The following is a 144,179-nucleotide window of genomic DNA, read 5'->3' as shown; positions in this document are numbered from 1 at the left end:
TGGATGGATGGGTCATTGATATGAATGTGGGGTGGCAGAGTGTCCAGAATGACACTCAGGGACAGACAGGATATTAGCACAAACAAGTGAATTTGGGAACGCTGAGAGAGAAGCGAATTATTTGGGAAAGTGTTTTTTTCAATTTGGAACCTGGACACTGTGAGTCGAGTCATCGCTGATGGGCTGAGTGGGCAGGTTGATATTTGGGTCTGGGGGGCAGAGTCAGATCTGTGCTGATTCTTTGAACATTTTTAGCTCATTAGTGGTATTTGAAGCCAGTGAAATGGATATGATTGCCTAGTAGGAGGGTGCAGGTGGACAGCAGATGTCAGAGCAGGGCTGACTTCTGGGAAGCATCAGGCATTGTGGGTTGGTTATAAAGAGAAGCCAACAAGTGACTCAGGAAGTTTGGAGCAGGAGAAGGACAGTGTAGCACTGGTGGATCCCAAGGACAAATGAGCTTTCTAAAGGAACTTGAAGGCCGCAAAGTCACATGCTACTGCAGGACATGTCAGACAAATAATGAAAAGGCCACATTGGAATAGTAAGAGCCGTGACCTGTGAGCTAAGCAAGAGAAGCATCCACAGAAGGGGGACATGGGATCGGTTGCCAGTGTGGAAACAGAGGCATTGGGATGTAAGTGAACTTTTCACAAGGAGTCCCTGGCAGGAGGAGGAGAGGGAGGACATCGAGGGTGAGGGGCATTAGGAACAATGGATGAGGGATTGGTTTGTAGATGGTAGAGATTTGTGCATATTTGAAACATGAGGCATGATCCCAGTAGGGAGGTGATTGAAAGTACTGCGAATATTGAAAGCATGAGGTCATTGAAATGGAAAGATGAGATGAAAATCAGAATGGTTTTAGCTAAGAAAGAAATATATCTGTATAAAACAACAGAAATGGTGTGATAAATGAATTGCTTATGCGGAAAATTTCTAGATCTGATGACTAGAGTGTGAAATAGTTCTTGTGTGGTGGTTAACAATTTGTCTGTGAGATATGAAGTAGGTCAAGAGAAAATAGTTTTATGGAACTCAAGAAATGGAAAGAAATTAACAGAGCATTCAGGAAGCGTTAGAGAATGCATGGAGGCCCATTGGGTGCTGCTGATTCTCTGTTGGGACCCCCAGGCTCCTCGTGTGCTCTCTCTTCAGCGGTGATCCTCAGTGCAGGTGTCAACATGGCATGGCAGGAATTTGGAATCATCCAAAGTCAGAGGCTTGCAGGGCAGATATGAGGAGAGTAAAGAATTAGGGAGCGTTGTCAGTGGGTTATTGAAATGATGGACCACAGAATCCAAGATTAATAGGGAGGAGTAGGAAGAGAGAAGGAAGAGAGCCTTGTTAAGATACTCTAACTGGAGTAATCTATTTTCTTAAAGAATGGTTGTATACGGTAGAGTTCTTTGTGTAAAAACTAGAAATGTGGAAATTTGTGGTGAGAATGTGGTGTTTCTGAGTTACTGATTTACAAGCAGGAGAATTTTGGGTGAAAACAGGCTCTGGGTGTGGAAGTGAGTATCTAAGGGTGGAAGAGTGCGTGATTTCATTAGAGATGGGACACTCAAAGGAGTTATGGAGTCCTTGGATCTCTGTGTCCCAATAACGTAGGTTACAGGGTACCAGCATGTGTATAGTTGTCAATGATAGAGAAGGGAAGAGAATAACATCCTTAAGCAAGACGGAGGAGGCAAGTTGGTCTGGATTTGCACTGATAGTGACACATCAGCTTGATAGTGTCCCAGAATCCCGTTCTCAACGTCTGATGCCTATATCAGCAGCATCAACATCAGCTGGGAACGTCTTAGAAATGAAAATTCTCCGTTGCCTCCCCAGACCTACTTGGGTTGAGTTCCAGCAATCTGAGTTATAAAAACTCTGCAATGATTGTAATGGACAGTATGATTTGAGACACATTTCTCCAGGGAGAGAAAGAGGGTGCAATATCCAAATGAGCTGCGAACATTCTCCATGGATGGTAGTCTTCATCCTCCTCTTTGTTCCAATTTTGCATTTTATTCTGTTTTTAAAGAGAAAGCTCAAAAAATATGTCCTAACTTCATAGTAGAAACAATGAGACCATGAAACTAAAACCAAGTAGAAAACTGAAGTTCTATGCAGTCTGAAGGCTGAGCAGCTGTATATTCCAGAGGTCAGTTACTAGAATCGCTTCCCATCCTGGCAGTGAGGTCATGTGCAGTCAATGGGAGGAGACCTTGGAGAATCCCCAGCAAGTCTGTGGATACAGGAGACTGCAGGGACTCCAGGCCTGCAGCAGTGAAGGAGAACTCTTAAGTCCTTTGGATTCACAAATACCTTAAAAACAGTTGCACTGGGGGGTCCAGGTGAATCCCTGGGCCGTGGCTGAAGCTGAGGGGTCTGCACACCAGCCCTGAGCCCACCCCTGGCCAGTGTCCATATTGGGCAGAGATGAGTCCTGGTTTGGGTCTGGGTCTCTCATAGCCCCTCTGCAGGCAACGAGCATCTTTTGGAGATATCAGGAGACAGACACAGAAAGCGAAGAAAAGCATGGGAGGGAGTGACTGTGGCCTCGAGGACAGACGAGATTGCCCGGGAGGCAGAGAGAGCAAGGAGCCAAGAAAGGCATCCTGAAAACACAGTGAGAAAAGCAACATGGGTGCTGAAGAAAAAGAGAGGGATGTGGTTGAGAAATTCCCCATGAGACAGGCTTGACTCTCACAGCATCTCTTTGTAACGTCCGTCGTGATCTTTACCTTTCATGATAACATCAATTTTTATTTACCATGATTTTTCTTCCTTTTTATATTAAAATTGATAGGATAATCGATGCTGAGGAATTAGTGTTTTGAACTTATATCTGTTTTTTCATTGAGTGTTAACTCAATGAAGAGATGATACCTACTTGAATGAGATTTATCTTTTAATATATATTAAATCTGATTCCATAAATTATTCTGATTTTGCATGTAATTTTTTTTTTTTTTTAGCTGAGGGAGATTCACCCTGAGCTAACATTTGTTGCCAATCTTCCTCTACTTAGTATGTGGGTCACCGCCACAGCATAGCTGCTGAGTGTTGTAGGTCCACACCTGTGAACAGAACGTGGGCTGCCAAAGCAGAGCTTGCCAAACTTAACCACTAGGCCAGGGGCCAGAACTATGATTTTGCATCTAATTTTAACATAAAATCCATCAATCTTTCTCTTCTTTGTCACATGTTAATTCAGACATAGGTCATTTCTGTATCATGAATTAAGTATCTCTTGTTTGTTACCTGGCAAACCTGTGTAGCTTTGATTTTGGAATCTTAAAAATGAGCATACCCCCTGGGGGCATTATTTTCCCCGTAGAGAACCTTGGCAGCAGACTCATTGCCTTCCTTCCCACACTAGATCCAGAGTCGTGGAAATGTGTTCGCCTTGCACACAGCACAGAGCACATAGGAATTACTCCACAAACATGTGGTAAGTGAACAGTTGGTGGCATCATCAGGTCATTCACAGAACGAGACTGAGAGAGAGCTTCCTTAGGTCAGGAAGGAGAAGCATTCCTTTATATTTTCAATCAATGTTTTAATTTGTAACATTGTAATGTGAACACCGAGTATACTATTTGTATCAAAATTGTGTTCTGAAAGTTTTCAAAAATCTCTAAATCTCAGAGTAGAGGAAAATCAACCTCTGTGAACCTGTCACTTGCTTCAAAAATTATCAACTCGTATACCATCTGGCTTCGTTTATCCTCACACCCACCCCGCTAGAGTTAACCAGCTGAGATGACTGAGAGCACATCATTTCAGCTATAAATATTTTCAGTTTCTCTTACAGATAAGGGATTTTTTGAACACAAACACACTAATGTTATCACACACAAAAATAAAAGTGTCATTCCTATAATCAACTATCTGGTCAGTATCCAAAGTCCCCCAGTTTTCTCAAGATGATTTCCTGGTTTTGCATTTTATTGGAGTCAGGATCTTTAAAAAACCCTTTTTTTGCAATTGCTTGATGTGTTTCTGAAGTGGCTTTTACTCTCTTACTAGTTCATGCATCTTGATGTTTGGGTGGGATATGCCTGTGTGTGTTTACATGTCTACACCGAGGTGTGAATTCTTTCTTTCCTGGATGGCAGTGCCCTGGCAGGAAGGGCCTGTGCTGTGGGAACCAGGATTTCTACTCTGCATCTGGCTGAACTGAAAAGGCGTCCCTGGGTGACACTTGCAGCCTTCAGAAAGGAGGGGGAAGAAGTACCAAGGAATTCAAGACAATGGCCCTTGTCTTACAGGGTGTTTCCAGGGCATGATGTTCAAAATGCCGGGTGGTAACCCTTTAGCTCCTAGTCGTAGGGTGGATTCTGGGTGTGAGCTCAGAGTAGTGTCTGTTTACCACCCATGTGGGAAGCGTTTCAGTATTTTAATTGGTAAGTTTGTGTCTGTTGTGTCTGTGTTGTCTAAGATGGGTTGCATTCCCCTGCTGGACCCACTCCTATACCTGCCCCTCTCGTGCCTCATCTTTCAAAACTCCCAACAGGCAAGTTTCACATCCCTGTAACACACATCCACATAACCACAGCACAGACTGGGGAAAAGAACACAGTCATCCCAGGGGCTACGTGCTCTATGCGCTCAGGCCCAGCTGCCCCTTTGGGACAAGTCAGTAACAACACGACTGAGTGTGTAAACTAGTGACTGTCTGAGACCATGGACCTCAGAACACCAAGGTCCCAGATGTCACCCTAGGCAGCAATGGACAGTGTGGGTCATTCAGTGGCCAGGATTAAGGTCTATTATCTTGGCAAACCAGAGGTCACCCCGATCCATCAGGCCCAGCCAGGGAGGAATGGCCACGATGTACCTGACAGAGAGGCTGGGGGCCTTCTACGGAATTTCTGCCCAAAAAGAATCATATAAGGAAATGCGGGGATGCTGGAAATCCTAGTTCACAGGGAGTGGCGAGGTTTATGGAAGAAAGTCCTGTTGTAGGTTTAAAAGCTGCCTCATGAATCTTTTCCTCTGGATATGAAACAAGTGGGAAAAGGACTTCCATGGCATGGGCCAGGATCCCAGGAGGATTCCAATCTAGGCGAAGGGTGAACAGGGAGCCCTAGAGGCGGCCTGATGGGGATGTCCTGTCGGCCCTTAGTTCATCAGCACATGGTCTTCCTCTGGCCTTGTCTTTTCCACATGCAAACTTTTATCTTTTTACATTTTTTCCTCATTTAGTGTTGATGCAAATCTAGAGACTGATTAGAAAACGGTAACTTCCAATAGTTGGTCAAAAGAAACCTCAATGGGAGAAGCAGAAAACATCCTTCTTCCTGGAAAGCTGTAGAAAGACAGCCGCTGCCCTGGGGAAGGACATGGTCCTGGCAAGTGGTATTTGAAAGACATCTACATTTCAGTGGTTGTTGCTCTGCCTGGGAAAGTCCCTCCAACCTCTACATCCAGGGAGATCTGAGGGGCTGTCTCTGCTCCTGGCCCAGGTGAACCACACTGAAATGCACCTGTCCTCTGAGGAAGGGGGACTTGAGGGTGTCATTCAGTAGCCAGGGAGGGGACTGGCCGTCCTCCCTTCTCCCACATACCATAAGCTCTGACCATACATGAGTTCTTAATTCAAGGCGGAATGTGAGATTCTGTGTCTCATTTACATGAGCATAAGCAGTGAAAGAACCACACCACAACACCCAGGCTGTGACAGAAACAGAACTTACTGCAACATTCAAATCTGATATTTACTCTTAAACATATACTAATGCTCCTCCTCAATGGATAAACAGTCCCTGGGGTGCAGATGTCAGGGATTTGGAGGGGGGTCGTGCCCTCCGCCTGGGGCTTTAGGGGAAACCAGGGAAAGTCTTCAGATGTCCTCCTTCACTTGGGGTGGGGGGGGAAGAGCTGACCCGGTGCACCCCGAGGGTCCCAGTGGCCCTGCTGCTCAGGAGGAGCTGCACTTGTGGTCTCCAGAGGGTTATGGCTCCTTGCCAAGGGCACGGTGGCTGAAGAGAAGAAACAGACTATTTTGGGGAACCTTCCTGAGATTCACGGCACACCTCCCTGCCCCACAACACTCTTATCCAAACCCTGTGCCGAGTGCTCAGTCCATCAACAGCACCTCGTTTGTCCCTGATGGGGGAGGCATCATTTAGCATCACTCATTTAAGAGGAGGCAACCGAGTCCCAGAGAGGAGAGGGGAGCGGCCTGTCCCAGGCCTGGCCAGCACTGGAGCTGGGATCCAGGCCCATGCTTAGCCCGAAGCTGTACTGAGCCCCTGGATTCAGTCGCTGCTGCTCCTGACACTCACTCGGCCCTGAACTGGAGGATGTCCGGTTCCTCTTTCTCCTGAAGAGCCGCATTTTGCTCGTCTTCTGGTGTGTGGGCTCCAGCCGGCAGGAGAGGCAGTAGCTACAGGACAGAGTGGCCTGTGAGCTACCAGGAGCCGCACCTCAGGTGTCCCTCCCAGAGCCTGCCAGCAGCTGAGTCCCGGTGCCCCATGGGTCACCACGCAATGAGATCTGGGGCTGATCAGGGAGCCAGGCCCCACGCTCTGCAGCCGGCCGGCCGAGAGAGTCTGGCCTGCCCTCACCCAACTCCTGTGCCCCTCACCTCTCATCAACACTGAGGGGCTCCATCGCCTGGAACCAGGCCCCAAATCGCTCCTCGGGATTCAGGTCATATTCACTTGCAGCCTGCTGGAGCAGCTGGATCTTCCTAATGACTTTGTATTTCTGGGAGGAAGGACAGGATGCAGACAGGTCCCGGGTGGGGAACCCTGCCAGGGACTTGTGCGGAGTGAGGATCTGGTCTGGGGTCTGTGCTCACTCGGGAACCCTCCTTCCTTCCCACTCCATTCAGGACTTGCCTGTCCTCACAGTTGGCTTGAATTAGTTCCTCATCCAGGAAGGTGTCCTTGATGCCAGCCCCTCCCGCACCCGCCAACGTGATGGGATTCCCAGCTTTGTAGCATCTAACTGTCCCAACAAATATAAGACCCGAGGGATGAGGACACGTGACATCTTGCCACGGGAGGTCTGTGATTTCCACTTCCCCACCCTCCCCACAGCTGCTGACCTCACGCCATTTCTGGAAGTTGACCAGATTTCCCTGGAAGGGAGACAGCCAATGTCCATCAGTAACGGCCCCCTAAGCCCATAACCAGCCCCCATCCCACCCCTTCTCAGGCTGCAGGAATGTCAGGGCCCAGCAGAGGGCAGACCTTCCACAAAGAGAACTTGACACTGGGCCAGGCTCTGGGCTCCAGAGCAGGAGGGACAGGGGAGCTGAAGCCAGAGACCTTGCAGCCCACCCATTTCTGATGACAGACGGGAAGACTGAGGCCTCAGGCAAAAAGGGACAGCTGGACCACAGATGTGCTTCCTCACTTGCAGGGGCTGATGGCACTCCCCCAGGAGCAGGGCCCAAGGGGGAGGCTGAATCCAGCTCAGACACAGCCTCCTGCAGCTTTGCAGGCAGGCAGCTATGAGCTTCACTAGTCCTGAGAGCCTGGTAGGGGGCTTACGCGGAGCCTACATTCACGCATCACTAAGACGGGCCTGACTCTGACTCCCTAGCTCCCAGGGGTGGCCATGATGCTCTCATGAGAGGAGGTTTGCCAGGTACAGAGAGCTCAGGGCCCAGTGCAAGGCTCTCGCCTCCCAAACCACAGGATCCTGCTCCCTGGCCCCACCTCCAGGCTCACTCACTTGTAGATCATCCTCCATCCCAATGTCCAGCAGTTTCAGGTGATTGAGGAACGTGCCCAGGAAGGGGACGACACCCTGTGAAATCAGGGTGGGAGTGGGGATGAGTCCCAGCTCTCAGGTGCCCCCATGGACCCTCCCCCAAATCCCTTCACCCCAGCCTCCTGCCCACCGCAGACTCCCACAGAGAGCAGCCTAGGACCCTCAGCAGCCTCCCCCCTGTTGCACCCTCCAGGACCACCCAACGTCCCCCGTCAGCTACCAGGGGCGGCTTTTGGCAAATCCCAGGGTGTGCGGTCCCTGCCACTCCCCCCGCAAATCCATCTTGCGCCCAGCCATTCCAGGCCTCCTCCTGGTCACTTCCAGGGCAGGCATTTCAGGCTCTGGGGCTCCAGGAGCTGGGCTGGAGGAGGAGGGACCCCTCTCTTGGGGAGGCCTCCAGCCGTGAGGGGTGAGACCCCCTCCTCTGACACCTGGACCCTCCCCCTCAGGCCCCCTCACCTGCTGCTGCTGCCTCTCCTGGGCTCCCTGGGGGTCCATCTCTTGGGTGGCCCTCACAGATGACACCTCCTGCAGGGTCAAGGACAGGCTCAGGGAGGCCATGCTACCTTCCCCGTGTCTCCCCGGCCCCTGATCCTGGACCCTGGACATCTGATGTCTATGGCGGCTCCCATTCCAGAGTGATCTGATTCTAGATCACTCCCAGCTCCAACACTCCCTCCTCTGTGCCCTCAGGCCTGCCTAGGCCCCTAAGCCTCTCTCCTCCTCAAGAAAGTGTGAGGAGGACTCCCATGCCTCCCAGGGTCCCCTGAGGACTGTGTCATCTGACTGTCGCCAGTGCTCTCCCCTCCCCCCTCGAGGAGGAGGAGCACAAAGCCGCTGCACATTCCTCTCCCCCTTGTACCTCATCACCCCTGTGAGGCCTGCACCACAGATCATCTCCCTCCATTTCCCAGATGAGGAGACCGAGGCCCACAGAGGGGTGGTGACTTGCTCAGGGGCCACAGAGGAGAGACCACTCCCCCTCCCAGCCAGAGGCCCTGGCCCCCGGCCTTCACTCCTCCTCCAGACACACCTCTGACCAAGGCCCTGTCCTCTGGACTCTCGGGGTGTGTTGAGGCCCTCAGTCAGCCTGAGCCATGGATCGGGAGGCACAAGGTGTCTCAGGGGGCATATCCAACTGGCTTCTGCCTGTCCCAACCCCTGGGGTTTTCTGACTCCAGCTGGACCTGAGGCCATGCCAAAGGCCTCAGCTCCCTAGGATCCCCTCAGGATGGTCCCTGCACAGAACTCCTCCTTCATTCACTCAGGAAGGGGACCCCCTTGTGCCACATCTGAGTGACAGTGTAGGGGGTGACCAGGGCGTTGGGTGATGGTGACATTTGCATCCTTTTTTACTTGGAACCTTCTAATGTCCTGCCAGGAAGGTCCATTAAGAATCTGTAGGTTCCCCGATAATTCTCATTGCCATCTGGGGTGTATCCTTATCAACAAGTCACCTGGGGAGACTCTCACTGAGTTTTCAGCAGTAACCACTATCGGGATAGAGTGCAGAGTCCTAGAGAGCACACAGTTCTGTGCCAGATCCACCATTCGTTCCAAGGCTGGGCAGCCCCTGTGTCCACCTGGCCTGTGTGACCACACAGTGCCCGTCCCTGGGGCAGGCAGAGTGCCCTTCCCTGAGAGGTGCAGTGCAGATAGAAGGAGCAGCAGGGACCTGGCTTCCTGAGGACAGACCGGGCTGCTTTAGGAGGAAAGGAACCCCCACCCACTCCATCCACCCGCCAGCCTGGAGGAAGATGAGGGCCAGCTGATGGGCCCGCATGGAAGCTAGAGACCTGCTCATTCTGCCAGCTCCTCACCTCCTGGAACAGTCCAAAAAACACCACTCTATCCCGTGACCAAGGCCTCCTGCCCCAAACAGTCCCCACCTGCCCTTGCAGCTCACACCACCTGCTTCCTGTCAATCTGGACAAAACAGACCGTTATGTCTCAGAGAAACTTTCAGTGAAAAACTAGCCAAAGCACACTCTGCCTGGTCCCTCCTCCCCCCTCCCCTCCCCTCCTTCCAGATCTCCAGCCTCCACGCACCTCCATGAGCAGCTTCCTGCTCTCCCGCTGGTCCGTTTTGCACAAGGTTTTAAATTTTTGGCAGTTCCTCCTGAGGAGGGAAAAAAGGAAAGAAACACTGTGGGGTGGTTTAAGGGTAAATCCCTTTTGTTTGAAAACCCAGAATTATCCAGACAGCCTGGATGAGCGTTTTCAATGTGTGCTCTGAGCCCTGAGGTCTCTGGGACTGGGGAGGGAGCTCTCCTGTTGTCACCTGGGGCCTTCGTTCTCTTATCTACTGAACAAATCTGTTTTAAACAGTCTTGATTTCAGGTGGACAGAGAGTTCTGTTGCTGCAAAGCAAACCCTTGAAAATGTTCAATTTAGTTCGAGCCAGGGTCTGGCACTTAGGGAAACTGATTCCTAAAGCAGAACCACTGGCCTAAGTTTCCAGAAAGACTCCAAGCCTCCCAACCAGGTCAGACCCTGTCCCCAGGGTTCACTGTCTCCCAGGATGTCCCAGCTTACTGAAGGGCAGTGGCAGCCCTGTGGGGGGTGTCTGGTTCACCCAGGTGGTGACGCATGGAGAGAGGCCTACGCACCTGGACACCCGTCCCCACGTCTTTTTTAAACGCTGAATGGAGGGGCTCTGCAGGGCCCAGAGGATGGCATGGAGTGATGAAAGGTTCCTCAGGCCTTTGCACTCCTGGGGAAGGGAAGGGAATGAGCTGTGAGGGGAGCTGGAGCCCTGCTTCCTCTGGCTTTGGTCACCTCATGGACGTCCCCTGTCCTGGATGAGACAGAGGCTCTGGAAACCTGAGAAGAGCACAGCTAGACCCTGATGAGGAACACTCCCAGGGAGGAGGATTTTAGCTCAAGCCAAGGAAGGAGCCCAGGAAGGGGTGAGCATCCCACCACTGGGACCAGGAGTCAGGTCATTGAGACACTGGCAGGAGGGGCCTAAGGACTGTGCAAAGGCTCAGACCACAAACTTCAATCCTGACAGCTGGAAAAGGAGAAGGGGCAGTTCCCACGACTCCAGAGAGGGGCTCAGAGGGCCTCCCACATCTTACCTTGGCCACCTGGATCCAGAGCTCCACCAACCTGGCCCTGTCCTGGGCTGTCATGGTCGGGTCCCCGAGGCAGGTGGTGATGACACATTTGACCACTCTGATAAAGTGGGTCATGGTGGCACGAATGGTGGGTGCCAGGAACTCATTGGCCCTGTTGTCCCACTGGGACCAGATGGAGTCCAGGAAGTGGCGGGGCATCAATTTCATGAACAGCTCCTGGGGAGGACAGGGAGTGTTACCCAACCCTGCCACATCCCAGCTCAGTGTCCACAGCCCCCAGTCCCAGGCCGGGTCAGTGGTGAGAGCTGGAGCTCAGGAAGCTGAGAATGTGGCCTGAGACTTGTGGGAGTCCCTGGGTGTTGCCTGTGTCCCCTGAGAGCACCCAGCACAGGATGACCCAGGACCCGATACTGTGGTGCAGGATAGTGACATTTGCTCCCAGCCCAGTCTCACTTCCTCCAAGCACCAGAACTCGGCTCCTGCTTGACCATCTCAAGGGGAATCTTCCAACCATTCTGATTATCCTGGGGTCTGACTCCTCTTTCAGATGCACATTCCCCCAAGGCAGCAACAACCACGGGCTTTGATTGTCTGCCATGTAGTCATGGACATATGAGGTGCCTAATAAGTGCTGAGGCTCTTGAGGCCTCTCGGGCAAATGAGTATTCTACCCGAGGACCTGATAGCACTTCAGTGAGCTCCCCACCCCCAGCAAAGAGCAGACTCTGCCCAACTTCCTCTCTGCTCCACCTCATCCATCTGCACAGCCACTCTGCATGGCAGATGCTCTCAGTGTCCATCTCTCCTGTCCACATGAGGACAGCAAAGGCTCGAGAGTTAAGAAGGCTGCTCAGGTCACATGAGGGTAAGTGGGAAAGCAAGAGGTTGGACCGAGATCATGGGATTCTAGATCAGGAAATGGCAGGTCTGGGGCAGCTGATGGCACAGGGGAAGGCCGGCCCCACCTGCCCTGAGAGCCCCGCTGCTCACCACATCCATCAGTGTCAACTGCTCTGCCACCAGCCGGGGAGGGAACTCCAAGAAGTCAGGCTTCTCCTCTCTCAGCAGCTTCTTGGTGCTCAGGTCCGAGGGGCAGGTGGGCTCCAGGGCTGGATCTGGCTCTGCTGTTATCTCTCCAGGTGGAGGGAGGATTCTCCCTGGAGCCAATGGTCCAGCTGGCTCCAGCTCAGGAGCTGGCACTGGGGCTGGAGCTGACGTCGGTGGTGTCTCTGGCCCTGGAGGGACTGATGGAGGTGACACTGGCTCCAGCTCTAGCACAGGTGGTGGAACTAGAGCTGGAGCTGGATCTAGCCGTGGAGCTGGCCCTTGCTCTGGCTCTGGAGCTGGAGGCAACTCTGGAGATGGTACTGCAGCAGGAGAAAGAAACAGTTTCACTCAAGTAGCTGACTTCCCCTGTGCCTGTCAAAGCCAGGAAAGACCCCACTGCCTTGAAGTGAACCAAGCCTCTGAACACTCTGCAAATTGTCATCCCAGACTGCAGTCACCTCACCTTCCAGCTCTGCCTCAATGGGCCGTGGATGCTCCAGCTGGACCTGGAGAAGGTAGGCGTGGCCCTGCAGCCCCGAGCCAGGCAAGCTGAGATGCAGAGAGGCCAGCTTCATGCTGAAGCAGGGATAGTGCAGGGGCTCCCAGAAATCCTGCCCTGGGTCCAGGCAGGTTCCCACCAGAGAAGAGATGGCACTGGGGGAGGCAATTGGGCAACAGAGTCAGAGGCCTGGCCTTTCCCTCCACACTTCTCACCCAAGGCACCCTGGCTTGGGGCTGGGCCCTATGCCTGCCCCTCTCCATCCAGGTGAGAGCCACAGGGCAGCCCTGACCCCTGTGAGGCTGTCCTGGCAGTGGCAGGCCTGCTTATCCAGCAGGTTGACACAGAGTCTGTTGTGACTCTCTTCCCACTGACACTCTTCTCCTGAAGGTCTGGGACACAGCCCACCCCAGCACTCCATGCACTTGTGCAACTGGATTGAGCACTGAGACAGATTTGTGACCAGGTTGCTCACACGCCTCCTGTTCTGGGCCTGGAGGCGGTGGTCAGAAGAGGTAGATGTGGAGAAGGGGAGGCAGATTCAAATGGGTCTGTGGTGGGAATGGGTTTCTAGGGGAGAACTCAGCCCAGCCACCCCTCTGGTTCCCAGGGGTCCTGGCACCCATCCATAGCTCTTTGACTCCTGTCCTCCTGGAGTGGAAGCCACCGGGCCTCTGCCTTCCCATGGGAATCAAAAGATGCGTGAGATGCGGCTTCTGACAGGCTCCCCTCAGCCACAGCCTCCATCTCTCCCCCCACAGCTTGTTCTTTAGAGACAGGAGGCCGTCCTTCTGCACCCAAAGACCACTCACTTTTTTAGGTGGTCCTGCGCTCTGCCCTCCTGGCTGGAATAAGGGGAGATGCCTCCAGATGTAAAGGAGGCTATGAGGGCATCCCTTGGGATGGAAGGTGGATGACAAGACCTGCGAATGATGTCTAATGTCAATGTCTGACTCTCAGACGGAAATTGAGGCCACGCATTGTGTCTCCTTCATTCACTGGGTTTACTGTCTCCAAATGTCCTGCATGCAGTAGATGCTTAATCTACATGGTTTATTGAATGTAGTCCACCCAGAACCATCCCAGACACCTGAGTGGGCCTAGGGCCTCTCTGCTGCCCCAGAGATCCTTGACTGGCTACCCCAAGGAAAAGGACCAGGACCAGCTGGATGGAATCTCCAACTCCTTGACAGGGTGGTTTCCATGTGCTTTTCCAAACTCAGAAAGGCCGCATCTCAGAGATGGCTGAGGCAGACTACTTTTCACGGGGAAGAGAGAAATAAACACCATGAACAACCACAGCACGTCCACAGCCCTCTCTGCAGAGCCAGGCACCAGGTAAGCACCCGCCATGGCTGATCCCATTAGTTCCTACAATATCCCCATGAAATTTATCCTCTCCCACCCTACTTTTCAGAGGAGCAAACTGAGGCTCAGAGAGATTTGCTGACACTCCCAGGACACGCAGCTGGCAGGGGGCAGAGTCACCACTGTGCTGAGGAGGGAGTGGCCACTCACCTAGTAAACAGCTGGTCCAGGACCTGGTGGGATGTGTCTAAGGCCAAGTAGTTGACCATGAAGGTGGTGAAGCTAGAGATGTTCCTCCTCAGGAAAGCTGGTGTGATGGACTCTGTCAGCTTCTTCATCATGCCTGTCTGGAGGGCCCGCATCCTGCAGGCCTCATTTAAATTCACGGTGTACTCATCCTCACACTGAGGGAGAGGAGGAGGTACATACACTCAATGCCATCATGGTGAACCAGCGGGAGAATTGAGGTGACTTTCTACCCTCCTGTGTAGCTGGTGGGAAGGAGTGGAGGTCCAGATTCCTTTGGGAGTGGGACTGTGGAGCACTCTAATGAGAAAACCCTGGGGGGGTTCCAGGGGAGACTCAGATTTGAGTCTGCATTCTAGTAGTGCCTTGGTCATCTCAGAGTCCTGGGTATGAAGACCCCTCTGCACCCACACTCACCTCAGACCGGCCCTCTTCATTGATGGGCTGGTGCGCCTGTGTCCTCTCCAGGGAGATGGTGAACTGGAAACCATCTACCAGCTCCTCAACCATCACTTGGGTGCAGCTCTGCAGCGACAGTGCCCAGAAGTCAGGCCAGGAGGCATCAGGGGCCTGCCTAGACTTCGCCACAGAGGGAAACCCCACCACAGTTCAGACACAGAGGGGCATCTGCATAGTCTCCATCAAGGAAGGAATGTGATGAAACCTCGACGGCCTGGGATTCACATGTTGGTAGAAGAGCTTGGTCCCCAGCACTCACCTTCCTCTCCTGAAGCCAAGATCTTCAGTATGAACATGACACACCACCAGATCTCCACCATTTAGCTACCTGCTCCTGCTCAGGGTGGTTCCTCCTCATACTACCTTCTCTAACTCCACCTCCCACATACACACACACACACACAATGAGGGTCAAAGGGTGTGGGGCTGTCCATTTGGGATCACAGTTGTGTCCTGACCTAGAGTGGGCTGCCCTGGGCTACGCTGTTACCTGATGGTTCCTCCTGCTAAAAGGCCACAGGCATTCGAGGTGAGGGCTGAGCCAATGTCTAAAGCGACTTAACATGCTCTCATTCTTGGCTTTCCGGGGGCCAGAACCTCGGAAAGTCACGGGACAACACGAGAACATCCTGCTGTGTCGAGTGTCTCCACTCAAATGAACTGGACAGGAGGCTGTGGTTACAGTGTGGGTGCCTGGTAACCAGAGTTCTAAGTTCTGTTGGGGACTGTCACCAAGGAAGTGAGGTCACTTCTTCAAGGTTCTATTACTTGGCCCCTTCCTTCAATCAGACCCACTCAAAGCCCCCGGTAGACTGTTGGCTGCTCTCCCTCCTTGCCCATGTCATCTCCATCACTGTACACAGATATCCATGACCACCCTCCCCACAGCTCCTTGGGAGGGGAACCAGTGGCCAGCTTTGAGGAGACAGAGCTGAAGTCACACCTCTTTTATCCTACCAGTTCTGTGTCCTGGAAAAGCCACTGTGCCTCTCAAGATCTCCCCAGTCTCCCAACCTGCACAATGGGGGTGGTGCTAAAAACAGCTTTCTAGGAACATCGTCAGGTGTATATGAGATAATACCTACAACACCTGTGGATTGGTGTCACATGTGTCTAATGCTGGCCCTTCCATCTATGTCAGTTCCATCTGTGCAGCCTCCACAAACCCCCACTCCATACTTCTTGTCACACATCATTGGCCTGAATTTGGTCTGGTCACTCTTATATGCAAGAGGGCTTAGGAATTTTATCTTTTAGTTTGTTGAATTGCCACCCAAAATAAAACTGATTCTCTGTTCTGAATATTAAGGGAGAAGGTGAACATTGGAAACAACCCGTGCTCTCTCCCTACACTAACCTTCAAGTTGAAGGGGAGGAGATGAGCTTTTCAGATGAATCAAGCATGTATTTACCTACCACAGGCTCTCTTTTCTTGTTGTTTATTCATCCACAGAGAACAAGAAGCCTTCTTCCAAACCAGAATGTATGAGACTACCACTGCCCTCTGTTCCCAGCAGAATGACCAGAACCAATTTGTTGGCTTTTATTTGCCTGGCCCTTGTAAGTAGATCTGAGAACATTCTTTCTATGTCCTTCATAGAGTGGGCCTGGGAGGGTCTGACGTTGTAGAGAATTGTAGGCAAATAACAGGCTCCTGAAAAACTGAGTCAAATTGGAATCTCTGTAATTCAAAGAAGGAGAGTGATATCAGCATCATGGTGGAAGAAGACACCTCCTGTTTTTCTACTCCTGCACTAACAATGCTTTGGCATCCATCCATAGACAAAAGTGCCTTTGTGGGAGAAGTGGGATCCAGCACCATATGGCAGGCGACACAGAGGGAGTCTCACCCAGCCATGCATCTGGTAATAGGCAGACAGACCTCGGTCCCAGCTCCGGACCCTACAGTGGCCTGTGAACCAGCTCAAGCTCCTTTCAGCTGCTGCATGGAAACCCCTGAAAACACTGTCTTAGATCATGACACACAGGAGAGGGCCTTTGTGGAAGTCCAGGTTTCAAGAAGAGAAGTCCCAGCCCTCTGTTGGAGCACAAAAATATGAGTGTGGATGGGCTGAAGAGTTTGGGGGCATTGGCAGATAGGTACTCTTAGAGGGCTTTAAAGGATGTGGATCCTGTAACTGCACTGAGCACTCCATCAAGAAGTCTCCCACGACTTGTGGGCTATGCCTCACGCATGGATCTCCCCAGCAGGCCCTTAGGCACCCCCAGTGCTCTGCGTGCCTCACATACACACGCCTCCACCCTAGGGCTTCTTCCCTGTGTATGCTCCCAACAGTGGTGGTTAGAGTGAATTTTGGAGGACAGCTAGTGAGCACGTGCAGAAACTTGGTCCAAATCTGCAGGCCAGAGAGAGACCACAAACTTGAGGTTTGTGGAATACAAAAGGGAGGCTGTCAGCGCCCAGCCTATTACATCACAGCATCAAGAGAATGCATACAAGCTGGAGAATTCTGCCATTAGTGAACAAATTAAAAATGCTGGGATTATACTGGTATAACACATTAAAATACAAATGTATTATTGAAACATATATTAAGTTTAAAAAAATGACATTTCAAATGTTGGAAAAATTAAGTTTGAGAAACCTTGTAGGTGGTCAGTAAACATCTGTCCCTCCCTCCCTCTCCAGAGCAGCCGTATGTATATGTATAGATACACACACACACATATATATACCCCTATAAGTTCTATATATAGAGAGAAACATGTGCGTGTGTCTCCACAAACGCTCATACATATATATAATGCATGTACCTATGTATATCATATACGTGTATGTATACATGATAGAATACTCACATGCATATGTGTATATCTCTACAATTTCACCTTCAATAAGGTAAATTTACGGTTTGTATTGACGCTAAATAACTCTGCATTTTAACTTGTTAGGTCTGTTTCGGTTTGTTTTCCCCAAACTTTCTGGTTAGTCCTCTGGGCACTTCTCAATTGGATAACTGTTGTGTTTTTCATTCGTTGTTGTGCTTTCATTTTCTCTTTTTAATAAACATATTTGTTGAAATATGACATACAATCAGAATAGAGCACAAACCCAAGTGTAAAGATTGATAAGTTATCAAAAAGTGTACACATGTGTTAACACCACCCAGGCCAACAAACAGAACATGACCAGTTCTGTTTATAGTAGATTATACATGATATATATAATAGATATTAACCGCAGTTACCCAGATTATGATTTCTCCTTTTTCAGGAAGTAGCACACTGAATGGCAATGCTTAAAGCAAATTTGGTCATGTTGTGGCCTGCTTCAAATATGTAGCTGGATTTGGAAGGTTAATTTTTTTTACGAATACATGAGTTTAGTTCCAGAAAAAAAGAGGCTTGTAAATTTCCTTTCCTGTAATGACCTTGTAAGATTTTTGTAGCAAAGTTAAGCTATTCTCATAAAATGAATCAAAAAGGTTTTCCCATTTTTCCTGTTCTGTGGAAAAGCTAGAGTCAATGTGTATTATTTCTCTCCTGAATGTTTGGTGGAATTTGCCAGCAGCGGTGTTGGCCACGATGAAATGTGGGAATGTTTTAAACTATAGATTCAGTTTCTTCTTTAGATATGGGACTATTCAGATTTCTCATTTCTTCTTGAGACAGTTTTGGTAACTTTCATTTTCCTGGCAATTTGTGAATTTCATCTAAATGTTCAAATGTATTGACATGTTATTTATAATGACAGGTGTGTTGTCAGGGAAGGTCTGGTGTGAGTCTCCTGGGGGCAGAAGTCAAGCTCAACTCATGTGTCCCCGCAGCTTCAGGCACCTGGATGCTGGAGGGAGAGCTTGTTCCACATTGCAGGATGAGAGGCTCAATGCTTTTCTTTTCGCCCTCTGCTCTCCATTCACACCAGCTCAGGAGACCTTGTTCCTGGCCAAGTTGGTGTGCAGGCAATGCCCCATGTAAATTCTTCCAGGCCTGGTGGATATTTGGAATTTTTTTCTCAAATGTTCTCTTGAAACCACATGGCCACATTTGTATAATATTCTCTCTTTATTTTCTATTTGAGTCAGTTTTGGTAATCACATTTTCAATTTTTAAACTGTACAAGGCTGTGTCTCTTAGACTCCTAAGTGTTTTCAGTTTTAACTCCTTCAAACTTCTCCCAGATGTTCCTGCCTTACGGTGATTCCTTCTTCATGGGAGCTCTGAAGCTCTTCCTAGCTGCCTGGTTGTTGACAGTGGCAGATACACGAGTTTCATGGGGCAGAAGGTTAGGCAGTTTGATTGCCAGCCTTCTGCTGCACCATTCTCAACCCACAGATGCCGTGCTTCTCTGCTTGTCCCAGAGCCTTCAGTTATTACTCTTCCTCCCCAGGGCTACCTCCAATCTCATGTTGATATTATTGCTGTTCTCTGAAGCATTTGATGATGTGTTCAAATGAACAAGCATTTTGGATCCTGAACCAAAGAACCATTTACAAAACGCACTCTGAATGTGATCTGCTTTTCCATTCATTAAACTTTTCTCATAAACTTAATCACTTTTCTCCACGTGTGTGGAATTCACTAAGGATGTTTCAGAGCCCAGGTGATGTTACTTGATTTAGCTATAAATTCTAAGGCTTCAGGAGAGCTGTTACCACAGATGGAATGAGTTGGCTTGGCATTCTTCCTTAATTAAGTGATTACATTGGATTTGAAGATAATTGTGGTTTGAGTCTTTTCCCTAAGGAGCCCCATCCGTCTCAGCAGGTTTCAGTACAAGAACTATAAGTATGTTGTGGCCTTGGTTTTTGCCATTGAGGAAATCAACAGAAACCACCATTTTTTACCCAACATATCTTTGGGAGTTGATCTCTATAATGTCCTGCACTATGAACAGAGGACACTGGAGAGTTCACTCACTTGGCTCTCAGGGCTGGGCAACGACATCCCAAATTATACCTGTAGGAGAGAGAGCAAGTCTCTAGCAGCCCTTACTGGAAAAACATGTGCAATTTCTGCCCAGATTGGAACACTGCTGGAACTGTACAAATTTCCACAGGTAAGGCTGTGTGGGATGGGGAGACATGAAACCATGTCTACTTTGATGCCATTCTCAGGTGCCTGAAAAGGAAGAAAGGAGGAGACTGTGTTTATGCATCTCTCACAGGATGTAATCTCCAAGGACGAGTGTATAGAGTCTTAGTGAGGTATGCACATTTCCTTTATTTGGTATCCCTAAACTCTATGATTTCATCCATGTCCATTGATAACAAGGTTCCAGGGACCATCTGCTCTTGGCTAGATTGGGTCCCAAGCCTGAGTCAACAAGCCATTTGCATGAACAACCTCTGCAGTGATGCAAATGAACTGCATCAGAGGAGGCGATGTCAGGTGTAAGGTGAAGGTGACAGACAGGGCCCATGCCACTCAGGGCTCAGACAAGAACAATCCAGCATCAATGCCTCCAAAGTGCAAGATAGGGAGGGACAGACTCACACACCCAGGGCCCAGGGCAGCCACAGAACATTCTGTGTGTGACCCATGCATGGCTGCACACCAATCATGAGTGCAGAAACACCACAAACCCATGAGTCCCTGCCTGGGGAATCAATAGTCATGCTGAATTTATAAGATTCCAAATCAGTAACTCAATATCAATGCAGAAATAAAGTTGCATTTTGATTTTCTAAAAATTGACCTCCTTTCCTTTTCCTCAGTTCTTTTAACCATGTTAATTCCGGGATCAATATGTTGTGATGATCCACTTCTGCACCCTCAACATTGGTTTCCTCCATTATTAATGCTGTTGTGAGAAATTCCTCCCTTGCCTCACCCTAAAGCAGAGGATACTAGCTGGAAGGAGCCCCTGTATTCCCCATCACCCCAAACATCTATGACTAAGACAAAGGTCACACTTACACACCTCTATGGCCCTGGAGCAAAGGGGATTTTAGGGCAGTGAAACCATAGTTCTATATGATTCTGTAATGGCGGATACATATTACTATGCATTTGTCAAAACCCGTAGAATGTACAACACAAAGAGTGACCCTAATTCCAACTATGGACTTTCATTAATTATAAGGTATCTGGACTGGTTCAGGAATTATAACAAATGTACCACACTAAAGTTAATACTTTGTAGTTAATAATGTTACAGTAATAATGTTATATAAATTATATAGATTACTAATGAGATGTTAATAATAGGGAAACTATGTTGGGGGGGATTAGGGTATATATAGGAACTCTCTACAATTTCCACTTAATTTTTCTGTAAACCTAAAACGATAAACCTATAACTGTAAAACGTTATAAGAAATAAAATCTATTTTTTTAAACCATATTTTCCTATCTGGTAGACTCTAGCTGCATGTCACCATTGAGCATTTAAAATGGGGCTAGTCCAAATTGAGATGTGCTGTAAGTGTAAAATACACAATGGGTTTCAAAGCTTTTATATAAAAATATGAATGTATAATACCTCAATGATAATTATATATTAACTACATGTTGAGATGATAATTCTTGGGAGATGTTGGGTTAAATAAAATATATTAAGATAAAAAAATGAAAGGCTTACATGGCTACTGACTTGGGAATTGCAAGATGCACAACTACACACACACACGAGACTCTGGCTGAGGCAGAGTCTTCTAGGTTTTGCAACCACCTCATAAACTTATGGTCTCCCACACTCAAACCCACCTCTCCTGACTTGGAGCAAGGCTATTGCTATGGGTTGAATTGTGTCTCCCAAAAGATATGTTGATGTTCTAATCCCTGGAAGCTATGAATGTGACCTTATTTGGAAAGAGGGTCTTTGCAGATGTGATCAAGTTAAGATGAGGTAATTAGTGTGGACTCTAATCCAATATGACTGGTTGGAGAGGAAACAGCATTTCATGACAGAGGCAGAGATTGGACTGTTGCAGCTGCAGCCAATGAACACCAATGATTAGCGGCCACCACCGCAAGCTGGGGGAGTCAAGGAAGGGCCTGCTGCTACTTTGATATCAGATTTCTAGGCCTCAGAACTGGGAGAGATTGAATTTCTTTTGTTTTAAGTCACCCGCTTTGTGCTATTTTGTTACAGCAGCCCTGGAAAGTCATACAAGTATAAATGGCAGAGGTCGTGTCACACAGGAAACATAAAACAGAGGCAGAAAAAGAGGGATTTATTCTCTTCCTTCCAGGTTGGAGTGGTTTCCAGAAAAACTGGTTGCTGTAGCAGAGGTCCCTGGTGTCACTGTGGTTTTTCTGGGGCCACAGGAGCTGGTGAAGATGTTGGGCTGTTTGAGGAGACAGAGATAGTGGTATGCGGAGCTCTAACTATTATGCTGGAAATTTTGGAGATATTTGTGATTCAAGAGTCCTTAACCGGGGAAAAGGCCGTCACAAGGTTATTGGAATCAGGTCCGACTTGCCCTTCCCCACTGATGTCTGAGAAAAATGGGACCTTGTCCAATGCATGATGAACCAAAGAAGACCTTCCATGTAAGCTGATTTATAATATTGAAAATTTTCCAAACTCTTAAGTGTCTGTTGATAGGATGCTGGTTAAAGCTATTATAATAAATTCAAATTAAGTACTCTAGACATTAAAAATCAAATCGGAGTCTATTTTTTGAGCAAAAACTAAGTTTAGCTATTATAGGATACCAACGTTGTGAAATGAAATTTTTATGTTTATCTACATAAGAGGAAAATTGGCTGGAAGACAAAGCACCAAAATATTAATAGGGAATATCTTTGAAAGATGAACTTACAGTTGACTCAGTTTTCATTTTTTTTCTCTTTGCTTACCTGATTTTCTGCTAAAATGATCATGCAATTTTGGTAATAAGGAAAATTGTGTATTGTTTTACATGACTAGACCATCATCGCTGAAGATTCTATGAAACAGGTGGGAGAAATAAGGGATCAGGTGTGTCTCTGACTTTTGTCAGGAAACAGCGCTCAAACCTCTGGCTACAAGAGGAGTGCTGCTTTTCTGGGGTAAGGGCTTAAGCAGCTTATTCCCACTCCAAACAGAAAATGATCTAACGTGCAGTTCAAGCCTGCAGATAAACTGCTGAACCTAAAAGACAGTTGTCTTCAGATCACTGTTATCATCTCGTCTTCTTTTAGTCTGCTAAGCTGCAGCATCGCCTTATCCATCCTGTGTCATCCATGCGCCCCTGTTGTTGATGGTGGTGGTGGTTGTGTGTGTGTGTATGTGTTTGTGTCGAGGTAAAGGTGAGGGGAGGGAAAAGGTCAAGGAAATAATAATGGCAAAGATGGCATCATAAAATTGAGACTTCACAAGTACTAGCCACCAGACTTAATCTGACATGCACCTTAAAATCCTGTGTCATTAAAATGTGACATTGGTGACAATCCCAACTAAATAAGAATACACCTCTAATTGTTGACTCTGTTTCACTCTTGAGTTTCTGTCCAACTTTCGTGTTTTGCCTTTTTTTTGGCAATACTTTATTTTCTAAAGAATGAAACTCCTAGGAAACAGTCCCTTAATAAACATCGAATCTGATTCCCAAGGGCCAATTATCCACTCTTATAATGGTCTCTCCACGATCAAAAATGTGAAAGACCGTTGGCTAGAGTGGAAATGTTGGAGTTATGCCAGTGGCACACTGTATTTCCCTAATTGAACTTCTGCACCTGGTTTGGCGGAAACTAAGAAACAGTACTGAACTCTGCAATGTGCAGGATGGCAAAAAAGGTCAGCCCCAGGCCGACTCGAAGACCCAGAAGGCATTTGTGGATGCCAGCTATTAACCTAAATTATCTTTGTTCTCTCTCAGGACTCTACTGCTTTCTTGCTTTCGTTGAGATTCAAAAGTGTTCAACCCAAGGTTTGTTGATGGTGAAGGAAGTGGTTAGTACCTCTTGCAGTTCTACAGCATTGGGTTTTCAACACAGTCCCTGTGTGTGATTTTATATTATCCTACAACCATTTGGAGGTAAGAAAGACAAACCTTGTTCTCAACCTGTTTCCGATGGAGAAAGTGTGGCATAGAGATGGTAAGTGAGCTTCTTAAGTAATGAAGAGAATATCACACAGAGAATGGAGGCCAACGCTATTTGATCTACAGGTAGACAATCGTGAGTTTGAACCTCTGCTCCCATAGATACCAAGAGATGACCTGGGGAGAATATAGAACCTCTCTAGGTTGCTTCTTCCTCAACTTGATATGGGAATGATAATATTTACATGCTATGGCTATTTTGAGGAAATGCAATAAAATAAATAGAACACCTGAATGTCATTTTGTGGGATGCCTTATGTGTGATAAACGCTTAGTAGTGATAGGCGTTATTTTAATCAAAGCTTCATTTAACTAGATTCTTAATGGCAAAATGAGAGAAGGCACATTGCTTCACTCCTTTATTAATAAGTAACTTTATTACAAAATAATGCAAAATGGCATTTTGTCCATTGTTTCCATTATGTAAAAATCATGACCCTTCAAATGCTTCTGATACTCACTCTTTATAACCAGAAGAGAGGAATCTCACTGTTTCCTCACTTCCTGCGGCCATAGAGGGGCAGCTACAATAGGTAACATTTTTGCAATATTTTGCAGACTATATATGGCTCTTTTGTCTACTTGAATATACTTCTTTTTTTCCCTAAAAATAACACCTTAATCAAATGAGCATGTATAGGTTTTCATTGGAAAGTAAATCTACGGTATTTGCATTTGAGTATTCCATTACTCGCTAAAATGGAAGCTGATTTAGATTCAGAAAGGATATGGATTTATAGCTGTTGAGGAAGATAAGAGGGTGCAAAATATTTGTACATAATTTGAAAATTACATGGAATCTAAAGACCAGAATTATCCATCAGTAGTTTCTCCTGGGAAAACCTAAAATGAGACCCCATTACAACTGCTGTTGTGTGTCCACAATCATGCGCGTGCACATTGAAACATGGTGCTGTAATAGCCTCCATGAAGGTTTTTCCCTAGTATGCCAGACTCTATCCGTCCTGCAATCTACCAGCTGGGAGACCAGGGGCAAGTGACTTCACTTCTTTGAACCTCATTTTCCTGGTCACTAAAATGGCTTTAAGAGTTACTGTATGAAGAGGCCTGCTTCAATGATTAAGTAAGATAACTCCAGTAAACTGCCTGTTTCAGTACTCGCCAGAATAAGTGCACAATAAGTGTTGTTTCTATTTCCTCCGACTCAAACACTGATCATAATGTTGGAAATAAGATGACTTCTCTATTGCACACCAGCAATGAAGAACACTTCTTCAGAGGCCTGCAGAAGCAATGCATTAGTGAGTTCAGGACTCAGGGCTTACATAGGGGCTCAATGGATTCAGATCATTTCATCCTTTCCCCAGGTGGTTGGTCAAAGTGAAATGTCAGAAATCATACAAAATGGTATTAAAAGTGTTGTTTCTTCTTCAGTTGAAGATGGTATGTCTTTTATTTCTTTTCAAAAATACTATTTGGAAGAAAAAGTGAAAATGAGGTGAATTTTCTTGTCTTTCTCAGTAATAAAGTCCAAGGACAAATTGTATAGGTGTGAAGAGGGAGGAAAAAAGGAAGAAGACCAGAAAAATAAAGAGTAAAATAAAAGGAAAAGAATTAAAAGATATTATATGGAGTGATTTTATTTAAATGAGTGCATAATCTCCCAGGTGAACAATTTAGATGCATGTTTTGGCACACATTTTTAAAAATTTTTATTTACTTTATCATATGTTAGAGGATGAATCTCTTTCTTTATAATTTTATCTCATTTGGATTAAATACAAAAGTTTCAATATCACAACTAATGAAATTAAAAGTAATTTAAAAATTAAATCTTATACAAATAAATCTGCCCCCTGAATCATAGCCATCTGCTTCCAGACATCATGGAGAAAGGGTGTGAGATAGGACAATGGATAAGAAGATATAAAAGGGACTTGGATCTTGGGAAAAGGAGAGGAGATGGAGGGGATTAGAGAGAAAGCTTCATGAGGAGAGAGAAAATGAGTCATAGGTTTGGTGAAGTGATAAAGAAGGAAGAACTAGAAACAGAACTGGTGTTGAAAACAATCTGAGGTTTAAGAAGTCCAATATGAACCTGGGAATTTTGGCTGATGGAAAACTATAGCTTTAAATAGTGACAGGGTGACTCATGACACCTCACTGAGTTGATGTAAAAGAATGAAATAAAGGTCAAGATATTCTAAATCAAGTCTTATTAAAAATTCTTAGGGTTTTCATGAGAGAACTCTTTTATTCTAGAAGCAGCTGAGATGCAGAGGTTCTCAAGCCTGAGCATCATCGTCATCCCCTGGGGAGCTTGTTCAAACAGATTCCTAGCCCAGGACCCAGACTTAGATTCAGTAGGGCTTGGGTGGAGCCAGGAAATTTGCATTTGTAACAAGCTCCCGGGTGATGCTGATGCTGCTGGTCCAGAGACCACACCTTGAGTAGGACAGTTCAAGAGGATTGCTCCAATGTTTTCCAAAAGAGTTTGAGTCCCTGCTGAAAGAAAATTTTTTTTTTCTAATAACATAAGCTGGCAACACCAATCATGTTCATTGATCATCCATTGAACAAATGTTTACAAAGTGAGTACCACTTGCCGAGTGTCACACTCAGCACATAAAAGGATTCAAGTAACCAAGACTCAAGTTGACTTGAGGCAGCCCAGGGTCTAAACAGAGTTCCTATCCTCTCCTCCACTCTAACGGTTGTTGTGCCTGTGAAAATGTCTCCACTACTTGTCCCCCAAATGCAACGTGCAATAACATCACAAAGGGTTATGGATCTACCACTGCACAGGATTTATATCATGTCCTGGAAGGGAAAATTTTACAAATGGCACAGAAGATTGCAATGGTAAGTCCAAATAGAGTAACAGCCTTCGAAAATCAGAACAGAGGTAGTTGCAGCAAAATTGAACCAGTTCCTTAGAATATGACGTGAAATTCTAGAGAAAACCTACCGAAGTGAGCAAAGATGCCAGGAAGAAAACAGGTCATAGAACCGAAACGTGACACCAGGCCTACAATTGATTTTTCTCTTTTATTGGTTGCTTTAAAAAAATAACAGTGAATGTTGAAAGTAGTCCACACCTTAGAGTCTTAACTCATTCTGCAATAACAGCCTAATAGACCAGGGTTTTCAATCAAAGCCCAAGGCCATCCATAGTTGGAAACGTTACTAAGCAGATAGAGAAGCCTGTGCACATTATCAAATTAAAACCCAGGAAACAAATGGGAATTGTAACAGCATAACAGTTGACTTTTCCCATTTATCCAGTCCCTGTCCTAGATGTGGACATTGTATGAACAGGTTAGTCTTCTATTCCCATTTTGATTCTCTCTATGATACTGGAGAATTATTGCCTCTGTGCACAGCAGGCTGTTACTGCTAAGAATTCTCCCAAAGAACATACACTCTGATAATTTTTAAGCTCTTAATATCTTAGGAAAATCTCTTATCTCTTCAGTCCAGCTGTCCTTATCAGTGGCTCCCAAACCTGCATGCTGAATGAAATCACCCAGCGTTTTTCTGAAAACATCAGATTCTGAGTCCCAACTTCTCTGAAATTCATTTTACTGGGTCTGAGATTTACTTTGGGATTTATATTTTCAACAATTATCTCTAAATATTTCTGATGCTGTGAGTCCACAGAAACGTCTTGGGCACCACTACCAATGGATAGGTGGAGCGTATACATTCAGCTGGTTTGATTATGAACTGTTTGCTCCATTCCACAGATGAGGATGAATGCCACTGACTGACCACCCCAAAATTATTGGACCTATCCAATTGGAAGCTACCTTCGTACCCCTCAACCTGGTTTGGCTCCAAGTAAGGGAAAGTCAAACTTCACACGTGAAGAGGAAGAATGCACGGGTAAGTATTAATAAATCCCAGTGCCTGCGGACCACCAGGAATGCATATGATGTCCAAAGTGTTAGGTTTATTAATGTGCTGCAGCAAAGTGAACCTCCCATTGGGAAGCTTCAGTGTCTCAGTAAGAAGATGCTAGAAGGGGCTTATTGAATTGTCTGGCCTTATGCCACGTGGCTTTGAGGAAAGCTAAGGAAGCAAGGGTTTCTTCTGTAAACGGTCCTGTCAGGAAATGAGTGCAAGTTGATAACTGGATATTTTCACTTTCAGGTAGGAGAAGAGACTAATGAAGTTGGGTAAGAGTTGCCTTTGCTTCAGAAGCAGAAGCATCCCTGTCAGCCAGGAGAGTGGAATGTTTGGGAATTTGTCAGGAATGCAAATTTTCAGGCCCCACCCCAGACCTACTGAATTGAAATCTGTGGGGATGGGACCCAGCAGCGTGTTTGAACAAGCCCTCCAGGCAGTGCTGATGCACACCAGAGTTTGAGAAGCACTGCCTTAGCCCAACCTACAACAGTAGTCAAAAAAGGTGGCAGGGGACACGCCATAAAAATCATGTCAAGAATTCTTGCCCACCAATGCTGGTGATAGGTTACACTGTTTTATATAATAAAACAGGGACCGTGGCTAGTATAGGGAATAGTCTATAGAGATGGTATAAGGAGTTTGAGAGAAATATTCAGGAACATTTGAAGGTAAACATTCTTCATTAATGTTACTCTGTTTCCCTGGGTCTCCAAAACATTTTTTTTTTTTTTTTAGAAAACTTGATCCTGTCTCACGTTTAGATACTTGATGCGACAGGAATGTGAGAAGAAAAATGGGGAGACGTTTTTTCATCTTGTAAGGTCAAATAGTTCCTGACCTTGAGGAAGTAACTCTCTCCAGCTTCTCTTCTATTTTTCATTCTTAGAAATCAACCCTAATTCTTCTCAACTTGGCAAAAATAAATTTTCCAGAGACTGTGAAGTCCAAGTGAGTTTCATACCGTCATCATCTTGTGAACTGGGCATGAGAAGGGGCAGACATAGAATATACTTAAGACTCTCGCAACATTTTTCAATATGTTGTGTGGTAGATATTTTTCCAAATACGAACCTAAATGTACCAGCTCTATTTATTCGTTAGATACCCGCTAATGTAAAATGCTACTTTTCAAAATGCAATGTGATAACTAAAACATGGTGCGGTGTGTATAGAAATTCTGTGTACTATTTTGCAATTTTTTTGTGAATTGGGTGGGGAACTGACCATTAGCCCTATTGCAGCCCTGGAGCTGGGCATCCCACACACATGACTTTAGTTCTTACACTCTCTGCTCTCTTCGTTTCACCTATTTTCATATTTCCCTAACAGGAACAACATTTTTAATTAATGCAGCTTTATATCTTTTAATAACTCATAGGTCATGGCATTAAAAATTTTCCTTTTTTTCTGAATCTCAGTTGAGCATGCCTTTCTTTAATACTAAATGTGTTGAATGCCAGAAAATATCCCTCAAGTGGTCAATTCAGATACTAAATCTCTTATAACTGATTTTGATTTTTACATATTGACTTGTTCTGAGAAAACTACTGGCAAATTGTACTAACCATCTATAAATGCATAATTAGCTTTAAGTCAACATCATGGTCACATGAACTATCAGCCACTCAAAGTCTTGGCTGCCCAAGTTAAATACACATATTTCTATGAAGCCCAGATCTCTGTGGTATAAAGAAAATGTCCAAATCGCCATTCTAGTGTGTGTTTTACTAGCTGAATTTCACAAATTATCGGAATAACAGTAAATGGATTTGCTCTGACTTAGTGAGGCTCTCAAACAGGTGTGGAAATGGGAATGCAACACTCTCTTTAAAGGTTTGAAATCCTTTCTAATATTTTAATATCTTTTCATGCTTGGTGATTCTCAAACTTGACCATACATTAGAAACACTTGGAAGGCTGTACAAAATGTACTTATACCTGGGTCTCTGATGAATCAGAATCTCTGAGGTTAGAGCCCTATTGTCTATATAGTTTAACTTGTCAAATGATTCTAATATACAAGGGTGGTTGAGAACCATCACAAATGGCTCCCAGGGTTTCCTCTCAATCATCTGGCTAGCAGGCCAGATCACTGGAATCCTAGTTCATTTTCGAAGGAAAAGGGAGCACATACAGAATAAGTATCCAAATCACTAGGAGAACGGGAGGTTCGGAGAGATTTTAATAGTTAAAACTATTTCCAAAAGAGGGCCTGTGAGTCTGCACTGAGGATACTATGCTTCTCTCTCCTTCCACCCACCCCCTAAAAGTTCCTCAATCTAGAAGCCCACAGATGTATAAGTATTTGGCTTAATTCAGTAGGTAAACAGGTGAAAACAGATGTTCTTTTCTGGCCCAATACATGAAGTCTCTGATATTTCACCAGATTCTTTTACCATATTGATTAACTCTATTCATTTTACTAGTTTTTAATATAGTTGTTGTTTTACTCAATTGGTTAACAATGAATATTTTTGGTAAGAGAATAGCAGACAGCAGAACAGGGAGACCGTGAACACGAAAAGCAACACATACATGAAAAATAATGACAGAAAGGACAGAATGTGGGACAGGAAGGCAGAGCTGTATTCATCCATAGTTTTTCGAGAAGCGACCCGATAACAGGAGAACAGTTACTTCCTACTAGGTTTGAACAATTGCGTTGATTTCCCAAGCATTCTGTTGCAATGCACCCATCATCTCGATATGTAGGAAGACAAGCATCCCCAAGGAAGGTGTTTCTTTAGTTCCAAATCTCTAGAGAAAGGTCTTGGGCACAGAATATTCAGTTTCAGGCATCTCTTTCCATTTTCCTTAGTGACATTTTCTATATTTTATGGCAGGGGATAGCTAATTCTTTTGATCTCCTCGCAAACGTTACTGCCTATGGAACTGCTGGAGACAAAGAAGAAACGGCTGTGGTGCTAACTCTGCGTCTTCAGGGTGTTCAATCAGCAGCATACGGTGCAGCTCAGAAACAAACCACAGAGCAGAAACGGAGGGTAGAGACACAGTTTATGGGTAAGCCCACACCGGTCACTCTTCCTCACAAGGCATCTGCTTGGATGAATGTGTTTCAAAATGGGTTGTCTCTGCAAAAAAAATTCATGGACCACAATGAAAATAAGACCCTTTCAGAACCTACACAGGCCAGGAGTCATGAAGTTTCCACAGAGTGTTATTGAATAAAGTAACTTGTGTCCTAGAATAATGAAATCATGGGTGGAAAGATTGCGACTGGTCACTCTCAGTCTAACCACATATTTAACATTCTTTTTGGGTATTTTCCAGGTTTGTATTTCAATGGGCACTTGTCCTTCAGCTGCTAAGCTGGAGGACTTATAACTTATCTAGTGCATGGTTTCTTGACTTTGGCAATACTGATATTTGGGGCTGGTTCATTCATTGTTGTGGGGACTGCCTTGTCTATTATAAAATGATTAGCAGCAAACCTGGTATCCAGATGCCAGAACCTCACTCTGACATCATGACAAACCAAAATATCACCAGATATTACCAAATGACCCCTGGCGGGTACAAATCACCCCTGGTTCAGAACCACTTATGTGGAGAAATAAGATGTAAGTGCATGAAATAGTAACCATACATGGCAGACATAATCAGTGTAAAATGACTATATTTCCCAGAGATTGGAAATCTTACTTTCAGGCAGGGTTGCCAAAGAAACGCTTCAAAGAGGTAAGAATCAAGGATGTGGTCAAGAAGGGAGAAGAGAAGGAAATACCATAAAAAATAAACTGACCCATCATGCAGTGATTGATGGAAGGATATCTGCATAAATAAGTGATGAAAGCAATATAGCAAAATGTTAGCAATTGTAGAATGTGGGTGGTGGGTATTTGGGTGTTTAGTGTGCAATCTGCTTGACCATTTGTGATAAATTGTTGGGAAGATATTTTTTTAAATAAGGCAAAATACCAGTGAAAGAAAGCCAATTGTAAAAGTTACTGCCCTCAAGGCATGATGACATGTGACTGTAAGATAAGTGCACAAATAACAACTCCTTGACTGCAAGTCTAAAGCATTCTGGAACTAGGACTATACCACTGTACCATATTTCCAAGGTGAAGCACATAGTTCAAGAGCTTTCACCCAACTTTAACCAATTTGGTCCTCATGACAGTCCTGTAGAGTGAGCAAGGAAGGTGCTGCATTTTATGGATGAGGGAATGGATTCAAAGAGGTTGAGATTTAATCACTATGTGATATATGAATAAAAAGGCAAATTATGATTATTAATAATTCAATCCATTTTATTGCAAAGTAGTTTTCTGTTATATGACCATACCATAGTTTATCTCTTTTATTGATGGACGCCTGAGCTGTTTTCAATTTTGGCACTATTGTGAATGAAACTCCTACAAGCATTCTTGTACAAGGCTTTTTGTGGACCTAAATTTTTGTTGCTCTTGGATGTATACCTAGGAGTGGAATTGCTGGGTTTCAGTTAAGAAACTGCCTAACAGTTTTTTAAGGTGATTGTACCATTTTACACACCAAAATATGAGAGTTCCAGTTGTTTCTCATCTTCACCAACACTTGGTGTTGTCGGTCTTTTTCATTTTAACCATCCTAATGGGTGTGTGGAAGTATCTCATGGGGTTAATTTGCATTTTACTGATGACTTATGATGTTGAGAACTTTTTCATGTGTTCACTGGCCATTTCTTCTTTGTTCACTGTCTACTCAAGTTTTTTGTCCTTTTAAAAAAGTTGGATTGTCTGTTTATTATTGAGTTGTAGAAGTTCTTTATATATTCATGACACAAGTCTTTTGTCAGATACATGTGTTGAGAATATTTTCCCCAATCTGTAGCTTGCCTATTCATTTTCTTGATGAGTAAGTGTTGAATCCTGGATCCTAGGAAAGAGCTTGCAAATAGATCGACTCTCCCTTATTCAACTTATGTTCCAGTCCTCTTGATCAAGCACCCTAGACTCCAGTCTCACACACGCTCTCCTGACTTATGCTGGTCCATGCTGGGTAGGTTTTGTAGCTCCCTGGGGCATAGTCCCTTTGCTCCCTTGTCAGCCTCAATGTGTCAGCAGCTGGGTTATGTTGTGACTTAATCCTAATTTTGAGATTAAATCACAGTTGTAGGGATTAAAGTCCTGGTGGCCAGGAAGGGCAGATCCTGAATATCCACACCCCACTGAGATGGAGGTGGGTGGGTGAACATTGTCTTGTGGGGAAGCAGCCTCTGCATCATCTCCAAGCAAGTGGGAGACAGGAGGTTAGTGCATAATGGAAAGGAGTGGGCTACCTTTGGAGGCTCAGAGGGTTCAGGGGAATCTGGGGATTCAGGATCTTCAGGGACATCAATCTAGATAACTCCATCCATCTTTTTCCCAACCGGGCCCTGACCTTGGTACAGCAGACCTACCTTTGTTGGGAATTTATCCTTCTTTGGAGTTTGGCTGTTCTGACCATTGAGTCTTGGGCCTGGTCCCCAGTTTCTCTGCCTTCCCACAGAGGAGATGAGAGCCTGTTTGTATACTGCCAAGGTGGCTATGGTGGTTTGAAGATATGTCCACAAATTCTTTGATATTCTTCCCTTCAAAAGGTGGAGCCTAATTCCTCTCTCCTTGAGTGTGGGCAAAACTTGACTACTCACTCCTAACAAATAGAAGAAAGTACAAGTGATGTTGTACATTTCAGAAACTGGGTCAGAAAAAGCACTGAGGTGTCTTCCTTGCTCTCTCTTGGATTTCTTGCTCAGGAAGAAGTCAGCTGACATGTCATGAGGAAACTCAGGCAACAGATGGAGAAATCCTTGAGGTGAAGAACCGAGGCCTCGTGCCAACAGCCACATGAGTGATTTTAGAAGCAGATCCTTCAGCCTCAATCAAGTCTTCAGATGACTGTAGCCTCAGCTGATATCTTTTATTGTTGTTGTTGTGTGTGTTGATTGTGGAGTGTTGGTTAGAAGTAAGCTTGTTTTACTAATAGAGGCAATTCTCACTTTAAAGAACATTTTTTTGATGCACAGATAAAAGGAGGGCATGTTGGGAGAATAAAAAAATAGTAGAGTAAAGATAGACTTTGAAATACTGGACACCAGAGATGTTCTAGAATGATAAACTCAAAGATGATGGTACATTGTACAATAAAACAGGGGTCAGCAAACCATGGCCATTGGGTTGACAACCTGTTTTTTTTTTAAATAAACTCCAGATGTTACAATGTTATTACGGTGGTAGAGTTTTTATTTTATAACTTTTTTGAGATATCTGTCACATACCATACGATTCACCCACTTAAAGTACACAGTGCAGTAGTTTTTAGTATATTTACAGTTTTATAACCATCACTACAGTCTAATTTTAGAACATTTTCAACACCGCAAAATGAAACCCTGAGCACATTAGCATCTCTCCCCATTCCTGCTCCATCACTTGACCCAGCCCCAAGCAACCACTGTTCCGTCTCTAAGGATTTACTATTCTAGACCTCTGCTCATTGAGTTCTGCAGATCTTCCAAATGTTGACACATTTCATTATACGAAAACAAAACAAAACAAAATAGCATACAGTGCTTAACACTACCCCCGACCTATCAGAAAAGTCTTACATAGTGGAAAGCTGTCAAGCTCTTTGTATCAAGTGTAAGTTTTCCATAATTTTGGCTGAGAGCTTGAATTTTGTCATTGTCAACAAATACTGTCAGTTGTTTTCCTTGAAGTGATAGGCTCTTGGAGGTAATTTTTGAGAAAATGTGTGCCAAATACCCAAAACTGAATAACCTCAGTTTGTCAGTCGTTCTTTTAAGTAAAAATGACGTTCTATCAAGAGTGGCTAGGTCAGCTCAGATTGTCACACAAGTGCTTCTCCTCAAGACAGCCATTGTCCTTCAGTGCGTAACAGAAGTGCTTCCCGCCTACTTCCCATTTCATCACATACTACGTATTATATCAAAATATTAAAAAGAGGTATATTCAAGGTCAAGATTTAATAAAGTTAATAACATACGGGCCGGCCCCGTAGCATAGCGGTTAAGTGCGCGTGCTCCGCTGCTGGCGGCCCGGGTTCAGATCCCGGGCGCGCACTGAGGCACCGCTTCTCCGGCCATGCTGAGGCCGCGTCCCACATACAGCAACTAGAAGGATGTGCAACTATGACATACAACTATCTACTGGGGCTTTGGGGGAAAAATAAATAAAATTTAAAAAAAAATAATATTACTGCTCCATCAAGAACGTTGTTTAGGGGCCGGCCCCGGGCGCAAGCGGTTAAGTGAGCGCGCTCCGCTGCGGCGGCCCGGGGTTCGCCAGTTTGGATCCTGGCACGCACCGACGCACTGCTTGTCGAGCCATGCTGTGGCAGCATCCCATATAAAGTAGAGGAAGATGGGCACGGATGTTAGCCCGGGGCTGATCTTCCTCCAACAAAAAAGAATGTTCTTTAGTAAAACTGGCTTTTTTTTTTTTTTCCAGCGTGAGGTCATGCCTGTGAAGACTACGATGACTCTAATATAGTTTGGTGCAACCACCTTGATTTGTGCTGAGGCGTCATCTCTCTTCAGTCATATCTGCTCCCCTCCACCTGGGGGCAGATGACCTCTGTCCCAGCTTCCAGTGGGACAGATAAGTTTTGCCTGTTTCTGAACTTCATATAAATGGAATCATAGAGCATATACTTTTTCGTGCCCGGCTTCTTTCACACAACATTATGTTTGTGAGATTCATACGTGTGTATGGCTACGGTTTGTTCTCTTTGCTATTTGTATTTTCCTTGTAGAAATATCTGTCCCTTCTGTTGTAGATAGATATTTGGGTTATGCCCATGTTTTTGTTTTTGACTCGTGTGAGTAGTGCTGCTCTGAGTACTGTACCTGTCTTTGATGAACATATGTGCATGTTTCTCTTGGTATTTACCTAGGAGTAGAATTGCTAGGTTGTAAAGTATGTGTATTTCAGCTTAGCAACTGCTGCTGGTTGGTTTTCTATGATGTTATGTTTTTGAAATCATGAAATTAGATTGGACAAACAACTGTGATTTATATATAACAAAATAAAAGATGGGAAAATGTGTACTAGATTGGAGAGGCAGTTTGGGGCCACACTCTTCGGAGCCTGAATGCCATGTGAAGGCAGAGTGGGCCGGGTGGTACAGTGAAGATGGGGCTAGGTTGAATCCAATCCTTACATTCTGTGTTACCTTGGCCAAATTACTTAACCTTCTTCAACATTAGTTTCCTCCTCAGTAAAACGGGGATAGTACCCACCTAAAAGTGTTGTTTAGAAGATGAAATAAATAATGTATGAAAACTGCTTAGAAGAGGGCCTGGTACTTAAGACATCCCCCAAAGTATTAGTTTCTTTCCTCCCAAAGGATTTTATTTGGAAATCTTAGGAGATATGGATAATATTTGAGCAGGAAGATACATCATTAACTGTTATATCCTTTAAAGTGTTTAATAAACTAAAGGTAAGTCTGAGACTGAAGTGTTGGAGTTGCAATCCCCTAGTTTTCTGCTGGCGGGTATATTTTATGCCTGGCACAGAATGGGAGTGAGTGCATTTTGAGCTTCATTCTCAAGATATTGTTCTACGGAATGCACAGACCTGCCCATAGATCTACAGGGCTTTGAAGAGTAGAAATAACTTATTGTCATCACATAGCAAAAGCATTTTGGCATTCTTCTTTCTGTAGCATCTGCCCCAGAGGATGAAGCCCTAAAAGGTAAAGAGGAGAGACCAAGATGCAAATAATCGGTCTTTGTCTCAGCTGTAAAGAGGTGACCATTGCTGTCATAGCCAAAGAAAGGCAAGGCCAAAGGAGCTGAAGTCCCAAAGTCTTAGGACCTAATAGCATGAGCAGTGACGTCAGATATAAGGAGAAGGTAAGGAACAGCATCAGATGAACCTGACTGGAACAAAGGGAGGTGGCCTGGAGATGCTGGTGTTTTGTCTGGATGTAAGGGAGGAGGGAGCAGAGTGGAGGGCACCTCCTGCTTTCCCAGTGGACACAGGCTGAGTAAAGACTTGTCTTCTTCAGTCTCATCATAAATGTGTCAGCCTGTGATTTAGTTATCTGTGGTCTCTTCCAATTAAACAAGATATGTGCAGCCATGACCATCCTGGAGATGCTCATCCAGAAACTGTTGTTGGAGGATAACTGTTCACAAAGCTTATGTAAAAAAAAATGAGAGCTCCCTATAGGGAGGCTGAGTGGATTAGCGACAGCTTCTTCTCATCCTTCAGTCTCACACCATGCCAGAATAATCTTCCTAAAGTACCACATTGATCATGGGAAGCCCTACATGGAATGCTTAAGTGGCTCTCATTGCCTATAAAATCAGTCAGACTTCTCACCCTGGCATTCGTGGTCCTCGCTGAGCTGACCTCATTCTGTTGTGAGCCTTCTTTCTGATGACTCAGTAAACCATACTTTCTTCTTTAGCAAAACTAGTTTACTTGAGCTTTTATGACTTTTTAATTCTTTGTGCTTTTATAAATCCTACTCATTCTTCAGGGGCCAATTCAAATTTATTTTCTGTCTTCCCTGAAGTGTTTTCTTTCCAGTCCAGCTTCCAGTATTTTCCTTCCTGTGAATTTCTGTAGCAAATAATTTGTTCATATTTAATTTGGCAACTAATCTTGTGCCATCTTGTGATGATATTTTATGGTGGACTGTTGTTTACACCTTTTTCTCTTTGCTTACATTTTCATTGTTTTATTTTTTTCTCCAACCAATTCATGAGCTCCTTAAGCCAGAGTCCCTGTTATCAAGTTACTTTTTAAAAGAATGAGGTTACTTTTTATGTCTCACTATATCAAGCTAATGATTTACAAGTAATAGGCCCTTAATGAGAGTTTCTGTGTGTGTGTGTGATTATATGTGTCTTTTGACAGTAAAAATGAAGATAAATAAAACTATATGCCAGAAAACATCAAGGATATCTTACAAAACCAAAGATTTTCATAAGAAAAACAGAACTGAATTTTCCTGGAGCCAGACATGATGAGATGTTGCACAGAACTGAGGATGCCACGTCTACTGTGCAGAGACTGGATTGTTGGAGGCAAGTGTGGAAGCAGAGAGATGAGTGAAGAGGCTGTTTCACTCATCCAGGGGAGAGAGAATTGTAGCATATGCCACTGTGTTAGCAGCGGAACTGCAGAGAAGTGAATAGACTTGATGTGTAATTTTTGACAATACAATTGATAGAACTTGGTGATAGATTAAATGTTTGGGGAGAGGTAAAATCAAGGAGATGAGAGAAAAATCAGGGATGACTTTTGGAGGTGGTCAACGTTGTAGAAAGAAAAGTAGGAAAGTGTCGGGTCATGAAAGTTGAATATAGCCAGGAAATCAGCTAAGATGAAGAGAACAGCATCTATTGGATTTAGCAACGTGGAGCCCAGTGGCGATCTTAGCAGAAGATTTTGGGTGTGTTGTAGGAACCGAATACACATCACTGTGTGTTGAATAGTGAATGAAGACTGGGAGGGGAAGAAGTGTAGACATGGTGATGAGAGTCTTTGGAGAAGCTTGTCAGTGAAGGAGAGCAGAGAGAGAGCCATCACTGAAGGAAGCCAGAAGGTCAAGGAAGCAGGAGATAAGACAGGCTTACTAAACAAGTCGGTATTCTGTGTCAAGGACCCCTTGTGGGCAGTGTCAGCAGAAACATGTGGACTGATGATGAGTAACGATGGTTTCTCCACCTTTGTCCTCCATGCAGATACATACCATGGCTCCACAGAAGCCCCCAGTTGAGGACACGGTCCCAGGGCCAGGGTGGACTCAGCCTCTGAATTGAAGGAGATTATTTCTGACACCTAGAGAATGGGGGATCCTAATAGACTTTAAGGTCCCAAAGGAAAAAGGCAATGGCATGGTTTGCCACCTGAGCGTGTGCACTGAAATTTGAAACCATCACACTTCTGTGGTGTTCCCAGTGGTATTCTTCTGTTACTTCTGCTGCCTGGACTCCTCCCCAACTTACATCGCCCCATCTCCACTTTCTGTCATTCAAGAGTCAGCTCAGCGGCCCCAACTTCTGGGGTGAGAGTACCCCTCCATGCTCCGATGGCACCTGGGTGCCCACTTCCATCCGACTTACTGTGTTGGGTTGGGATGGCACCCACCTGTCTCCCGGTGTGCATTCTCTTTCTCTCTATGCCCCATCACGAGCCTGAAACCTGGAAGCAGAGCAGCTGAAACACAGTTGACATCTGGCAGTTAGGAAGGAGCCCAAACTCCCGAGTCATATTTGAGCGCCACCATTTCTTGACTGTGTGGCCTCAAGCACATTATTTAACTTCTCTGTGTTTTGTTCTTCATCTGTAAAATGGGGGATACTAAAAGCACTTACCTCATAACACTGTTGTGAGGATTAAATTAAATAATACCTATAAAGCAGTAACAGTACCAGGCATATAGTAAGCGCTCAATAAATGTTGCTATCATTATTAAGACATGGTAGATATTGATGCATTTTTTATTGAAAGAATAAGGGAGTAAAGGGAAGAATAAAATCTGATGTGAAAGGAACCAGAACATGTGTCAGCCTGTTTTTCAATGCCTCTTCTGCCAGGCCAACTTGAGTCTATCTGTGGTGAATTGCATAAGTTCTCTGAGCCAATTTTCAGGCCATGTACAAGGAGGAGTGAGGACAGACAAGCAGTGGTTTCCTGGGGGTGCCTGGAACCTGACAGAGCCGTCTGGCCAGTCTGATCAATGAGGATCAAAGGAAGGCTGCCTCTCCATGAGAAGGACAGTATTACTCATGACCTCTCCCTGCTCTCTCACTCCTGGTACCTCCCAAATTAAGTATCTATGTACAAGACCTTGTCTCCAGCTCTGCCTTTATTGATAAAGCTGAGACACAGATTGATAAAGGAGAAGCATGTAAATATGATTGTGTTAATCAGCGTTCTCCAGAGAAACAGAACCACTAGGAGACATAGGAGTGCCATGATCTTCCGTCTGCAAGCTGGAGACTCAGGAAGGCTGGCGGTGTAGTTCCAGTCTGAGTCCACAGGCCTGAGAATCAGGAACAACAATGGTATAAGTTCCAGTTCAAGGGCGGGAGAAGACTGATGTCCCAGCTCAAAGCTTCAGGCAGAGAGAGAGAGAGAGAGAGACAGAGAATTCAACTTTCCTCGGCATTTTTGTTCTATTCAGGCCCTCAGTGGGTTGGATGAGGCCCACACACAACAGGGAGGGCAATCTGCTTTACTCAGCCCACTAGTTCAACTGCTCATCTCTTCCAGAAACACTTTTACAGACACCCTCAGAAATAACGTTTAGCCAGCGATCTGGGCACCTCATGACCTGGTCAAGTTGACCTATTTAAAAGCCTAACTAATGATCACAATTATTAATATAGTTATGGGATATTTACGTATTTATGAAGTGTGTATACCACTTTCAACTGTTCTTTGATAAGCAGGACTGTCTTCTGATATGAGTTTATGGCCTTTCTGATTTCTTGGTTTTAAATAGCTGTTCTTTTACAAACTGGCAATGATGATAGATAGTAGTCTCTTAAAAAATCTTGACTTGTCAAAATTAAAAAATCCATAACTCTACTTGGGTCTCTTGTATTTCTAAAACATTTAACTTTGAAGGGATATCCAAAAGACAGAACTCTTGGTTTGAGATTTGGGGGCCAAAGGGTATGGTGATGGACCCTGCGATGAGAAGCAGAGCCATGAGGTGGTGATGCTGGCCCGTCAATTTTGTGGCTCTTGTTCGTGGAGAACCAGGCTAAAACAGCTTCAAAGCTGGTTTTGGCCAATGAAGAGGTAGATTTAGAGTGACAACTGGGCTTTTCCGTTTTATTTTCAAGACCTGGTTGGTTTTCTATCTTGGCTGTATGTTGGCAAATACTTGCACTTTTGTCCCAAGGTTTGCATGGCAAAGATGGTCCTACAGCAAAATATCAGCTCCCCTAATGTATGAAAAATATCTGCTCATGTTAGCCAAGCTCAATTGTCCCCCACCTATGCTGACATTTTCCTGTGGACGTTCTGATTTCTTAGTTACTTTGGGGTAGCTGAAATTCTCTAGTAGGAAAGAATGAACTTAATTAGTCTTATGTATTTTAATTTTTCATTATACAAATAATATATGAAGCAGTACCTTTGTAAAACATTAATTAATTAAAAGTTATATATGGATCAAGCTAAAGGCTCCTTTAACCACAGCCCCACATATATCTGTCGCTGTAGAAAAAATATTCTTTTCTTTTTGTTTTGTGTGTTTAAAGAAAATGGTATAATACGCACCTCATTCTGCAGCCTCCTCTTTTCACCCAAAACTATATGGGAGATACTTCTGTAACAATTTGCTTGGATCTACTCCATTCTTTGTCACTCTGACATGTTACTATGAATAAACTACGTCTTGTTGAACCATTCTTCTTTTGGTGCACGTTTGGGTTGTCCCCATGTTTTGCTATTACAATATTATGAAGAATATTCTTATACATGTTTCTTTTTGCATCTGTGTGAAGGTATCTCCTGGGCAGATACTAATAAACAGAACTGCTGAGTCATAGAAAATGCTCATTTGAGAAATTCAACAGGTATTTTCAATTTGTTCTCCAAAAGTTGTGCTTCAGTACTGTATGAGTGGATTCATTTTTCCATGTAACCAACACCTGAAACAAACTTTGTAAATGTTTGTCAATCTGATATCTAAGGCATGTCTCTTTGTTGATTTATTTTGTATTTCTGTCATCTCTGGGAAGGTTGAACACTTTTTGGTTACTGGCATTTCATATTTCCTCCACTGAGAATTGTTTGGCTGTTCGTGTCCTTTGCCACACTTCCACTGGATGGTTTGTCTCTCATTAGTTTACAGGAGTTCTTCATATAGTCTGCAGAGAAACCCTTGATTACATGTTGGAGTGTTTTCTTCTGTTTTTTTACTTAATTTACGGTGCCTTTGGTCTGACAAAGTTGTATTTTGCTGTAGTTAGTTTTATGAATCTTGTCGACTAGAGTTCTGCTTTCTGAGTCTCATTTAGCAAGACTGTCTATTATCCAAGATATAAAGATGTTCTATAATCTTTTTAAAACAATCTAATACTTTTAATATTCATTCAAGTTTTATTGTTTATTATATTCAGATTTGGAGTTGATTTTTAAGGAGTGGTGTGAGACCAAATAGAATATTTATTAATATTTTGTCAAATGAATATCTGATTGTCCCAAAATAATTTATTGGCTATTACCAGACTTTATTAACATACATAGTGAATAGTTATGTCAAGTGCTGGTAGATCAAGTAAATCACAGACTGACAAATGACTGTAGGACTTAGCAATGTGGTGGTCACTTGTGACCGTGGAAAAAAGAGTTGTAGTGGGGTGGTGGGGGTTCATTGGAATGGGTTCAAGAGAGAATGAGAGAAATCAGAGATGGTGAGTACACACAGCCATTCCTGAGGTCAATCAGTTGTTCTTTTAAACCAATCAGAAGATGTTTTTGACATTTTTAACAAATGGCTCAAAACCATGAAACTCTTCATGTAGATTTTAAAGCAGATTAGAAAGCCTTCCATGTTGAAGTTCTGAAGCATGAGTTTCACACACTCATTGTTTTTGGCAACAGAACAGAGTCAATCCTCCTTATTCAGTAATTTGATATTCGTGAAATCACCTAGTCACTAACATTTACAGGTGAATCCAAACCCAACACACACTGTGTTTTCCCTGGTAATTCCTGGACGGGTGCAGAGTGGCAGAAAGTGGGAGTTGCCTGAGGCGCACGTTCCCAGCTGAGGTAGAACAAGGTGACACTCTTGTTTCAGCTCTCAGGTCAACAAGTGTCCTTTTCCTGGTCTATTAAATGGTACGTTTTTCACCTTTTTTGCTTCTTGCTGCTGTTTTTCCTCTTTGTAATGATCCGCAAACATAGTGCTGAAGTGCTGTGTAGTGTTCCTAAGCACAGGAAGCCTGTGATGGGCCATATGTAGAAAACACTTGCGTTAGATGAGCTTCCTCCAGGCATGGGTTATGGATAGTGATATTGGCTGGGAGTTCAAATAATGTGTCTACAGTCTATACTAAATAAGGTCTTTTCAAAAGAGACAAACGTAAAACAAGGCTATGCGTTGACAGGTTCCCAAACATGTCACGACCAAAGACTGCAGAAACCTAACCTTGTCCTTCCCCTAGGAGCACTGGTTCAGTCTGGCTCATGCAGTGTTTGCTAAAAATTAATAGAATGTAACTCTTCCAAATAGGGAGGATCAATGGTAACATGATGGAGATATTTTCAAACCTCTCTTTTAAAAATGATGTCTAAAAAGCAGGCAGTTTCTCAACTAATGGTTGACTTGTCATCTTTACTTTGAAAGGACAGAGTTTTTAACAGCATCTGCTCAGAAGCATATCTTTGATAGACACATAAAAAAATCTCAGCAAATTGGGGACAACTGTTTTTTGCAAGAGAAAATGTGTATGGAATACATATATTAACTTCAAGACAGTAGTTACCTTTGGGGAGGAAAGAGAGAGGAAGGAGAATGGTGTCTTCCACTGTGTAATATTTCTTAAAAAACGACATCAATAAGGTGTGCTCTGTTAGATCTCAGCAAAGAGTAAATGGTTTCTGTTATCCTATTCTCCTTCTAAGTATATTTAAAATAAATATGTAACTGGAACTGAGATGAAATAACACTAACGTAATAGATGCTATTTGCTGGAGTGCTCCCACCATCTGATGGACAGCTCGTGATGGGTTGGTGATGTCACTGACACCATCTAAAGGTCAGGACACGTTGTTTACCAGCTGTGGAGCTAGAGAAGGCTCGGTCACCAGCAGCAGAGCCAGAGTTACCTCGACCTACAAAGTTAGAGCCACATAGAAGCAGATCCTGCTCCAGCTGTGGACTAGTGAGAGCTCTGGCAGCAGCTCCAGAGCTCAGGTGCAGCCAGCTCCAGAACTAGAGCTCCCCCAGCTCCCACACTCGACCAGCTCCAGAGCCGCAGCCATTCCCATCACTCGCTCCCGCACCACATCTGTCAATAAGGCAGAGCTAGAGTCAGTCTCAGGACCGGAGCCAATTCTAGAAGCAGGTCAGGCACCACCGCCTGAGACAGACCCAGCTCTAGCCCCAGCTCAGGTCCAGCTCCTGAGCCAGTTGCACAGCCAGAGCTGGGGGGATCTCCAGCATCAGCCACAGCAGTGGCTCTGGCACTAGGGCAGCTGCAGCACCACCCACATCGCCAGCAACTAAGGCCTGGCCGGCTCCAGCCCCCACCCAGAGATGTCTTTCCCTTTTCTATGTTTTATGATTTCTTATGTTTTATGTGTTCCAATTTAGATTCAATAAAGTTTAATGTTTTCATCACTTCAAGTTGTACAGTTCAGGGCCGGCCATTAACTACATCCTCTATGCTGTGTACCGTCACCGTTATCTAGTTCCAGATCATTGCTTCAGCCCACCAGAACCCCTGTACCCATGAAGCAGCCATGCCCCCATATCCACTCCCCCACCCCCTGACAAGCACTGATCTGCTTCCTGTCTCTGTGCATTTCCCTGTCCCTGGTGTGGCTGTCCTGAGCACAGCCAACCCTCCTTTGGCCCCTCCCCCCCATGCTGAAGACCCCTGAGGATGCCAATGTGTTCAGTGCCATGAACCCGATGCCTAGTATGACTTTGACCTGAGGAAGCCCGCCGTCACCAAGGGGGTGAAGTCAGGCATGGAGCCAGCTCAACCCTGCTTCACATGAAGAAGAGGGACTCGATATTGCCAAGGGCACCTTCTCCTCAGTCCCTAGTGTTGTTTAGCCACAGGGCCACCCTCCCCAGGGTCTGGCTAGCTGGGGAGATGAGCACGTACAGACTAGAGTGACAAAAACCAGGTGGCCATCTTTTCTGTCCAACCAGCTGGCCCAGGCTACCCAGGAGCAGTTTCACCCTGAACCTCTCGTGCTGCAGGCCTGATGCCTGCCAGTCAGCAGGCTGTCCTGGCCTCCCGTGGACCACTGGGAGCCTTAGGTGCCTTCTGCCCTCTAGGGTCCAAAGGACTAGCTGACCTTTGCCAAGGAGTGCTGCCCATGGGCATGAAGCCCTGCCTGCCACTGAGGCACTGCCCTCTGTGCACCTCCCTCACACCTTCCCAGGTGCGGGTCACTTGCATCTGTGACTTCAGGTGTCCCAGAGTCTCCACTCACCCAGGGGGCGTGACCTCTGCAAATGCAGCCCTTCCATCCAGCCTCCAAGCCAACAGGCCCCAACACAGGCTTCAGGACCAGGCACGGCTCCCACTCCAAGTGCTGGGACACCTCAGGTGGGGCCAGGACCTCAGTGGCAGGGACATTGTCCAATGCTCAGTGAGCACTTGGCTGGTTCCTCCAGCTCCAAGGTGGAGGAGAGCAACATGAGTTTTGACCCAGAGTCCCCTGATGGCAAGGAAAAGAAGGTGGCTGCCCTCCCCATTCTCCCTGACAGCCCACTCCCAGTCCCTTCTTGCCCGGGACCAGTGTTCCCCAGCGACACCTACAAAGGGGCCAAGAACCCCAGGAGCTGGATGCCGGCCTGGGGTGTCCTGCCGAGTCCAGAGACTCTGCTGATCATGCCACCCCCACAGTTATGGAAATCAACCGCCCCCTGGGCCCCGATGGTCTCTGGTTTCATCTTGGCCTCCAGCAGCACTTCTTCCTCATCAGCCTCCACCACACCCATGGCAGCTTTGGTCACACACAAGCGTCGTGTCTCAGGCTCTTCAACCACAGCTCCTCGCTGGCCCTCTCCATCCACACGGTGGGCGATGCTGCATCATCCCTGTCCACCTGGAGTAAACAACAGCAACGTGGACAGGAGCGTCTTGTTTAGCCCACTGGTGGGACGTGCCCTTGGTCCCATCACTCAGAGCTCTCTGAGCACAGACCTGTCCTGAATGGCTACTTTGACAAGAAGCCCTCTCTGGGCCCTCCAGGCAGCATGCCCAGCCCAGGCAGGGAGTAGGCGACCGCCACAGTGCCCACTGTACATGGGAGGAAATGGAGGCAGCCTTCTCATCCTGTTGGTTCTTGGGGATCTGGGCTTGAGTGGAGGTGGATAAGATGTCCACCGAGCTCCCTCCAAATCTAGGATCTAACCGCCTGAGGCTCTGATGAGACTGCTCGTTCAAGTCCAACCAACCTGTAGTGAAGCCCGACTCCTTGCCTGAGTCACGACCCTGTGTGATCTGGTCCAGACACCGTCCCCAGAGTGCACCCCTCACCGCACCCCACCCTCCCTAAAGCCTTCCTCCCCAAGGACCCTGCCAAGCCCCTGCCCCCTTCAGAGCTCCTAGCCTGCAGTGCCCCTCCCCCGAGCCCCCATCCAGGATGGACTCACCTCTGTGCTGGGCTCACAGGCCACCTCCTCAGGCTCCTGTGCTAGCAGAGCCTTTAGGGTCAGATTGACCTGGGGTCAAACCCATAGCTGGGTCACCTCACAGCCCTGTGACAGGCAAGGTCATGTGGTATCTTCTCGGAGCCTCAGTTTCCTCCATGAAAAATGGGGTCAGTGACTCTGACCTCAGGAGAGTGTGTTGGGATTCAAGCAGGGAGACGAAGCTGCCCAAAGTGCTTGGACTCAGGAGGTCGCCTGGCTGGGGGAGCCCCAATGCAGGACAAGGCCTCGATGGTCAATGCTGGGCTCAACACTGGTGAAAATCAAGGATTTCTAGTCCCCTGTTCACGTCTGGACTTGGTCACTTAGAGCAGAGTGATCTTGAATGCTGGGACCACTGGTCATCTGTAAAATGGGGTGCAATCACTCAGCACCCAGTGGGCTCCCTAATAACAGCAACTCCCTCCAATAGTTGCCCAGCTGGGCTCCCTTCAGCTCCTCCTACACCCGCCAGGGCTGCAGGCAGGGACTGGCTGGACCTCATGTGGTAGGGAGGGGGTGTAGAGGAGGAGGGAAAAGGGCAGCCTGGCCTTCTCCCTGCCCAGGGTCTGTGTCCACCACTGTCTTCGTGTCCGCAGGACCAGCCATGCATGGAGCTGGACCCTGGGATGGAGTCTGTGGACCAGGACAGTGAGGTCGGTGTATATTCAGTGACCCTCATGTCCCCAGATGTCCAACCTACCCAACTGTGCACCGTGTGGCCCACCTGGCTTCTGTGGCGTGTTCCTGCGACGTAGGGGATGTGAGGGTCACCGAGCAGTTGGCTGGGGAGGGGACAGACGAAAGCAGCCATGTCAAGGGACCGTTGTGTTACACGTGTGTGCTGCGAGCTGTGTCACCCAGAAGTGCTGTCTGCAGGGCCCCTCTGTGTGCCTGACCACGGACAGGAGGCCTGGTTGCCGCACAGGAGAGAGGCCTGTGAGACCGTGAGGGTATCCCTGCCACACTCATGTGGGCGGAGATCCCAGGCCATGTCCATGCTCATCGGGGCTGATGTTGCTCCGTGTCCAACCCTCACAGGACAGTTGGGAAACTGAGGCCAGGAGAAGCAGGGACAGGCCCTGGGGTCACAAGGTGGGCAGAGTCCAGAGGGGAAGAGAGCATTCCAAGCTCTTAGGCCAGCCTCAGCACTTCCAAGGGGTTTGCTTTGGGAATGAGAGCCCCTAATACCCTGGAGGACCCCTGCCAACGCCCTCCCATGTAGGGCCCTTTGCTATACGCATCCCCACGTGGACACACTCACACACACAAGCATACACACACACTCTGAATGCCCAGCCCGGTCTCAGAAGGGAAGTGCTCACTGGGGAGGTGACAGGAGGAAGGAAGAAAGAGGTTGGAGGCAGCTCTGCCACGGGGCATGGGCATCCGGTCCCCTAACAACATGCCCAGGCCCATAGCATGAAGGGGAGAGATGCCAGACTGGTGGGCACGGGGTCCCCAAGGTACACAGGGGGATGCAGGGGTTGGGGCCATCCCTAGAGCAGCCTGTAGAGAACCAGGTCTGGCATCCTGTGGCCACCACTCTGGGCACCGGGAACTAGGATGTGACCCCCTAGGGGGGAGGGGATACAGCAGAGAAGGCTAGATCTTACGCCTCTGTAAATTGGGGTGCATAGATGGGGTGACTCTAAGGGTCCCACAGGCTTGTAGAAGAGTCTATTGACCTTCGTTCTCCATCCATGACCCACTGTTCTCTGAGTCCTTGTAAAATGCATTCCATTCCCTCGAGGTCTTGCTGAGCAGAAGGCAGCCTGAGAGCTTGGGGACTGGGGCCCCGGGCAGTGCAGAACATGGCAGAGCACTGGTCGACTTGTCTGGGGACCAGGGACAAGGCCATCCTTGTCGGAGCCTCGGGGGCCTCCTTTGGAAGTGAGGTGGAGTCATTGCCCTGGCTGGGGCGAGGAGGCCTTGTGAGTCAACGGGACACGCCACGGCCAGTGGAGGGAAAGCGAGGAGCAAGAGAGGCTTCTGAGGTCCCTCACGTCCCTCCTGGAGCCCACAGGTCCTGCTCCTTTGCGTCCTCGGCCCTGGTGGAACCACTGCCTTGAGGACCCCAAACAAAGAAAGGTGTGTGTTTTGCTTTCTGCTTTCCTGCCTGGGGCTGCAAGGCTGGGGCTGACCACCAGGGGTGTCCTGTGTCCACTCATGCTCAATGCAGCAAGTGGAGCAGGGAAGGGACGCCCAGGGCTCGTTCTGGGTGTTCCCCTGTCCAAAGCAACAGGCACCTTTGATTACTGGCATCCACGTCCACAATGGGAGTTGTTCAAAGGCGGGAGGGGACCCTGAGATCCTTTCATGATTCTTTCAGCTACTGTGGCCCCAGCACTCACCCTGAGCAGGGCCCATGTTAGTCCTGAGGGCAGCGCTGAAAGCACCCACATGGTCTCTGTCCTCCAGGTGCTCACAGCCTGGAGGTGGAAAGGACAAAATCATGAACAAATCCATGTGAAAAAGAAGAGAAGGTGCTACAGAGCAACGAAGCAGGGTGCTGGAGGAGGGAGGGCCTGGAGCCCCTAGGTGGGTGTAAAGGGCCTCCCTGGGGACATTTGTGCCCTGAGCAGAAGGACAAGAGGAGCCAGCCCTGCATCTGTCTGCAAACAGCGTGCTGGGGGGAAGCTCAAAGGCACAGAGACTTGGAGGCAGAAGAGGATTTGACGACAGAGGAGGTGAGAAAAGAGCCAGTGTGGCTAGAGTGAGCTGGGGGGGAGAGAAGTGAGGGAGAGAGGATGGCAGGGCCAGACCCAGGCCTGGAAGGAGGTACTAGCTGTCTATGCTGGGTGACAGCATTAGCCTCACTTGGCACTTACGAGACCTATCATTGAGCATCTGACAGTGTCTCTACCAGGGTCCAGGCTCAGGTCAGCTGGGAGGCTCCCCGTCAAGGTCTAGCAGGAGGCTGGGGCTGTGTTCTCAACTGAAGCTCGATAGAGGCAGGAGCCATCTCGGAGATCATTCGCAAGTATCGGGGCAGTGGTAGGATTCAGTTTGGATGGGGGGGTTTCAGGCCTTTTCTGTCTGTGGGCCGGGACCCTCTGCCAGTTCTTTGCACTAGGGGGTGTCATAGGGAAGGAAGCTCATAATATCTGATATGGCTTCTCCTGAATAGTGGATCAGAGAGACAGAAAGAGGGAGAGAAAGAGAGACAGTGACACACAGAGATAGAAAGATGGGGAGGAGAGACAAAGAGAGTAGACACAGACAGAGACAGGGAGACAAAGAGAGAGACAGAGAGACAGGGAGAGACCAAGAGAGATACAGACAGCCAGAGACACAGAGACAGAGAGAGACAAAGACAGAGAGAGAGAGACAGAGACAGAGAGATAGAATGAACACAGGAGAGACAGAACCACACAGAAGTCACAGACTTTTCATTAAGCTGACCGTGGAAGTGACATCCCATCACTCAGCCCTATTCTATTGGTTAGAAGCCAGCCGCAAAGTCCATTCTCATAGAGGAGCGGGGATTACATAGGATGTGTGCCTAGGAAGTGGGAACGCTGGGAGCCGTTGTGGGGGCTGCCCACCACATAGGCTGAGATGACCACCACTCAGGCACTTGGACCTGAGTCTAAACATAACAGGAGGCCCTGGAGGGTTGCGAGCCAGAAGGAGATGATGTCTGAACGTCATTTCATTTCAACCCTCCCTAGGAACACTGGGAAACAGGCAAGAGGGGAAGTGCCTCTCCCAGACGCCCAGCAGACCCAAGCCTCTTTGCGTTGTATTCTCTGCCACAGCCAGCCCTTTCTGTAATCCTTGCACTGCCAAGTCTGTGCAGGAGCTACGTGTGGGAGCAGCCCACGGGATTCACAGACTCTGAAGGGATCTCTAGGTCTATACACCTGATGACATCCCTAGGAAGTAGATGCTAGAATGACCCCCACTACAGAGAGGGACATGAACACAGGAGAGACCCTGAGAGGGGAGGCCCTGAGAGGTGCAGGGTTGTCCAGGGTGACATCACTGGCAAGAAGCAGGAGCGGGACTGAATTCAACTCTGTGTCCTCAAAGCTGGGGCCCTGGTTGCGTCCAGACCTCCCCAGAGGCTGTGGGGTGGACTGTGTCGGTGTGACTGTGTCTGGACAGGGTATGGAGATGGAGAGTGAGCAGTCAGCAGCCCGGGGGGCCCTTAGGAAGGTCTTGTGTGAGGAGGAAGCTTAGGTAAGGAGATCCCAGGAAGTGACCTCACAGAGCCCAACAGAACTTGGAACCCTGGTAACTAGGCACCCACATCCTAAACACAGCCCCCAAGCGAGCTCACTTCTCTAGCACTTGTCTAGAAGGAGCAATATGTTCAGTTGCTGCTTCCCAATGACCAGGGGCCGGAGCCCCAGGAAAGCCCCCAAAGACCGATGCAGATGCTGGTGCCCCTCTCGCGGCCGACGGCTCTGGTCGTTTACCCGGAGGGACGGAAAGGTAACACCGGGAGGCCCAGGGAAGGCCATTCCAAACCAGGCTACCACTGTGGTCCCATCTGGGCAGCCCCACATCCCCTCCCCATGTGTGCCTGGAAGGGCGGGTTCATGTGGGTAGACCACCATGAGCAGGAGCAGTCGGTGAGGTGTTAGAAGCCTTGGGGGGTCGGTCAGGTTCAAAGCCCAGGTCAAGGCCGGCTGGGTGGGATGTGGAGTGCGGGGTGGTGCCCTTCTGCCTGAGGTTTATCCCAAGCCCCTGAGGTGTAGGTCTTTCCTCAGGGGTGGAATAATGTGCAGGCACAGGTGTGTGCCTGATCTGGGAGAATTAGGACCAGAGGGCAGAAGCAGCAGCAAGGACAGCTGGGCAGGGCTCTGATGCCTCTGGGACGGAGCCAGTCACTGTCTTTGCAGAGCTCCACGAAGAAGATCAGCGTGGAGCTGGCGGAAGGGGATATTCCATCCATCTCCCCGATGGAGGCGCCGGTGTCCCACAGGCCTGGACCAGCAGCTAACGGGAGACGGTCTGCAGTGACAGTGATAAAACCCTCAGAGCCACCAGAAGACCCAGCTTCAATCCCGGGAGAACCATCATACCCACCATGTCCTGCAGCAGCGCAGGAGGCAGCTGAGGCCCCAGCCTCCGTGCAGGGAGCGCCATCCCCTGCACAGTCTCCTGTAGGAGACCAGGAGGCAGAAGAGGCCCAAACCTCTGTGCAGGGAGGGCCATCCCCTGCACAGCCTCCTGCAGGAGACGAGGAGGCAGCTGAGATCCCTGCCTCCGTGCTGGGACAGACATCTCCTGCACAGACTCCCGCAGGACTCCAAGAGGCAGCTGAGGCCTCAGCCTCTGTGCAGGGAGAGCCATCCCCTGCACAGTCTCCTGCAGGAGAACAGGAGGCAGCTGAGGCCCCAGCCTCTGTGCAGGGAGAGCCATCCCCTGCACAGTCTCCTGCAGGAGACAGGGAGGCAGCTGAGGCCCCAGCCTCTGTGCAGGGAGAGCCATCCCCTGCACAGCCTCCAGCAGGAGAACAGGAGGCAGCTGAGGGCCCAGCCTCCGTGCAGGGAGAGCCATCCCCTGCACTCTCTCCAGCAGGAGAACAGGAGGCAGCTGAGGGCCCAGCCTCTGTGCAGGGAGAGCCATCCCCTGCACAGTCTCCTGCAGGAGACAGGGAGGCAGCTGAGGCCCCAGCCTCTGTGCAGCGAGAGCCATCCCCTGCACAGCCTCCAGCAGGAGAACAGGAGGCAGCTGAGGCCCCAGCCTCTGTGCAGGGAGAGCCATCCCCTGCACAGGCTCCTGTAGGAGAACAGGAGGCAGCTGAGGGCCCAGCCTCCGTGCAGGGAGAGCCATCCCCTGCACTGTCTCCGGCAGGAGACCAGGAGGCAGCTGAGGCCCCAGCCTCTGTGCAGGGAGAGCCATCCCCTGCACAGTCTCCTGCAGGAGACAGGGAGGCAGCTGAGGCCCCAGCCTCTGTGCAGGGAGAGCCATCCCCTGCACAGCCTCCAGCAGGAGAACAGGAGGCAGCTGAGGTCCCAGCCTCCGTGCAGGGAGAGCCATCCCCTGCACAGTCTCCTGCAGGAGAACAGGAGGCAGCTGAGGTCCCAGCCTCTGTGCAGGGAGAGCCATCCCCTGCACAGCCTCCAGCAGGAGAACAGGAGGCAGCTGAGGGCCCAGCCTCTGTGCAGGGAGAGCCATCCCCTGCACAGCCTCCAGCAGGAGAACAGGAGGCAGCTGAGGGCCCAGCCTCTGTGCAGGGAGAGCCATCCCCTGCACAGCCTCCTGCAGGAGAACAGGAGGCAGCTGAGGCCCCAGCCTCTGTGTAGGGAGAGCCATCCCCTGCACAGTCTCCTGCAGGAGAACAGAAGGCAGCTGAGGGCCCAGCCTCCGTGCAGGGAGAGCCATCCCCTGCACAGTCTCCTGCAGGAGACAGGGAGGCAGCTGAGGTCCCAGCCTCTGTGCAGGGAGAGCCATCCCCTGCACAGCCTCCAGCAGGAGAACAGGAGGCAGCTGAGGGCCCAGCCTCTGTGCAGGGAGAGCCATCCCCTGCACAGCCTCCAGCAGGAGAACAGGAGGCAGCTGAGGGCCCAGCCTCCGTGCAGGGAGAGCCATCCCCTGCACAGTCTCCTGCAGGAGAACAGGAGGCAGCTGAGGGCCCAGCCTCCGTGCAGGGAGAGCCATCCCCTGCACAGTCTCCTGCAGGAGACAGGGAGGCAGCTGAGGTCCCAGCCTCTGTGCAGGGAGAGCCATCCCCTGCACAGCCTCCAGCAGGAGAACAGGAGGCAGCTGAGGGCCCAGCCTCTGTGCAGGGAGAGCCATCCCCTGCACAGCCTCCAGCAGGAGAACAGGAGGCAGCTGAGGGCCCAGCCTCTGTGCAGGGAGAGCCATCCCCTGCACAGCCTCCAGCAGGAGAACAGGAGGCAGCTGAGGGCCCAGCCTCTGTGCAGGGAGAGCCATCCCCTGCACAGCCTCCAGCAGGAGAACAGGAGGCAGCTGAGGGCCCAGCCTCTGTGCAGGGAGAGCCATCCCTTGCACAGGCGCCTGCAGGAGACAGGGAGGCAGCTGAGGCTAATTTCTGCGGCCTGGGAGAGCTGGCTCAGGACCCTCCCTCATTAGCACCTCCAGTCCCACCTGTTCCACCTACTCCCTTACCACAAATTTCCCTCCCCATCCTCCTAATTGTGTTTCTCTATTTCTTGGTTTCTTTCATTGATTTTTTTTTATTGTTTATATCTTGATTATTTAAAATAAATTTCACTTTCGTCTTTGAACACTTTACTGTTTTACATTTTAAATTGTACAGTTCCTGAGCATTAAGTACATTCACAATGCTGTGCAGCCATCACCGCTGTATGCGTTTACAATATTTCATTCTCCAAAAGAACACCCTGTTATAAAAGCACTCACTCCCACTTTCTCCCTCAGGCCCTGGCAACCCCTAATCTGTTTTCTGTCACTGTTCCTTTTTTTTTTTAAATCTGTTCAGGATGTTTCCTATAAGTGAAATCATGCCATAGGTGGCCATGTGTTTTCTGCCCATTTATTTTCGCACGGCCTGATAGGTTTTCCTTTTCTGTTTTTATTTGAAATAGAATTTCTCTAATTTGATAGGAAAATCCCAGATGGAGTCTAGATTTGATGTATCAAAGAAAGCCCTTTCGGTAAATATGTGCATAATCTTGGGGTACAGACTGCTGTTCTAAGTGGGACACCAGAGCCAGAAGCCACACACGAAACGCGTTGCTCTTCCTGCGGCCTAAACAAAAACAAGAAAGGGTAGAAAGCTGGAAAGACAAACCAAGAGGCAGGTGAGGCCTCAGCCTCCAAGCAGGGAGAGCCATCCCCTGCACAGTCTCCTGCAGGAGACAGGGAGGCAGCTGAGGCCCCAGCCTCTGTGCAGGGAGAGCCATCCCCTGCACAGCCTCCAGCAGGAGAACAGGAGGCAGCTGAGGGCCCAGCCTCTGTGCAGGGAGAGCCATCCCCTGCACAGGCTCCTGCAGGAGAACAGGAGGCAGCTGAGGGCCCAGCCTCTGTGCAGGGAGAGCCATCCCCTGCACAGTCTCCTGCAGGAGACAGGGAGGCAGCTGAGGTCCCAGCATGACCCTTTGAAGGAATGGAAAGAAAGTCAAAAGGGCTAAGGGTCAAAACAGTGTAGACAACACTATTGGTCACCTCTCCAGTAACTATTCCATCTCCTCTTCCTCACTCCTAACAGAATCACACTTGGGTTCCAGCAGCCACCCTCCTCCACACATAGTCATGTGCTTTAGAGGAAGACGACTCCATTCTTGATTTTAGGAAGTGGATACGTTGAGACTTAAGTCAGTCATGGCCACCTCTTTTCTCCCTGCCAGTGATTAGTTAAAGAATGGCATGAGTGAAAGCAGGAAAAGAAGTTATTGCATGCTCTAAACAAGAGATGGTAGTTTGGACCAGGGAGTTGTCAATGGAGATAGAGATTTGCACGGAGAAATAAGGTAGAGCAACGTGTACAGGATGTCTCCTAGGTCTTAGGCAAATAACGACCAATCTTTTCCATATAGTCAAAGCCAGAGAAATATTTTTTAAAAATTAAGAGTCTTATGTTATTCTTAATATATTTCACTTAAATAAATCTAATTAGAACTATTCAAGGATCATACCTAAAACATATCTCATCCTCATGCAGGATACTGGCTTCAGAAGTTCATGCAAACTTATCAAGAATGAATGAGGCTAACTAGATTTTGTCTTACAATACAAATCAATGTTTTCTAAAATCCTAACTTATAATTAACAATCCTGCCTACAAATAACATCAATTTCTGAATATCATTTATTTTGCCTTGCCTGCTTCAAAAAATGATTTAAGCTAGCAAAATGTCCAAATCAATTAAAAGCCAAGCCAAGAATAAAGTAGTCCAAGGATTTCTGACCACTCTTGTGTTATCTAAAAATAATTCCAGAGAAATTACATGGAGGTACCTAATGAATTATGCTCATCAAGTTTATCAAATTAGGTCTCATAACAACAGTAATGAAGGTTCCTATTACACATACCAACAGACCCAGGCAAAAATATAACCTACCTTGACAAGTTGATGAAGTGCCATTTCTTTCAGAAGGTGGTGTACTTGGACTGTTGAAATGACGTGAAGCTCCTCAGTCCTCGCCATCGTTTGTAACACTCTTTGAGCGGCACGTACGACGACGTGACAACGGCACTTCAGCTTTTTCGCTTAAGCTTTCATCCGCTGGCTTCCCTCAAAGTGAAAGAACCTCTATTCATAATATTTCTAATTAAACAAACATTCATCATCCTCTGCAGCTAGAGTGAGCAACCACTCGAATTTGCCCAGGATTGGGAGGTCCCCCAGGCTGTAAGATTTTCAGGGCTAAACCTGGGAAAGTACCTGGCAAATCTGGACAAGTTGGTCACCCTATCTGTAGCATCAAATTAGGACAGGAGAGAAACACTTATGCTGTCAGAGACATTTATAGAGAAATTATCATCAACTTACATAACTTACAAAAAGATAATAGTCAAAGATTAATAATGTAATAAAGGCACAACCACTTGAGTATTCGTTTATATTGAGATTCATTAAAATATCAAGCAGGGAGGATTAAAAGAAAGACCAAAAGTATATTCTTAGTTACTGCTATTTCCTTAAATGAATCATTCTGGATAAAAAGTACTTTATTATATTTTTTTCAAGTCCCAATAATCAAGCTGAATATATCAACCACATACTTACACGAAGAAGAGACTGTCGCCACGCTAAAGCAGCACAAAGTAAGACTAAGCTTTTCCCACTTCCTGTAGGGCTCTCCAACAAACAATGCTGCTTACTTTTTAATCCTCGGACAATCTATTGACACAAAAACAATAAAAACAAAATCAGTAAACAATTTACTTCATTAGGGTCTGTCTGCATCACAAGTACAAACACAACAAGCAGTTGTGTTTTCTCGTTGATGCAAGGCCCAGCATGAAGTAGCACGGCCCTTCCTCACCTCGGAGACAGGCTGTCCCACTGCTGCTTCGTGCTCCTCTACCAGGACTCCTTGGCTACTTTATCCCTGCTTGTGGGCCCACGTGACCTCTGGATCCTTTTCTGCCGTGAGGAATCATTCCGGTCCTTGTCCCTTGGCTGGCTGTTTATGCGGCTTGTTTCTCCTCTTGTCTGTGTGTCTCTTCTACAGACATGTGGTTCGGTTTCTTTCTGGGTAAAATGGCCTTGAGCAAATGAACTAAGAGGAGACCAGAGGGGAGAATTTGGGCTCGTTATTATCTGTGATGGGCAGATAGTTAAGTTTGGTAGTGGGCCATTACGCGTTCTCAGGTGGTTGTATCGCTATACTGACACTTAAGAGAGGCGGCACTGGGCCGGCCCCCGTGGCTTAGCGGTTAAGTGCGCGCGCTCCGCTACTGGCGGCCCGGGGTTCGGATCCAGGCGCGCACCAACTCACTGCTTCTCCGGCCATGCTGAGGCCGCGTCCCACATACAGCAACTAGAAGGCTGTGCAACTATGACATACAAGTATCTACTGGGGCTTTGGGGAAGAAAACAAAAAGGAGGAGGATTGGCAATAGATGTTAGCTCAGAGCGGGTCTTCCTCAGCAAAAAGAGGAGGATTAGCATGGATGTTAGCTCAGGGCTGATCGCCCTCACAAAAAAAAAAAAAAAAAAGAGTGGTGGCACCTTGTAGTAAGATGAGCATAAGCTGTGGGGTTGAGAGGGAAACGGGTGAGAATTGCAGCTCTCCTGTTTATTGGCTGTAACCAAGTTACTTAGCTTCTCTTAGCTCAGTTTCCTCATATGTTAAATAGGAATAGTGATGCCTACGTGGTAGAGTTAAGATTAAATGAGATAATATATGTGCTTATCAAGATAACTCAATGTGCTATTGGAACGTAGGTAAGTTTTTAAGACATAATTGTTATTTTTGTTATGATGCTTAGTGATTGTACATGTAAATGTAACAGAGAGGATTTTTATCCAGTTTGAAACTCTAAGTGGTTTAAGTTCTTTTGTACAAAGACGTAAGAGATATATAAAACTGTCATTATGATAAGTATGTAAGATCCTCCCCAAAATTGTAATCAACTGTTACATAGAGATAGTTACTATGAAAAACAGAACCAGAAGGAGGGAGGACACAGGAGGATAAAAATATATATATATGTGATTCGTACATCATAACCCTTGGCATGTCAGATAAATGGGCTCAAAAGTAATGGGAAATTGGGAGAAAGCAGTGTCTGAGATTTCTGCAGCCAGTTCCAACCAGTCCGATTGTGCTAAGTGAAAACTGTCCTTCATGACTTGAGCTCTAAGTTGTACATATTATCTTAGGAGGCTCAGGGGTGGCGGGTGGCGTGTATCTTTAAGATTAAGCATGACTTTGGTAGGAATAGAACTTTAGTCCTAACCTGCACGTAAGGGGGTTGATGATACCAAATACATTTGGTGTGTATTTTTAATGTGCTGTCTGCCCTGTCTTCAGCAGAGATTCTGCCTTGCTCTAAATTAACAGGCGTCTCTCTGGGGTCCACCCTCCGCGTGGGATCCTCTTAGAAGGAGGCCCATCTTGGAAGTACGCCGGAAGCCCCCAGACTTGAGTTCTAGGCTCCGTGGTCCTCGTCCACCAGGCTGTGACTGCCTGGCCTCACTGTGATGGAAATGGAAGATGAATTATCTTCAGCCCGGCATTGTGTTTTGAAGTTCAAACCAGGATTAGCCGACCCTGGAGGCGATTTTAAGCAAGCGTCTTCATGTGTTCCTTTTATCTTAATGTTTGTCACTAAAGTGTTGGGAAAACTCTGTTCCTATCTGTCATTCATATAAAAGATCTGATAGCCCCACTTCTGATCATTGAAACCCCTCAAGACCTCATTAAATTAGAACTCCATCTGTCCAGATCGGAGTGAAGAAATTCCCTCGCTGCTTCTCCATCACTCCCTCCACCTCCCTCTTTCTTCCTTGGCTCATCTTACATAGATGGCACCCCTAAAGCTTTGGATTTTTTTCAGTACAACTAGTTTCTAACTTGCACATTTGGATTTCAGCCTGCCTTTTCAAAGCAAATGATGGCCACAGACCCCTCGAGCAGCTGCCACAGGGGCTGTGTTCCCCTCTCTCCCCTTTCCAGATAGCTTTCTACTTTCTTTCTGCCCCATCAGCTCGAGGATGGCTGAGAATAACAGTGACTTAATATCTATGGGTTATAACTGGTGATAGGTCCCAGAGCACTTGACGTCTTTCATCTCCTTTAGTCCTCACAGCTCCCATTTTGCTCATGAGAAAGTAGGAGACTTCCAAGGGTTACATCATAGTTCCCAGGTCACATAGCTCATGACCCCAAATCCAGTGATGGTTTGACTCTAAAATGCTCCCTGTCGGGACAAAAGGGAAGAGCCGTCTGGTCTGCCTCCTCACCACCTCCCCAAGCCATGGGAATACCTACCACCAGTTACTTGGGGTTCCAGATAGCAGAGCTTCAGTAAGGAATATGCAGTACAGTCCCCCAGGCTGATTGCATCTCCTGGGAGAAACGTCATAAGAGCTAAGTTAGGTTTTATGGCACCAAATTAAATGAGATAATACGTGTAAAAGAACTTTGTAAAACTTTTCCAGTGCTTTGTGCTGTGGCCTGGGGATCTAACTGCTTTTCAATGGAAATACTGAATTTTTGTAATATGGTATGTAACATCCTCTCTTGTGCTTTTTAAAACCAATATCCTCATGAACTATCAGGTCACTTGAATTGGCTTGACACAAGCGTGCATGATCTTTGCTTACAAGAGCGACAGCTTAAGCGTAGTCTCCCTTCACTTCTTGGCAGCGCCCCATCATCTCCATCTGCTGGGGACACCGGGACTCGTGGCTGCTGATGGCATCAGGACCAGCCCTGTACGTGGTCCGTGTGGAGCACCGCGTGTCCGGCCTGCAGCTGCTGTGCCAGCAGGCCATTGCCAGCGCCCTGCGAGAGGACAAGGATGTCAGCAAGCTGACCCCGCCCCCCCGCCTCTGCTCCCACCTCCCCACTGCCTTCATCCCCACCATCAAGGTGAAGCCCTTCCACTCACCTTCTCCTCCTTCCTCACTCGTGCTGGCTGCCTGTTCCCGAAGGCTCGCCAAGAGGAGGGCCGAGACAAGGAACACAGGCGAGAGTCCCAGAGCAGGAGCACAGAAGTCACGTCTGCTCCTCTGCAAGATGAAGGTGTGCGGCTCCGCAAAGTCCCACCTCGGTCTCCCACGCGCGCAGTCTGTCCCTAGCATCACCCTTAGTGTCCACAAGAGAGTCACCTTGTGTGATAGGCATTAGCTTTCTCATGGCAGAGGCAGTATCCCGAGCGTGGCTGCCGTTGTCGTCCTGATGATCAGTCTGCCTTGTTCAGTCCTGACTCCCTGGCAGATGCTGCCGTTATCCCCTCTTGAGAAAGCAGGAAACGCGTTCTTAGAAGTGAGGGACTTGCTCTGTGGCTCGTTAGGGGAACGGTCAGGATGGGACCCTGTCAACCCCGGGGCCTGCTCTCCTCATCACTGTGCGGAGGGGCGGCCCTCACCCAGCCCTCGCTGTCAGCGTCCTCTATGCTGACTGGAGCTTGAGAACTGGTCTGTCGCTATGGTGGTATGTGGACTGGACCTGCCTGTGGCTGTTCCAGTGTGGGTTCCCCGTTCCCTCTGGCCCTCCGCATGTAGGTTGCTTCCTGTGTTCTCTTTTTTGTTTTCTGTCTCTGCTTCTAAGTATCAGATTGACTTCTTGGTTAATTTTTTCCTACAACATCCGAGTTTTAGAATCTGTTGTGATATTTTCTTCAAGTTGCTTTACACTCTTGGTTCCACACCAGTGATTCTGGACCCTGGCTGCTCGTTAAAATCGCCTGGGGAGTTTTTAGAACACACACGTGCCCAGGCTCACCCCCACAAGATTCCAGTTCCATCGTCTGTGGTGGGATCCGGGCTGAGGTCTCTGAAAGCTGCCAGGAGGTTGTGACGTGCGCCCAGAGTTGGGAGTCATTGTCCCGCACCGCACAGTTAACCCTCCCCGAGCCGCCAGCCAGTGCTCCGCCAGGGTAATCAGTGATGTGCACGCTCTTTTCTCTCCACGTCCTGCCTCCAGCCCCCGATTCCGGACCCAGACAACACGCGCGACTTTGTCAGCTGCCCCTCGGCCGGCAACGAGCGTCTGCGCCGCACCGTGAAGCGCACAGAGCGCGGCCCGGAGGTGGGCGGCCCGTGCCACGCGCTCTGCCTGGAGCACCTGGGCGGGCTCGTGCGCGTCCTCGAGGGGCGGCGCGTCAGCCAGCTGCGCCGGAGCTCGTCATCACGGACCCGCGCTCAGACAGCAACGCAGGGGGGCGCCTCGCCAGGCACTGCAGACCCCTCTCGGGGGGTGCGGACTGGTATTCCTGACTGCCCACGCAAAGGTAACGCCTATCTGTGAACGTTTGGCTAGCGTGGAACATCCCTGAAGCTACTCCGTTTCCAAAATCCTGCTGAAGTTACCGATTCCCTAAGTGGACTTTCCCACGGGTTTTTAAGAGCGTTCCTGAGGCTCCGTGTGGCTGGGGCTGTGGGGGGAGGAGACATCGGCTGTCATCAAGGGGAGGCTGGCGCGGGCCTTTTGGGAATGGCAGCCTCCTCTTTCAGTTATTTGTCAGGTATCCACTGAGGGCCTGAATGTGCTGTTGAGACCATCAAAACAGTAGTGAGATGCCGTCGCTGCCCCCCGGAGCGAGTGACAGGATTAAACGCTTCAGACCTTCAGCCTGCTCCTCAGCCTCCTGCTGGGATCCTGCTTCTGCGCTCGCTAAGCCACCCTTAGCTGCTTTTTAGCTGATGACCAAGGAGACTTTCTTGCTGGTCCGTAAAGATTTCGCATGACAGTCACTCCCTCCTTCTAAAGACTCTCTTATACCAATCTTCATGACTCCGTTGCCGTATTCAGGGGGCTCACTGCGCACCTCTCTCTGGGACCCTAGAGTGTGAGCCTCCAGGGAAGGGACTTTGCTCTTTTTGTTTGTAGTCACTGTGGAGGCCTGTGGCCTCTGTCAGCAGTACCTGCCGGCTCAAACGTTCCCCCGCCTCCCTGTGAAATCTTGCCGGTCACCTAGAGCAGAGTGAGCAGCTCTCCCCTCTGTGCCCATCGCCCGTCAGTCAGTTGAGCTGCTGGTATCCCTCGGGGCACACAGTCCCTGAATCCTGAGGGCCCGGAGGGAGGGAACTGAGTCATCTTGGTACCCCCAGTGCCTGGTAAGCGCCTGACCGTGGGACAATGTGGGTTGAATTAGATTTGTTTTCATTAGTTCATACTTGTTCTCTCCACTTCCCATCTCCTGTTCCCTCTCCCGCCCGTTAGACTGGCCTCTGCCCCCATTCTGTCCCTGAAGCCGCTGCGCCGTGTAGCATCACCAGTTAGCCGAGTGTCACGTGCAATGGGCTTTTTCAACCTTGGCCTCAATTGCCCACCTCAGTATTTTACAGTCGATCCACTTGCTGTCTGCTTTTCTTTATTGGAATGCTCCGCATCTGTAGCAACATTCTGCTGTCAGTGTTACCGTGTAAAATTGAAAGCAGTGAAACTATACTTTAAAAATTGGATATTAGTCAGTTATTTCGTCTTTTGAGTCATGTGATGACCTGGGACCAAGAGCAGGGAGAGCGAGAAGAATTGGAGGCTGGTAGGGAGGCAGGTGGAAAGGAGGGAGAGGGAAGATTCAGAAGGAAGGAAGGCAAAGTGAGAGAAGCCAGAGAGCAGTGCACGTGAACTTAGAAGGAAGTTGCAGTTTCAGGGGAAGAGAGAAGACAGGAGCCATGGCGGTTAGAGATGACTGATGGGGGGACTTGGGAAAGGTCCTGAACCTGAGGGCGCATCGCCGGTTCTCAGCGGGGTCATTGTCTCTAAGGTTCCTCCCGTGTATGCAGTTTTATAAAACCTATGCTCGGATTCAGTGTTGACGGGAAGTTATGTGAAGAGCTTGCTTCTGTTCCCCCGCTCCTGTGCGTCAATTTCCCACTGAAGAACAGGACAGAAGCAGCGGGGGCTGTGCTGTAGGGACAAGGCTGCAGCCTCCTAAGACCTTGCTTGTGTGGACCTGACCTGAGCGTCCCAGCCTGCTTCTCCGTAGTGGTCACATTTGTCAGCTCCTCCCAACACAGGCTGGCCCAGTTGCTAACAGGCCTGTGGGGAAGGAGGTGTTGTGTTTTTATAATGAAAAGGCTGTAAAGCAAAGCAGATAGGCGGGACGTATTGAGTGCCTGCCTTGTACACGGTCCTCGGGTCTCCTGTGGTTGTGAAGCAGTGCCGGGGCATCTCTGCTTTCAGGGAGTTCATGATCCCTTTTGGGTGAAAGACAACTTAACACTTGAAAATTTCAATAAAAAAGTCAAGATTTAAATACCTCGAGACAAAAATAGACGATGTGTCACAAGGCAGAACATGACTAATTTCCAACCGAGTGGTAGACGTAACCTGGTTCAGAGAGGAGAGGGTTCCTGACTTTGAGAAGCCAGGACTTGCTCATCGTGAGAAGCTGATGAACTCTCTCAGTCCTCCATGTCGTCGTTTCTCAGATGTGGTCCATGGGCCACCTTCCCGCAGATTGCCTGGGATACTTACTTGAATCCAGGTTCCTAGGCCTGCCCCTTAGATTGGTTCAGCACGTTGGAGACGACGCCTAGAAATCTGCAACTTAGTGGAGGCCCCAGGGGATTGCTATGCTCTGAAGTTTTTGATCCCCTGTTGTAAATGTCCCCCAAGTAACTTAACAAATGTGTTTCTCAGAATTACCAGTGTGCGTTTTATAATACATAGCATGAATCCCAATAATTTTTGTTTAGCAAAAGTTCACAAATTTTCCAAAGGAAATCTTTAGTCAGAGCTTGCTATGGACTGAATTGTGTCCCCCCCCCCAAATTCACATGTTAAAACGCCAATCCACAATGTGACTGTATTTGGAGATAGAGCTTTTAAGGAAGGTAGGGTCCCAATGGGATAGGATTGATGGCCTTATAAGAAAAGGAAGAGGGAGGGGCTGGCCCGGTGGCGCAAGCGGTTAAGTGCGCGCGCTCCGCTGCGGCGGCCCGGAGTTCGCTGGTTCGGATCCCGGGCGCGCACCGATGCACTGCTTGGTAAGCCATGCTGTGGCGGCGTCCCATATAAAGTGGAGGAAGATGGGCACAGATGTTAGCCCAGGGCTGTCTTCCTCAGCAAAAAAGGAGGAGGATTGGCGGATGTTAGCTCAGGGCTGATCTCCTCACAAAAAAAAAAAGAAAAGGAAGAGGGAGAGCTCTCTCTCGACACGCACGCGTACACTGGGGAAAGGCCACGTGAGCACACAGCAAGGTGTGCATCCACAAGCCGAGACCCCAGCCAGGCTGGCACTCTGACCTTGGGGCCTGTCAGCCTCTATTATCGCGTGAGCCAACTCCTTATGATCTCTTTCTCTTTTTCTGTATGTGTGTGTATATGTATTTGCCTCCTATTGGTTCTGTTTCTCTGGAGAACCCTGACTAACACAGATTTTAGTACTAAGAAGTGGGGAACTGCTGTAACAAATACCTATAATGTGGAAGCAGCTTTGAAACTGGGTCATGGGTTGAGGCTGGAAGGGTTTTGAGGTACACATTAGAAATATGGATATTAGGGCCATGTCTGGTGAGGTCTCAGACAGAAATGAGGAACATGTTATTGGAAACTGGAGGAAGGCGATCCTTGTCGTAAAGTGGCACAGAACTTGGCTGAACTGTGTTCTAGTGTTTTGTGGAAGATAAAACTTGCAAGCAAATGAAATTGGATATTTGAGAGATTTCTAAGTAGTTTTGGAGGATTGGCTTGGTTCCTCCTAACTGCTTATAGTAAAATGAGAGAGGAGAGAGACACACTGAAGAAGGAATTGTTAAGCAAAAAGGAACCAGAACTTGGAGATTTGGAAAGTTCTCAGCCTGTCCATACGGGCTGAGACGAAGGAAGGCTGTTGACTTCCTGGATTTGACAGGACGGGATGATGGAGCTGGTCGGATAGGAACATGCACTATTCTTCAAGAGGGAAAAATGACCCCAAAAGCGATTCAGAGGTCATCAGGGCCACTGCCTCAATTTTAGCAGGCCAGACAGCCTCCACCCGGAGACTTGAGGACAAGACCCCAGCCCCGCAGAGCCGTGGGGACCCTCACCTCGAGCTGTGTGGTGACACTGCCACCCCAGTGGGCCTGGAGGGCAGAGTATTGAACCAAAGAGGGTTATTCTCAAGCCTTAAGGTCTAGAAATTTGCCTTACTAGGCTTTGGACTTGCCTGGGGCCCTTCCTTCTCTCCTGTGTCTCCCTTTGGGATGAGAATGTCACCCTGTGCCTGGCCCGCTGCCGTCTTGTGTGTTTTGGAAGCACGTAACTTGTCTGGTTTCACAGGTTCACGGCTGGAAGGGAGTTTTGCCTCAGTGTGAGTCGTATCTTGGCTCTCACCCATTTCTGATTCAGGTGATATTTAGATGAGACTCTGGATTTTAGACATTAGTGTTAATGCTGGAGTGAGTTAAGACTTTTGGGAGTGTTGGGATGGAATGAATGTATTTTGCGTGGGAGAAGGATATGAATAAGGGGGCAACCAGGGGCGGAATGTATGGACTGAATTGTGTCCATCCCACAAGTTCATATGGTGAAGCTCTAACCCCCATGTGACTGTATTTGGAGACAGGGCTTTTAGGGGGTGATTATGGTTAAATGAAGCTGTAAGGGTGGGATCCTAATCCAGTAGGATTGGTGGCTTTGTAAGAGGAGGAAGAGAGATCTCCCTGCATACACACACACACACACACACACACACACACACACACACACACGCTGAGGAAAGCCCACGTGAGGACACAGTGAGAGGGTGGCCGTCTGCAGGCCAGGAGGACAGCCCTCACCAGAATCTGGCATGCTGGCACCCTGATCTCGGACTTCCAGCCTCCCAAACTGTGAGAAATAAATTTCTCTTGTTTAAGCCACCTGGTCTGTGGTATTTTGTTATGGTAGCCCAAGCAGACTAAGACAGAACTTTTATTTAAAAGCTTTGAAACTGTGCTTAAAGATTTTTTTAAAATTCTAAAAAGATACCTGATTTGGGCTGTGTGTTTTGAAAAGGCCTCAACCCAGATGAAATAAGCATATTCTTGCAAACTGACAAAACTGGGATGTGAAGCCCCAAACAGTACAGTTCAGCCTTCTGTTCTCAAAGAGGAATATCAACTTACATTTATCTACAACTTGTATGTTTCTTCCAGAATTTTCATGATAAATTAATGACAGAATCTCTAGAAATAAGAGGTACAGATGTCCATCACCCCCAGGCTCCCTGGGTCTTACTCTGACGTGCTGCACTGAATTTCTAGTTGTTGACGACAGGGAGCAGAGTGATGAGCCTCCAAGTGTGTAACTGTAACACTGAACAAGCAGGACTTGGGGCTTGTCTCAGAAAGCAACTCCCTTCTTCTCACGCCGCCCCCTTTAAGTCCGTTCTATGGGGAAGTCCTTCTGCTCCTGGGCAAGTGGTTCTCAGCCCTGGCTGCTCATGGGAATCACCGGGGAGCCTTAAAAATCGACAGTGCCCGCGTCCACTCCCAGGATCCTGCTGCAGTTAGTCTGGGGTGCAGCCAGGCAGCAGGGAGAGACCTCGTTTTTCTTTCAGGAAGTATTTATCCAGTCTCTGTGTTGTTCTGGTCTCTAGAGTTACAGCAGGAGGCGAGACAGGCAACTCTCCTTCCACTAGTTGGGGAGACAGACAATAAAATAAAAGTGGTTATGAATGCTTATGCCCCCCTAAATTCGTATGTTGTAATCCTGATGCCCAGTGTGATGGAATTAGGAGGTGGGGCCTTTGGAGGTGATTAGGTTATGAGGACGGAGCCTTTATAATCATGAGATTATTGCCTTATAAAAGTGGCTCCAGAAAGTAGCCCCTTCTGCCATGCGAGGACACAGCAAGAAGTCAGCCGTCTGCAACCCCAAAGAGGGCCGTGACCAGAACCCCACCATACGGGCACCCTGATCCCGGAATTCCAGCCTCCCCACTGTGAGACGTAAATTTCTATTGTTTATAAGCCATCCAGTCTGTGGTATTTTGGTATAGCAGCCCACACAGACTAAGACGTGAGTAAAGGAAAAAAGCAAAGGGTATGACATCCAGCAATTACAAAACCCCGGCATCAGCAAGTCAATCAGATGTTGAGTGGACAATACATTACTGAATTTCCTCAGGTCGGTGAACTGGCTCTGTGCTCATGAACACAGAGGAAGCGTTCTGTGGGCTTATATGCATTTTGGAATCGTGGCCAAACTTCCTTTGATCTAGGGCTCCTAAGTTAAATAATGTAAAGCACTGCTTGGGCCGTGTGAATTAAGCCTTTTTATTTGATGGAACTCAGATGCACACCACTCCAGCTTGCTGGATTCACGAGTCGTGCCTTCTGATTCAGGAAGTAGTTGATGAAGAGGCCGATGTAGTAACACTGATCGGGCGTCAGCTAGTCTCCTTCCAAGTAGCACGCCAAGTTGTTCTGCTCTGCCTCCAGGGCCCTCAGAGAGGCCCTGTTCACAGATGTCACCTCCACACAGATGTCACCTCCACGTGTTCAGAAACAGAGATTAGTTTGGATTACAAACTCATTCTTTCAAATGTAAACAGCCCTTTTGAATGGTAAAATCGCTCATAGTCTATAAATTATTTCATTGTGATTGAATGATACAGCTTTTTTATTGCCTGGCAAGGCTCTTGGAGCCTTGAGGGAATGAGGCTTTTGTCAGCAAAACAAAGTGATTTTGAAGAATGAGGTACTTCCAGTGAGGGCAGACCTGGGGTGGGGCAGAGCAGGGTTTGGGTGGTGAAGGGATGTGAGGGGATGTGAGGCCGTGTGAGGAAGGCAGCAAAGGAGAAGGGGTTTTGAGGAGGATGTTAAACATGGACTTCATCTACTCTGCAGTTTTGTGATCGCCCCGTTGCTGTGTCTGTCGTCTTCTGCCTTGGGGCCTCTAATCTTCTACCTAATGGCCAATTGACAAGGTTGTTTTGAGTGGCTTCCATGCAGGCACCCTCAGGAGAACCCAAAGCTCCCACTGAAAGTCCTGCCACACAGGTCTTCTTCCAGCCGTTGCTCGAAGCAGGCAGGCACCTCTAGCAGGTGGGATAGCCACCCCCCCCCCCGGCAAGCATCCTTGTGGCGGTTCCAGGAGACGGTTCTGACACGCCAGACATAAATTTCTCGGAGTCCCTGAAATGGACCCAACTCTGCCAGGTCTTGAGTCCAGAGCAGGCCCAGAACCAACAAGGGCCTTCCCCGGTCCCAGGGCAGAAGCAGGTTCTGGGGGAGTCAGTGAGTCAGCAAGCCCCTTGACCGGCCTGGATTCCCAGGCTGCCCGTGTGAACCCAGATGGAGCCTGGTGTGTGGTGAGGCACAATAGCGCGGCCGTTTTGTTGCCAGGTTTGGCACAGTAAACAGTGCCAGACTGTTGTACATTCCAGAGGCATTAAAATTCCACGCCCATTTGCTAACCGCAGAAGTAATGGACTACTTTTGCTTAGAAAATATAATGGCATAAAAATGTAAAAGGAAGACAATGCTCTGCTCCTTTCTGTTTCAACCTGTAGACTTCAAACGGCTGCCTATAGGGTCAGGCTGTCCTTAGTTCCTAGTAATGATCGTCGTGAGGGTCTAACTGATGTCACTTCCCTAAAATCTACTGCTTGGTATCTTACCCGATGAAATCTATGGAAACAGCTTGATTTCTACCATGATCGACAGCTGCAACTGCTCAGACTCCAGTGACATCGAACTGAGTGACGACTGGGCTGCCAAGAAATCTCCCAAAATCTCCCGAGCTAGCAAATCACCCAAACTCCCAAGGTAATCTTGGTCTGTAGGGGCGTCCTCCCTTTTTGAGCCTCTGGAGGTGTGTCTGTGTTGTGTCTGCAGCAGAATCCCATTAACGCACACCAGAGGAGCATAGCAAGAGGCAATCCAAGTCTGTCGTCTGGAAGATCTGCCTGTGATAATTATAGCTTTCCTTTACTCTTCCCTTCAGGACAGCAAAAGATCCCCAGGAAGAAGTTTGCTGAACCCTCAGAACTTCTAGGGGTCAGCACTGGTGGTGGGTGGCAGGGGCGGCCGTAGCTTTCTGGCTTACTTGTTTTTATTTCTGGTCTGAGAACAGTAAGACAGAGGTTTTACAGTGTATGTAATGTGTTGAAAGGAATGCCGAATCAAATGCCTTTGATGCTGTAATTGGAAAAAATAGTATTCTAAAAAAAATGTTTGGGGGGCCGGCCCAGTGGCATAGCGGTTAAGTTCATGTGCTCTGCTTTGGCAGCCCGGGGTTCGCAGGTTCGGATCCCGGGCGCAGACCAATGTGCCACTTGTCAAGCCATGCTGTGGTGGCGTCCCATATAAAGTAGAGGAAGATGGGCACAGATGTTAGCCCAGGGTATCTTCCTCAGCAAAAAAATAAAGAAGAGGATTGGCATCAGATGTTAGCTCAGGGCTGATCTTCTTCACAAACACAAAAAAATTTCTATCCTAAGGGTTTGGCCTAAAGAGTGGCAAAAAGCTAAAAGCAGATGGAAGGGCCTGCAGTGTCATAGATAAAAAACCCTGCCTTGCTGGTCCTGACCCTGCCACCGAGGGCTCTGTAACCTCAGAATGTAACGTTGATCCATGACCTAGAGACCAGTTTCCTTGTCTATGAAGTTAAAGGGTGGAGCAGATCTTCACTAAGATCCTTCTAGCTCTAAAATTCTTGATGCTGTGTGAAATGATGGTCTAATGTACGTGCAGATACGTACCTGCCCAGATTGTAAACACATAATGCATTGTGCAGTTGGTAAACCAGTGTATTCACCACCCAGTTGAAGATAAAGAATATTTCCATCATCCCGGAAAGTTCCCTTGTACTTTTTCCCATTCGATACCCACTCCCTAGAGTAACCACTGCTCTAACTTCTGTCAGCATAGATGAGTTTTGCTTCCTCTTGAGCTTCATATAAATGGTGTCAAACCACATGTCCTATTTTCTTATTTGGCTTTTTTTAATCAACATAATGATTGTGAGACTCATTCATGTTGTTGCGTGTATCAACAGTTTTTCTTTTTTGCTCTGTGGAATTCCATTGTAATGAATATACTACAATTTGTTTATTCCGTTTACCAATTGAATGTTTGGTAGTTTCCAGTTTGGGGCTATCATGAATAAAACCATTGTAGACATTCTTCTACAAGACTTTCTATGGACGTATGCACTCGTTTATCTCAGGTATATGCTTAGGAGTGCGTTGTAGGGCCACGGGGTAGACGTATGTTCAACTTTATTGGAAACTGCCAAACAGTATTCCAAGGTGCCTGTCGTACCATTTTAAATTCCCACCAGCAGTATATGAGAGTTCTAGCTGCTTCCATCTTCACCTACAGAGTATTGTCATTTTTTAAAAATAATTTTATCCATTCTGGTAGGTGTATAGTGGTATCTCATGGTAGTTTAATCCTAATATCTTCAATGATTGATGATGCTAAGCAGCTTTTTATGTTTATTGGCCATTTGGATATCTTCTTTTGTGAAGTGTCTGTTCAAGTCTTTTGCACCTTTTTTTTTGTGAGGAAGACCAGCCCTGAGCTAACATCCGATGCCAATCTTCCTCTTTTTGCTGAGGAAGATTGGGCCTGGGCTAACATCCATGCCCATCTTCCTCTACTTCATATGGGACACCGCCACAGCATGGCTTGATAAGCAATGGGTCGGTCCACACCTGGGATCCAAACCTTTGAACCCCGGGCCACCAAAGCGGAGCACGTGAACTTAACCACTACACCACTGGGCCAGCCCCTTGCCCATTTTTTATTGAGTTGTTTTTCTCTTATTTAGAGTTGTAGGAGTTTTCATGTATTCTGGCTATGAGTCCTTTAGCAGATATATGGATTGCTGTATAGTCTAATGTGAATTTCTTCTTTTATGATTAGCACTTTTCGTGTGCTGTTTAGGAAATGCTTTTGTCCTGTTTTGTCTACCCTAAGATCATGAGACATTCTTCTATTCTCTTCTACAAGCTTTATAGTTTTAGCCTTCACACTTAAATCTCAGATTAATTTACACCTCAGATTAATTTTTGTGTATAGTCTGAGTTAGGGGTAAACGTTCATTTTTTTCCCATATAGATATCCAGATATCCAGCAATCTGTTCGATTTATTTTTTTCATCTTTATTCTAGGCTTGTTAAAATTACAAATAAAATTATGAACTTTTCTACACTTCTACAGTGTTTTGGCTTTTCCCATTGCTTAAGGAGAAGAGGCCATTTAATACATAAGCAACCAAATCTTTCACCTGTAAATGTCCCTGGAAAGCTCCCGGATGTTGCGGTCTCTGGAGCTGGTCCTCTTTCCTTCCGTCTTTCTCAGTGTTGAGTGCCCCTACGCAGCAGCCAGGCCAGTTGTCCTCGCTCAGAGCTTTAACCAGCTCGGTCCCCCTGTCCTCCCACACTTTGGGAGCCCTAGGTGTCTTATCAAGCTCTCAAGCAGTATCTGTGAGGCTTAATGCTTTTCTTTCAGGGAATGTCATCAACCTTACCATATTCACTTTTATAACACTCTCTTTGGGGTAGACTGCCGTTAAACACATGTGTCCCCATGTTATAAACAAAGGAACTGAGGAACAGAGATATAACATAGGATCAAAAGGCAGCAGAAAAACTTAGATCCACTGATCTGATGTCAATATTGCAGGGGGGAGATGCTAGGTAAGTCTGTTGAAATCCCAGCACTGTGTTAGGAACTGTAACGCCATTGTGGACTTAGGTGAGAAACGCCTCTTCCACCCGCCACTTTCCTCAGGACGAATTTTGCGACCCCTGGCAGAAGACATGTGGACGATTCCAAACTTACTATTAGTCAGTAGAAAGTTTTCAGTAGAAAGTTAATTCTCTGAGGTTCTTTACAAATGAATCACTCGATTGAACCTCACTATATTGTTGAATATATATTATTCGATATGCAGTTCTGTCCTTCTTTCCTCGTGTTCATAAGGCAGAAGCAGGCGGGCGGGGCCTGGGTAAATTAAGGGACGTGGCCCCTGGGAGTGGCACATCCACCGTGACTGGTGGACAGTGAAGGGAGTGCCAGGAGTGCAGGCGCTGCCCCCACCGGGGCGCCTGACCCTCGGGGCCTTGCCTCCGCAGGATCAACATTGAGGCTCAGAAGTCCCCCAAGCTGTCCCGGGAGGCACAGGAGATCTCCAGGTCTCCACGGTTGCCGATGCGCAAGCCCTCCATTGGCTCGCCCAGCCTGACGCGAAGAGAGTTTCCCTTTGAAGACATCACTCAGGTAGTGTCGGCTTTCGGGTGGTCCCCCAATCCAACGCTCCGCTCCCCTCCTCAGTGTGTGCCTGATGGCCGCTGAACCCTCGGTCCCCCCTCTCCGTGCCTGTCACTGCAGTTGCAGACACGGGCGTAGAGAACCAGAGCCTGTCTGCCCTCCTCCATGCCCCGTCACCTCCACATCCCGAGGGGCCTTCTTCCCACCTCGGGCATCCCCCTGTTGCCACAGGAATCTCCTCACAGGTAGCTCTGGTTGAGACACAGCCACACTTCTCACCTCTGCTCCCTCAAGCCGCTTCTGACCCTTCAGTGACTCCAGTGTCGGCAGGAGCCAATCCCTGGTCACAGCCCCACTGCCTGGCCTGGCCTGTCTTTCCCTCCTGTCCTCCTCGACACCCCCTCCTCTCCAGGTGCCAGAGCCACACTGTTGACTCACCTCTTCCCGCCTTTGTGCCTTTGCCCTGCCTGGGTAACCCGCTCCATCTCCTCACCCTCCTTTCTGCCCACGTGCTTCCAGATAGAACTTCCCCTCTGTCGTGAAGGCTTCCTCCCCTGGCTCAGCCACAGTAATCCCAGAGCATCTTGTTTGTAACTCCCTTAGGACATTTCTCAGTCACTTCCTTGTATATAAATAATTACAGGCCTTCTCTCCTCCATTAGGTTCTAAGCTCTTTGAGGAGCTGTATTTTATTCATCTTTATTATTGCCCTTCCACACACACACACACACTCATGCATGATTTGGGCATAGTGATAACTTCTTAAATTTTTAAAAATTTGATTGAATAAGAAACAGATAATTGGGTAGTTTTGGGATATACTGGTATCAGTGCAGCTGATGTTTCCAGGAGAAATATCAAGGATGAAAATGGGTTCAGAGCCAGGTGCTCTCTCTGGTTCAGTGACTGGGAGGAAGGAGAGGTAAAGAAAAAAGTGCCCAAATCACTTTTGTGCCTTTTTAACCTACACACATGTGGACACACCGGGACACACCCGCCCCCACTCCCAACCTGAGAATGACAGCTCGCTGAGCCACCACTTGCAAATGGGTGCCTGACATGCTGTAGGCAGCTACTGGTCTTAAAAACAGTGGAATGACAGAGAGTGAATATTTCTGGCAGTGCCCACGTGTGGCTTTTTAAGCAAAAAGTGTTAACGTCCTTACTTCTTGAGTGATCAATAGAAAATATGGAAATAGATTGTGATTTTTCTCCTTTTTTTCCCCACAGCACAACTATCTTGCTCAGGTCATGTCTAATATCTGGGGAACCAAATTTAAGATTGTGGGCTTGGCTGCTTTCCTGCCAACCAACCTCGGTGCAGGTAAAAACTGCGTCCTGTTCTCTTCCCACTGTCCCGGTTGGAACTCAGGCTGAATAAGCAATTTCAACCTTTGGTGGCCTAATGTAGAAAATGCGCTCTTATGACACCAAAAGATGAGCATGTATTTTACCTCCAAAGTTTGACTGTAGCCACTCTGATTTCACAAAAATTAGAATTATCACTCAAATTCTTTTTTTGCCACTGGTGTTTTCGTTTTTTTATACAAGCCCTGACTTACAAAAATGACAAAATAGCCGAAATCTCTATCAAAGCTCTTATAGGCTTCTGGTTACTTTGATTTCTGGTCTTTTACTGTGGACAGATTTTGGTACCAGTGTCTTTAGGTTCTTGAGTCAGAAGAAACTCCTGAAGAAAGTCAAGAAGAAAGTGTTCAAGACCTTAAGAAGAAGTTGGCTGACTGTTAGTACAGTTCTTAGTGGTAAATCTTTTTGGATTTCATTTCTAAGTACCAGATAAATATCCTCTCCATGAGAAGTTTGAGACATCGAGGAAAATGGAACCCAGGGAGAACCAGGCTGGGCAGAACCCAGAATTTGCCTTCTCTTCTGTATCTGCTTGAATGACTGACGTGTCATATTTACTAGGGGACCGTGAAGGAGTGAAATGACAGAAGGTCCTTTTCAAAGCAGCTTCATCCTAATGGCCACATCTCTGTGTGGGCTAAGGGCCTGTGTTGTCCCCCACCTTGCTACATTGCCTGATCATCTAACACGCACACGTCTCTCTAGAAGGCCAGCTTAGCCAGTGGGGTTCACCGATGGCTGGTGGCCCCATCTTGAATGTGGTCTGTGTAACCTACCAAAAATAGTTTTTGAAAAATTCTGGATCTGCCCATTAGAGTTGTTTCAGACACAGTTAGATCTTTTAAAACAAATAGTTCTTGCAAAGCAGATGTTAAAAAGACCTGTTGCTGTGTATGCATCTTCAGAGACATTAAATGGTGCTGCATTTGGATTTTTCATTTTGAGGTTTCTCAGCTCAAAGGAAAAAAAGAATAAAAGTAAAACATAAAACTGACTTAGAAAATAACAATAGACAATCCATTCACATAATGGAAAGAAATCTCTCATGTTTTCAACAGCCGGGAAACCCTCTCATGACCACAAAAGCCTGCTCTTCAGTAATTCAGCAGCACCCTCATGATATGTATGGTGATTCTAATAACCACTGTGTGAGAGGCATGGTTACCCCACACCTGTAATCTGAGAATTTAGCCATCTGCCTACAGCAAATGTTGACAAAAGGAATGGACGTGCACCTATGCTCAACGGGTCTTCTCATTCTGCCCTTAGTTCTTGGATGTTGAGTGGATCCATAAAGAAGTCAAGGAGGACCTTAAGATGGGAGGGCCTGTATTAGGAATCTCAGTGCCCAAGACAAAAGCTTGGTGTGTGACTGCGGTGAAATCATTGTCCTAATCGTTGACCTTTTTAAAAAGAGCGTTTTCATTTGTCAAGCTAAAAGAATTTTCCACATGATTCTACTAGAGAGAAGAAATTAACTCTGGGATTCTAGAGGGTTTGTTACATATGGCGCCCTATTAAATAATCTTTGACACTCTGTTAGATTCAAAAAGTGAGTGCTGTTGGATATTTTATATTGAATAATTGGATAATTACATTGAATAATTTGTTTCCTTCAATTAGAATGATCAGGCTCATGAAATTTTTGTGTTTTTAATTTTTTGCATTTCTTAATTTTAAAAATGTGGAATAAATTCAAAATTCAAAAGATTTAAAAGAATATACAGTAAAAATCTTTCTTATCCTCACCCCCAACCACCTAGTTTTTTTCCCTGGAGGCAACTGATATTATTTTTTACATCCCTCCTGAGATTTTTAATTTTACATCCTTTTGTCGATCTGAACGACAAAGAATAGCACTTTAATGCATTAATTCTTAAGCTATATGGAACCATCCAGAATTTTTGAGACAAAATTCAAACTCTCTTTTGTGGGCAAGAGAGAGGAAAACATGAATAAGACCTGTAACGACCCCTGGCGTGGAAAAGGCGTCTCAGCCCACTCAAGCCCAAGGAGCAGCCTTACGACGGTGCTTCAGAGCAGAAGGCCTGGAGCTGTGGGAGTGCTGGCCAGTCAGCCACCAGGCTGTGAGGTGACAGCCTCGCAGGTAGAACTTGGCTCATCTTAATAAAAAATAAGAATAGGAATAATTAAAGAACCTCTACATATCTCACAGCAAAGAGTATTAAACATAAGAGAAAGTTGACGGGACAGTTTCATCCTGATTTTAACCTATTGTGAAACTTAAATTCAGATTCATTATTTTTCAACTTGTTTTGTCTTCTCTAAATATTTTAGTTGCAGTCTAGGCCTTCTCTTAAAGGTCCCTGTTAATGAAATTAAATCTTAGCATTTAAAGAAACTGTGTGGAAGTTCTCCGCGATTCTCTATCCTGAGCATGAAACTGGAAGTCAGGAAGCCCAGAATCCAGTCCCGAATACAGCCCGAGTGTCATTGCTGCTCCCCGCGTAGCTGCCCTCCAGTAGCTGCTTGACTGCCCCCTGAGCTTGGCTCTCTGGTTATCACAACTGTTTCCACCAAGTTATCCTGGTGATTGCAAATGGGATTTTTAAAAAATACATTTGTCATAACCCAGCTCATTCTAAAAAGAATTTGTCTAAGATAGGTTTTTAATTCTGGGCTAGACTGAGAATTTGTTGTTCCCGAATCCAGTCCGTGGCCGGGGTGGCCAGTTGTGCGCCAGGGGAGGTGGAGGGCTGATCTCAGAGTCTCCGGCCTTGCCCACGCAGGTCACCCCACATCTCTTCCCATGACTGTTGATGCCTTGGCTCTCCTCTGGCTTGTCTCTATTAACCGTGCTTTCCTCCTCCCACCAGTAATCTATAAAACCAGCCTCCTGCATCTCCAGCCGCGGCAGATGACCATCTATCTCCCAGAGGTCCGGAAGATTTCCATGGAGTATGTTAATTTACCTGTCTTCAACCCGAATGTTGTCAGTGAAGATGAGGATGATTTACCAGGTGTGTTCACACATCAACTGGTTTGTCACGAGCCCTCTGTTAGTGGGTCGCGACGGGGACAGAGTGGTAAGTAGTCAAGAATGCCAACATGTCAGTCCGTGCCTGCTGCCTCGGTTTGGAAAAGGTACAACTTCCTCAGTAAGGTTGGTGGGTGTGGTGGCGTGTCACTGGAGAAAGGTCACCTACTGTCACTGGTTTGGGGAGGAGGGGAGCTACCAGAGCAAGGACGATGAGGTGGCCGTGATGGCTCATGATCACAGAGCACTTCTACCATCTCACTTTATCCTCTCGGTAGTCCTCTTAGTCATATGCCCAGATAGGGAAGTTAACAGGACTCATCAGGACTCAGTCAAGTCAGGACTGAAACCCAGTCTCACTGACCCCAGGCTAGCCCTCATCCTTTCAATCCCTGCTTAGAGAATGGCATCTCCCTGTGGTGCCACAGAGCCCAGTTTCTCAAACCTGCCCCACCTCCGGGGCGGAACATCTCTCTCCTAATGTGCAGAGTGTGTCTCAGTGCATAGAGGCCAGGTCTGAGTTCAAGGTCAAAGCTGGTATAAGTTTTTAAAATCTCAACTTACAAACATTCAGATCCATAGCATCTTAATTTAAGTCTTTTCTACTGGGGGAATCCTATTTTGATTATTAGAATGATTTCTAAGTAGTCCACCAATTATTTATATGTAACTATTCTCAAAAAAGTCCACCTGCAATTTTATAAATATAGAGGCTCCTCTACTTAGAACCAAGCAAGGTTCTGAAAGCCTCTGGCTTCTGAGCCAGAGGAACCGTACACGGCCACTGACTCCTCCTGTATCTTGTCATTCTCAAACGAGGGGCTCTGGACCTCACCGTGGGATGGGGAGGGACACGCGTCCCAACTCGGGCTCTGAACTTGGGGGCGTTGTTGACCTTCCTTCAGCCAGATTTCTGCGTGTAAAATTATTCTACTGTACTTTCTGACAGTAGCCGTCTTTGGTTCTCTGATAGGTATACTTTCTCCTCATGGGTGGAGCAGATGTTCTGGACTAATGGGCGAGGTTTTGCAACCCCATAAACCTGCAGTTTGGTGAAATCTCACACATGAGCTTTATAGCAGCTCTCCTGCTATTTCAGAACCTTGGATTTAGAAGTGGCTTTCACACTTTCCCCTTAGCGCCCTCCGTTCTCCCGGAATGTGGCTAATCTAGCTCTCTCGTGCTCAGCTGTTGCGGCTGTTGTCGTCACTGTCTGTGCTTCCCAGAGAAAGGAGGAATGATTTGTCTCAGGGCTTACACATACTGCTGGTGACGCAACAGAGAGACTCTCCTTCGGCGGGGAAGATGCCTGCCCTCAGTACTCCATACGGAGGAGAGAGCATCTGGAAGAGGGATCTGAACAGGAATCATAGAAAACTTGAGACAGGACCTAGATTCTTGCAGCCAGGGGACAGTCACGTCTCAGTGGAGGACCCCAGGGAAGGGGGATGAGTCTGTCACAGGCACGAAGGGTGGGCTTAGCTTTTGATGGACTACTGGCTTCCCTCTGTAGTTCTGGTGAAAGGTCAGCCAGCCTGTGCAATTTCCTGTTAATGCCTGTTTCCTGCGCACGTGCTCATAGTCACGTGGCACTTAGGTCCAGATGAGCAGACCTCCAGTGCTCTGTGGGCTCTTTAGAAAGGGCAGTACTGAACAGTGGCGCTGAGGCCCTGCGTGTGGTCTGCAGATGATTGCTCAAACGCACACTCCATTAAACTCCTCCTGTGTGCAAATAGGGTGGATTTACAGGGTTTTAATCAGTGTGGCTCTAACTTATATACTGTTTGAAATGCTAAAAAGCAGTAAAGTTAGGAAATGATCCTTCCCCTCATATGCAGATCTGCCAAAGGATTCTTATCATTGGTTTCTCTACTGCATTTGACATGGTTCTATTTACAGAAAATTAATTTACGTACAAATTTCAGCTACACATCTGCCCCACGACACTTCCCACACTAACCAATCCAAAACCCTGGATAAACCTACTCAGAAGCCTAGGCATTGAGTCCTCAGTGGAGTTTCATACTGTACCACTGCCCTCCTCTTGCATAAGAATGGGCCGTTTTATGACCATCATGAGTAAAAAGTGTCCTTAAACATTTATTTGCCATAGTACCATTCAGACACGTGGCACCACACTCAGAAGGTTCAGAAGTATTCATTGAAATGCTCTGACAATGCCCTTAGCTCCAGAGCCCACCGATTGCCAGTGTCCTTCCAGAAACTTCAGAGAAGCTTTGTGTAACTTGAAGGAAGGGTCCAGCTTTCCCCACGCAAAGGCATCTGTTTGTAGGAATTACAGTTTATACGTAAAAGGCCTAGATGAGTTGCTTATTCTGACCCAGTTTCATGGCACTGTTTTGTAAGCAGTTGGTTTTTCTAATCTTCCAGTGACGGGAGCATCTGGCGTGCCTGAGAACAACCCACCGTGTACCGTGAACATCCCCATCGCGCCCATGCACAGCTCAGCTCAAGCTACGGCCCCCACACAGAGCATAGGACTGGTGCAGTCCCTGTTGGCCAATCAGAACGTGCAGCTGGACGTCCTGACCAATCAGACCACGGCCGTGGGGGCAGCTGAGCACGCAAGTGACAGTGCCAACCCATACGCAATCTCCAACCGCTACTCCAACCCCGGACAGGTGATCTTCGGAGGTGTGGAGATGGGCCGCATCATTCCGAACCCCCCTCAGCTGTCCCTGCCGCCGCCAGCACAGGGGGCCATCCAGCTGTCGGTGGTGGACCACGGAGACCAAGACCACGAGCACCTGCAGAAGCCAGCCAAGGCCCTGCGGCCGGTGCCGCAGCTGGCCGCCGAGGGGGACGCCGTGGTGTTCAGTGCCCTCCAGGAGGTCCAGGTGGCGAAGATGAGCCCCCACCGCCCTACCCAGGAACCATCCCCGCCGCCCCCACCACGGCAGCGCCGCCGCCCCCGCTGCCGCCCCCACAGCCCCCGGTGGACGTGTGCTTGAAGAAGGGCGACTTCTCGCTGTACCCCACGGCGGCGCACCATCAGCCGCCCCTGGGCTACGAGAGGATCACCACCTTCCACAGCAGCGGCAGCGTGGAGGAGGTGTGCCGGCCCGGACGCCGATGCTCTGCGCCCGGAACACCTACACCCTCCCCGGCCCAGGCAGCTCGGCCACCCTGAGGCTCACGCCACCGAGAAGAAGGCCCCCCAGCCCTGCACCAGCGCGACCCTGAACCGCCTGACGGGGCCGCGCTACTCCATTCCACCTCCATTCCACCGGGGGACCCGCCCCGGTATCCCGCCCTCGCCGGGACGCTGGGCCCGGCCCGGCCGCGGCGCAGAGGCCGGACAGCAGCCTCATCCGCGCCGCGCTGCGCAGGAACAACCGCGAGGCGGCGCTGCGGGCGGCGCAGCTGGCCGAGCCCCCGCGCGCCCCGCCGCAGCCGCTGGCCAAGCCCAAGGGCGCAGCGCCTTTCCCCGCGCGGCCGCCGCCCGCCCTCTACACCTGCAGCCAGTGCAGCGGGGGCGCGGCCGGGCGCGGGGGCGGGGGCGGGGGCGGGGGCGGGGGCGCATGCGGCCGGCACGTCCCCGCTGTCCCTGCAGTCCTCCTACAGCCTCCTGAGCCCGCCCGACGGCGCCCGCGAGCGCGCCCACTCTGTCAACTCGGCCTTCCCCGAGGACGAGGCGCTGGGCCAGCACTGTCCAGTCGAGAAGCCCCTGCGGCACCCCGCGCTGCCCGAGGCTGCGGTGGCCGGGAAGCGGCCGCCCCCTTACCAGTGGGACCCCGTACTGGGGGAGGACATCTGGGTTCCCCAGGACAGGACAGCACAGACTGCAGTGCCCAACCCCCTGAAACTGTCCCCTCTGATGGCAGGTCAGAGCCAGCACCTGGACGTGTCCCGAGTGCCCTTCGTCTCCCCCAAGTCGCCCGCCAGCCCGACTGCCACTTTCCAGACGGGCTATGGGATGGGAGTGCCCTACCCAGGAAGCTATAACACCCCCCCTTTGCCGGGAGTGCAGGCTCCCTGCTCCCCGAAAGACACCCTGTCCCAGACACAGTTTGCACAACAGGAGCCCACCGTGGTCCTGTAGCCCGCCTACCCGCCCCCCGCTACTGCCCCCTGCTCCCCATGTATCCAGGAAGCAGCACGTGCTCGAGTTTACAGCCGCCACCTGTCGCCTTGCACCCCTGGAGTTCCTACAGCGCATGCCCGCCCGTGCAGAACCCCCAGGGCACGCTCCCCCCAAGGCACACTTGGTGGTGGAGAAGCCCCTCGTGTCCCCACCGCCCGCCGACCTCCAGAGCCACCTGGGCACAGAGGTGATGGTAGAGACTGCTGACAACTTCCAGGAAGTCCTCTCCCTGACGGAAAGTCCGGTCCCCCAGCGGCCGGAGACATTCGGGAAGAAGAGCCGGAAGCGCCTGGACAGCCGAGCGAGGAGGGAAACGTTCAGGCCATCACAGAGGGCGAGATGAAGAAGGAGGCTCGGACTCGGAGCGACTTGAATTCCCTGATCTCCAGCCCCCGCCTGGGGAGGGAGAAGAAGAAAGAGAAGAGTCAGAAAGACCAGCTGAAGTGGAAGAAGTTGAACAAGAGGAAGGGGTTCCAGGACAGCTCGGAGAGCCAGCCCGGGCTGCGCGTCAGCGGGGACGAGCTGGTGACCCGGAGCCAGGGCGGCCAGACGGGCTGGAAGGGCAAGCGCAGCCTGCGCGCGGCCGGCGAGCCGGAGGAGGCCAAGGGCCGCAGGGCCAGCGAGCGGGAGGACGGCCGGCTGCGCAGCCAGGGCTTCGTGCACGTCATGGCCAACAAGCAGCCGCTGTGGACGAGGCCACGCAGGGGCGCCAGCTGGACTTCGGGGGGCGGGTGACCCAGGAGTCGGCCAAGAACTTCCAGATGGAGCTGGAGGGGCGGCAGGTGAGAGCCTGGCCCGGGGCCACGGCGCGGCTGTCTCATCCTGACGGGCCTCTGGGGGCCTTTAAAGGGGGGGCGGGTATCAGTGCCTTGGCCTTGGGGGGGCGTTTCTCAAAAGGCCGCAGGGGAAATGTGGAAAACAGCTGGTGTCTCTCAGGGCCAAGTGGAGTTGTGATTTTCAGTGTACCCCTTGCTGTCTTGTCTATTTCTCATCAGAGTAACACGTGTACTGATTTTTTAAAGTCAAATGCTTCTACAAGACCCGAGAGGACCCCTAACAGGCCCCTGCGTGCTCCCAAACCTCAGCCTCCCCCAGAGGGCGTGCTTCCACCTCTGTTGGCTTTTTTCTGGTATTTGCCACCATATTTGTAAAGAGCAGGGTGTCTACTATTTGGTGATTTTTCAGTTTTCAGCATTGTGTATTGACTTCTTCCTGAGGAACGTGAGGGTTTGTTTTCTTCACCCCCCACCCTCTGACTACACACACGTGAACTTTCTCTACCCCCCTTCCCAGTTGAATCAGTAGTCACTGGTCACCTCCTTATGCCAGTAAGTACCGTTCAGAGCTGAGCCATGTGATATGGTTTAATCACATTTCTTTTTTTATTGGAGAGTGGTTTTTGTCCCCCAGACATAATAATTACCCAGTTTTTGTTTGCTTGCTTATTTGCTAATTTCTCTGTGTATTTATTATTAAGTCATTCGCGGATTCCCTGGCAGAATGCAAGTCCCCTCTTGGTGCAAACACATTGGGTAATGTGTCGGTTCTTCCTGCTCCAACCTGGAACGGTTGCCCCAGCCCTGCTGTGTAGCTACTGTTCTGGAACTACCCTCCTCCACCATCCTGGAATTCCCTTCACTTCTCCTATTTAAATCTCATTTTCATTAATTCACTCAACAAATGTTGATTGAGCACCTGCTGTGTGCCTGGCAATCCTCTGAGCCAGGAGTATGGCCCACAGGCCAGTCCGGCTGCTGCTGCTTTTTATAAATAAAGTTTTATTGGGACACAGCCACGCCCGTCCACTTAAGTATAGTTTACAGCTGCTTTCGCCCTGCAGCAGCAGAGTTAAGCAGTTGTGACAAAGACCGTATGACCTACAAAGGCTAAAATATTATTGGCCCTTTACAGAGAGTTTGCCAGCCCTTACTCTAAGTGCTGAAATTAGATCGATGAGGAAAACAGAAAATCCCTATCCTGATGGAGTTTACAAAAATGGAAGAAAGACAATAAATAAGTGTACATAACATGTTGCATAATAATACATGTCACGTGGTCCCATGAGTACTGAAATGACAAGGGCAAGCAGGCTTGGGAAAGAGGCGGTGGCATTCTGTCCCTCTCTGAGTAGTGACATTGACAGTTGCAGTTGATATTTCTCGTCAGCCCCTTTTAGCCTGTAGATTCTTCTTCCTACTTGTTCTTCCTTTTTCTGTTTCCTGGATGAGGAAGCCCCTTCATTTGACCTGTGGAGCTTTCCATGCCCTGAGGTCTGCTCATTGTCTCCCCACTGCGTTGTTTAACATGTTCCTCCGCTCCTTTATTTCCACCAAACTCGTAGTTAGATCGAGAAGCTTGATCGGAGTCACTTTTGTTGGCATCTCACAGGCCATGCTATCTGCCTCCAACAGGTGCTGCCCAGACCCGGCTGCCCTGTGTCCCGCCTTGTTTGTGCTTTAATGTCTTTGCTTCCCTCCCTCGCCCTCCAGGTGATGCAGTTTGGAAGGATCGACGGCAATGCGTACATCCTGGACTTCCAGTACCCCTTCTCCGCTGTGCAGGCCTTCGCCGTCGCCCTGGCCACCGTGACTCAGCGCCTGAAATGAAGAGACTGCTGTGCGGAGGAGGAGAGGGAGAGGAGCCTTTCCAGAGGGGCCTGATGGAGATGCTCGAGGAGCCCGCCCGGGCCCCAGGGGCTGGGGACCAGAAGACAGGAGCAGAACTGGAAACGTCTGTCGGGCCCGGGGCAGGCGCTGACCTTCAGTTGCTGTCGTTTGTTTGGGCTTTTATTCTCCTTTATTGTCTTTCTTACTTCTTTCTTTTTAAACAAAAACAAAACACAGGAGAGTGGTATTTGGAAGCAAAGGGTGCAAGGCACCTGGTGTTCTTTTAGGAAACGTGGTTGCTGTGGGAATGTCCTCCTGGTGTGCCTGTGTGAGCTGCGGGACGAGGGGCCCTTCAGCAGAAACATGGACTGCCTTCTGGCCTGCTATTCTTTTAGACTAAGGAGTATGCGTGCTTTTCATTCTCCACAATGTCTAGCTTTTATTACTCCTCCAACATCACCACTAGTGTAAAAACGAAAAACTTTTTTAAAAGACACAAGCGAAAATCCTGAAGGTACAGGTTCTCTTGGGGGAACAACATTTAGTTCACACATATTCTGTTACTCCCCCAGAGGTGACTTGATTAATGAAGGGTGTTTTGGCAAATGCACTGTGTTTGACTAATAAAAGCAGGCTTTGTATGGGGGTGCTATTACCCGGTATAAATAGGCGTCGCTCATGAGGATGTAGGGGAAGGGACGGCAGGTGAGGAGGAAACTCCTGCACACGTACGCACGGGCGGTTCACGCAGCGTGACTTGAAATCGTACAAGGGCTGCGCTCCTCTTCGGAGGATGTTTACATTGAAGACTCCACTAGTTTTATAATATGTCACAATTCCTTAGGCTCAGTGACTCAGTATGATTGACTTCGGGAGAAGGTAGGAGACAGAAGTGGAGAGATCCCGGCGTGCGGTGGGGTAACGATTTTCTCAGCTACCGCGGTGGCTAGTCACTGGATGCCCACCAGCTGAGAAGCAGCCTTTATTCCCCCACCCCTTTTATTGTTTAATCTGGAAAATGCAGCAGTGGACATTTTCTCTCCCGTGAGATGACACTGTTCTACCCTTTCTAAAAAGGCTGACGATACCAATTGAAAGCCCTCCTTTCCTCTTCTTGGCTACATTGAAATGCAATTGACTAGAAATGGTTTCCACTAGATTAGAAATGTAACAAAAAAATTTTAAGCATTTGCCAGGGTATTAAGGGAGAGTTATAGTCAGCTCTTTGACAAAAGTCTCACAATCTTCTCTAGGGAAAAAAAAAGTTGTTTAGTAACTGTACAGACTGTTTACTGAGGAAATAAACTACTGGGAGAACGTGGTTAAATTATGGGACTTTAGGTAGTTGATTGACTACTCTTTGTTAATTGCGCCAAAAAAAAAGTCCACTGAGATGATCTTCTGCCACCTCCCCCTCCTCGGGGGACGCCTTGGGCGGCATTCAGCTCTGAGAACAAGCCCCAGTTCCTCTTTTTCAGTTATTCACATCTGTAATGTTGTTTAGGTAGGGCAGGAGCACAAGAACAGTCTACTAGCTTAGGGTCCTAAATTTGGATTTTGTTTGGAAACAGACAAGTGGAAGATACTGCAGAAAAGTATTTTCAAAATATATTTTTTTTAATTCCCTGTTTGGGATTAAAAGACACTGGCCCGTTCCTTTCCCAGAGCAAGATGGTATCGCTCACCGTTCTCTCCAGACTGCGAAGAAACAGATGAGGTTTTAAATACGGTGAAGACCATCTTCCAGCTAATACCAGAGTTTCCCATTTTATATTTTAAAATATTGAACCTGATTCTTTGGTGGGTAAATTCTGCCAGAAAGAATTTAGCAGTGTATTCAGAATTATATAATTATTTTATGAGTTTCTGTAGCTTGTTACGATGTTTCATTGCTTATTATTAGTTGTGCAATAATGGTTATAGCCTATTTCTAAAATAATTTAAATGCAATTCCCCTGTTTTATTGTCCAAAAAATAATTATTTATCTTGCTTTAATAGTGTTCTTAGGAATTATTTTGTTACTATGTACTGGTGAGTTATGCCCATTTTATTATTTATTTAGAAAAATAGTATGTTTGTAATGACTTATTTGGTAGCAGTATATTTTGCTGCAAGAAATAAAGAGGATATGGTAGAAGGTTTTTTTGCTGGACAATTTATAACTTTTTCTAATTGGGAAAAAATCCTATTAATCCTTTAAAAGTAACTCTTTTTTTGCATTTTGTGGTATTGATCATATACAAAGGAGAAGACTTCTTTGAGATAACATAGCCTAAAATAATATTTCCCCTTCTCTTGGAAATTTTATTTTTAATTAAAAATAAAAGGTGATATGAAATGAGAGGAGACATTAGGAAGAGAGTAGCAGAGGAAGGAATTATTAGGAATAAGTTTCCGTTTTTAAAGTTCTGCCTGGTCTTTAAGATGTAAAGACCACGAAAGGGTACATTTTAGAACTTTTCTTCATCAGAGCAAATATGGGGGAAATCCTTGGAATAAAAACTACAAATACATGTTTGAAGAGCAAGTGAGTATGTGTAGCAAATAATTAACTAAACTTACTAAATTCTTAGATCGCTCCCCAAAAGGCCTTTTCCCCCCGGTAGAGACAGAGACCTCGGGCTGGGATGTTTTGCGTACATGCGCGTCCGCCTGTGGATGAGCAACTGCCCAGCTCCCCTTGCTCCGGCCAAAGGAGCAGAGACTCTCGAAGGCCACGGCAGACGGCCCAGGTGTCTGCAGCAGCTGCTGTGTGGTGTCTTTTAAGTTCATGGTGATGCTTTTCCTTGTTTTAAAAATTGTTTTCATTCAGTCAGTCCCAATGTATTAAATACTACTAAAGTCAGTACTTTAAACAGCAGAATTGTACATCCTTCATGTTTGTTAATAGCAATTTATGACTGTTAAAATACCTCATTGGATTCCTAAATTTAAAAACATTAGCCCAGTCAATAGTCAACTACATAAAGAATCCATGCCTTTTTGAGGGAAGCGATAAATTAACAAACATAAAAACCAATTTTAAATTAGTTTTAACTCTAACCTCACCAAACCAAAGGCACAGATGTGTGTACGGTGTACCCGTTGAATGTATATCCCAAGAAAAATTGGCACCAAGGAGCAGGAAAATGTCAAAGCTCTCATGGCAGCATGTCAGGATTTTGTATGTTAGTGTTTTTCATCCATGGCCACTGCTCCCTTGTTGAGTGTCCCACAAGGACACGCAGGAACGTGCACGTTCCTCTTGTTAGCATAGCAGAACGTCAGGAGACCCCAAGGTCTCTGTGCTGAAAGTTGGAGGGTGACCGTGGACCTCCATTCGTCCATCTGTAAAATGAAAGGACGACCGGGACCGTGTTCTGAACTCCCCTCCACTCTAACAGCCCAAAGGCGCAAAACATGGCGCCTCATCCTTCCGCTGTACAAACTCGGAAGCTGTGTTCCCAAACATTGCCTTTTTGTAGAGATTTCTCCTGTATTAGTGAGCTATCTACTGAGTGTAAACCAGTGCATTTAAAATACTGTCTCGAGCAGGCTCACCTCTAGAAACAAATGCATTTGGAATTGCGATTGTTTTCAAAAATTACACAAAAACACCAATTCGAGCTGAGACAGAGGAGCCTCCCCATGAGTGTGCCCTGCTTGGTGGACGCCCTTGAGAACAGCCCTAAAAGAAGTCATCGCTTGCCCCAAAGACCAGAGAGTGGGTTGAAAAAAGAGCAAAGGAGTGTATGCCCCGGCTGGCTTGAATTCGAGTGTCCTCTGCAGTGTTGCGCTGTCTTCAGGTTCAAAGGTTTCTTGAAAAGGAGCCCATTGGGTCCCTGTGTGGGCCGTCCATCACTTGGCCAAGTCAATGGTTGTGAACCAAGTTAGTTGAGACAAAATGTGTCAAAAAGGTTGTTTAAGATCCTGGGATTTTGTAATAGCACAGAACTCAAAACTCTTCACCATTCTTTTATTTCCTTCTCCCCAGCTGATAAAACTCTGAGGGGTTGTGGCTTATTTTGTTTTCGTTTCTTTGGCTTAGTGCAATTTTCTTGTAACTTTACTTGTACCTATATTTTCTGTTTACAAGTTCTTTTAAAGGGGAGGGATAGGGTTCTAAGATCTCGTTGTTTACTGTAGATCAAAAAATTTCTTTTCAGGGGCCGGCCCGGTGGCGCAAGCGGTTAAGTGCGCGCGCTCCGCTGCGGCGGCCCGGGGTTCGCTGGTTCGCATCCCGGGCGCGCACCGACGCACTGCTTGGTAAGCCATGCTGTGGCGGCGTCCCATATAAAGTGGAGGAAGATGGGCACAGATGTTAGCCCAGGGCCGTCTTCCTCAGCACAAAAAAAAAGAGGAGGATTGGCGGATGTTAGCTCAGGGCTGATCTCCTCACAAAAAAAAAAAAAAAAAAAAAAAAATTTCTTTTCATGTTGTAGAAAAGCATGGGTTATGCGTTTGATGAAAAAGGCACTGTATTATTTACCAAAGGGGTATTGTTTTCGCATTTGTTTATAAATGCATTATTTTGGTACTGTAAATTTGGACATAATTTCTGAGTTTATTACTACTGGCATTTTCTTTTCCCTTTTTTTTTTTAAACTGTAAGTGTGCGATGCAGGTGCACAGGTCCCAGACCAAACCAGACCACCAGCATGTTCTCGTCCAAACTTCAGGGATGGCGCACGCTGCTGTGGGCGCCTCAGTTCCTCCACCGTTGGTTTGTTTGTTTTCAATTCCAGCATCCTGCTTTGTTTTGCTTTCCAAGCAAGATCTGTTGAGATTCCGGGTTGCATTCTAACGAGCTCACCCTCGTTTGCCTCTCTTATGTATTTGGTGTATCAGATTGTGCAGGAGGTATTCTAGAAGGCATTAATGGTTTGCATTCAAAATGGTGTGGTTTGTCCAAATTATTTTGTCTTTATTATTGAGATGGATTAATCTCCTTATGTTTTTTTTTCTTGATGATTTGAAGTTGTAAGAGTTGTCCAGCTATTGCTTAATAAAATTTTGCAAATCAAAAAAAATCAATTACTGGTGTGCAAAATTCAGATGTGGATCTTGAGTCCTGTGAGAAGAAATGACCTCGCTCTGTTGGCATGGCCCATCCTCCACTTGCCCCTCCAATCCCTGGGTTACTGCCAGCTCCGTGAGTTACTGCTGACGGTTACTGGACACCCTGAGATCCTTATCATCATTGCTCTTTTCGAGAGGTCAGAGGCTGTGCTGTTGTCTGGACAAGTTGGTTTGAGTTTGTGTTTGTTTTTTCGTGTTTTATTAAAGGGGACCCATTCGGGATGCATCTATCACAGTACCTACAAGACCAGAGGTGCTAAATACATTGACACCTTCTTTGTTACTTTGTAGGAAAGTTAATAAAACCAGGTTTTGAGCAATTCCACTATAAGTGCTAATAGAACTGTTCATTGTTGTTATTACTAGCGAGTCTTAGGGCACCTCCTTGCCCTGCCCTAGAGTTCCCTCTGACCATGGGAGGGGGCAGGGCCAGGGGTCATAGGAGGCTCATCTGTAAACACGGTAGTTACATGCACATGTGCAGAACTGCCCTTTTGGTTTTTTCCGAGATAAAAATAAACATGTGATCACTCAGGCTTTAGAGACAGAAGAACCAAAAACCACTGTTGGCTCTAACAAATTCCAATTATGCATTGTTTTAAAATAATCATAGGACTATAAATCTGTGCTTTAAGTAGTAGTAGCCATACAAAGCTAACTGACCTGAATTTTGTATAAGAATCAAAATATGTCTTATTTTGTTATGAAAGTCTGTGAACTTCAAGTCAACATTCATTGTATCTTCATCACTTAAACCAGGTAGCAAGGAGACGTGGTCGAACAAAAATGCCTTCTCTCCCTCCCCCCAAAAATACAAGAGACCCCAACCGGAGCAGCCAGGCCGTACCTGGGTCTGTGCCGCGGAAGAGTGTGTAGGAGTGCCGTCTCCACCAGCCCCACAGTCAGATTCGGGGCCTTTCGGTGTGAGCTGGCATCTCCAGAAGTGAGTTAGTTAGTTAGTTAGTTAGTTAGTTATTATTTTGTGAGAAAGATCAGCCCTGAGCTAACATCTGTGCTAATCCTCCTCTTTTTGCTGAGGAAGACCAGCTGTGAGCTAACATCTATTGCCAATCCTCCTCCTTTTTTCCTTCCCCAAAGCCCCAGTAGATAGTTGTATGTCATAGTTGCACATCCTTCTAGTTGCTGTATGTGGGACGCGGCCTCAGCATGGCCGGAGAAGCGGTGCGTCGGTGCGCGCCTGGGATCCGAACCTGGGCCGTCAGTAGCGGAGCGCGCGCACCCAACCGCTAAGCCACGGGGCCGGCCCAGAAGTGATTTATTTTTAAAGCCCTGCTAAGAAAACTTAGCAAATCCCTTTCCTTCTACAAACTTATTTTGAAAAGGAAGCTTTCTATTTTTATTCTAGCATTGAGTATTCTTTTCCTGGTGGTGGTAAGAGAATCTGGAATCCATTTAGCTCTCATACGTTAGCCCCAAAACTCATTGTAGAAGAGAAATGACTGCCCCATGGAGATTGCGTTACCATGCTCCAGGAATGCACAGCTGAACCTCCAAACCTCAGTATCAAGTGGATACCTTTTGCCTTTCCTTTCAGAAGAAAATTGAAGCACTGAGAGGTTGAAATGGTTTCTGGATTCCACAGCAGACGCCGATGCTGAAATAGAACCCAAGATTTCTGGGTCCCATTAATGAATAGACCTCGTTTATCCCCAGCCTCTCACTCTGCTGCTTTGTAATGATTTGCCTGCAGTGAGCTCTGAGCTACTTACACTTAGTCATCTCTCGAAAAAAGAGGCGTTACAGGAGGGCCCCCCGGGGCGGGCAGCAGGTGAGCTCACCCGAGGCAGCTGAGGGGGAGTGCTCCTTCTCGACTTGTCGGAAGACGGCACGTGTGGCTCACAGGCTACACTGCTCACCGGGCGTCACAAAGGAGCAGGTGTGGTGTGGACTCGTGTCTCTGCGCATCTCAGAAGCAGTTGCTCCGTGTGCCAAAGGATGTGAAGCCATCCATCTGAAGCACAGGCTCATTTCTTCAATCTGCTTCAAGTTCTTGTTAGAATGATAGCTCCAGATAACAGAAGGTGCACCAGCATGGCCCCCAGTGGGAAGCTGGGTGTCAGGTGTGCAAAATTGTCATACCTCATCCCTTCTGCTCTCCTTTTGCTCTCCACGTCACCTCTCTCTACAGGGAATGGGTCCCCGTGCTTCAGATGACGTTAAAGCCACCTCTCTTGACGCTTCTCTTGAATGGGGATGGGAGCCTTCAATGCAGTTTCAAGACTTGATCCTTGAAACCTTGTATTGAGGCAAAGTAAACATTCTTTGGGAAACTATAAAACTATAGGAGTGAAATTATGAGTTTATCTTAAGGAGAAAGTGGTCTGAGGGATTTATGACACTTCGGCCACCTCTCAGCACTGTCCAAATACCTTGCAAAGCATTTTCCTCTCTGCCGGTTGAAACGTCTGTCCTTTTCCCAAGTTGGTGTCATCAGAAATCCAGAGCTCCAGTTTGCCGTAGAGCACTTGCCCTCTTCCAGACACTTTCTGAGCCCAGTGATGAGGCAGCATTTGCACTGCATCCAGTCATGGCTCCCTCACGCCCTCCCCAAAGATGGCGAGCTTGGCGGATAGAGCCTGGCCACGTGGCAGCGTCTCAAACTGCTGATCCGGCTGCCTTCTCAGTCACAACAGCCGGTCTCCCATCGTCAGCTGCAGGGTCTGGAGAACCTGAGCTTACTCTTCCCACTCTTCAAAGTAGAAAAAATGGCCAGCCCTGACACCGTTCCCCAGGTGTGCAGGAGAAGTCTCTTTTCCGTTTGGCCTGCAGCTCATGCAAATAGTCTGTGGTTTCTCCTTTCTCATGAACGAACTCCCCAGGTGTGGCCTTGTGGGCCTTCTCTGAACTACCTATCGAAATCCTGCACTTTCATGCAGTGCTGGGTGCAATCCCTGTTACTAAAGGGAGGAATCCTTGAATCCTTAAATCCCTGTTCTTCTGATGTCTGGTGTCATGGAAACCTGGGCTTTGCCAGTGTTACATTTTCTTTCTCTCCCTGGAAAAAGGCGAGCAGCCCAGACCCCACAGTACTTGAGAAGCAAACATGTAGTGGACTCCTACTGTAAGGAGAAGGATCGTCCTCCAGTAATTCCCTTCTTTCTGTGCTTGAGCCCCACGGATCCTCTGCGGCCCGCTTCCTGCTGTCCTCAGTACCTGTGCTGACTGCAGGAGGCCCTTATGTCCTGGGGTTACGGTTTCTCACCAGGGCTCCAGTCTGACTCCTTTGTTTTAAATCCTGAGAAGAGACATTCCTCTGACAGGAAGAGGCTGTCTCGATTCATTCCGTTGGAATACCTGCCCCAGCCGAGGCTTCGTGTCCAGCAGTGGAAGGAAGTCTCTTCAGCACCAGACAGTTCATCTGATGACCCTGGATCCCAGGCCAGTTGGGACGGGAAGTTGCTCTAAAAGGCGCAGAGCATTCCATCTACTGAACTCTCAGGATCTCTGTCCTTTCTTGGCCAGGTGGAGTTAGCCTCCCTCTCCAGCCTTTCTGTTCCCATTGGCTACATACCAGTGGGTCTCACCTTCACTTCCAGGGCCTCCCTCCCATGGGGTCAGCTGATCAACATTCTCTTTTCCAGCACCCACACTTCCTGGCAGGTGCTGAACTCCTGGGAGGCTGAGAGAGAGTGGGTGTGACAAACTTTTGAGGGGATCAGCCAGTTTCTCCACAAACAGCTCCCAGAAAGAGCGATGTCCCCAGGAAACCCTCAGACTAGACCATACCAGCCTCTGGAGAACGTCACGTTCCAAAGACCTACTCGGTTCCTGGCGTGTAACTCACTGGGTGGGTTCCGCCCACTGGGAGCCAGATGCGGTGAACGTGGACCTCCTCCTCTGTTCCCGGTGAGATCCCTGTGGCAGCTCTGCCCTCCATGCAGATTCTGACAGCGGCACAGGGCGCTGGCTCTGCTAACCCAGCCTGTCTCGTTTCTTAATGTTGTGTTTTCATGATGTGCGTCTCTTGAGATTGTGCTTGAAAAACCTGATTTCTCTTTCTGCAATAAAGAACTGGTACACTTGTATTCGAAAACGTAAAATTTTCCAAAACCAGCCAGATCTGAGTGCATCTGTACCAGAGACTCTTATATGGAGACTGGTGCCTTTTTCCCCCTCAGTACACCACAGTGACATAGCTAAAAATAATTTAATTCGCTAAGGTCTTGTCCCCTCTAAATGGCACCACACAAGAATGTATGGCTTATGTGTAGTGTTCAAAATAAAGCAAAGGTGGAAATGACACCAACAACCCAGCCCCATAGTAACAGCAAGTTCTGCAAACCCCAGTGGGAAGGTATGCCCTCGTGCTGTCATAAATCCCTCTTCACAAACCCTCTGTGGGCAGGATTGGTCCCAGTTTAGAGAAGGGGAAATCTAACGTAGAAAATCTTCAGGGGTTTGCTCAAAGCCAGGAAGTGCTGGAACAAATCTCGGAGCAGCCCAACCACAGCTCCTCTTTGACAAGGGCTCCTGGAAGCTTCCTAAATGACAGAACAAGCAGCGAGTCCCTGGTGAGTGGAAACCTGCCCTGCCCAGACCAGAGCCCAGGACGAGGCCACAAGCTGTCCTGGACGTTGGCTTTCAGCCTCCTGTGAGGGACATGCGGATGCAAAGACACGAGTTCATCTCATCCAGACCCCTGACCTGGACATCTCAGAAGTGAAAAGAAACTCAGTGAGTCAAGAATTAAGAGAAGAGAGGCCACTCTCCAGGGCAGCTGACTTTTTATCTGAGAGCCTGAGCTGCGCACAAGAAAGACCTGCCTGGAGAAGGGGGCCGGGGAGACGGTGCAGGGAGATCAGACAGAGTGGTTGAAAAGGGCTCTGGTCAAAGAGAAGAACTGGAGAGGACAGTATCCCCAGAATTTTCCACACCAGCCACCCTCCTCAGGGAAGGAAAGAGTGGGTCTTCAAGCCTCCCACATGCGCAAAGAGCTGCATGAGACAGAAGAGACTGAGGCCTGACCCAAACTTGCCTGCACAGAGCTCTCCTTTACGCTGCGTTATGCTGTGAAATGTTCCAGACTCCCTCCCCTCTTCTCACAGAAGCACTCAAGTGCTCTGCCAGGGGCCTGGGCTCCTAAATGCTTCGGCCTCCATCTGCCGTGTGCCTGGCCGTCCCCACGGGAGGCGCTTGTGCTGTGCATCTTTGGAGCTCCAAGGTCACAGGTAAGGGATGGGGGCAAATCAGCAGGATTTGGGCATTCATACCAGGCATTTTTCTTGGAAGCAGTGTAGATTTTATAAAAAACCTCTGAAGTATGTGTCTCCTTGAGAAGCATAATGCTATACACACTTAATCTACCTATGTGCACCATTGGAAGACAGAGTTATAATTGAGACCAGACTGAATGGAAAACCATTGGGAGGCTGGGTGGGTCACAGGCATTCTCTTTCCACGAGTAATGACAAAACCAATAACTGTGTGGAGAGGACTCTAGATCCTCTCCACCTGGTTGGGCAAGTCACTGGCCAGGGGATCATGGAGAGGCAGCCTGGTGCAGTATGAAGAGTGCTACTCTGAAAGCCAGAAGGGCAGGGAGCGTATCCTGGATCTCTCACCAAAACTGTAACTGGTAGGCCACTCCACCCTGGGCTTCATTTTGCTCAACTAAAAAATGAGGAGATTGGCCTAAATCAGTATTTCCCAAGGCATATTCCATGCTTCCTCAGTAATTGTGCACACTGATTAGAGTAAAACAGGCTTCCTTTACGTAGAATTTTCCAGAAACTTCAATATGCTAATTTGTTGTGCATGGTGACCAGCAAGGGGAAGAAACTCGGTAGAGTGTTACCCAAACTTTTTTGCCCTCAGAATCCTACTTTAAAGGAGCGTCTTGTAGGACCAGTGACCAAAGGCATAAATAGGCTTTGGGAAATAGGACTGGGTGCTCTAATTCTGTGCTTCTCTGCATTTTATTGAAAACCTAAAGCAGGTTTCTTTCCTCCCTCTTCTGCTAGAATAAAAGATCTACTTTGCTTCCGCTCAAACAGGCAAGAGACCTTTGCTGGAGTGTGAATTAGTTTGCAGAGCTGTGAAGTTGTTTTGCTCCTACAGTGTACTTTCTCACAAAGCCGAGCTGATTGAAGCAGAAATGAGCTCTTGTCCATTACAACACACCAAGATGCAAATATTTAGCTTGTTCCATTTGCAATTCTAACTCATGCAAATACTGTCTTTCCTAAGACAACTGAGATCGAGGACGCCAGACTCATTCTGACCTAGGTCATCTTCTGTTCCTAATTAATACTTTGAGACTTCTGCCTCCCACTTAATTGAGGGCCCTGGACATCATCTTGCACTCAGTTTAGAGAAGAGAACCACTTAGGGTCAACCAAGCATTCATCTGGGTCGAAGCCAGTGGATTAAACCGGGCGTCATGCTGAGGTCTGTGCTCTCCAGGGGCTGGGAGTTCATATCCAGAAATGGGGTCATAAATAGAACTCCAGCTGGCTGGGTAGGTGATTTACAAAAGTGAATGTCTCTTCTGAACTCTTGCAAAAGTCTTCCTGTTATTTCACTTGCCAAAAGTAAAGAGCCAAGGACTGAGAATATTCATCGGACCTGAAAGTCAGCAAATAATGTCCCCTGGGAGCCCCTACAGGCTGGCAGCCACCTCGGGACTGCCTAAAGGGAACAGCTGGTGTCCACCTGGGGACTGCCTAAAGGGAAGGGGGACGGGGCCTCACGGTGTGTTCCCGGGAGGTCCCCAAGCCCCTGGTGACGACCTCCCTGGGAGAGGCCGGGTGCTGAGGGCCCTGAAGGCACCACTAGAAAGATGCTGAATTGTGCCCATTGGTTCTGGGGAGACAGCCTAGGGTTCAGGGTTGCCTCAAGATGATCTGGAGGGATTTTTTCTTTTACTTTTGTGGAAAAATAAAGACCAACCAAATGAGGATAAGCAAAGGCTGTTTATTCAGAGCTTGCTAAGGGAGTCAGCCACCATCACTTGTGTTCGGCAGAGACTCAAGGCAGAGAGAAGAGTGGGAAGGCTTCATAGTGGAGAAGAGGGACGGCTTCAGGTGTGTGCTGATGGAGGCTGTGGGCACGGAGATGCGGGAGGCAGCTAACTAGAAGCAGGGCATCCGTGTGATCGCTTAGGGGTGCATGTTTTGCTTTCTCTGGTTGGTCCTAAGTTGGAAGCAGGGACAAAAACGAGGGAAGCTGTCAGTCATTAACCATGTCCTCGCCATTTGGGGGCAACTGTTACAGAGGTCATTATTTGGCTTCCTGGATTGTTGCCAGAGATGGCAGTCTGGCTTCCTGGGATGGTTACTGTAGATTGTAGGTCAGAGTTTTCATATATGGTCTGGCCACTGTCCATTTGTATATGCAATCTCTCAGTTTAAATAAGCAAATTTCCAGTTTTCCTGAATTTTATCATCATAAGAATGAACCCCAATGAACAATAGATTAATTGACATTAATAAGAATATCTTACAATTGCATAATTATACTCTTAAATACACAAGAAGTTATAAATGCCCTCCAGACAACATGCATCTTGCCCCAGTGTCTAATTAGACCTTGCAAAAATAGGAAGGGTGTGCTGAACCGTGGGCCCATGCAGAAACAATTGTAAGGGAAAAACATTGTAGGAGCCGCTAGAAGTAACGTGAGAAAGATAGTTACGAAATACTCTGTAGATCATATTCTAGGTACAATAACATTTTATCACAAACCTCATTTTCATTTTATCGCCTTAGTTTGCCCCCAAGGAACACGGAAACAGTCCCTGCAGTGCTCGTGGTGAGTTCTCAAAAGCTTCAAATTTTCCAGGGCAGAGTTGGAACGATGCTTCTCTTCACTAATAGTGATTAATTCAGGGAAATCTTGCTCACCCTGTCACAGGGCTGTGCCGTTAGTTACCAGGTTGCTTGCTTTGGAAATGTTTAAATAAGAATTCTCCCACCTCTAAATAGTAATACCATCCTGAAGAGGAAAATGGATTCTGAGTCCCACCGTGGGGAGGGTGGGAAGGTGGTGTAGCAACTTTGAGAGAGCTTAGCAGCAAATGAATATTGAAGCCAGCATGTTCTCAGAAATTCACAGAGCATCTAATTCCCTACCGATCCAGTCGCCGTACCTGCAAGTCTCTCAGTAGAAGGCGTGGTAAGTAGGAAATGTAAATGTCTACTTTATCAGAGCTCTGACTTCTCGGTACTCTCATTTCAGTAATTCAGCCTGCCCGTGTCCCGCTGCTGGATAAACATGATCCTCTCCACCTCTGCCCGTGCGTGTTCTCTGTTGTTTGACATTGTCCCCTTCGTGCTAACCTCTTTATAAGAAGAATTTTTGCAGCAAAGGTCGAATGCAGTGGCCTGCTGGTAAATGCTTAACAACCGGCTCTCCAAAAAAACAAAAAAAACAAAACCCTGAATGCGTAAATATACGTATAAGCATTATAAATTGTAACGATATAAAGGATGTGAAGCACACCATTACAAATAATAAAATATGCAATACTCTTCATTATGAGTCCAGAGCCAATTGATTCTCACAGAATGCCTTTGTTGATTGTCGCCAAATGCTTGTGTCCACAGCCAATCTATAGTTGCAACTGACAAACAAATGTAATTCCAACATGAATGTTGATTGATATTTTCATTTACATTTATGAGCGAGACAGTAGCGAAACAACCAAGATGTGTGTTCAGTGAAATGTCAGAACTTTACTTGTACATTAATGATATAAGTAATTTCATATATTTTTTTTTCTTTGCTAAATTGGATAATGGTTTTCGAATACTGGAAGAAAATTTCCTCGATTTTTTATGCTATTCACGATATAATGGCTATGGACATGATACACTTTTCTATTTAAATTGCATTATTAACATCGTCTCCAGCACTTTCTTAAGTCTAGAGCCTGGACTCAAAACAATAAACAAAACCAAATCAACCCCTGATTTTTGGCTTTGACTGATTTCCATGGCGTAAATATTCCCAGCAGAGTCAGTTTCAAGCAATCAACATAATGCCACCCAATGAGGAGTTGGAAAGAGATGTGCAGTAAGTAGCAATTTAATGTTTAATAATGACTGTGTTTAACAATCAGCCCTCAAGATTCTTGAAAATTTAACCATCAGCTGTCATGAGGCAGTACCAGCCGACTCCAGGACGTCACAGGCTGTGTGTGCTGTTTTCAGAACGCAGAACAAGCCTGGCCTCAGACTGGACGGCAGTGCAGGGATTGTTTCATCTACAGAGGCGAAGTGCTTCACCGTTACTTAGCTGGTGGGTTGAGGACACAGATTTTTTGTTGTTCTTCCATTAATTCAGCCAATATTTATGGAGCGCCTGCTACATACTAATCAGTAGGATGCCTGTTGAGACAGTAAACCCATGGTGAATAAAACAGACACAGCCCTGCCTCACGGCGCGTATGTTCCGCACTAGCTCTCTGTCTACCAGACTCTGCTGAATCCCTTCCCTCCCAGGTCGGCTCATGCTCTCTGCTCAGCACCTCGTGTTCTGGAGCCCGGTGGAAGGGCTCACAGTTGTGCCAGACAGCCAGGAGCCAGCCTTGACCACTCCCTCGCCTTCCTTTTCCACAGCAATTCACCAATCCTGGCCATTTCCCTTCCTGCCGGAGCTGCCAAGCCCTCCCACTACTCTCCCCCTCTGCTGCCACGACCCTGGCACAAGCCCTCATCATCTCTCGCCTTGACTTCTTCAGAAGCCTCCTAACTTCCTGCTCCGTCTTCCCTTAGTCCGCTCTCCACTCAGCAACCAGGAAATTTTTTTAAAAAATAAAAAATCCTGTTTTTCATTTTTTGTTTTTTTGGTGAGGAAGACTGGCCCTGAGCTAACATCTGCTGCCAATCTTCCTCTTTTTTCTTGAGGAAGATTGTTGCTGAGCTAACATTTGTGGTAATCTGCCTCTATTTTTTGTATATGGAATGCTGCCACGGCATGGCTTGATGAGTAGTGCGTGGGTCCACACCCGAGATCTGACCCCATGAACCCTGGGCCACTGAAGTGGAGGCGCGAACTTAACCACTAAGCCACCGGGCCAGCCCCCAAAACCTGTTTTTGTGTCATTCTTCGGCTTAAAACCCTGTAAAGACAGTCCAGCATGGTGGTGCAAGGCCTCACCTCTGGATCCAGCCCACGTGGGTGTGTGGCTCACCAGCTGGGTGACCTGGGGCACGATTATATAGCAGCTCTGTATCTGTTTCCCCACCTGCAGAAGGAGGATGATATAACATCCACTGAACAGGGTAGCTTTGAGGATTAAATGAGTTAGCATATGTGAAGTGCTCAGAACAGTGCATCGTCCTTATCATCGTCATTGTCGTTAGGATCAAGACCAAACCCCTGACCCCAATCTTCCAGTCTCGGCTGTCAACACTCGCCCTGCTGCTCTGTGTTCCAGAACCCAGTCCCTCTCTGCAAGGTCCTCACCACACTTGCCCTTGCCCGAGCTCATATTGCCGTTGCCGTGACTGCCAGTTTTGCCTTTAACTCAACTCATCCCTCAGAGCTCCTTCAAGACCATGTCTGCAGTGAAGCCTTCCCTCACCCCAGTCTAGATCAAGTCTTGTTATGTTCCTTCAGAGCATGTGTCCCATTGAACTCAATTAGGATGCATATATAACAGTCATGTCCCATCTACACTCTGAGCTAACATCTATTGCCAATCGTCCTCCTTTTTTTTTCCCCCAAAGCCCCAGTAGATAGTTGTATGTCATAGTTGCACATCCTTCTAGTTGCTGTATGTGGGACGCGGCCTCAGCATGGCCAGAGAAGCGGTGTGTCGGTGCGTGCCCGGGATCCAAACCCGGGCCGCCAGTAGCAGAGCGCGTGCACTTAACCACTAAGCCACGGGGCCGGCACAATAGCTTTAGCTTTAAATGCTTATTTTTACCTGAAAATTAGTGAGAAAAGTACACATCTTCAGACATTGGAAAAATAACAGCAGAAAAACTTTTTAAAAAATGAAGGAAACAGATAAAGAAAAAGAACAGAATTTTATGAACATGAAAACCAAAAATACGTTCAAGAAGATTTATGATGTCAAAATTAATTCTTGGAAAAGGTTGATGAATTTGACAAAATATCTGGCATGATATATGAAGAAAAAATAGAAAGGACAAATCGATGGTATTAAGAATGAAAATGGGACGTAACTTCAGATAGAGTTTTTTTGTTGTTGTTGAGGAAGGCTTGCTCTGAACTAGCATATGTTGTCAATCTTCCTCTACTTTGTATGTGAGCTGCCGTCACAGCATGGTCACTGATAGACAAGTGGTGTGGGTCTGTGCCCAGGAACTGAACCCGGGCTGCCGAAGCAGAGCGCACCAAACTTAACCACTAGGCCACTGGGACTAGCCCCAGATAGAGGTTTTTAAAAGTTAAGAGAGCAAGAATACTATGAACAATTGTATGACGTTAGATTTGAAAACTTAGAAATATAATCATTAGTAGAAAATCTTCCTACAAAAAAAATACCCAGCCAAATGGTTGCCGTGGTAAGTGCCATCAACTCTCAAGTAACTTATCCCTCCACTCTTATACAAACAGTTCTAGAAATTTTTTTTAAAAACAAGAGGAAACACTTCTCCCCCACCCCCACCATGAGGCTAATACATTGATACCCAAACAAGACAAGGACCAAATCAAAAAGGAAAATTCCAGGCCACCTCACTTAAGAAATGCCTGGCACATTTGCATTTCATTTTTCTTTCTCCTTCCCTCTAGAAATTGGTATTTCAATAGACAAATATCATATCAGCCAACATTTAATCACTTAAGTGCAAATTTCCTTTTTTGAGTTAACTCAGAAAAACTTGAGCAGACCAGTCTAATGCTTAGAATTGCTCTCAGGGTCCCATTTATTTCACCTACTTAAAGAAATTATTCTTGGTTCGACATTTTTCACACTGTTCTTAGTTTCAAGCAAAAAGAGAAACAAGTTAACCTAAGTTTTTGTGTGTGTGTGTGTGTGTGAGGAAGATCAGCCCTGAGCTAACATCCAATGCCAATCCTCCTCTTTTTTGCTGAGGAAGATCAGCCCTGGGCTAACATCCGTGCCCATCTTCCTCTACTTTATATGGGACACCGCCCATATGGTTTGACAAGCGGTGAGTTGGTGCGTGCCTGGGATCTGAACCTGTGAACCCCGGGCCGCCGAAGCTGAGGGCGTGAACTTGACTGCTACGCCACCGGGCCAGCCCCTAAATTAACCTAAGGTTTTATGGAGATAGAAACAAGTTACCAATTTTGGTTGTCAATTATCCTCTTCAATCCTGCCTGGGCTGTCAGGATGGGCTAGGATCCCTTCCGGGAGGGGGAGTGGCTTGGAGGGGCCTGGGCTCAACCCAAGTTGAGTGCCTCTGAATTAAGTAAAAAGGGCATAGCTGCTTTCAAAGCCCAAATACCAACTCTCAGAACAGTTCCCTACGATTAGGAAGTGCCAGGCCCATAAGTCTCCATAAATATTTGTTAAATAAATGCAATACAAGGCAGATTTATTTCTTATTTATTCTCTCCTCTGGGGAAAATGGAGTCACAGGTAAAGTTTATATTTCTGTAAAATAATTAGATAATATACATTTCTAGGGAAAAATGCTGAGCCACATTATATAATAAGATACCTTCATAAACTCATAACTTAATAAAAGCCAAAAAAGAGAGGGAGAAGGGAAATTTAAACCTGCTAAATGATAATGCTTCTTATTGTTTTCTAGGTATAATCTAGGAATCCATTTTCTATTACATCAGAAACAAAAGCCACAGGATAGTAAGCATTCTTGCTTAAAAGACCAGTGTCCAATAACATCAAATTAAACAGCTATACATTGACTACTCTAAATTAAATGAATAGTCAGTGTTGAGTTGCATAGGTAGAATTTTATATGAATGAAAAAGTATCAAGGAGGTAGGTAAGCCCCCAGTACAAATGCTATGGATGACATTTATGAACTGACTCTCCATCCATAATATCAAGATAAGTGGGTGGGAATGAGCAGCTAAGATAAAATGTATATCTGGAATTCAATTTTGATGTGTCAATGCCAGCAGAGATATAACACAAAGTAATCAGTGAGCTAGAATATGTATGACTAGGAGAAAGGAAAAGAACATTTTCTCCTGAGTCTTGTTTCCTGTGATGAAATAATTGGCCCCTCGTGAGTGTGCAGTACAGATTGGGTGTAGAGCTAATCATTGGAAACGAACCCATTCTATTAGGTTGATGTCAATGAAAGTCATTACTGAGGGTCAAAATGATTGACTATTGGCAATTCTGTCTGGTTCAACATAATACATCCCTGAGCTATTGATCTGAATTTGATCCATGTGGCATTGTGTGTGGCTTATCTGAAAGTGGCATTTAGCTATCTTCATGTCTAGAAGACCATTGAGCTGTGGGCGAGGAGGCAGCAGCAGAAAGCAGCCGAAGAACCAGACAACACAGAGCAGGATGTGACTTAATGACCACAAAGACCTAGTTAGGAATGGCTAGAAAGACCAAACACACTGGTTCAAAAGCCAAGATGTACAAGATAATTAGAAGAGAAAGAAGCGAAAAGAGATAAAGAGAGTAGGGAAAAAGATGATTGTTTTTTTAATGAACGGGAAGGAAGGGCAGATGGAGGCGTTCCATGGAGGATGGAGAGCAGCAGACCCACTACAGGGATGAGAAGAAATAGCTGAGGTGGACGCGAGAGGCCAACTCCAACAACACTGGGGGCCAGGGCAAGTGGTCGACATATCCCCTTAGGGTCTCATAGGTGCTTATATGTCTGTGGGGACATTGGGTGAATAGACAAGCTAAGCCTGTCCCTTCAGTGGCCTCTGGGGGCAGGATGTGTTTCACAATGCCCCATTGTAACAACTAGGGGCTAAAATGAGGCTGAGATGACCCAGACCTGGCAGAGGGCAGAGCTCTAGGTGGCCAGGCATAGCTTCCACTCCCACTTCGGGGAAAGCAAAGGGCAGAAGCAGAAGAACGCTGCCAACCCTACAGGAGAAAATGGACCTCTCTCCAGTCCTTGAAAATGATGAGAACAGGAACACATCTCTCAATATATCATCTACTCAATCATATTATGTATCACAAAGAAAAATATCAAGTCGTCTTTAGATTGAGTCTACCAAAGGCATAGATCCCTGCCTCCCCATGACAGCGGATGGGACTAGAGCCTGACAGGGAGTCTCCTAAGAGGATCAGAAACACGGTCCTCTCTCTATGGTGCAGCCCATGGGTGCTGCCCACCTGGGGTGTCCGAAGCCAAATCACCATCATCCCCAACAATCAGCACTGCACCTTCAGTCACCAGAGCCAGATAACTGAATCACCCGAGATATCTCCTCCTTTCCCACCCAGTTCCAGGCTTGTAAATTCCACCTTCTAAATGTTCTCCATACCACTATCCCTTGCGTTCCATCAAGACTTTTTGCCTGGACAACTCTAACAGCCTCCTAACTCACCTCATTGCCTCTGTTCTGCCCTCCTATTCCCCAGGAACCTTCCTTCTAAAAGTCATTTAATCCAGCCACTCTCTGCCCAAAGTGCTTAAATGGCTCCCATTGCATTCAGGACAAAGCCCAAACTCCTTATCATGGTCCAGGTCCCCCATGGGTCCTCTGCCGACTTGACTACACTCATCCCTTGCCACGCTGAAGCAGACCCTGTGTCCACCCGTGCTGAATTATTACTGATTTCTCAACACACCACTCTCACATGAGCCGTGTTTGTACATACTGTTCTCCCACTTGGAATTTCTCCTCCCCTTATCCACTCAGGGAACTCTTCATTCCTGGTTTCTCAACACAGGCATCACCTCCTCTATGAAGTCTTTCTAGATTCACGTACCCTGGACTTACCTCCACTATAGACTCAATCACATCGCCTGGCTCCGTTTACACGAGTCTCCCCCACCAGACTGTGAATCCCTAGTGGGCTGGAACTGATTCTTACTCGATTTTGAATTTCTAGTACCTCATACTGTCTGGGACAAATGGGTATTTAATGTTTATTAAGATTAAAATGAAATTAAAGTGCTCAATTCTGCCCCAATGTTCAATTGAAAAATCAAGATCTATCTATTATCCAGTGTCATTGGCCCAGCCACCTGTGGATTCTGATGAGTGGCGTGGGCATTTCAGTGTGAGAGATGGCATTTGTGATGATGGTTGATGAGAAATGATCAGCAAACCGTGAAGCCAGGAAGCTTCATGTATACTGTGTGACTCAGCTCTGAGCCCAGAATCTCACGTGACAAAAGTGGTGAAGTCAGAGCGTCTGGTCCTGCTGACCGACATCTCAGCTGCTGGTGCCCGTAAATCAATCTCTTTTGAGTCTCAGCTTAAAGGACAGGTTGGCTAGACAACACTTAAATTAAACTCCGGTGGAAGGACATTTTTATTGCTCTAGATCTTTCACAATTGTTACTTACGAACGACCAGTCAAAGCATAGATAGACAAAGGCTATTTTCTGTCATCTTTGCATGCTGTCAGTGACAGGTCATCTCAGGACTACACACTTCCCTCAGAACGCTGCCCTTTCCTGCAACAAGGCAACCACAGAGCTGCCCTGAGAGCTGAGCAGGTGATGGCAAGTCCCTCGCCACCCCCTTGCCCACCAGTGTCCCTCAGTGATTGCATCCACAAACCAGAGAGCTGGTCCTTCTATCGAACACGATTAGATAAAATTTCCCTGACACGTTTAAGTCATCACAAAGCACCACTGTTAATTTCATTAAAAGACACGTGGTGCCATTTTTGTGTCATTTGTGGCTGAAACCGTGCTAAAATTAAATGTGATGGAAAGTTTAGGAAAAAGTGTGGCTTTGTGTGAGATTTCCAGAAGTGTCTGGTGATGGTGAAGAAGAAAGTGAAGGCTTACAGGGACTAGATATGCCTTGAGCCCTCTTTAGAAAAAGATGGAGTATTAGTAATATGTTAAAGACCCTGCACCAGGGGTCAGGAAGACGGGGTCTAGTCCCTGCTCTGCCACCAACTGTGCTGTATTGTATTAGCCACTTAATCCTGTTGGGCCTCAACTTCCTCATCCTGCACAGTGTTGATCTCATATTCTGTTCGATGGCTTGTAAGCCTTTTCTTCAAATGCTCTAGTGTGGATCCATGAAAGGGGACAATAGCTCTCCCCGTGGCCCCAGTGTTGTCCTGGATCAGCTAGCACCCTTCCCTCTGAGCCGAAGCTACTCCTGGGGCTGAGAAAGGGGCCAGGATTTTATTCTCTTAAGTCTTATTTACTCTCTACCATCAAGCAGCAAACCTCATGGGTTCAGAGGTTCATTCTGTGAGCAGGGTGTGCTGAATATTCTCTTTGGTCCCCTTCCCAGATCCACGTGCCTCCCTTCTCCGTCTAGTTCTGTGTCTCAGAAGCCTGGCATCTATGAATTGCATCACACGGCCCCCTTGATCCCTGGGTTCCCTTCAGGTTGGTCAATGGGAGGCATTGGCATGAGATTGGCAAGACAGAGGACATGAATACTGCTGTTCATGAATATATATGCATGAATATCACTATCTATTACAACTGTAGCTAGATTCTAGAAGTTTTGGCCTTACTTGTCCTTAGAGATAGGGTATATCTTCAATGCGTTGTGTGATGCTACATGAAATCAGGGAAATAGAGCTGTTTCTTAATGGAGCTACGATACCTCAATCTCCAAACACCATTGTTCTTTGATGGGGCGCCTCCGTAGAGGCTGTACCCTATGCTGGGTGAAAGTGAATTCTCTGAAGTCAGACACGTCTGGGATAAAATATCACTCCTGTTACTTGCTGTGGAATTATGAGCAGATACTCAACCCCTCTATGCTTCAATTATATCAAAATGGCAATAAGAATAGTAGCCACCTGAGATGGTTAGTTTTATGTGTCAACTTGACTGCCACGGGGTGCCCAGATTAAACATTATTTCTGGGTGTCTCTGTGAGGGTGTTTCTGGATGAAATTATTTAAATCGGTGGACTCAGTAAAGTAGATCACCCTCCCCAGTGTGGGTGGGCATCATTTCAACTGTTGAAGGCCCAAAGAGAACAAAAGTTGGAGGAAGAAGGAATTCGCCCCTTTTTTCTGCCTCACTGATTGAGCTGACACATCTTATCTTCTCTGGACCTCAGTCTAGAACTTACACGGTTGGCCTTCCTGGTTCTTAACCTTCAGACTCAGAGTGGAACTATGCCACCAGCTTTCTTGGGTCTCCAGTTTGCAGAAGGCAGATTGCGGGACTTCTCAGTCTCCTTAATCGTGTGAGCCAATTCCTCATAATAAATCTCTTTATATATTTATATATCCTATTGGTTCCTATTAGTTCTGTTTCTCTGGTGAACCTATTACACCACCTCATAAAACTGTTGAGATTACTGAGCAAAACACTACCATGAGGTGCTTATCACAGTGCCTGGCACACAGTATGTGCTCAATAAAATAGGTCTATTATTGTAATTATTGGTAATAAAACTACTGTTAATAATATATCCAGGGAGTATCTCAGTTAAGAACCAGAAAACTTATTGTGTGATTTCTTTGAGAGCAGAGACAGAAGTGCACATTTGGCTGTTTGTAATTCAGCAATAGTAAATTGCACCACCCATATTCATTGCCCTTCCCATCTCATCTTCTAGTTAGATTTCCTCATGACTTTCCTTTATTTTGTCCCTCTTAGAGGATGAAAATGATCTGAAGAGTATTTTTGATTTGATGATTCTTTGCAAAATCCCTTATGTTCTCAGAAGGAGCAATGCCCTTTAAAATCTAATCAACAAATAAACAAGCCAGTACCACAGGGAAGCCTGCACAGAATGGAAATGTGTGTCACTTGGAGGTCTCTTATGATTTCATATTTTAAAAAGACAGAGATGCAAAGGTTTATTTTTAAGGGGTATTTATTTATTTATTTATTGCTACCAACACCTTTTAAAGATGCATCAAAAATATAAAGATTTACAAACTATGTATTCAGTTCATTTTCATTTAGACAATGTATAAAGCTTGTTGGTCTCAAATATTTTTGAAAACCCCATTAACTTGATCTTGATTTTTAATTGAACATTGAGGTAGCAGTGGGGCACTTGAAATTTATTTTAATCTTTAGAAACATGAAATATCTGTTACGTCCCAGACAATATTAGATATGGAAAATTCAAAATTGAGTAAGAATCAGTTCCTGCCTTAGGAGTTTATAGTCTAGTGGGAAAGACACATGTGTAAACAGATCCCAAGGATGTGATTAATTCTGGAAGTCTACCCTATCAGTATACTAGGATATTTTCACCAGGTTTAACCAAATCAGAAAAGGAGCCCACTAACTTTCTAAGAGTCTTCAAGGCAGCATTTATGGTTTTATTAATGGCAGGATGATGGTATTAGGTTAACTTTTTAGTCTGGGTGAGACCTATTGTTTGAGTTCCCCATCCCAAACATGAGACTTGAGTGTTGTCCAGGTAGAAAGGAAGCATGGACATACCCTTACATGCCTCTGTGTTCCCTCAGCTTCCTGGAGTGGCCTCGAGCTCACTGTAATTATCTTAAAAGGTAGATATTAATAAAATGCTTATCCATTTGACTTTATGCCTACAGACTAATTTTCATTGGTGTTTGCGTAATCCCTTTTAGTATCTCTTATTCCTGGCTGGATGTCTGTTTGCAGGTAAAGTTCACAGAGTGTTCACGTTATTCAGTCAATCAACAGTTGTTCATTGAAGACCTGTTTTGGGGCCCAAGGAGGAAGAGGCAGGCTTGTTGGTAGAACAAGTGGTTACCTGCTTTGTGTGACCTGAGAGGCATTAACAGGAAGGTCCCTCTGCCACAAACAAGAGCCTCCTTTCCAACACATATTAAACTAGCAGCTGTTGCCCTAAATTCCACCACTAGAGACTCATTATTTTGATTTAGCAGGCATCCTCTTTTAAATGTCAATTCCAGGTTAAATCTGGTTGATAAACACACGGGGTTCATTAACTCTCCTCTCTACATGTTTGAAATTTTCCACGATAAACTTTTTTTTTCATGTTTACACTCTTTTTGACCTAGCAATTTCATTTCTGATCCTAAGGGTATAATCTGAAATTCAGAGATTTGTGCATGAAGATATTCGTTGCAGCATTATTCATAGCAAAAGCATCAAAACAACTAAGTGGCCAAGAATAGGGGAATGATTAAGTCAATTATAGTCCACGCCTGAGCTAGAACACTGTGCAACATTAAAAGTGATATTTAAGAAGGGTTTGTGTAATGATGTGTCACTTATATTCATAAGTGAAAAAGCAGGACCCCAAATAGTTTATATGATACAGTTCCAGCTGTGTAAAATGTTAAGGATTGAGGAAAACAGAGTTCTAGGAGACAACAGAAAGCCCTGGGTGTGACATGTGGAAAGTAATATGTATGCTGTTTCTGTGCTCGACTGCAACGAAAGATGTACCAGGACCAGGCACAGAGTGAATGAGGACATTTATACACACACACTGCCCTAGAGTTATTTTGTTTTGTCTTATTCTTCTTCTTTTTTTTTTTTTTTTTGTGAGGGAGACTGTCCCTGAGCTAACATCTGCTGCCAATCTTACTCTTTTTGCTTGAGGAAAACAGTCCCTGGGCTAACATCTGTGCCAACCTTCCTCTATTTTGTATGTGGGATACCGCCACGGTGTGGCTTGAGGAGCAGTGTGTCGGTCCACGCCTGGGATCTGAACCCGTGAACCCCAGGCTGCTGAAGCAGAGAGTGTGAACTTAACCATTGTGCAGCCAGGCTGCCCCTGCTCTGTCTTATCCCTAAATGGGAAGTGGAATAAGCCGCGTGGCAAGTGCGAGTGGGCCAGCCTGGTGACGGCTGCGTCAATTACAAGGAGACTGGATGGGGCGGGACTAATGAACTATCTGAATGGAAATGACCAATCCTGCAGAGAAATGGTTTCTGCTGTCACATTAGCAGTGAGCGGCTGGGTATTAATGTTGGCAGGGAGAGGGTCTCTGATAAACCAGTGAGTGTGGTTTGAGTTTGTGCCTTTCCAACTATGGTCTAAGATATGGAGAGAACCCAGCCAGTCACTAAAGAGACTTGGGCAGTAATTTAATGTAGTACACATATGACAAGAAAAATGTTTCAAAATGTTAGCAGTGATTCTCTCTCGGTGATGGATGTATGGATGATTTTCATTCTCTTGCCTAAGCTCTTGTGTGTTATATAAGTTTCTATAATGAGAAAACGTGGATATCAGTAATCTTGTGGGGAGGAAATATGTAAATGTCCTGGGGGAGTCAAACCATTAGTGAGCACTTACTATGGACCAGGCATTGTATTAAGTGCTCTACAGAATCCTCTCTACAAACTCATGAGGTAGCCAGCATTATCATTCTCATTTTACACATGAAAGGAGCCAAAATTTAGAGATATTAAGTATTCAGCATTAGCTCACATTTCTAACAAAGCGGTAGAGACAAATCTTTCTGATTAGAACCTGTGCTCTTAGCCACGACTGAACGAACGTGCTCTCTTTCTCGTGGTTCTGTAAGAGCATCACCATAAGATAGTGGTCCTTTCGATGGGTGAAAAAGTACAAAGGGTAATTTGAGGGCGTTCAACCAACGTGTATTAAGTACCATAGGACACGGCCAAAATGAAGGTGGAGGGTTGAACACACATTACTTTTGCTGAAACCCCAGTAAAACCCCAGTAAAGGGAATTTTTTAAGCACAATAAGGACAGAGAGAATGGGGAAAGAGAAAACAACAACCAATTTTCACAAATCATAAAGCAAATGAACAAATACGTGAAACTTAGACCCTTAGCCGGCAGCCAGAAAAACCAAAACCAGCCCAATCTGCACCATGGATTTCTCAAACATTTCAGGAAGCAGCAGCAGCAGCATCCTCTTTGGAAGCGAGAGTGAAGATGCTGCAAAAATCAGGAGGCTGGACCACTACAGCCCACCAGAAAGGCTACAAGTGAGAGACTGATGAGATCAAGGTTAGTAAGCACGTGCAGCAACTGGAACTCTCACGCATTGCCGGGGGGAGTGTAAAATGGTACAACCTAGAATGGGACAACTTTGGAAAATAGTTTGGCCGTAGTTATTAAAGCCAAATATACGCCTAATGTATAACCCAGCGATTCCTCTACTAAGTATAAACCCAAGTAAAATGAATGCATATGCCCCCCCCAAAAAATGTACAAGATTGTTCATATTCATAATAACCCAAAATTGGCAAGAGTAGAACACACAAACTGTACTATCTCCATACAGTGGCATGCTATATAGCAAAACACCCCAAAAACTACTGCTCCATGAAACAACATAAAAAATTTTACAGACATAATATTCAGCAAACAAAGCCAAACACAGAAAAATGCATACTGCATGATTCTATTTATGTAAGATTCAAAAACAGGCAAAATATATTTACAGTGATCGAACCCAGAATAGCGGTTACCACTGAGAGGAGGGTGGCTGGGAAAGGACAATACACAGTCTTCTGGGGTGTAGGAAATGACCTATATTTTCATGTTGGTGGTGGTTACATGGATGAATATATATATATAATTTGGATAATCTATACATTTAAAATTGTTCACTTTGTGTATGTTATACCTTAATCTTCAAAAAAAAAAAAACAAGAGGATTGATTAAAAGTTTGAGAAGCAGTTACATTTCCAAATCTTTTCCCACTTTGCAACCAGGCAACTTCCATTCCCTAATGCTGGCAGGAAACTAGAGGTTGATCCTGTAGAGACTATAAAATAGAGGGAATCTGGACTGGGACATACTGGCCACAATTTTGGGCAGGGAAGCTGTGCTGAAAACAGGGGTATAGAAGACCATCTCTGAAAATAACCCCAAACAATTGCACTCCTCCCTATACGGGCATGCTGCTGCTCCCATCAAGAGGTCGACTCATGTTGACTCCATTGAATCTGCACTGGGCCTATCTTCAACCTATAGGATGCAGATAGTGACATCCTGGGACTTCCAAGCACTGGCACTGAGAAGCCCTGTCAGCCTTCACTATCTCCTTCTGAGAACTTCTTGCCATGCTGTGAGGAAGCCCAAGTAGCCACATGGAGAGGTCGACATGGAACAGAGTCAGGCCCTTTGCCCAACAGCCCAGCTGGGCTCCCAGCATCCAATCGCCAGCCATGTGAGTGAGCCATCATGGAACTGGATCCTCCAGCTGGGTGGGCCTCCCCAGCTGATGTCATATAGAACAAACACAAGCTGTCTTTCTAAGCCTAGCTCAAACTGCAACATTGTGAGCAAATATATGATTGTTATTTTAAGCCACTAAGTTTTGCAGCACAACAACAGATAGCCAAAACAAAGGGGAAGAGACTATGAATACTAAATGCATAAGGACCCCTCCCATCCTTCTTCCTCCATTCTGCTTCCAGAATGCTGGCAGCCAGTCTTTCACCTTCTAGTAAGAAATGAGAGAGTCCTTCTCTACACAATTGGACTAGTTGTATCAGTTTTCTAATTGTGGCAAAACAAACCATCTCAGAACTTATTAGCTTAAAACATCAACATATCATGATTCTGTCTGTACGTTGGGCTGAGGTGGGCATTTCTTCCTCTGTATGTTCTTCCTTAGTGTTACTCACGTGGCTGCCTTCAGTTGAGAGCTGGGCTGGGGCTGGAACATTAAGATCCCCTTGCTCACATGTTTGGCAGTTGGTGCTGGCTGTTTACAGGGGGCACCTCAGTTCTTCTCACACAGCCTCTCATCCTCTACGGCACACCGTCTCTCCAGCAGCAAAGCCCAGACTTCCTTACGCAAAGACTGGCTTTCAAGAGGCTGAAAACAGAAGGTGCAGCTCCTCTTAAGCCTGGACCAGAAGACGTACAGTGTAACTCCAAAACCAGTCTGGATTCAAGTTAAGGAGAAATGGATTGCACTCCTTGAGGGCAGCAGTGGCGCAGTCACGTTACAGCAGGGTGCCCTTTGGACACCAATCTAAGAGGAAAGAGCTAACGATATTGACATGGGAGTTCCTCAAGAAGTAGCTCAGCCATATGATGGACAACAGAGGCCCCTTCCTCTGGGGCCTGTTGTTCCAAGTGCAGGAAGAAAGGGCAAACCCTAATGTGCAAGCACTTTTCAAATCTCTGCTCACATCCTGTTGGCTGCTGTTTCATTGGCCAAAGCCAGCCACTTGGCCAAATTTAAAGTCAGCATGGAGGACTACATGCGAAAATGGGGGAATTCTTGCATCTGTTTGTGCAAATAATCTGTCACATGCAGAATTAGGCTGTGAGCACATGAAATGCTCAGAATTTCAGGGACTTCTCTTGGAGTTAAGCATTTCAATTTAATATTCAGACCATTTTCACTTTAGCCCAGCTGACAATTATAGGCATAAACCCTCTTTCATTTGTCATTCAAAAGAAACATTTTGAGTATAACATAAAGCAAATATTTTGTGTCTCACATGGAGAAGCTGACTGCCAGCCCACCTAGACAACCAGATCTAGGTGATTAGTTGAATATTTTATTGCATTAGCTCTAATTTACTTATAAAAATAAATGGGAAAATGAAAAAGGAAGATGTTAATGTTAGGGATAATAAGGCCACATTTCATAAATGTAATAAAACCAAGACAAGGAGTAAATCACTAAGTGTGTATTTTGACTTGTCAAGCTAGGGGATATTTGCCATATTTGTGCTGGATCGGAAAACGTTCTTCTAATACAAAGGAGAAGAAAATTTCACGACACCATGGAAATGGGAATTTTGCCAGCCATGTAGATGAGTGTTATTATGTTGGATGACCTTATCTCAAAGACCAGGAATATGGTACATCATTTTCCCAAGGTGGTAAAATGAGAAGTGATACCGTGAGAGGGACTGGGTTATACATGGATACAGTGACTCTCTTCCACATCCTGGCCTTCAACTCTCTCACTAAGAAGTTCACCATATTAAAGGAGCCTCCACATAGTTGGACCCATTTTCTTGGTGTAGATGGAAGTTGACACCACTCTTCATTATGGGTTTTCCCCGTTGGACACCATCACCATTTCCAAGTTCGTTTTCTGAGGCACCTTAGTAGGGTCCACCCTAGTAATGTACTATTTAAATTACTTGAATGAAAAGAGAACTAACAGACCCTGCATTATGAAAACTCCCCACCCAACACTCCCAGCCCTCTCTGCCACCCACAAGACTCCTTGAAGAACTGGACCTCAAGATGAGAAGCGACATATTTCCTCTTTTGTTAGCTCTGAGAAGCTTCCAGACTGGACGAGAAGCCAGAACTTTTCATCTTGTGGGTAAGTAAGAAGTGGTTTAGCGTCTTGCCACAGAAAATAGATAATGTTTCACTTGCGATCTTGGGTCTAGAAAAATGTTCTGCCTTTGGAAAAATTTTCAAGGAGACCTCGTTACATGTCCTGTTGCTTTATTTATTGAAAGTTGTTATAGGGGGATCTATCTTACCTTCATTTTCGCACCTCTGCTTGGGCAAGGAATGTGTGTTTTAAGTGGTAGTATGGAACTCACTGAAATGCTTTAGCATGCTCAAAAGAGATGGTGAATTGTGTATTAAGGGGCTTAAGGTGAATTAAAATAAAGTTTTAAGAAACAGAGTCTGAAGCCAATGTGATGTATAAGCAATTTGTCATTAAAAATGAATAAAACAAAATCTAAAAAGATGAGTGAGTTTACTGAAGTTGCGTAGCGAATTAACAACCTTTTTTACAAGCCACACACCTCATCTCCAAAATAAACACATCAGGGCAGTTAAATGCCAGGCTCACAGTGAAAGAATTGTGTGTTTTATTCACAGTCAAAGTATCTACAGGTCAGTATTTTTCAACCAGCGGCTTATGACCAACTGGTGGGGGGCGGGGCCATGAAACCAACGTAGTAGGTAACAACCAGCATTTTAAAAGAAATGAAAAGGACTACAATTATAAAGTATCAGATGCTGCATGTGGTGAATATTGATTTCTGAAACTTGGCTCACTTCCCTCTATCTCGCTGATGTAAAATGTATTTTTCACAGTGGGTCATGGCCAGAAGTCCCTCAAATCAGCATTGCTAGACACTTGAAAAAAGCCAGACACAGAAAGGCAAATACTGTATGATCTCACTTGTATGTGGAAGTTACAGTAGTAACTCATAGAAGAAGAAACTCATAGAAGCAGAGAGTAGAATGGTGGCTGCCAGGGGCTGGGGGGAGGGGAAGATGGGAGGTGGTGGTCAAAGATGTTAAAAAACAAAATTCAACGAAGTAAATTTAAAGATCAAATTGGCTTTATTTGATGATTCATGCATCAGGCAGAATCCCATCTAGCAAACAGAAAGGAGCTCCAAAGAGCTTTACAAAAGGAAAGGTTTTTGAAGGCAGAGAGGGAGTGAGACAAGGAAGTCGTGAACAGAAAAAAAAGATTCTTTCGAGCAAGTTCACCTTCTTTTGAAGGACAAAAGGGGTCTATTAGGAGGATTATCTCACAGCGCTGATTGAGAAATTCCAGACTGATCAGTTAAGATTACTTTCCTGGGGGAGGTTGAAACTGCAATTAGATGAGGTATTAAGTCACATTTTGGTGACGTGGGCTTAGCTCAAGTGACTCCATCTTGGGCCTACTGTCTCTTTTTTAACCATTACCCCTTTTTGATCAGACTCTCATGTTAACTGAGAGATGTGATGAAAATTTAAGGCATTAGCACCACTCTCAGCTACTGCTCGCAGCTTTTGGGGATCCTTTGCGTGGTATCCATAGGTCATGACATTTTTTGTTTAATCACTGTGACATTCACAGGTCACATCTTCAGGTTCACAATCTCTAAGTCAGACAGTCTCTTTGTTCCTTTTCTGATGTTCCACCCTTAGCGAGATCATTTGCTTGGTGGTCAGCAGCTGGCAACATGCATTTAAAGCTTGTGAGAGAACACAACACACCAGGAAGATTGTTATGATTATCAGGAGCAGGATAATTCCCAATGTCTGGGGTGCATCTCAAAGCCAGGGTCCACAAGACTCAAACCAATCAAAATCAAACAAGTCAAAGACAGACCCAATTGAAGGAGTCACCTTTTTAAGCCAAATGTCTTGCTCAGTGATCTTATGTAACTGAGTTTCAACTTCCCCAGAAGCGTTAATCCAGGAGCAGCAGGTGGTGTTCGCCACAGCGCAGACACCTGCCTGCTCAGTTAAAAGATAATCAAGGGCTTTCCTATTATCAAGAACACTTTGGCCAGAGAGTCTAAGGATTTTTACTGGGCAGGTTGTTGCTTTAGCAGCAGATTCTACAATCTTTCCAAGAGTTAAGAGGAGGTTTCCAATCAAAGCTTCATTTATATTTACCTCTAACCAAGAAAGTAGGGTTCTGCCAAAGGAAGAGAATCCTGAATCATGAATGCCTCCTAGTAATTCCCGTTTGAATCTGTGGCTCAGGACTGGAAAGGTGACAGCCTTGGAGGCCGGTGAAATTTAAGTGTCTGTAGACCATACAGATGGTTTTATTCTGGTGATTCTTGCCTGTGTCCCTTTCTTTGCATAGATCCTGGATGCAAAGTTCCCTAAGTTTGGGGTTGTTAACCAGAGACAGGGAAACGGACCAGGGGGTCTCTAGCATTATGGACAGATGTGTTTTTTGATGACAAATGAAGCAGTCTGAAAAGTGACCCCCCTTAGCAATGGCCTAGGAGATACAGATGATGGCATTATCTTTCTAGGCCCATGTCAGAATAAAGAAAGGAAGAGAAGAGGACAGGGTTTCACGTTTAGTTAAAGTATGAAATCTTGATCTGGCCTCTTGGGAGGAAGCAAGTCTTCCCTGGTGTTGGCTACTTCTCTTCCTCGTCACTTTGCTTAGGACGTCTTCAGCATCTGTACAGGACCAGGTGTCAGGTGGAGGCTTTTTCATCTGTGAGAAGTGTACCCAAGCCTCAAGTCCCTGGAGTTTGACTGCCAGCTGGGTGGTGAGGAGGAGCTGGTACAGTCCCTTCCAAGGAGATCCAAGGGCAGTCTTTGTTCTGAGTGATTCCGACTCAGAAGGGTAAGAGAAAATTAGAAGTGCTAGTTTGGAGATTCATAGCCAGATATTTTAGGAAACTGGAAGAATTCAGGATCCAGTCCAGTTTACAGATATATAGCAAAACCTCAAAGAGATAATAGGATTAGAATCTTATGTAGACAAATATGCAAGCATAATTTTTCTCTCTATTTTTACTCCCCTTTTATCAAAGATAATCACAGTAAAACTAATTGCTTTGTATTAAACTCATCCGGATTATTTTCATAAGTGCAGGAAGAATAGTGATTGACCGTATAAGCTCTTTTTAAGACTGTTTGCTGGAACTTTGTAAGCAAGATATCAGGCTGATTTCTCCAAGGGGCTTTATTGGCTCCATAAAGCCAACTTTAGTTTCTTAAAGGTTTCTGGGCATCTCCAAATCTATGTACATCTCCCCGAAATATGGCATTCTAGTCAAAGCCTTAGTAATATAACCAATGTGTTCAATTGTGTTCTGTTACAAGGATAACAGATTCTTACTGAACTTATGCAAATAACTATATTGCCCTAAAAAGAATACTCATGAGTTTCTGAATTGTGGAGAGATCAAGTAGGGAGAAAAAGTAAATGATTCATCTTTATTTAAAAGGGTGTACTTTACCAAATTGCTGGTATTCATAGACACCTTAGGAGAAAATGTTTCCTTAAATCTGGAAAAATAAAATATCAAGGAACTGGTAATATTTCAAAGAAAAAGTTATTAAAATTTTAATCATCCTCCTCAGTTTAGTCAGTTCCGTGTGATTAATTTTTGTTCTGTGAGAATCCAGTTTTCCATTATTTCTGGAAATTCTTATCCAGTTCAGTTTTATGATTTTAAAGTTATTAAAAACTTGAACTTGTCAAAAGCCCTTTCCATGAATCTCCTTGAAGATGAAGTACTTTTGTGGGAACACTTTTGCAAAACATCAGAGTAAAACAATAACTGTCTGTGAAAAGTCTTAAAGATGCTCTTTGTTAAAGATCTGATGGGAGTTCATTATAATGGAATTGACAAGGAAATTTGGTTATTTCTGTAACATGCAACATTTTAAGATAATAACTGGAATTATGACTGATAACATTATACCAGGATGTACTAGACATTAGGAATTTCATATAATTTCTGGAACACTTATAACACACCTGTACCTATACGAATACTCCATAAAGGAGGCTTTGTACTAATTCTTATTTGACAATGCTTCCCATATGATTTAACATATCAAATAAGCCTAATTAGTTTAACATCTCCCTTTTTGCAAGGACAGAAAACAAATCTTTTGAGATGTTCCTGGAACCCTCTGGAAAATCCCAAAGTTAATTTGAGGTCAAAAAGACTTCATTTAGAATTGATTTTTGGGAAGTTTGTCAAAAAAATAAGAACGGTTTTTGAACACTTGGTCAAATAGGATCATAGGACACTGTGTAACAATACCTAGTTATCTATTTAACCATAGTGACAACTAAAGACTTCACATGCAAGTATAGAATGTTACCCAATTGTCAAAAACCTTAACTCTTTTAATAAAGAAGATTCAATAGTAATCAAAGACCTGATAAAGATAGCACAGGAAATTATTTTGACAGGTCACAAATTGTTTGTTTTCTAAGCAGATTACTTAAGAGGTAAAGAAAAACCTTTCGAAATCTCTAATCAGGAGCAGACTAAAAGTCTAAGAAAACCTTGTCCTTTTATCAGATGAAAGAAAATTATGTTCTAGTTTTACATAAGTACATTGCTGATTTTAAAACTTAATTTTATGTCTCTTATAATAAATTCATTTGATTTTAGCCAACTTTACACAATGCAAGATTCTCTCTCTCCCTTTCTCTCTTCCCAATTTTCTATTTAATTAGTCCTTATTCTCTTCCTTCCCATCCTGAGATAACCAGCCTCACTTTAGGACAAAATTACTTTCTTTTCCCTCAGAAAATGCATCTCCATTCATAACTTCTCCTATCAAAAACAGATACCCTACTTTCCCAGCTTACAGACATGTTTCCCTTATTACTTCTAGTAGTTTAAATCACATATGTTAGAATTTTTTAACACTAAAAAACCTTAGTTTTTTAGTGAAAATAAAGAAGTAAACAATTATGAACTGTCTTTTATAATAGCATTCTGTGGCTTGGTAAATTTATAAATACTGTTGATAATTTTTGGAAACGTGCTTTCTTGTAGTAAATTTCTCAGTGTGGCACAACACATGTCTACTAATAGGCCCAAATATCTTGAATTCCTTTGTAAAGCAAAATGTGGATAAACCTATGTTCAGTAATTAATATTTCAGTATTTTACCTTATTTAGAAATGATCTAAATATTCAATGAATTTAACTTAACTCATCATTTAACGTAACTTAGCAAAACTGTAAAGTTTCAGGTTACCAAAAAGATTTGGGGAAGCTATTTTAAAAGTTCACATAAAACTTTTTATCCTACTTAGATCTATTTAATTTACTTGTTCTTAACAACCATGTTTAGACTACCTCAAAAACCTTCATGAGAAGAGTCATAAGACAGAACAACCAAACCGAATTGGCAGTCCAAAACAAATGGGACAAGAAACAAAGGAAATGCAAAAGAACCAGAAAATAAGTGACAAAACAGCAACATTAAGCCCTCATATATCAATAATTACCCTAAATGTAAATGGATTGAACTCTCCAATCAAAAGATACAGAGTGGCAGGATGGATTAAAAAGCAAGACCCAACAATATGCTGCCTTCAGGAAACACATCTTAGCACTAAAGACAAGCACAGGCTCAGAGTGAAAGGATGGAAGACAATACTACAAGCTAATGGCAAATAAAAGAAAGCAGGTGTTGCCATACTCATATCAGACAAAGTAGACTTCAAGATAAAACAGGTTAAGAAAGACAAAGAAGGGAAATATATAATGATAAAAGGGACACTCCATCAAGAAGACATATCACTTATAAATATATATGCACCCAACATAGGAGCACCAATGTACATAAAGCAACTATTAACAAACCTAAAAGGAGACATCAACAACAACACAATAATAGTAGGGGATCTTAACACACCACTTACAGCAATGGATAGATCATCCAGACAAAAAGTCAATAAAGAAATAGTAGACTTAAATGACAAACTGGAGAGATGGACCTAGTAGACATATACAGAGCACTCCATCCAAAAACAGCTGACTACACATTCTTCTCAAGCGCGCATGGAACATTCTCTAGGATAGACCATATGTTGGGAAACAAAGCAAGCCTCAATAAATTTAAGAAGATTGAAATCATAACAAGCATCTTTTCAGACCATAAGGCTATGAAACTGGAAATGAACCATGAAAAAAAAACTGGGACAGTGACAAAAATGTGGAGATTAAACAACATGCTACTGAACAACCAATGGATCATTGATGAAATTAAAGGAGAAATCAAAAACTATCTGGAAACAAACGAAAATGATAACATGCCATATCAAACCATATGGGACGCAGCAAAAGCGGTCCTGAGAGGGAAACTCATAGCGATACAAGCCCACCTGAACAAACAAGAAAAAGCCCAAATAGGCAACCTTAAATTACACCTAACAGAACTAGAAAAAGAAGAACAAACAAAGCCCAAAGCCAGCAGAAGGAGAGAAATAATAAAAATCAGAGCAGAAATGAATGAAATTGAGACCAAAAAAACAGTAGAAAGGATTAATGAAACAAAGAGTTGGTTCTTCGAGAAGATAAACAAAATCGACAAACCCTTAGCCAGGCTTACTAAGAAAAAAAGAGAAAAGGCTCAAGTAAATAAAATTAGAAATGAAAGAGGAGAAATTACAACGGATACCATGGAAATACAGAGGATTATAAGAGAATACTATGAGAAATTATATGCCAACAAATTGGACAATCTAGAAGAAATGGATAAATTCTTAGCCTTATACAATCTCCCAAAATTGAACCAAGAAGAAATGGAGCATCTGAATAGACCAATAACAAGTAAAGAGATTGAAATAGTAATCAAAAACCTCCCAAAAAATAAAAGTCCAGGACCAGATGGCTTCTCCAGTGAATTTTACCAAACATTCAAAGAAGATTTAATACCCATCCTTCTCAAACTATTCCAAAAAAAGAGGAAGATGGAACGCTTCCTAAATCATTCTACGAGGCCAACATCACCCTGATACCAAAACCAGACAAAGACAATACAAAGAAAGAAAATTACAGGCCAATATCGCTAATGAACATTGATGCAAAAATCCTCAACAAAATATTGGCAAACCAAATACAACAATACATTAAAAAGATCATACACCATGATCAAGTGGGATTTATACCAGGGACGCAGGGATGGTTCAACATCCGCAAATCAATCAACGTGATACATCACATCAACAAAACAAAGAATAAAAACCACATGATCATCTCAATAGACGCAGAGAAGGCATTTGACAAGATACAACATCCATTTATGATAAAAACTCTCAATAAAATGGGAATAGAAGGAAAGTACCTCAACATAATAAAGGCCATATATGACAAACCCACAGCCAACATCATACTCAACGGGGAAAGACTGAAAGCCTTCCCTCTGGGAACAGGAACGAGGCAGGGCTGCCCACTCTCACCACTCCTGTTCAACATAGTACTGGAGGTTTTGGCCAGAGCAATTAGGCAAGAAAAAGGAATAAAAGGAATCCAAATAGGCAACGAAGAAGTGAAACTCTCACTATTTGCAGATGACATGATTGTATATATAGAAAACCCTAAAGAATCTGTTGGAAAACTATTAGAAACAATCAACAACTACAGCAAAGTTGCAGGGTACAAAATCAATCTACAAAAATCAGTTGCATTTCTATATGCTAATAATGAACTAACAGAAAGAGAGCTCAAAAAGATAATACCATTTACAATTGCATCAAAAAGAATAAAATACCTAGGAATAAATCTTACCAAGGAGGTGAAGGACCTATACAATGAGAACTACAAGACATTATTGAAAGAAATCCATGATGACATAAAGAAATGGAAAGATATCCCATGCATGTGGATTGGAAGAATAAACATAGTTAAAATGTCTATATTACCTAAAGTAATCTACAGATTCAATGCAATCCCAATCAGAATCCCAATGACATTCTTCACAGAAATAGAAAAAAGAATACTAAAATTTATATGGGGCAACAAAAGACCCCGAATAGCTAAAGAAATCCTAAAGAAAAAGAACAAAGCAGGAGGCATCACAATTCCTGACTTCAAAACATACTACAAAGCAATAGTAATCAAAACAGCATGGTACTGGTACAAAAACAGACACACAGATCAATGGAACAGAATTGAAAGCCCAGAAATAAAACCACACGTATACGGACAGCTAATTTTCGACAAAGGTGCTAAGGACATGCAATGGAGAAAGGAAAGTCTCTTCAATAAATGGTGTTGGGAAAACTGGACAACCACATGCAAAAGAATGAAAGTGGACCACGTGCTATCGCCATTCACAAAAATTAACTCAAAGTGGATCAAAGACCTGAAGGTGAGACCTGAAACTATAAAACTCATAGAAGAAAATATAGGCAACACACTATTTGACATTGGTTTTAAAGGAATCTTTTCGGATGACATGCCTACCCAGACTAGGGAAACTAAAGAAAAAATAAACAAGTGGGACTTTATCAGATTAAAGAGCTTTTATAAGACAAATGAAACCAGAATCAAGATGAACAGACAACCAACCAGCTGGGAGAGAATATTTGCAAAACATACATCTGACAAGGGGTTGATCTCCATAATATATAAAGAACTCACACAATTGAACAACAAAAAAACAGCCCGATCAAAAAATGGGCAGAGGAAATGAAGAGACACTTCTCCAAGGAAGATATACAGATGGCCAATAGGCACATGAAAAGATGCTCAACATCACTAATCATCAGGGAAATGCAAATCAAAACAACACTAAGATATCACCTCACGCCTGTTAGAATGGCTATAATCACCAAGACAAAAAACAACAAATGTTGGAGAGGATGTGGAGAAACAGGAACCCTCATACACAGCTGGTGGGAATGCAAATTGGTGCAGCCTCTTTGGAAAACGGTATGGAGATTCCTCAAAGAATTAAAAATAGAGATGCCCTATGATCCAGCCATCCCACTACTGGGAATCTATCCAACGCATCTGAAATCAACAATCCAAAGAGGCTTATGCACCCCTATGTTCATTGCAGCATTATTCACCATAGCCAAGAAGTGGAAGCAACTTAAGTGTCCCTCGACTGACGATTGGATTAAGAAAATGTGGTATATATATACAATGGAATACTACTCAGCCATAAAAAAAGACAAAATAGTCCCATTTGCAACAACATGGATGGGCCTGCAGCATATTATGTTAAGTGAAATAAGCCAGAAAGAGAAAGACAAATACTATATGATCTCACTCATATGTGGAATATAAACCAACACATGGACAGAGAAAACTGGACTGTGGTTACCAGGGGCAGTGGGGGTGGGAGGTGGGGGGTGGGGGGTGGGCACAAGGGGTGAAGGGAGTCATATATATGGTGATGGACAAACAAAAATGTACAACCCAAAATTTCACAATGTTAGAAAGAATTAAAACATCAATAAAATAAATAAATAAATAAATAAATAAATAAATAAATAAAATTTCACCTTAGGAAAAAAAAAAAAAAGGAATAATGTCTAAATTTTACCTTGCCAGGCATATTTCTTCCCATTTAAATCAATAGCAAAATCTTCAGGGTAGAAGTCAATTATGCTAGAATCCTGTATCAGGGAGAAAAGCAAAGATTCAAAACAAAAGTCATATATTTCTGTTACAAAGAATTTGATACAACTTTCATTCAAGTTATCAGGCCTGATAAGAAAATGAAGTTTCATTCCTTTTAAAAAATGTTATTAAGATATCAGGTCACTAATCCCGGGCCTAGTAAAAACAAAATTAACAATTTTATTTTAAAAGATGGAAATAAAAAGGCCTTATTATAAAAGAATTTTAGAACTGACGACTGTGGGCCCAAGACAGTGAAGAGTTTATTAACTCTAATAATTCCTACTTCTCAGCTGGGTGTCACTCTTTCTAGCTAGGACACAAAACACACGCAGCGGTGACTGCAGGTAAACCAGCCTTCATGCTCTGGTACCCACCACACATGGCTGGAACCAATAAAAATAATGACTTACAGGAATGCTGAGAACAAAATGACTGTTATAAGAATTTCTCCCAAACACATATCAATTTTATTTACTGGGTAGGGTACTGATGGCCAAGGAAAGCAGGAAAAAAAAAAGTAGTAAAAAATATACAGAAGAATCCAAATACTTTTACTTTGTTTCTGGACTTCACTATTGTAACTATAAGATGCAAAAGCAATTGTGACTAGTGCTAGCAAAATGTACGACAAAAATCCAGTTATCAACACACTCAAAAACTAAGACACTCACAGGATCACGCGTGAGCTTCCGCCATGATGGAGGTAGGAAGTTACCACTTGCAGCTGGAAAAACTCCCATAAGTTGTTCCAGTGGTTTAAACTGCAAGAAAGAAAAAAATTTTAAGATAAGACACAATTTTTATCTAAGCCAAAATTCTACAAATGTTATGGCTCTAAATACTCAAGCTTACCGGTTTAGTACCCTTCTCAAAATCAGAAGGCATGTCTGCAATACCTTCCAAGTCTGAAGCAAATGGTGCATAATGAAATGGATAATACCACTTCCAGGAAGCACAGCCCTAAAATCAGTAAAAACAAACAAACAACAACAACAAAAACAAATCTATGTTAATGATGGACACGGTAAAGACAAAAAAATTAAACTATCAACCTATAATATTCTACTGACAAAACATATGACTTCTGGTATACATTCCATATATTAAGTTTTTTCCATGAGTCCTAAAAGACTCATTGAATCTAAACTTTTGATTGAATCTAAACTTTTACTTCGTATCAACGGCTCCTTGATTTAAAAAATACTGCAAAGCATCTTTAATAATCAGTAGTTAATACCAAACTTTATATTAACAAACACAATTTGGTGAAGATTTTTATCCTTAAAATGTGTTTGGTGACATTTCTTTCCAACTCGAGAGCTGCTATCATCACATAAAATGAAGAACAACTGCAGCTGACACTCACTGAGTGTACAGGTGGGTAAGGGACATCACTAGAAGAGTGACTGAGAGTAAAAGAGCCCAAAGTTTCATTTTATAATTCCCTATTATATTTTCATGTGACAACTTTCTCTTTACTTTAAAAATATTTAAGTAAACCAATCAAAAAGAAAAAACAGTAAGTTATACTCAAAGAAAAGAGAAGCCTTCCTGAAATGAGTTTTGACTCTGCGCCTAGTGAATTAAAATCCTGAGGGTCAGAGTCAGCCCAGTGGCACAGCAGTCAAGTTCACACGTTCCACTTCAGCGGCCCAGGGTTCGCCGGTTTGAATCCTGGGCTCGGACCTACTCATCGCTCATCAAGCCATGCTGAGGCGGTGTCCCACATACAAGAACCAGAAGGATTTACAACTAGGATATACAACTAGGTACTGGGAGCTTTGGGGAGAAAAATGTTGAGGGTCGGAGTAAAACACGAAATGAGAATATTTTACAATTGATACTTAGTGTATTAAATTACTTTCTACTTTCCAACAAACTTCACCTATTCCCAAGTCACATCAAATTTGCTTCACTCCCCAAGCACGAAACCAGGTATTATCAGTGCTACAATCCCCTATATGTCCGCCTAATCTCTCACCAATCTGACATCTCATTTATCAAAAGCTTTAAGTCAGATACAGATTACTCCAATGAGAACGCACTTCATGTAACATCACTACACTATATGGAGGAAATGGTATCCTTCAAATTCCTTTCAAATTCTTACCAGTTATTTTCCAGGCTTTTGTCCTTTGTTCAGTCATTTAGCAACTGCGTATTAGTTACTCTGTTATTTTTTATTCCAATTAAACAAAACAATAAACTTTAATAATTTTAAAGACCAAGTACTCTCAACCACAGTATTTAATGCTGAAATTCTTTAGCATAACAAAAATTAGCTTCGTTTATATATTAACACCTAAGGAGCTTCAAAGGCTTTACAAACAAATCTTATTTAAAGTAATGAATTTCTTTATAGGAAGCTTGAAAATATGAGTCTGGGTTCAATTTCAGAATATAGCTCAACAACACACTATTATAGAAATAACTATTTTCTTAAAGTGATTAACTAGAGATTTAGAGGAAAATATTCATTTTGTACCTGGTAATAATATCGCAGAACCCAGCAGAGCCCTTCAACGTAAGACTGTACAACTTTACGACGGAATTTGTCATCAGCTGCATCAACATCAAATTTGTTCTTGTAGTACCGCTGCTTCCAACCAGCTTCCCAAAGCCTAAAAATCAGGCAACGCCAGTTCATGTTGAATTAATACACTTTCAGTAACTAGCTACCAATTTATCATCCCAATCAATTTATACTTAATATCCAGGTAAAATGTAAATGAGTTAAACAGTAATATTAACATAGCTTCATTTAATTATTTCTAAAAAGTCCACTTTCACGGGATTTATTATCAACTTAAAGATAGTTAAACGTTAAAAACTCAAACACTGATTCTAGAAAGATCATTACAAAACTACAGTAAAAAAAAAAGAGAAAAATCATTTATTAAAGTAGATACACAACACTTGTTTGCTCAGATTTTCATACTGTTTTACATGTTTTTTTGATTGTAGAACAATTCTACAACTACGTTTTAAGAGGCAAATACTGACGATATTTTATATAGTTCAAGTTCCTCAGTTTGTTAAAGTATATCTAAATTACACAAAGAAAGTCAACTAAATTACTTTTTTAAAAAAGAATAATCTAGAAGCCAGGCAGAAATTATGTATATACCTACTCTCCCTATCCTTGGGCCTTCTCCCTCATTCAGCAAAGCGTTGTTGGCATAAGTGAAGGACACGGACACACACACACACACACGTTCTGGTAAAACTTAGAAGGAGGTCATCAATTCACTAAATTTTCATTAATCACTGAAAATACAATGTGAAAAACCACATTTTCACTCAAAGTATTTTTTATTTTTTTAAGTACTCATTTCTCAATCTCTGAAAGATTTAAAGATGCCAAAGAATACTAAAAAAAAATCAAGAATGATCAAGAACATCAGGATGATTCTCCATTAAGGGCTCTTTTCTACCATGTGCCAGATCTTACTAATTAATTGCAGTCATGTTTCAGAATACACCATATCAATTTTTTTATTTACTTTTTTTTTTGAGGACGATCAGCCCTGAGCTAACATCCAATGCCAATCCTCCCCCTTTCTGCTGTGGAAGATTGGCCCTAGGCTAACATCCATGCCCATCTTCCTTTACTTTATAGGGGATGCCGCCACAGCATGGGTTGACAAGCGGTTGAACCTGCGAACCCCAGGCCGCCGAAGCGGAGTGCGCACACTTAACTGCTGTGCCACCGTGCCGGCCCTTACACCATATCAATTTTAACTTTGCCCCCATGCAAAAGATTTACAGAACATCAATTAGGAGAAATATCTTCTATCCATAATGTTGAATATCACTATTTTACAGAAACTACTAATGAAATAAATGCTAAGAACTCCAAGCATTTCTTGATAGAAGCAATTCTACTTTGATTATCTTCAGCACCAAAATTAAACAATAAAGTACTAAAAAAATCAAGTTAACTATTAAGCTGATATTGATCATGATGGCTACATGGTAAAACAAAAAATATACTCCAAGAGTTGCAGAAGCAGAGGATAAAAACTCAGATCAGGTAGATGCTCAATCACAAGTCACCACAGATCTCTGAATCTGTCATCAAAAGATGTTGGGAAAATACAGAACCAGACATCACACTTCTGAAGTTTCTAATCATAAATACAAACACATCATCCACGTCCTATAAAAGAAGCATGAGCTGTGAACCACTAATGTTTAACTTTGAAATAAATCATTTTGCAAAATTCTAAATGAGTTACAATTATTGAGGTTGTTGGCCCTTTGCACTTGAGCCCAGGGTTCAAATCCAGATTTAATCACACAAGAAGCTGTTAAATCTTATTATATAATGATCTCAAACTTCTGTATAAATTAAAGAATCCAATTTTCCTATATAAATTTTCCTATATAAATTTTAAGTATATAGCTAATGAGAATCTTCTCTGTCATGAAATATAGTTGTGCATATGCAAGTTCGTGGTTTTTAAAAATACATTTATCTCTTAACCGAAAGCCTTTTGCATATTTCATTTTAAAGAAGAAACTTTTCAATTGAGATGATTAAAACAAACTATATCAAGTAACCAAATGTAACTGAACTTTCTGGGTTAAGCAGCTTGAAAATTTAATCTCATAACAGTAACATTCAGATCACATAGAGCTGAACACCTCATGTCTAGCCGATCTAGTGCCTGGTCTCAGAGGGAAAAGCGGCTTGGAGGACAAAAACCAGCATGCATTCTAATCTAGATACTTAGGTTTAACAGCTATAGCTTACACATCTCACTGGAATTTACTGACTACCCTAACCCTCCACATTAATTACTGGTGGATAAAAAGATCACAGGCAAGCATCTGAAGGCACTGCTGCTCTAAGCTAAATAGCATTAATTAGACGGCATCTATTTCAGCAATTTGCTAACAAAGTGCTACCAAAAAATAGCTTCACCTGACGTTATCCTCTGGTTCAGGTTCACTGTCACTGTCTTCTGCTTTTCGCTTAATTCCTCCTATCGGAGACGGGGAGCCATCAGAAGTGAAACTCGTATTAGGAGATACTGAAGGACTCTGTAGACAATTAGGACATTACAGAGGAAGGATTTAATTATTCATTTCACATAAGAAGTTACATCCAACTACTGTTACCACCATGCTTCACAGTAATACATTTTTTTAAAGCTATTAAATAGATATGGTAAATATATTTAGAAAGTATAAAGACTGATCTTGGCCTACTCCACCTCTCCAAAAAAGAATAATATAGTACCAAGCTTCCTACGCTTAAACTCAAAAGAATTTGAACATTAGGGTAAAAACTGCTTCAGAAGAAATAAGAAAAACTTAATTTCATAGATTTTTTTTTTTTAATTATAGGACTTGAACATTTTTTTTCTTTGGTGGTTCCCTCGTGTTATGAATTTGTGATCACTTTCCACCAATTAACTAACAAAGCTGTAAGGGGAAAAATATATATATATATGTATATAAATTAATACATAAAATACTCAATGCTGGTGAGAATAAAGTTAGATGTAAGTGGTTCAACCTAGTACAACCATTCTAGAAAGCAACAGTTTAATGAGACTCCGCCAGATATCTGTTAAACTATTTTATACATGTTGTTTTAAAATTCATTGTACAAATAAAATCTATTAGTCATCTTAGAAAAATGCAGCTTTTATTATTATTTCAAAGACTTGGATACCACTTTAAATTTACCATTATCTTCCCTTTGTACCTAACTCAATGAACATAGTAGCACCCTAAAGTATTTTAATATTTAACTAAAAAATTAGGGGCAGCTTGGTGGCATAGTGGTTAAGTTCACACACTCCACTTCAGCGGCCCGGGGTTCACAGGTTCAGATCCCGGGCGCACACCTACACATCACTCAGCAAGTCATGCTGTGGTGGCATCCTACATACAAAATAGAGGAGGATGGGCATGGATGTTAGCTTAGGGCCAAACTTCCTCAGCAAAAAGAGAAAGATTGACAACAGACGTTAGCTCAGAGCCAATCTTTCTCACACACACACACACACACAAAAATTAAAATGTTCTGCAACTTTAATGTTAAATGACCAAAAACCTAAGTGGCAGAAAATGTTTTCACGGTAAAGTTTTTCTTCTGTTATTCACAGTATATTATATATTTCAAGTAAATTATTTTTAAATCGAGAACTCAGGAGCCTATTTTAATGATACTGTAACTAAAACCTCAGCATGAAGGTAGTTCACACCAAAGGCCAAGAAAAGTTACAACAAAGCAAAACTATATTTCACATAGAGCTCACAACACTTTCCTTTAATAAATGTATAATATCAATTTTATTCATGATACTGTATGGCTAATACTATCAAAAAAAAAAAAAAAAGAAAAGAAAAAAGAAAACAGGGGCCAGCCCTGTGGCCTAGTGGTTAAGTTTGGGGCCCTCTGCTTCAGCGGCCCGGGTTCAGTTCCCTGGCACAGACCTAAAACACTCGTTGGCAGCCACCTATATACAAAATAGAGGAAGATGGGCACAGATGTTAGCTTAGAGCAAATCTTCCTCAAGCAAAAAGAGGAAGATTGGCAACAGATGATAGCTTAGGGCCAATCTTCCTCACCAAAAAAAACCAAAAAAAAAAAAAAAAAAAACCACAAACAATAAAAATAAATCCAGGAAGGCACTGTTGTACTTGGAGAATGAGATGGGTATTTTCAGGCAGACACATCTGAGTCTGAAATACCAAGTCCAACCTTTAACAGCTGTATGGCCTTGGGCAATTTATTTAACCTCCATCAGCCTCAACTTCAAACAGGAATGATAATGTTCTATCTCTTTACAGGTTATAGCAAGAATTAAATGAAACAATATATGTAAAACATCAAAGCTGTCTGCCTGGTGCATGGCGGTTAACCATTCAGTAAGTCATCCCTATTAGTTTTTAAACAACACTAATCCATTTGGATTAAATTAGGAGAGTGATATTCTTATCAATCATCTAAGTACAGAGAAGTTGTAAACAAAGCAATCTTTCCCAAATTCACAAACAAGATATAAATTATCTTTAGACAACAAAAATAATATACCTTCAAGGGAAAAAAAGAAGAAAAGAAGTTGTTTGCTCTTTAATGCTAAATATCTGCTTCTCTTTTCTGCTCTATCTCTACTAACAAAAGTATTCAGAAATATTCTTTCCTAAACATACCAGAGTCATACCAATTCATTCAAATTTCTTTTTAAAAAGCTGTTTTTGCGATCAAAGTTTATTAAACTGAGAATGGTCGCAAATATAATGAAACTACACTTCAGAATGCAAAATTTAAAAACATTTTTATGAGGAAACAGAAGCTATCTAATAAAACATTAACCATGTTGACCATCAGTAGATACCAGTCAAGTACTGGAGCCCAGCACACCCAAACAGCTCAGAAAAAATAACACAGCAAAAATGCATAACTGTAAAGGCTTCCTTTAAATAAACTGGTAATTTAGCTTCATGATTTCCTTAAATTCAACACATTCTAGATGAAAACTCCTCTATGCAAAGATTCCAGTAGAAATAACTGTGTCAAGGAGAATTAAGACAGGATCAAATAAGCAACCTAATCACCAATCTCCCCATTCCTATTCCCATGGCAGACATTATTAATCAATATAGTCTAATCCTGTGGAGCCTGAATATTGGAATCTTTCTCAAAGCAATCATAGCTGGCAAAGTTTAAACCTACCTGCCTCCCTGAGATTAAGTAAAAAGCATTTTATCATCAACGTGGTGTTAGCAATACTAGTCACTCTCAGTTCATTCTGTGAGGACGGTAGTCACTATAATCTTAAATGATGGACATCAGCTTTTTCCATTCTACACAAGCATCTCATTGCAAAACCTTTCACTGACTCTCCATATCCCACTCTGTTAACGGTGTAAGGAATAAGACAAGAAAGCAAAAACAGAACAAAAACACAACAGAAACCCCAGCCGCTTCTCTCAGAAGATGCAAAATCTGTTTCCAAATTCCAAATCTAAGGTCCTAAAACGTCTAAGTGTGAATTTATGGGAATATAAATTCAACCAGTCTCATGATATGGCAAAAATTTCACATATAGGGTTGCCTTGTGATAAAGGATTTGAGCATCAATAGGATAACTATTAGAATAATGAAATTTAAATATCCCAACTTATGTAATTTCCTTGGATATATCATAGCAAAAGTTTACATAGGATACTGTACCTTATATAACATCTTTCCTCCCTCTACAACACTCTCTCTTTCTCTCGTGCCTACTAGCCTGAAACAAGCAACAGCTTTGATTACCTTTTGTCTGTGTACATTAGTTCACGGTCTGTTCCCTTACCCCTGCTGCTGCCCTGCCGGGTGCTCTGAACTCATGGTCTCCTGCCATTACAGGAAGCTACTGAACAGAGCATAGCCTTGCTGGCTGAGATGATTTGCTTCTGCAGTCTGGATTACAACGTTCAAATAAGGAGGAATACCACGAGGCAAATCCATTCAGTTCCTGAGTTTATAAATAGGGAGCAACCAAGCCAGCCCTGATGGCCTAGTAGTTAAAGGTCGGCGTGCTCAGGGCTGGCCCTGTGGCTTAGCGGTTAAGTGCGTGCTCTCTGCTACTAGCGGCCCGGGTTCGGATCCCAGGCGTGCACTGACGCACTGCTTGTCCGGCCGTGCTGAGGCCGCGTCCCACATATAGCCACTAGAAGGATGTGCAACTATGACATACAACTATCTACCAGGGCTTTGGGGGAAAAAAAGAAAAGGAGGAGGATTGGCAATAGATGTTAGCTCAGAGCCGGTCTTCCTCAGCAAAAAGAGGAGGATTAGCACGGATGTTAGCTCAGGGCTGATCTCCCTCACAAAAAAGTTTGGCGCGCTCTGCTTTGGCAGCCCAGGTGCGGTTCCCGGACGCAGAACCACACCACTTGTCTGACAGTAGCCATGCTGAGGTGGCGGCTCACATAGAACTAGAAGGACTTATAACAAGAATATACAACTACGTACTAGGGCTTTGAGGAGGGGGAAAAAAAGAGGAAGACTGGCAACAGATGTTAGCGCAGGGCAAATCTTTCCCAGCAAGAAAAAAAAGAGCTCTAAAAAAAATTTGGATAATGAGAGCTACCTTAAAATATGTATTCAGATATATTCCACGTCTGAGTTGGAGAGTGAGAGTTTAGGCAGTGAGGAGTACCTGTATTTAACAAACTGAGGAATGCTATTCTGCAAAATGCCCATAACTGATCCCTGGGAGGAAAGGGGAAATACGGCAGCAAAACCACCCTCCTCTTGCTCTAGCTATGAGACATTTGGATGTCCTGTCATGCTTCTAGCACCATCACCACCCAGTATCTTTGGGGAAGCAGGAAGCACTGTGGCCCGACTGCATTAGAGAAACACTGCAGCCACTTAGCTATCCACATTTACATGTATGTTCTTTTCTTTCACATCATTTAGATATTTTCATATTAATAAGGATTTAACAGAGTTAAAAATATCTCAAGGCAAAAGAAATTGAGAAAAACTATAAAACAAAACAACTCCAGGCTAAGTGATAAAATTCACACACAACTGTAAGAGGCATCTGAAAGTCACCACTCTTCAATGCTACATAAAAATAAGTTACTTACAGAATTATTCTGCATCCTCATTTCATAGGCTGCTTGTCTCGGATTACTGGCTACTTGAGAACCTGGTGAATTTCTTGAACCCAAGGCATGAGGGGTTAATATTCCACCAGGAGTGAAAGCTGGTTGATCTCTCTAACATAAATGGAAATGAATGTAGAAATTAAAATTAAATCACAACACAGTTAGATGACAGGAAGAAATGAAGGCAATGGAAAAGAGTCCCTGCTGTAAGCTCTTTAAAGACGAAATGGATTTCCGTTAACATTACAGGGTTGTCTACAGTTTGATTTGATGGTAAGTTACCCTGTAAACAATAGTCTGTAATATTTAATAACTCTGCTATAAAAGTACATATAATACACTTTTCTGATACACAGAAGCTATTCAAATCTCATTAGGTTATTCCCTTATGTTCACTTACAATTTCAAAACGCATTCAAGACACAATTTTAGGCAAATAAAGATAACTATTAAGGTAAAAAAATAAGCCAAGAGTTTGATTTATACTTAGGAAATACAACTTCTATTTATCCTTCACCTTGATGGAATTTAACTCTTTGTTTCCAATTAGTTAGAGCTATGATTATAGCTACAGTAGGTGACAGTCATGGCTGACTGATAAAAGATATTTTTTAACAGACACTGACTGAAAGAAAATAATAATACATAAGGTAGACATCAAACATGCCCTTCCCGATCTAAGTGGTTTTGAACCCACCTGCAACAATAAATAACTCTACTTTTCTCCCTTATAGGTTCCTGAAATTGCTCGATTCTAATAAAATATAATAATAAAAGGCAGTCCCCAAACTCCATTTGTTTAAAATCCAGTAAGGAAGACAAGAAAAACAAAAACTTAGGAAGTTAAGTGACTATAAAGTGTTATGCAATTAACTAAGCAAACAAATATCACAAGCGAGAAGCACTCGAGTTAAAAGGAAGGACTGCTCAACCTGGATTACAAGCGGAAGCAATAGGGAGGCCTCGTGGAAAATGTAAGATGGGAGGGAGCCGTGGAGTCAGAAACCCATTGAGAGGGACCAAACAAAGGCAATGCTCTGAGTCAGGAGGGACCTGCTATATTTAGAAGACAACTGGGGAAAAGCAGGGTGAGAACTTGACCAGATCATAGTATGCTCTGCACGCCAGACTGAGACAGAACTGGATTCTGCGGGAACTAAGGAGTCACTGGTAATTTCTGAGCAGAGAAGCAACAAAGTTTCGAGTGTTGTGTTCTAGGAAGAGTAACCTGACAAGGATATAGACAGAGTGTAGTAACTTTCAAGAAGATGCAAAGAGCTCACTATTTTTATTACAAAAACAATACCCAATTACCGGAAAAAATTCAAATAGCTAAGTGCTACCCGGCCCCTCTGGCCCATCAAGTGTATCCCCTCAGACTCTAGAGCTTAGAAAGGACTTCTTTAAAACTGACACCAGCATCCTTTCTCCAGGTAAGAGGCAGCTGGGTAGACATTATGTCCCTAACAAACTACTGGATAAGGAATAAAAAGCTATCTTCCTCCCAAATTGTAAATGTATGTTATTGCCAATCTGATGAAATGAATTAAAACTCACCTTCATTCTCTTTCTCTTTTCTTTCTGTCGTCTTCTAAAACTGTCCTAAAAGTATAAAATCCACATATTCTGTCAAATAATTACACAAAAATGTAAGAGTTAAACATTACCAGGAATGATTTGGGAGACAAAGTTTTAAAGGAAGACCCCAGAAACGTAACTAATTAAACTAGGCAATGGACTATATGTTCAAAGTGTTGCTTATCAGAACTTTAGATAGACAGAGATCATTCTAAATTGAGTTTAGATACAATTTAATTATGCCTCTTAATTTTTTTCAGATATTTTTTGATATCATTTCAGGAAAGAATGCAAGAGTCATAACAAAGACCCTCTGTTTTACCCTGGAGCAAGTAGCCCACCAATACAGAGAAGACACAAATAAGTAACTCCCCACTTACTTTGGGCCACTCAAAGGCCTCCTTTACCCCAGAAAGCATTCCTCCCACGCCCAAGTTTCTGTGAGCATCAAGGCACTGAGACGACAGCTACGGTGGCCAGGGCTGCTGCTGTGGACTGAAACAGGGGCCAGCAGGTCCTGTACTGACTGTCATTCTACCAGCAGCTGCACTTCCATCACTTCCAAGTCAGTACTGCCACCTGCAATATAACACCCTATTGAGATCTGAAATGTGTGCTTTCTGCCAGGAGAGGGGCTGAATGCTGGACACATGGTGACTGACGACCTTAAAACCTCCTAAGACAGCAAAACCACCAATTCCTTTAACCAAGCTTTTGCCCCATCTTTAAACTTATCTAGGTCACCAATGACCCACAGACTGTGAAATCCATTACTCAGTTTTCAGTCCGTATCTGACCGTGACTCTTCCTTCTTGATCCGTGCTCTTCACTTGGCTTCCAGGACACTACACTCACCTGGTTCTCCTCTTTCACTCTTGCTGAATGCCTTCACTCCTCAACTTCCCAACACCTTAATACTGGCGTTCCTCTTCACCCAGTACTTGGACCTCTCACTCTCATGGGAGTGATCATCCAGTCTCACGGCTTTAAACACCATCTACGTGCTGATGACTCCCCAGTCAGGACCTCTCCCCACTCAACATCTCCACTTGGGTGTACAAACTTCACATGCCCCAAATGGCATCCCCACCCCTAGCTTTGTACCTCCCAGTCTTCTTTATCACAGCAGCTCAGACCATTTTTCAATTGCTCAGACAAAATGCTTTGGAGTCATTCTTAATAGCTTTCCTTCTCTCACCCCTAGCATTTAATTCACCAGCCAAATCCACTAGTTTTACCTTCAAAACATGTTCAGAATCCAATTACCTCTTATCAATCTCCACTGCCACCATGTTGGCTCCCTTGGATTATCGCAAAAGAGTCTAATTGGGCTCACTGTTTCTATCTTTGCCTCCATACAGTTAGCCTCAACAGGGCAGCTAGAGTGATCCTTTTATAATATGTGTCAGATCTTGTCACTTTTATACTCAAAACCCTCCACTGATGCAGAGTGAAAGCTCAAGTTCTTATAATGACCTATAGGGTCCTACCAGATGTGGCCCTCCACCATCTTTCTGACCTCCTCTCCTACCCCTACTACTTTCCCTTTGCTTCCTCTCTGCCTGCCACACTGGCTCCTTGCTGTTCCCTGAACATCCTGGGTAAGCTCCTGCCCTAGAGCCTTTGCACTGGCTATTCCTTCTGTCTGAAATGCTCTTCCTGCAAACACCTGCATGATTACTCCCTCATATCCTTCAAAGTCATCTGTCAGTGAGGCCTTCTCTAGTCATCTTTTCTAGAACTGCATCTTTTCTAGAACTCCTCATGTCCACCTTCCCAGATATTTCCTCATCTGCTTTTTTCTTCACAGCACTTATCACTCTCTAACACATTACACACTTTACTTAGTTTTTGTGTTTACTGTCCATCTCCCGTGGAAGAATATCAGCTCTATGAGGTCAGGAATTTTTGTCTGCTTTTTTCTTTTGTTTTTTGTTGTATCAGTAACACTCAGAATACTATTTGGCACACGGTAAACACTTAATAAATATATGCTGAATAAATGAAGAAGATTTGCAAGACAAAAGGCAAACATCAAAGCTCATAACATAAAAAGCATCATACTTCTGACCTAACTGCTCAACTTTAATAATAAATATTGATGTATTCCTCTTTTACCATGTATTCTGCTGGTCAGTTAAATACCTATTTCTAAGGGTGGTAGTTACACATAAGCAAAATAGGCACACCTGGTTGGACTTTACTGATCTTTAATTTTTGTGTGCTATGAACTCCTTTGGAAGTCTGTCAAAAGCCGGAGACACACTTCCTGGGAAAATACACACACCTAGATACTATTATATTGAATTTCTGAGGGTTCATAAATTTCACCGATGTCCAACTATGCTGACAAACATCATATGATGTCAGGGATACCAAAAACGATCCAAAGCTTTAAAATGCCCTCTCTGCCAGGCCAGCTGGAAACTTTATTACTCAAATCTGAAGCACTCTGGTATCTATCAAATCTCATACATCCCACTCTAATGGCGAATATCACCAATACTTAATAGTACAGAGTAACCTAAAACCACATAAAAGGACTGTTCTAACGTGAGGCTTTTACACCAAGTACTACACCGTATGTGTAGTTTTTTCTTAAGCATAAATGGCAGCAGGTCAGGTGGAGCCACCATAATTGTTGAAGGCTTAGTTAAAAATGGCTGTCCTGATAGACATTTGATATCCTAGACAAAGTCAGTTATGCTATTTAAATTTTACATGTGAAAAATTCTTGCCATCACAGAAGATTATCAAGTACCAAAGGCTTTAAAAAGAACACTTACAGTCTACTCACACTGGTATATAAAATGGTACCCAAGGTTCTAAAAAAGAGATCACTAGCTATAGCATACAAAGCTGAAGAAAATATAAAATCTTGTCAGATGCAATGACATGTTTTAATCTGTTAGGAGATAATGAAGCAATGTAGCAATATTATTATGTTGCTATTTGCTCAAAATAGCCATATGACTTTTTATAAAATCAGTTTCTAAAAGGATTTCCTTCACTCTCTTTCTAAAAAGCTACTATCTGCTCATTTTACCCACTGCTTGCCTCCCTTGCCACTCTTTCACAATCACCCTGCAACCTACTCTGCCTCCAGGCTACTGCCCCTCCACCCCACTAACTCTTCAGGACCTCTGAACCCCTGGCCATGGACTAGGGGCCTATCCCACTCTGACGCCTCCGGCAGCACCAGTGGCTTCTCATCTCTTCAGGGATTTCCTCCCACCTCTCTAGAACTGACTCCCCTTTCTCCTTAACATCCATGCTTCTTAAGGTTTCTGTTGGAGGCACTTGAACTCCATACAAAGCTCCAGGGATTTCAACTTCACACTCATGACGTGAAGTATTCTGCTAATGTTCTCAAATCTCCTTCCAAAAGACTTCTGCCCTGAGCTTTACACATATCCATCTAACTGCTTCACGGACTTTCCTCCTCTCAGGTGTCCTGTGACCCCTCCAACTCAGTATCTCCAAAATGAACCTCAATTTCTACCTTGTCCTCACCCCAACCTGCTCTACCCCCATGCTTGCTGTCTCATGAACGGCCCAACCACACTCCCAACTGCCTAAGCCAGACTGGACTTCTCACCTAAGCACTCACTCCATCATATGTCATCAATTCCCAAGTGCTTTATTATTTTATTTCTTTCTTTTATGTTTAATTGCTTATTCAGAGCTGCAACCCTCTGCCTAGACTGATGCTATCTAACCCAGAGGCCCCTACACTCCACTACCAGAGTACAGAGTTTCTAGGTCTTCACCTGACTTCCACAGCATCAACATTTCCTCTAAAACATGGCATCCACTAGTTCATTCCAAGCATCCTTCCAGTCTTGGAACCCTCATTTCACATCCCGTTGATCAGACACGTGTTTGGATTTTTATCTTAATCAGGATTATGAAGAGAGAAAAAAATTACAGTGCAATTCACACAGTGTGCAATACACAGTTCCACACAGCAAGCATCACAGCCTTTATAAAATAATCAAAGCACTGGCCACTCATGATTACATTGGCGTTTGATACACTATAACAACGCACTCAAAGAGGTTAAAAGTACAATCACAGGATCATCACAGCATATTAGAGACAGGAGCAATTTAGCTACTGCAATAGAAACACTTTACCTCATCATCCTTTCTCTTTTTAAAAATGCTATCCTCAACTTCACCAACTGCTAACATGATCATCTGTACTCTTTGCAGACTGACATAACCACTTTCTGTAAGGTAACCCTGTAAGTGATGAAATACATGTAAAATGATCTTCTTATAAAAGCAAATACTTCTGTTTTGAAATTATTCAAGAATGAACTCACCCCAGTTTTGTGAACCACATTTTTGTATATGTTAACCAAACGGTCAATTGCACCTTCCCTGCCACCCGGAAACAAACATTATGTATTAGGACCAGTACGCACTGTAAGCAAGAAGGCTACAACAGTAGTTTAAAAACCCACACAAACACACATACCGAATCTCTAACGACGGCAGGTGAGGAAGGAAGTCATTTCCCACAAAGAAGCACATGAAGACCCAGTCATCAGTGCTCCTCTCGACATCAAATGTGAACGGTAGGCTGGCCATGGTGAGCTCTCTTTCCAAATACTACAACCAAAAAGGAATGCTGCCATTAAAGCTATGAAATGGCACTCTGCTTTAGAGGGCTGATTCAAGTGATTATTGCCACATACCTCACGAAGAACATTAAGACGAAGGAAGATAAACTCTCCTTCTGCACAAGGAAGACTATCTGCAAGTTCATCGTGCTGCAACAAAAGGAGTAAAGATTAAACAAGTCTACTCTAAACCCTGTAATTTTTTTCCAGCCAAACGAACATTATAGCTTTTTTTAAAGCAAGATCCATTTTAATATTACAAGTACTAAATAAAAAAAGAACTCACCAAACCATTTTAAAAATAAAAATTACCCACAATCCCAATCATACCTAGACCAGGGATCGGCAAATGTTTTTTGCAAAGGGCCAGATAGTAAATATATATATTTTAGCCTGTGCGGGACACACAGGGTCTCAGTTGCATATTCTTTCATGTTTTATTTTATTTTTACAACCTTTTAAAAATATAAAAACCAGGGCCGGCCCCCTGCATAGTGCTTAAGTTTGGCATGCTCCACTTTAGCGGCCAGGGTTCACAGGTTCGGATCCTAGGCGTAGACCTACACCACTAGTCAGCCGTGCTGTGGCGGCAACCCACATACAACATAGAGGAAGACTGGCACAGATGTTAGGTCACGGCTAATCTTCCTTTAAAAGTAAAAAATAAAAAAAAAAGTAAAAACCATTCTTAGCTCATAGGCCAAATCTAGAGGGCTGGAGTTTACCAATCTCTGACGGATAGCCAACCAGTATTTTGATGTGTATGCCTCTAGACCCTTCTCTGTGAGCATACAGTATATTTCTTACCTGCTCTTTTCACTCACTATGTCTTTTAAAGAGGTACCATATTCTTAAAACAGATAGAAACCTCTTTAGAGACTGGATATAATCAAGTGAACCCAAAATATGCAGAAACTAGGAGCAACTTAAAAGTATCAAGAAGTTGAAAGTATCAACAAGTTTAATATATTTGATTTGTAGTTCCTTTTAAGAATAACCGTTTGAAACATTACTTGTACAAACAAATCATGTGCCATGGACATTATTACCTATGAGACTTAAGCCTCGTATACTTACAAGCTATGTTAGAAAAAGTGGAGAGTAGAAAGAATGAGCACATGCATGCTTTGGAATGTGTCTTTAAAGAGTTTTCAAAGACACATTTCTATGAGAGGGAACAGAGAAAGTAGGTAAAAAATCTAATCAAAAATAGTCTTCTCTTTATTTTAAAAATGAAGGAACCTGAATATATTTAATGCTGTTCAATTACACACTTAAAAATAGTTAAAATGGTATATTTTGTATTATATGTTACAACATAAATGTACCTTGAAAATATAATGCTAAGCGAAAGAAGCCAGCCAAAAAAAAACCATATACTATATGATTCTATTCACAGGAAAGTCAGAATAGGGAAATCTATAGAGACAAAAAGTAGCTTAGTGGTTGCTCAGGGATGGGGTAAACAGGGTAGGGGATAAAGGGATGGTAGCTGAAGGGTTCAGGCTTCTTTTTGAGGTGATGAAAATATTCCAAAATTTACTGTGGTGATGGTTACACACCTGCGAATATATAAAAAAACCCAGTGAATTATAAATTTTAAATGGGTGAATTGTATGGTATGGGATCATACCTCAATAAAGAGATATGAGATCATATCTCAAAAAAAAATTGAGATATGGAATCATATCTCAATAAAGCTGCCTCAAAAATGTAGTAGCCAGCTCCAAAAAAAAAACATCATACTGAAGAAAGCAGAATGTAGGGTCAGGGAGCAACATCGCTTTTGTTCATTATGAATCCTTCCTGCCCTTAAAGCCATGCCTGCATGTTTGCAAAAAAAAAAGGACTAAATGAAGTAGATGAGTGGAGTGATAGGAAAAAAGGAGGGTAGGAAACGTGGATTTCACCACATGAAAAGAGCACAATTCTACACTATGCAATGTCACCAAAAATTAGACATAAAAATATCCTCACTTATACCTGGACATACAAACTACTAAAAACTAACTCACCAAATAAACTTCTGAAACATCAAATGAGTCTGTGTAAGGCATTGTTTGAAGAACTTAACTTGTATTAATTGATTTAACCCACACAACCACCCTATGTGGTACATATATAGCTGATCTTCATTATTTACAAGTTCCATATTTGTGAATTCACCTACTCACTAAAATTTTTTTGGAATCCCAAATCAGTATTTGCAGCATTCTCATGGTCATTCGCAAACATGAGCAGAGCAGTGAAAAATTTCAGTCTATCAACACACACGTTCCAGTTGAGGTCAAACAAGGTGACACTCTGCCTTATTTCAGCTCTCATACAGAAATGACCAGAGGATAGAGATGGTAGGGAGCAGTGCGGTGTAATGCAAGAAGCTCCAGTTCTTTCGAGTTTAGGAGAGTTTAAGTCATTTTCCCAAGATCAGAAAGCTAACGAATGGAGGACTGTATGAGCCAAGGACACAAAGTGAACAAATTGATGGTTGAATGAATTAATAGTTAAAAGGCTAAAAAAAGAGACAAAACGAGATCATAAAAAATACTTAAACCAAAAGAAGAAGAAATGGAGAAGGGAAACAAAAAACAGATGAGACCGAAAACAAACAGTAAGATGACAGATTTAAATCTAACCATATCAATAATCACATTCAATGTAAATGTTCTAAATGCCCCAATTACAAGGCAGAGATTGTGAAAACAGTGTGGCAGTTCCTCAAAAAGGTAAACATGGAATTACCATATGAGGTAGCAATTCCACTCATAGGTATACACCCAAAGAAATGAAAGCAGGAATCACTCACAGGTATACACCCAAAGCATTGATGTGGCACACAGATACTTGTCCACGCATGATCACAGCAGCATTATTCACAATAGTCAAAAGGTAAAAATAACCCAAGTGTCCAAACAAAATGTGATAAACACATACAATGGGATATTAGTCAACCTTAAAGATGAATGAAACTCTGATACATGCTAAACATGGATGAAACTAGAAAACATGCTAAGTGAAATAAGCCAGACACAAAATGCCAAATACTATATGATTCCACTCATCTTAGGTACCTAGAATAGGCAAATTCATAAGACAGAAGGTAGGGGAGAAGGGAGAACGGGGAATTATTGTGTACTGGGTATAGAGTTTCTGTTTAGGATGATGAAAAAGTTACAGAAATGAAGAGTCACAATGGTTTCACAATATTGTAAATGTACTTAACGTCACTGAATTCTAAACCTTATAATGGTTAAAATGGCAATTTTTATGTTGTGTATATTTTGCCACAATAAAAAAAAAAGGGCAGAGATCATCAAACTATAAAAAAGCAAGACCCAAGTGTATGTTGCCTACAAAAACAAACACTTTAAATATAAAGACACAAACAGGCTAAAAGTAAAAGGATGGAAATAGACCACGCTAGCACTAGTCAAAAGATCTGGCTACATTAATATTGGACAAAGTAGACTTCAGAGCAAAGAATATTAGATAAAGAGGGCCACTTTATAACGATAAAGGAGTACATTCATCAAGAAGACATAACAATCCTAAGCATTTACGTACCTAATAAAAGAGCTTCAAAATGCAAGGAGCAAAAAACAATGGAACTAAAAGAAGAAACAGACAAATCCAAAAAATTATAATAGGAGATTTCCACACCCCTACCAATAATTGACAGAACAAGGAGACAGAAAATCAGTAAATGTTCTTCAAGTCTTTCATATCCTATCAACAAACGTGATAACATTTATAGAACACTCCACCCAATAACAGCAGCACATATATCTTTTTAAAGTCAAAATGAAACATTTACCAAGACCATATTCTGGGACATACAACAACTCAGATAAGCTTTTAAAAGATTCAAATTATGCAAAGCATGTTCTCTGACAGAGGAACTAAATTAGAAATCAATAACAGAAAAAAAGTCTGGAAAACCCCCCAAATATTTGAAAATTAAATACTACTCTTCTAAATAAGCAATGGGCCAAAGAAGAAGTCAAAGAGGATATCAGAAAATATTGGTTACTGAATGAAAATGAAAACACAACATGTCATTATTTGTGGCATAGAGTTGAAACAGTATCTAGAAGGCTGTTTATAGCACTCAACACCTTTATTAGAGAAAATGCAATGTACCAAAGCAATGACCTAAGTTTCCACCTTAAGAAATAAGGACAAGAAACGCAAGCTAAACACAAAGTGAGCGTAAGAAACAAATAAGAGCAGAAGTTGATGAAAAAGAAAACAGAGAAACAACAGAGAAAAATCAATGAAACCAAAAGCTAGTTCTCTGAGATCAGTCTAGCCAGACTATTAATGGAACAAAAGAGAAAAGACAAAATTAGTATCAGAAATAAGAGAGGTGACATCGCCACATTTTCTATCAATAGTAAAAGGATAATAAGGAATACTATGAACAACTTTTGTCAACACATTTGACTACTCAGATGAAATGGACAAAACCTGTGAAAGTTAAAAATTACAACTGCTCATTCAAAAAGAAATAGATAATCTGAATGGCTCTATATCTACTAAAGAAATTGAATTTGTAGACAAAAACCTTCCCCCAAAACTTCAGGCCCAGAAAGCTTCACTGGTGAATTCTACCAAATATTTAAGCAAGAAATAACACCAATTCTAGACACACCCTTGCAGAAAACTGGGGAGGGTATATACCGCGCAGCTCAATCTGAGGCCAAGGTTACTCAAAAACTAAAACTAGACAAAGACATTTCAAGAACACTACCGACAAATATCCTCTTTGAACATAAATGTAAAAATGTAAATGAAAAAATCTTTAGCAAATTGAATCCAACAGTATATAAAAATAATATACCATGACCAAGTGGGATTTACCCAAGGAATGCAAGGCGAGTTTAACATTTCAAAATCATTGTAATTCATCATATTAAAAAACTAAAAACAGAAACCATGGGATGAATTAAAACTATAAAACATCTCTAAGAAAACACAAGAGAAAATCTTAGTGACCTTGGCTTTGGCAAAGATTGTTAAATACAATACAAAGAGCGGAAATATAAAAATATATATATATAAAACAGACTTCATTAAAATTAAAAACTTCTGTTCTTTGCACTGGTAAGAAGTAAAAAGGTAAGTCACAGAGTAGGAGAAAATATCTGCAAAAGATATATCAACACGTAAGAAACTCTGCAATTCAATAAGACAAACAACCCAACTTAAAAATGAGCAAAAGATCTGAATAGACACCTTGCTCGAGAAGATATACAGCACGCAAATAAGCACCTGAAAAGATGGTCAACATCATCTGTCATCAGGCAAATGAAAATTAAAACGACAACGAGATAATACTAGACTAGAACGGCTAAAACTAAAAAAGACTAACCAGACTAAGTGCTGGAGAGAGAGTGGAGCACCTAGAACCCGCACACACGCTGGCGGCAATGTAAAATCGTACAACCACTTGGGAAAACAGCTTGGCAAGTTTTTAAATAATCACACACCTACCACACAATTCAACCGTTTCACTCCGGAGCATTTTCTCTAAAGAAATGAAAGCACATGTCCACACAAAGACGTGTACACCAATGTTCACAGAAGTGTTTTGTCTAATAGCCCAAAACTGGAAACAATCCAAATGTTCCTCAATCAGGTGAAGGAGCAAACAAAATGTGATACATGCACAACACAGAATACTACTCAAAAATAACAAGAAATGAACTATTGATATATGGAAGAACATGGGTGAATTTCAAAATAATTATTCTGAATGAAAGTAACTGAGCCAGGTAAAACAAAGAGTACATATTATATAATTCCATGTATATAAAATTGTAGAAAATGAAAACTTATCTACAGAGTCAGAAACAAATCAGTGGTTGACTAACGACAGGCAGCACACAGTTGTAGGGAGGAATAACAAAGGGCCAGAAGGAATGTTTTAGAGGTGACGCTCATTATCTTGATTATGGTGATGGTTTCATGGATGTACACATATCTCAAAATGTATTAAACTGTACACTTTAAATATGTGCAGTTTGTTGTAGGTCAATAATATCTCAATAAAGCTGCAAGAGGAGGAGGAGAGGAGGGGGAGAACAGAGAGACGAAAGAAAAATATACCAGTCTAGGAGGACCAGGATCCAGAGTTCAGAGAGGGCAGTGAAAAAGGAGGTCAAGAAACAATCAAGGATCATTCCCTAGAACTGAAGAACACAAGTCCTCAGCCTCAGAGTCAGCCAAGCACCGATCAAAATACACTGAAATTTTAAAAAAATCTATACCTAAGTACCTAATCATGAACACTTACACTATCAAGGATAAAGATCTTGAAAACATTCAGAAAGAAAAATAGATCAACTACAAAAGAACGAAAGCAGAACATAGAAATTAAGCGCATGGCCTTCCTGATTTTGACAATGGCTCTGCCATGTATTAGCCAAGTGACCCTGAGTACGTTACTTAACCCCTCTGTGCTTCAGTTTTCTCATCTGTAATAATAATAATAGTAAGGAGTAGTAGTCATGTGGTTGTTATGAGAATTTAATAAATTAATCTATAAAGTGCCTAGAACAGTGCCTGGTATGTGTTAAATACTACATAAGCATCGGTTAAATAAATAAATCACATTACCATTCAACTTCTCATCAAAGGGCCGGCCCGGTGGTGCAACCAGTTAAGTGCTGGCACTCCGCTGCGGCGGCCCGGGGTTCGCCGGTTTGGATCCCGGGCGGGCACCGACGCACCGCTTGGCAAGCCATGCTGTGGCAGCGTCCCATATAAAGTGGAGGAAGATGGGCACCGATGTTAGCCCAGGGCCAGTCTTCCTTAGCAAAAAGGGGAGGACTGGCAGATGTTAGCTCAGGGCCGATCTTCCTCACAAAAAAAAAAAACTCATCAAAAATACTGGATGACATAAGTCAAAAGAACAGCACTTTCAAAGATTTGAGGGAAACTAATTTGCAGACTCAAACTTGATGCCTAGCTAATGACCACTCATGTGTACAAGGGTAGAAAAGATTCAGAAAACTCACACCCCGCACAGCATTTCTTAAGAATTCAATTGAGAATAAAAACCAAGGAAGGATTTAGGCCAAGAAAGATGATCAGAAAATAGTACCCTCAACTGAAGAAAGGAATTTTTAAAAATCTCAGGAAGCAGCTTTCCAGCAAGCCTAAAGAACCAGGTGTGACAGCAACAGAAATAAAGACCTCAAGAAGGAGTCTCCAAGAAGAAAGAGGACTTGATAGAATACCTAATAAAACAGCGAGTTTGGATGTGGAACCGTATAAAGAGGGAAACAGAAAGAGACCACCAAGAAAAAGACAAAAGCAGCACAAGAAAAGAAACAGTATCACAGCATAACTTGAATCTGGAAAGTGACAAGAATTTACAATACTATTTGATTTTTCAGCTTTTAAAACAATCCCATATATAGCCAAAGCCCTGACAATTTAATTTGGGATGCCAACAAGGCAAAAGGACAGCTGGCAAGCTTGGGGTGAAGAGTAAGAGCAGCAGAGGTAGAAAAGCTAATACCTAACCTTAGAAAGTGAGAAGTCAAGGGATACTTTATATAGAAGATGTAACAAAAAAGACACATCACTCAAACTTATAA

At 44.8% G+C, this 144,179-nt stretch overlaps 2 protein-coding genes, 1 long non-coding RNA gene and 1 pseudogene across 4 annotated transcripts; 1 reads left to right on the top strand and 3 right to left on the bottom strand.

The window, feature by feature from the left end:
- Positions 1–5,703: 5,703 nt before the first annotated feature.
- On the bottom strand, positions 5,704–8,251 carry LOC131402825 (ral guanine nucleotide dissociation stimulator-like). 2 transcript variants are annotated; one of them, XM_058537347.1, is made up of 5 exons: positions 8,185–8,251; positions 7,687–7,761; positions 6,590–6,711; positions 6,288–6,388; positions 5,704–5,999 (listed from the first exon to the last, which is right to left on the bottom strand). In XM_058537347.1, the coding sequence occupies exons 1-5, from the start codon at positions 8,221–8,223 to the stop codon at positions 5,857–5,859; spliced, it is 480 nt and encodes a 159-aa protein (XP_058393330.1). In that variant the 5' UTR covers positions 8,224–8,251; the 3' UTR covers positions 5,704–5,856. The 2 variants fall into 2 exon arrangements, with proteins under 2 accessions (XP_058393330.1, XP_058393331.1); XM_058537348.1 differs by having other exon boundaries at positions 5,704–5,981.
- Positions 8,252–56,903: 48,652 nt separating this feature from the next.
- Positions 56,904–81,920, top strand: LOC131402822 (tubby-related protein 4-like; annotated as a pseudogene).
- Positions 81,921–96,275: 14,355 nt separating this feature from the next.
- LOC131402824 (uncharacterized) lies at positions 96,276–120,728 on the bottom strand. Its single transcript, XR_009219001.1, has 3 exons — positions 120,667–120,728; positions 97,099–97,186; positions 96,276–96,326 (listed from the first exon to the last, which is right to left on the bottom strand). It is a non-coding gene; the product is annotated as an uncharacterized LOC131402824 (long non-coding RNA).
- Positions 120,729–121,352: 624 nt separating this feature from the next.
- Positions 121,353–136,856, bottom strand: LOC131402815 (5'-3' exoribonuclease 2-like). The gene is made up of 11 exons (XM_058537345.1): positions 136,651–136,856; positions 136,431–136,564; positions 136,276–136,333; positions 136,085–136,192; positions 131,928–131,972; positions 130,350–130,481; positions 125,674–125,792; positions 123,232–123,367; positions 121,599–121,706; positions 121,418–121,507; positions 121,353–121,358 (listed from the first exon to the last, which is right to left on the bottom strand). The coding sequence occupies exons 2-11, from the start codon at positions 136,541–136,543 to the stop codon at positions 121,353–121,355; spliced, it is 915 nt and encodes a 304-aa protein (XP_058393328.1). The 5' UTR covers positions 136,544–136,564; positions 136,651–136,856.
- Between the last annotated feature and the right edge of the window lie 7,323 nt (positions 136,857–144,179).

The sequence above is a fragment of the Diceros bicornis genome, unplaced genomic scaffold, assembly GCF_020826845.1.
Source record: "Diceros bicornis minor isolate mBicDic1 unplaced genomic scaffold, mDicBic1.mat.cur scaffold_283_ctg1, whole genome shotgun sequence".
Classification (NCBI taxonomy): domain Eukaryota; kingdom Metazoa; phylum Chordata; class Mammalia; order Perissodactyla; family Rhinocerotidae; genus Diceros; species Diceros bicornis.
The sequence above is the reverse complement of the archived record's forward strand: the minus strand, read 5'-3'. Positions and strand labels throughout refer to the sequence as shown.

Coding starts and splice junctions, on each gene's coding strand:
- LOC131402825 (XM_058537347.1), bottom strand. CDS start 8,223: ATGGACCCCCAGGGAGCCCAGGAGAGGCAGCAGCAGCAG. Junction 6,389..6,589: donor CCCCTCAGTGTTGATGAGAG/GTGAGGGGCACA, acceptor TCTGTCCTGTAG/CTACTGCCTCTCCTGCCGGC. Junction 6,000..6,287: donor ATCCTCCAGTTCAGGGCCGA/GTGAGTGTCAGG, acceptor TCCCCAAAATAG/TCTGTTTCTTCTCTTCAGCC.
- LOC131402815 (XM_058537345.1), bottom strand. CDS start 136,543: ATGGCCAGCCTACCGTTCACATTTGATGTCGAGAGGAGCACTGATGAC. Junction 125,793..130,349: donor TGAGGATGCAGAATAATTCT/GTAAGTAACTTA, acceptor AATTGTCTACAG/AGTCCTTCAGTATCTCCTAA. Junction 123,368..125,673: donor GAACCAGAGGATAACGTCAG/GTGAAGCTATTT, acceptor CCTGATTTTTAG/GCTTTGGGAAGCTGGTTGGA.